Source organism: Oryza sativa, chromosome 3, assembly GCF_034140825.1.
Source record: "Oryza sativa Japonica Group chromosome 3, ASM3414082v1".
In the NCBI taxonomy this organism is placed as follows: domain Eukaryota; kingdom Viridiplantae; phylum Streptophyta; class Magnoliopsida; order Poales; family Poaceae; genus Oryza; species Oryza sativa.
Window position 1 is genome coordinate 3,958,130 of NC_089037.1, and position 109,013 is coordinate 4,067,142.

General features: G+C 46.6%; 13 protein-coding genes and 1 pseudogene across 15 annotated transcripts; 9 read left to right on the plus strand and 5 right to left on the minus strand.

The window, feature by feature from the left end:
* The first annotated feature begins 13,872 nt into the window (after positions 1–13,872).
* On the plus strand, positions 13,873–19,124 carry LOC4331787 (E3 ubiquitin-protein ligase BIG BROTHER). The gene is made up of 8 exons (XM_015777262.3): positions 13,873–14,016; positions 14,971–15,132; positions 15,485–15,719; positions 16,708–16,748; positions 17,183–17,227; positions 18,201–18,328; positions 18,528–18,636; positions 18,723–19,124. The coding sequence occupies exons 2-8, from the start codon at positions 14,992–14,994 to the stop codon at positions 18,774–18,776; spliced, it is 753 nt and encodes a 250-aa protein (XP_015632748.1). The 5' UTR covers positions 13,873–14,016; positions 14,971–14,991; the 3' UTR covers positions 18,777–19,124.
* Positions 19,125–23,090: 3,966 nt separating this feature from the next.
* Positions 23,091–27,383, plus strand: LOC4331788 (polyadenylate-binding protein RBP47B'). The gene is made up of 8 exons (XM_015777260.3): positions 23,091–23,299; positions 24,213–24,696; positions 25,024–25,100; positions 25,173–25,303; positions 25,944–26,040; positions 26,356–26,502; positions 26,842–26,942; positions 27,036–27,383. Exons 1-8 carry the CDS (start codon positions 23,177–23,179, stop codon positions 27,124–27,126), a joined length of 1,251 nt encoding a protein of 416 aa, XP_015632746.1. The 5' UTR covers positions 23,091–23,176; the 3' UTR covers positions 27,127–27,383.
* Positions 27,384–27,825: 442 nt separating this feature from the next.
* Positions 27,826–30,286, plus strand: LOC4331789 (uncharacterized). The gene is made up of 7 exons (XM_015773909.3): positions 27,826–28,153; positions 28,344–28,399; positions 28,480–28,544; positions 28,642–29,088; positions 29,184–29,309; positions 29,410–29,593; positions 29,870–30,286. The coding sequence occupies exons 1-7, from the start codon at positions 27,991–27,993 to the stop codon at positions 30,023–30,025; spliced, it is 1,197 nt and encodes a 398-aa protein (XP_015629395.1). The 5' UTR covers positions 27,826–27,990; the 3' UTR covers positions 30,026–30,286.
* Positions 30,287–31,475: 1,189 nt separating this feature from the next.
* LOC4331790 (probable glucuronoxylan glucuronosyltransferase F8H) lies at positions 31,476–36,438 on the plus strand. 3 transcript variants are annotated; one of them, XM_015772902.3, is made up of 16 exons: positions 31,476–31,803; positions 31,891–31,957; positions 32,041–32,372; positions 32,453–32,546; positions 32,980–33,166; positions 33,276–33,531; positions 33,643–33,855; positions 33,938–34,024; positions 34,171–34,305; positions 34,378–34,491; positions 34,589–34,836; positions 34,906–34,986; positions 35,061–35,292; positions 35,422–35,520; positions 35,595–35,783; positions 36,010–36,438. In XM_015772902.3, the coding sequence occupies exons 3-16, from the start codon at positions 32,055–32,057 to the stop codon at positions 36,103–36,105; spliced, it is 2,349 nt and encodes a 782-aa protein (XP_015628388.1). In that variant the 5' UTR covers positions 31,476–31,803; positions 31,891–31,957; positions 32,041–32,054; the 3' UTR covers positions 36,106–36,438. The 3 variants fall into 3 exon arrangements, with proteins under 3 accessions (XP_015628388.1, XP_015628389.1, XP_015628390.1); XM_015772903.3 differs by lacking the exons at positions 31,476–31,803; positions 31,891–31,957 and having other exon boundaries at positions 32,224–32,372; positions 32,966–33,166; XM_015772904.3 differs by lacking the exons at positions 31,476–31,803; positions 31,891–31,957 and having other exon boundaries at positions 32,229–32,372; positions 32,460–32,546; positions 32,966–33,166.
* A 1,185-nt stretch (positions 36,439–37,623) lies between these two features.
* Positions 37,624–38,872, plus strand: LOC112938276 (dehydration-responsive element-binding protein 2E). Its single transcript, XM_026024059.2, has one exon. The coding sequence runs from the start codon at positions 37,769–37,771 to the stop codon at positions 38,723–38,725; it is 957 nt and encodes a 318-aa protein (XP_025879844.1). The 5' UTR covers positions 37,624–37,768; the 3' UTR covers positions 38,726–38,872.
* Positions 38,873–39,602: 730 nt separating this feature from the next.
* Positions 39,603–42,868, minus strand: LOC4331792 (adenylosuccinate synthetase 1, chloroplastic-like). Its single transcript, NM_001417239.1, has 4 exons — positions 42,555–42,868; positions 40,688–41,380; positions 40,297–40,608; positions 39,603–40,065 (listed from the first exon to the last, which is right to left on the minus strand). The coding sequence occupies exons 1-4, from the start codon at positions 42,843–42,845 to the stop codon at positions 39,895–39,897; spliced, it is 1,467 nt and encodes a 488-aa protein (NP_001404168.1). The 5' UTR covers positions 42,846–42,868; the 3' UTR covers positions 39,603–39,894.
* A 105-nt stretch (positions 42,869–42,973) lies between these two features.
* LOC4331793 (tRNA-specific 2-thiouridylase MnmA) lies at positions 42,974–50,626 on the plus strand. Its single transcript, NM_001417240.1, has 10 exons — positions 42,974–43,413; positions 43,497–43,571; positions 43,690–43,743; positions 43,829–43,907; positions 44,009–44,136; positions 44,260–44,343; positions 44,426–44,509; positions 44,600–44,751; positions 44,892–45,042; positions 49,825–50,626. Exons 1-10 carry the CDS (start codon positions 43,072–43,074, stop codon positions 50,140–50,142), a joined length of 1,467 nt encoding a protein of 488 aa, NP_001404169.1. The 5' UTR covers positions 42,974–43,071; the 3' UTR covers positions 50,143–50,626.
* A 1,330-nt stretch (positions 50,627–51,956) lies between these two features.
* Positions 51,957–52,901, minus strand: LOC112938277 (uncharacterized). Its single transcript, XM_026024060.2, has one exon. The coding sequence runs from the start codon at positions 52,546–52,548 to the stop codon at positions 52,348–52,350; it is 201 nt and encodes a 66-aa protein (XP_025879845.1). The 5' UTR covers positions 52,549–52,901; the 3' UTR covers positions 51,957–52,347.
* A 2,008-nt stretch (positions 52,902–54,909) lies between these two features.
* LOC4331796 (nuclear transcription factor Y subunit A-7) lies at positions 54,910–58,285 on the minus strand. The gene is made up of 6 exons (XM_015776336.3): positions 58,172–58,285; positions 56,668–56,805; positions 56,398–56,510; positions 56,240–56,308; positions 55,623–55,793; positions 54,910–55,446 (listed from the first exon to the last, which is right to left on the minus strand). The coding sequence occupies exons 1-6, from the start codon at positions 58,191–58,193 to the stop codon at positions 55,240–55,242; spliced, it is 720 nt and encodes a 239-aa protein (XP_015631822.1). The 5' UTR covers positions 58,194–58,285; the 3' UTR covers positions 54,910–55,239.
* Positions 58,286–67,326: 9,041 nt separating this feature from the next.
* On the plus strand, positions 67,327–68,891 carry LOC4331797 (uncharacterized). Its single transcript, XM_015776337.3, has one exon. The coding sequence runs from the start codon at positions 67,561–67,563 to the stop codon at positions 68,551–68,553; it is 993 nt and encodes a 330-aa protein (XP_015631823.1). The 5' UTR covers positions 67,327–67,560; the 3' UTR covers positions 68,554–68,891.
* Positions 68,892–76,104: 7,213 nt separating this feature from the next.
* LOC107280271 (probable BOI-related E3 ubiquitin-protein ligase 3) lies at positions 76,105–77,168 on the minus strand (annotated as a pseudogene).
* Positions 77,169–77,201: 33 nt separating this feature from the next.
* Positions 77,202–81,380, plus strand: LOC4331798 (omega-amidase, chloroplastic). The gene is made up of 10 exons (XM_015772349.3): positions 77,202–77,446; positions 77,565–77,681; positions 78,445–78,669; positions 79,194–79,287; positions 79,669–79,743; positions 80,127–80,205; positions 80,467–80,482; positions 80,586–80,666; positions 80,904–80,986; positions 81,094–81,380. The coding sequence occupies exons 1-10, from the start codon at positions 77,243–77,245 to the stop codon at positions 81,173–81,175; spliced, it is 1,056 nt and encodes a 351-aa protein (XP_015627835.1). The 5' UTR covers positions 77,202–77,242; the 3' UTR covers positions 81,176–81,380.
* Positions 81,381–91,118: 9,738 nt separating this feature from the next.
* On the minus strand, positions 91,119–92,377 carry LOC4331799 (protein BIG GRAIN 1-like). Its single transcript, NM_001417241.1, has one exon. The coding sequence runs from the start codon at positions 92,247–92,249 to the stop codon at positions 91,317–91,319; it is 933 nt and encodes a 310-aa protein (NP_001404170.1). The 5' UTR covers positions 92,250–92,377; the 3' UTR covers positions 91,119–91,316.
* Positions 92,378–100,496: 8,119 nt separating this feature from the next.
* On the plus strand, positions 100,497–103,605 carry LOC4331801 (uncharacterized). The gene is made up of 5 exons (XM_015774583.3): positions 100,497–100,693; positions 101,573–101,836; positions 101,929–102,060; positions 102,150–102,266; positions 102,769–103,605. Exons 2-5 carry the CDS (start codon positions 101,573–101,575, stop codon positions 103,120–103,122), a joined length of 867 nt encoding a protein of 288 aa, XP_015630069.1. The 5' UTR covers positions 100,497–100,693; the 3' UTR covers positions 103,123–103,605.
* Positions 103,606–109,013: the final 5,408 nt, after the last annotated feature.

The following is a 109,013-nucleotide window of genomic DNA, read 5'->3' on the forward strand; positions in this document are numbered from 1 at the left end:
GTCACATGCGACGACGTCCCGGTCAAGGAGGTTGCCCTGGGCGACGGACCATCCAAGACCACACGGATCGGTGGTCTTCTGGATGGCAAATAGGAAGACGCGCTCGTCTCCTTCCTGCGGGCAAACGCTGACGTCTTCGCATGGAGACCGGCGGACATGCCCGGGGTTCCCAGGGAGGTGATTGAGCACCGTCTCGCCGTGCGGCCGGGCGCAAGGCCGGTCCGGCAGAAAGTGCGGCGGCAGGCCCCGGAACGTCAAGCTTTCATCCGCGAGGAGGTGGCGAGACTTCTGGAGGCCGGATTCATCCGTGAGGTCATCCATCCGGAGTGGCTGGCGAACCCGGTGGTCGTTCCCAAGGCGAACGGCAAGCTTCGGATGTGCATCGACTACACCGACCTTAACAAGGCATGTCCTAAGGACCCTTACCCCCTGCCTCGCATAGATCAGATTGTCGACTCCACGGCGGGGTGCGACCTTTTGTGTTTTCTAGATGCATACTCTGGTTGCCATCAGATTCGCATGGCTAGGGAGGATGAGGAAAAAACTGCGTTCATTACCCCCGTAGGAACCTATTGTTATACATCAATGCCCTTTGGGTTAAAGAATGCAGGTCCTACTTTTCAACGTACTACTCGAATTTCTTTGGGTAGCCAAATAGGACGTAATGTTGAGGTTTATGTTGATGACTTGGTTGTAAAGACGCGCAACCAAGAGACTTTACTCTCAGGTCTAGCGGAAACTTTTGAAAATCTCCGCTCCGCCCGCATAAAACTGAACCCCGATAAGTGCGTGTTTGGTGTACCTGCGGGCAAGCTTCCTGGGTTTTTGGTCTCTGCCCGAGGCATCGAGGCCAACCCCGAGAAGATACGAGCTATAGAGCGGATGCGCCCCCCAGCAAACTTAGGGAGGTGCAGTGCGTCACCGGTTGCATGGCCGCCCTAAGTCGTTTCATATCGAGGCTGGGAGAGAAGGCGCTACCCTTATTTAAGCTCCTCAAGCGCTCGGGGCCGTTTACTTGGACGGAGGAAGCTGAACGTGCCCTCACACAGTTGAAGGCATATCTCAGCTCTCCTCCGGTTCTAGTCGCCCCGGAGCCAAATGAGCCCCTGCTACTCTACTTAGCAGCGACCCCCCAAGTAGTTAGTGCAGCGTTGGTTGTGGAGCGCGATGAGGACAATCCTCATTCCGCGCACCCCCACCCTGTGCTGACTTGGCCCGGGAGCAAGCAGGGAGGAGAGGCCCCCGAGCCGAACGGTGGCCTAAGGCCCCTGACGACCGGAGTCGGCCCTCTGCCCGCTTGTCAGACGGTGCTGGGTGCCCCCGACCCTCAGGAAGGCCCCGAGGCCACTGCGGGAAGGCCGCACCTAACGCCCTTTGACCCCGAGGCTAACCCTGTGCGGACTCGACCCGGGAGAGAGCAGGGAGAAGAGGCCCCCGAGCCGAACGGTGGCCTAAGGCCCCTGACGACCGGAGTTGGCCCTTTGCCCGCTTGTCCGACGACGCCAGGAGCCCCCGACCCCCAGGACGGCCCCGAGGCCACTGTGGGAAGGCCACCCCTGTCATCCTCCGACCCCGAGGTCATCGGCACAGTAGACGAGTGCGCCCCGAGAGGCCACTTGGACGAAGAACGCCCTGGGGATACGGCCCCTAGCGAAGAAGGTCGGCCCCGCCGAAAGGTGCAGCGGCCTGTTTACTTTGTTAGTGAGGCCCTCCGGGACGCCAAGACCCGATACCCTCAGGCCCAGAAGATGCTTTACGCTATTCTGATGGCCTCGAGGAAACTGCGCCATTATTTCCAGGCGCATCGGGTCACTGTGGTTACGTCTTACCCCCTCGGTCAAATCTTGCATAATCGAGAGGGTACAGGACGGGTGGTAAAATGGGCAATCGAGCTTTCTGAGTTCGATCTGCACTTTGAACCACGCCATGCTATCAAGAGCCAGGCCCTCGCCGATTTTGTGGCAGAGTGGACCCCGGCTCCAGAGACCGTCTCAATCCCCGAGGCCAGCACGGACCCTTCGCAGCTGCCTCACACCGGCCACTGGGTGATGCAGTTTGACGGCTCCCTGTCTCTTCAGGGTGCCGGTGCGGGGGTCACGTTGACCTCTCCGAGCGGAGATGTCCTCAGATACTTGGTCCGTCTCGACTTTCGAGCGACCAATAATATGGCAGAGTACGAGGGGCTCCTTGCCGGACTCAGAGTGGCAGCCGGACTGGGGATCCGCCGCCTCCTGGTGTTAGGCGACTCCCAGCTGGTCGTTAACCAGGTCTGTAAGGAGTACCGGTGCTCTGATCCGCAGATGGACGCCTACGTGCGCCAAGTACGGCGCATGGAGCGCCATTTTGACGGGATAGAGCTTCGGCACGTGCCCAGACGGGATAACGTGATTGCCGACGAACTCTCACGGCTCGCGTCTTCGCGAGCCCAGACCCCACCGGGCGCCTTTGAAGAAAGGCTTACCCAGTCGTCGGCGCGACCCGACCCCTTAGGGGAGATGGATGCGCCTGACCGGCCCCCGAGGCCCGTCGGAGTCCAGGCCTCGGGACCCGAAGGGAGCGCTCCAAGCTCCCTTAGATTGATTGCTTGGATCTCTGAGATCCAAGCATACCTCACAGATAAGACTCTACCTGAGGACCGCGAAGGGAGTGAACGCGTCCAACGCATTTCCAAACGCTACGTGCTGATAGAAGGGACCCTCTATCGGCGCGCGGCTAACGGAATCCTCCTGAAATGCATTCCTCAGGAACAAGGCGTTGAGCTTCTTGCCGATATCCATGAAGGCGAGTGCGGAGCCCATTCCGCCTCGCGCACCTTGGTTGGCAAGGCCTTTCGTCAAGGATTCTATTGGCCGACAGCTCTCAATGATGCAGTCGACCTGGTCCGGCGATGCAGAGCGTGTCAGTTCCACGCCAAGCAAATCCATCAGCCGGCCCAGGCCCTGCAGATCATACCACTTTCGTGGCCATTTGCTGTCTGGGGGCTTGATATCCTGGGACCGTTTAAGCGGGCCCCGGGCGGGTTTGAGTATCTGTATGTCGCGATCGACAAGTTCACTAAGTGGCCCGAGGCTTATCCGGTCGTCAAGATCGATAAGCACTCTGCACTTAAATTCATTAAGGGCATCACGGCCCGTTTTGGAGTGCCTAACCGTATTATTACAGATAATGGCACCCAATTCACTAGTGAACTCTTCGGCGACTACTGCGAAGACATGGGCATCAAGCTCTGCTTCGCCTCACCTGCCCACCCTAGAAGCAATGGTCAAGTGGAGCGCGCCAATGCAGAAATCCTTAAAGGCCTTAAAACCAAGACCTTCAATATCCTCAAGAAGCATGGCGATTCATGGATCGAGGAGTTGCCAGCGGTGCTCTGGGCGAACCGAACCACACCAAGCCGAGCAACCGGGGAAACGCCTTTCTTCCTCGTCTACGGCGCAGAAGCGGTTCTCCCATCCGAGCTCACCCTGAGGTCTCCTCGGGCCACCATGTACTGCGAAGCTGATCAAGATCAGCTTCGTAGAGATGACCTCGACTACTTGGAAGAGCGAAGGCGGCGCGCGGCCCTCCGAGCCGCGCGCTACCAGCAGAGCCTGCGGCGCTACCATCAGCGCCACGTCCGGGCCCGATCACTCTGCGTCGACGACCTCGTCTTACACCGCGTCCAAACGCGTGCTGGATTGAGCAAGCTCTCACCAATGTGGGAGGGTCCGTATCGAGTGATCGGTGTCCCCCGGCCGGGCTCCATACGGCTGGCCACGGGCGACGGCACGGAGCTGCCTAACCCGTGGAACATCGAACACCTTCGTCGCTTCTACCCCTGAGGGGGGGGTCGGGTGTCAGGTTTCGGGCTCGGGCCAACCCCGCACCCCCCTCGGGTGTGCAGGGTTGGCCGGGGGCTACCACACATGCACATTCTCATTTCTCTTATTTCAGCATTTCAATAAAAGCAGTTTCAATTTCCTAAAGGTTGTGTCTGTGCCGTTTTTTTTTCCTTTTGAAGAATCTTGACTTGAAATAAGGTCACTCGTGCTCAACCTTGCCCTCGGGGGCTCGGTTCGGTCAGCTAAAATCGCCAAACGGGGCCCAGAACCGAGCCGTGCCCCGGGGCGTGGTGAACTCCGGGGGGGAATCGGCAAAAACCCACAATCGGGTCACCCATAACCCTCGGTCACCACGTTCCCGGCCTGGCCAGTCTCGACATGTGGATCTCCCCAGGTACTAGCCCCGACCTGAGCCATTTGAGGACTGGGACTTGAGCACGAGCCCTTAAATCAAGCTAAGACGCAAAAGGGCCACGGCACAGATCATCCTCATCTCATACGCATAGCAAAATAAAATTGACACAAAGAATTTTTTTTTCATCATTTTTGATTGCAGATTAAGTTGATCTATACAAAAAAGAGGCATGAAGGCCTTAGAAGAAAGAAAAAGAAAAAACTGGAGATTTGCGGGGGCCTGGGGGCTCAATCCGATGCGCCCGGGTCGCCGGCCTCGTCGTCACCGTCGTCTGCACCGCTGGCGTCGCCCTCCTCGTCGGAGTTGGGGGCGAACGCGAGCCGAGGGGCCGAGCCCTCGAAGCTGTGGACGATGTGGTCGGCGGCATCCCGGACCCGCGCGCGCGCGTCGTCCTCGGTCCCGGGAGGGAACTCATCCAGCGCCATCCATGGAGAGAAGTTGGGGTCCCTGGCCTGGTAACTCGCTAGTACGAGTTCTACCGCTCCTTGGGCGAGGTCCCTCGAGGATGACTTGATGGTCTTCTCGAGCTCCTCGGGGAGTTGTTGGAGAGCCCAGGCCATCTTCGTGAGGTGCGGAGCGAGGCCTTCCAGATTGGTGGAGTGCGTCATTGTCTGGCCTTTCCAGAGTCCCGCTTGCCGACCGGCGCGGTCCAGGCGGGAGGCTGCGTCCCAAAGCATGCCGGGCCCTATCTCGCCCACCAGGCGAAGGGCCTCGGCTTCCCCGGCGGATGAGTCTAGCGCGCGCTGCATGTCGGCGATGGTGAGTTCGGCAGCTGCGAGGCGGGCGGCTAAGTCGCTTTCGCCCGCAGCCGCCCCGCCGCTGCGTGCCCTCGCGTCCAGCTCCTTTTCCCGCTCCTCGAGGTTAGCAGCCCACTCCTCCAGCGCGGCTCTCTCGGCGCGGACGCATTCCAAGTTGCGGCGCACCTGCTCCTCCTGTGCTGCCTCGCGGAGGGACAGGCTGTCTGCCAGCCGTTGTGCCGCAGCCTCGGCCTCCTCGAGAGCTCGCTCCCGCTCAGCGAGCGCGTCCTCGCGGAGGCGGAGCGCGGACTCCTCTTCGGCGCAGGCGGCCTCGTGCGCCGCCAGTGTTGCCTCCCGGATAGCAGCGGCGGCCTCGCGGTCCGCCAAGCTCCTCTCCACGGCGCCGGCGTGTTCTTCCAGCGCCATGGCACGGGCCTCAAGGGCCTCTTCGCGCCGCCAGGACGCCGCTTCGATCTCCGTTGCCCGCCGCTCTCGGGCAGCGGCGGTGTCAAGGACCCCTTGGGCGGCGTCGAGCTTTTTCTTTAGCTCCGCCTCCCAGCTCCCGTGTTGAAGGCGGAGGGTGTCCTGCGCCTCGATCATCGCGGTGGTGGCGATGAGGGCGGCCTCCCGCTCCTCCTCCACCTCTCGGGCGATCTCCGCCAGCGCCGCTTTGCGGGCTTCAAGCTCCGAGACGTGACGGCGGTGAGCCTTACGGCCCACCTCCACCATGACGTCCACCGAGCGCCGCCCCTCCTCGACACGCGCCCATGCGGCCTCGAGCTCCGTTCGTTCCGCTCGCAGGGCCTCCACTTGGGCGCTGAACCCATCTAGCACCGCGGTGTTTGCGGCGGCCAAGGCCTGCAGAAGGGGCTCGGCGCTCAGCGGGGCGACAGAAGACGAGGAGAAGAGCCGCCTTGGAGAGAATGCGACGCGGCTCGGCCCGCCGGAGGACGCGCTGGGCTCGGGGATGTCCCCCGGACCCGTTTGGTCCTGGGCGTCGCCCGGGGAAGTGGGCCCAGGCGATGCGCCCGCGGCCTCGTCGCGAACCGCCCCGGAGGCTGTCGCCTGAGCGTCGCCCGAGGGAGTGGGCCCAAGCGACGCGCCAGCAGCTTTGTCGTGAGCTGCCTCGGAAGACGCCATCACCTCAGCCTGGCGAGCCCGGGCGGCCTCCTCCTGAGCGGCTTCCTCAGCCTGACGAGCCCGGGCGGCCTCCCGGGCGGCCTCTTCAGCTTCCCGAAGGCGATCTGCGGCCTCTCGCCGGTCAGATTCTCGCCTCCGTTCCTCTGCGGCCGCCGGATCTTCGGCCTCGGACTGGCCGGATTTGGGATGGCGGGAGGAACGCGACGGGACATCGCTGAAGCAGAAGAAAAAACCAGAAGACAAACAAGATGGGTAAGAGAAAACTTGCTTTTGGGATAGAAGAAAGACGGTCGCAATGAGAGTAGGACGAACCTGCGAGGGGGTCGGTTAAATGACCACCTTGGAGGGGAAATTAGGTTTCCCCGGGACGGTTCCGTCTCCCCCATCTTGCGGAGCCGCTTCTTCTTGCGCTCCCCCTCGGGCTGCGATGTTGGCGCGGCTCCCTCCGGGCGCCGACTGCTGGCACGCACCGCCCCGCCCCCTCGGGGAGGAGATGGGGGAGGTGTTCCTCCCAGCTTCCTCTTCCCCTGGGCGTCGGCAGGGCGGCTGCTCCCCGAGCCCCCGACGCGGGGCCCAGAAGCACGACCCCCTCCTGGGGTAGATTGTTCCCCCCGGCGGCTCTCGCCCGCGCCGTCGTGGCCCTTAGGAGTTTCCTCCTCTGAGGCCCCGACCCCCATCATAATGGTCATAATGGAGGCGCGGTCGGGATCGCTGCAGAGGGGGAGGATTCCTTGAGGAATGAGAGACGCCTCCACGGAGCTGAGATTCAGCACCCTTTGGACCACGATCTTGAAGTCCTCGGGAGCCCAATCCCATCTGACTCCCTGGTGGGTCCGCATGTAGTCTTCGGACCCGGTGTACTCCCAGGCGCCCCGGGCGCGCGGCTGGAGCGGCGCAATCCGGCGACGGAGGTAGTCGCCGTACACCATGGCCCCTGTGAGCCCCTGGGATCGCAGGCCCGCCAGGCGGTCGAGAACGGCGTCATAGTCATCCCCCAGATCTACCGGCGCCCGCCAGCTGGAGACCTGCGCCGGGGGCTGGCTTGGAAGTCGGAGGCGCGCTTCGTTGGCAAGGGGGGTGTAGAACCAGTCGCTTTTCCAGTCGTCCCACTTCTTGCGGAGGGCGCAGGGGATGTAGCGGTTCAACACCGGCCCCCGCGGCTGGAAGTAGCAGCCACCAACCACCGACGGCGGCGACACCGACTGCACGGTGAAGAACCACCGGAACAGCCGAAGAGATGGGCGCACCCCAATGAACATCTCGCACAGATGCGCGAAGATGGCCAATGTCATCACCGCATTGGGGGTGAGGTGCGCCATCTGGAGATCGTAGAACTCCAGAACATCCATAAAGAAAGAAGAAAATGGCGGAACCAGCCCTGCCATTGCGAAGGGGAGGAAGAAGACGGACCGCCCCGGGTAGTCTGGTGCCGGGCGTCCCTCGCCCAGCATCACTATCTCCCGGCCGGTGGCAGATTCCGGCATGAAGCGGCGCGGCAGCCCGGCATGCCTCTCGCTCACGATGTGAGAAGGCGGTAGTACGCTACCGTCGAGCAGAGCGGAACCCCGTGCCATGGCGCCGGAGGAAGGGATGATTGAGAACGAGCGCGTGTGGCGGAGGTAGGGCGCAGCAGAGAAAGAGTTAGGGCGTAAGTGGCGAAGGCAAGGGGAATAATGGTGCTAAAGGAAGGGAGCAAATCTTCTCCTCGATGTCTTTATACCCTTGCCATCGCTGTGCCCGGCTCCTCGTTTCTCGCGCCCACTATCTCGCTCCCTCGTTTCTCACTATCTCGCTCCCTTGTTTCTCGTGCCCACGCTTCCACTAATCCCATTCGCCCGCTTGCGACGCATGAGGTGGATATGCGGTTGTGGCAGTCGAGGCAGATCGTATCGTGCGCGCGTTAATTACGCTCGCCGATCGAAGCGACGTTGCCATATCTCCAGGCGAAGCAAATCGGCTCGCCCAGATTCGTGCGCTGCTCAAGTGATGTGGCAGTCTTGAAGAGACCGCCCATTATTGACAGCCAAGATTACCATTACCGATGTGCATGGTTTGAGACCGTTGGGTTTCTGCCCAACCATGGAGACCGGTCCCACCTGTCACCAGGCTTTAGGAGTGGCGTCACGCCCGACCGCTTCCCTTGAGAAGGGCGATCGCCCTGGCATAACGCCGGGGGCTACTGTCGGTGATATGGGACCGGGAGTATCGTGACCAGAGGCTTGAGGCAGACACAATCGCCCACGTGGCCTGGCACCCTCGGGGACGTCGGGCCCGAGGGTGAGGTGTCCGCTCTCCTCCTGATTTCCCCGAGGGGGGTCGGGTTACTCGTGCCCCGGCCCCAAGGGCCGAGGCACCCCGACCCCTTGAGGAAGTTTGCGCCACGTATATGGGATAGTTGAACACGGCAGTGCTCACCTAACCGCATTTATTGCAGTCTGGTCAAGCATGTCACGCTGCATGCAGCGCAGTGCAGCGCGTTCCTTTATCCGGTCTGTGACCAGTCACAGACCGGTCAGATCACGGGTTAGGTGGCGACTGGCGGTCTGACGCACGCCTTGCCCCATCCCGTCAAGACGAAAGCCTCTAGGCACTCGTCTCAAGCCGGAGCTAGCGTGTTATCTCTTAGAGATGACACGTTAGCCCTGGTTAGATTTATACCAGGCTTCATCCCAACCATTACAGGCAAGATGCTACATGAAGAAGGGCAAACATGCACGTTGCTAAGCTGACACGTGGTGCACAAGGATGACTGATCTGTGACCGGTCTGACACTGGTCGCGTCATCAACAGACAGCCATAATCCTACGTCGCACCTGTTTCCGGCGGAAGTGGGGGTAGGTATGGGCCGTCCCGTCAGAAGGGCACTCGGACAGCAACCGTACCCATCTCCGTCCATTTATGAAGAGAAGAAAAGTCCAGTTTGGAAAGGGAGAGGTGCATGTGGTATCCCCTTGAGATATAAAAGGAGGACCTTGCCCACTTAGAGGGGGGGCTGGGACTTTTGGACTCGAGGCCTTTTCTAGATCCGATCCCAGAACGATTGGGGGCTGGTTCATACTTTGTAACTTGTTCATACACAGATCCACCAAAACACAGGAGTAGGGTATTACGCTTCCCACCGGCCCGAACCTGTATACATCGCCTGTGTCTCGCGTTTCTTGCCGGCTCGCGATCTTTCCACATACCGAGAGAGCTTGAGATTTCACCCTAAGCCCCCGGCCGAACCGGCAAAGGGGGGCCTGCGCGGTCTCCCGGTGAGGAGCCACGAGCTCCGTCAGCTATAGATCTGAAAAAATTGAAAAAAAAAATGGAATCCCCGCTGTAGGCCATGCGCCGCCCGAGCGTCCTCTCCGCGCGTCAGCCGTCGCCTATCGCGCGCTGCCACTCATGCAACGCCCGTCGCGTCATCCCCGCTCGCGCCGCCCGCCCTCGTTGGAGCGCCGCCGCCGCCGCAGTGTGCTGTCCGCCATCCGCCGCCCGCCGCGCCCCTATCTGTTAGGGCCGAACTGACTCACACCGTCGGAGTGCTGTCATCGGTGCCGCCCATGCGCCGTTGCTGCTCGCATCGCGCGCCACTGCCGTGTGCCGTCCGCCTGTGACCAACAACTGTGCCCGCCCGTGTGAATTTTGGGAGAGAGAGGGATGAGGATTGAGGAGGTGACTTTGGGGTAATTCAATGGTATTTTTGTGTAAATATGTTAAAGAATTAAAGGATAGTGGGTCTTTTCGTTGGAGTGGAGCTATGAAGTAGCAATAACTCAGCTCCACCCCCGTAGTTCATTTTTTAGGAGTAGCTATGCTAACTCCACTTATAAAAGCATAGAATCTATATCATTTGACATAGCTTTAGCTATAGTTACGTTAGAGTTGGAAGCTAGAGCTATGTTAATTGTCAAATTGTCAAATAGGCGCGTGCTACTACTATGGTGGTACGCCCGTGTCCCTCGAGAGGTCCATAGACCGGGTTCACGTGCGATGCTTGAGGGTGCGGCTCACAGTTTGTTCTCTCCTTCCTCTCCCTTCTCCCATGCACGCTTTTCAGCGCGAAAGCAGGAAAAGGAGCGGGGGGCGGAGGGAGACAAAAGCGACGAGGGACAGCGGGGCCACGGGCCCACCCCCGACGCATCCGTTCCCCCCCCTCATGTCCCCACCTGTCATCCTCACCGCCCGCGCCCGCGTGTACCGCTGCTGCCGTAGGGAAAGAGGAATTCCAAGCGTCACGCCGCCCGCGAAGGACCGACCGGTGTGTGGGCCGCGGGCCCCACCCGGCTCGGCCTCCGTTGCCGCCTTGCGTACACCCCAAGCGTCCTTCGCGCACCGGAAAGCCTAACCGCACCACGCACCTGCGGGTGGGGCCCCGGTTCACGTGGCCCCACATGCAGTGAGAGAACGCGGTGCGGGTACGAACGGGGACAGCTCGCTTGGAGGTTGGAACCCGGGTCGTTGCCCCTTTCGCTTTATCCGAATCTAACAGTTGCTTGCGGGGGTTAATTTAGCAGACTTTGGATAAAAATAGCAACTGGTTTGTTCATAATTTGGCAAGGTGGTTGATTAGACCCGTGGTTTTTTCTGGCTTCGGAGGGGCATCCTCCAACCAGTACACGCCACGTGGATGCTTTCGGGCGCTGATGAAACGATCGTGAGAATGGAAGGCCCTCACTTCTTCAATTGGGCCGACAGTGCCATGTCACCGCATCTACGTGTCCTACCATCCACTCCTGTATCCACGTCACGCTTGACAGGATTTTACTACTACTCCAGTACAGAATCCTGCTCAATTGGCAGCTGGCACCATATCTTACGTGCAGATCAGTAACGCTAAGACATCGCAAGAACATTAGATGGCTAGTGCTTGTAAGCAAAGATTTGGGCTCTAGCGATGACACTACCTGCAGCCCCACATTACTACTACTAGGATAAGTAAGTATATAAATTTTGGAATATTTGCTAAACATGTACTCCATCCGTTTTACAATGTAAATCATTCTAGCATTTCTCATATTCATATTGATTATATCTATCTAGATTCATTAACATCAATATGAATGTGGGAAATGCTAAAATGACTTACATTTGAAACGGAGGAAGTACTGCACATTGAGTGTGTGCATTACACTACAAAAATAGTACTCCATACGTCCCAAAATATAAGGGATTTTGGGTGAATATCTATCCATATTTATATTATTAGGATGTGTTATATTTACCTAAAATTTCTTATATTTTAGGACGGATGGAGTATAAAATCCCTTATATTTCACATTTTCACCGTTCCGTAATATCTTACTGGAGAGGAGGAAGGGATTGCAATTGCTGGATGCCTGCAAAATGCGATTAATATATGGGAAAAAATATCCAAAATTATGTGGTGGTAGTATTGTGGACAAGCATGCCTGAAAGACAGCGAAAGCAGTTGGCCTGCTCAACTGCAGGGCCCCGTTTGTCCCACACCCGCAGTCTCTCTCACTGTCACGCACACAACACACCAATCGATCTCTCTTCTTCTCGCGATACATAGCTATCCCCGCACAAAATCACCGAAGTACCCTTTGGAAATCGCATCCCCAGTGTACTTTAGCCCACATAAAGTCTGTACCTGTGCGTTAGTTTTATGGCGTTATTACTGTAATGAATTCCATGATCTGCTAATTATCGACTGGGGCTTTGGGGTACAGTAGTTTCCTTTTATAAAGCTGTCGCATATGCAAGTCTATGTACATATTGGCAACTCCTAGTATTCATTTCAGCTAAGCTATTTGATATAATTTCTGTGGAGCAGTTAAGCTAGTGGTAAAAAGTATGGAGCAACATCTTTCACTAGACCAATTTTTATAATGAATAGTAAGCTTATTCAAAAGAGCATTCAAACACCCAATATTGCTTGGATTCGAGGGAGGTAAAAAGAAGAGAAAGTCAAAAAAAAAAATCACGGACAAGCGTCTTATTTCAAGTAATGTCATCGATAAATATGAGTTTTATAAAATACCATTATCTTTGTCCTAAAAATACCATTGTTATTAGGGTTCCATTAGCAGTCATTTGTTAAGTGCTATAGGATGAATATTGCATTTAACGGGTAGGATGGACGGAATCTTAACAACGATGATATTTCTAGGATAAAGTCACTTGTGCGATGATATTTTGTGAAACTCACACTTGTAAATGATACATTTCTTGGAACTAGAGTTTGTCAATGACTTTTCTTGTATTTTATCTAAAAAGAAATGAAATGAATTTTGCGAATATTAATAAGGCAAATTTTACGACAATATAGTTGTTATGTTCTTACAATGTTCATCAGTAAATTATATAAATTTAAATGTCATATGGAAAAAGTTTACTTAATAATAATAATACCATCCTGATATATAAAGACGTACATATCCCACCAAAATGTACAGTCCTGAACAAATCGAAAGAGAAACAACAAACACAGCCCACCTGTGCTAACAGTCCTCCAAAATTTACTCACATTGACAAAGTTGTTGGCTCAATCGTGCTTAGCATAATAACTACTCCAAAACACAACCATTCGTTTTATTTTGCAAATATAAAAAATAATAAGTCATAATTAAAGTACTTTTGATAATAAAAACAAATCACAAACAAAATAAACAACAATTCCAAAATTTTCTAAATAAGGCAAATAATCAAACATTGCAAACAAAAATTTAAAGCGACAAGTAATATGTGACAGAGGTAGCAGTAAAAAAAGCAAAATCTACCATAATCAACCCGCACCCATTTCATTATGTAAACAAACCCATTGAGTAAATTGCATCATCGGTACACGAACTTGTGAGGTGGGTGCAATCTAGTGCACAAACTTGTAAAATGCTCGTTCTAGTGCACGAACTTGTGTGGTACGTCGGGGTAGTAAAAAGGACACTACATTTTAGATAATGGGTTAAAAACCTGGCCTCTACATTCAACGGGATGTACACAGCCAAAAAAAAGGACACTACATGACTAATCTTATTGACTTAAGAGCTGATTAGGATACTATGTAAACATATTTATGAGAAGGTTGTCATTAGACATACACATATTCAATAAAGAATAGGATTTAGTGATAGTAAAAAAGATTAAAGAAATCGAGCACTGATATAAGGGTTAGAAACATATAAAATTCGTCATTTCAATGATGAAGGATAAAGTAGAGACCACATTTATAAAATGTTGCATGTATCTTATGCATACTCACTGCACGTATGCACGTCACATTCTAATCAACATCAACTTCATAAAATTAACATTGCCAAGTTACTTTGTTTCTAGTTCGCACGAAATAGACAAGTTCGTGTACTGAAACGAGCATTTTACAAGTTTATATACTAAATTACACCCACCTAACAAGTTTGTGTACCACCAATACAATTTACTACAAACCCATTTCATTAGCGTCAAGCAATCCACATGACAGAATCACACGAGAGAGACACTGAAGTGACACGCTGGCAGGTGAGGGGGCGGATCCGTCCAGCGAGCCCAGGAGGAAGCCCGATGCAGAAATCCAACCCCAGATTCTTCCCCCTCCTCCTCCTCCTCTGCCGCTACCACGACGAGATATCGCGGCGAGACGAGAGAGGGGCGAGACGAGACGAGACGAGAAGGCGCCGCGCGACGCAACGCAACGCAAGGCGACACTGCGCCTCGGGGAGTGGGTATAAAGCGGGGAGGGATAGGGACGAGCCGGGCGGACAAGAGGACGACAGCACGCGAGCCACAGAAGATCTCGTCTCCCTCCCTCCCTCCCTCCACCCTCTCCCCCCTCCCCTCCCCTTCTCGCCACCGCCACCGCCACCTTAGCCGCGCGAGGCATTGCCCTCCTCCTGCGCGGCCGCCCCCCACGACCGCGGCGGAGGCTGCTCCGGCTGGGGCGGGATCGACGACGACTGATTCGGTGCGCGCTCGCGGTCCCCTTTTGGATGAGTGGTGTTGTGTGCGTGTGTCAGTGTGTGTGTGTGTGTGGCAGTGTTGAGTGAGCGTGGGTGGAGTCGTCGCGGATGAGGTGATCTGCCGCTGCATTGGCTGTTCGGTCGATTTTTCTTTTTGGGGTGTTGTTTTTTTCCTTTCTCTTCTGCTGCGCCATTTGGGGGCGTGGGAATGGGTGTCTCGAGGTAATTTCAGGTGCCGAGTTTGCGAATGTGGGTGATCCGGTGATGCATTTGCGATTCCGTAGAGTTCCTCTGGGTTTTGCTCTAGTTGCTTGTTGAGAGTCTGAGTGGCGGCCTAAATTTCTAGAGGTTTTTCTATTTGGATTGGAACTGGAAAAGAAAAATTATAATCGTTGCTTCGCAGCGATTCTCCTTGTTTTGGGCGTTTGAAGTAGAGACTTCGATTCTCAACATTGTTTTGGACTGGATCGCGCATTGATTCGTGCAACGGGTTGGTAGTTTTGCGATGTGATGAAATATTCGTCAGTGGCAGTTGGGGCGAAAGGACTTCTTCTGCTAGATCATTTTACGGTAATTTTGATTGTTTGGTTGTTATGATATCAATGCGAATTTCACCTCTGCAAGTTGTGCTGCCAAAGTAACCGTGCAATAATGACTGATCTATGTCATTTCACATTTTTGGTAATGTGAAACGAGAAGATCCGTAGACTTCTAGTACTGTTCAACATCTTATTGTTCAGTACTTTTTGATTCAATCGGAATAATAAAATGCAAATATAATCTTATACAAGAAGACAAATCCATGAATATATCATTCATTTCATCATGAGCTGACAGCACTAGCCTGGGGTGTTTGAGTTGAGTTAACAAAAGAAAAATGCAATGATTTGTGGATTGCCGACATTTGGGGTAAACATTTCTTGTTTCTGATTTTCTTTTTGTGGCTTGATTTCTTTTAGGTTCATGATCCATCAGAAGGAATGAACGGGAGTCGGCAGATGGAGCTGCACTACATAAATACTGGATTTCCATACACCATCACCGAGAGCTTCATGGATTTCTTTGAGGGCCTCACATATGCTCATGCTGATTTTGCTATTGCAGATGCTTTCCATGATCAGGTGCCAATTACAGGGCTGTCATTATTCTTAATAGATCTTATCCAACTACTAGTTTATTCTACCACGATGTACCCTTTGTTTATCTTAAGATGTATATTTGCCATGGAATATTAAGTGACTTGTGTCCTGGGTAATGTCCCTCTTTACATATCTCCAGTTGCATTGCAAATCGTGTTTGTTTGTTTCAAAATTCTTTTGGTGAATTTCATGAAACCTCACTCTCCACATAACTCACAAAAGCACTCAAGCTAGGATATTAATCAGAATGAATATAATGGTTTCAATCATAACCTTAACCTCTGATCCACTATCATTATCCGTTTATTTACTCTTATTTGCTCATAATGTGCAGGCTAATCCATACTGGGCAATGATGCATACAAACTCGTACAAGTATGGATATTCCGGTGCAGGAAATTATTACAGTTATGGGCATGTTTATGATATGAATGATTACATGCATAGGGCAGATGGTGGACGCAGAATCTGGGATAATGCTACACCTGTAAACAACACTGAATCCCCAAATGTAGTCTTGCAGGGTGGAGAAACTCCTCATGCAAATACAAGCTCTACTACTGAGGAATGTAAGTGCAAGTTCACAATCCATTATCACTTCTAGTCATTTTAAGTCATAAAAAAGGAACACTGGTAGGCGTATCATTTTTTTTAATATTCATTACCAACACGAAATCAGCTACAGGACCATCTCTGGTTAGGGTGCTGAGAATCAATTACGACGTATTTCAAATGAGCACCTTCAACTTCTTGTGGTCTACAGTGGAAAATTATTTTGGGGTCTGAAATAATTCTACATGTTTCTCCTTTTAATTTCCAATAAACTCAAGTCTGCTCTTGTCAAGCTGATTCCTCTGATTTCACTGGTTTAATTCATTTGGATATCTTTTAGTTGTAAAGTTGTTCTTCTTTGCAAGTCGAAACACATTCAGTTAATGCGGCTATTCATGAGTTCCAGACTTCCAGTGTTTTATAGTATGGTTCGTTACATCTAAATCAAATCATAAAATATTACTCTTGTTAGCATTTCCTTACTAAGAGGACAACAAACACATACACATACTCATGGTTCTACAATAATGAAGAAAAGGCGACCTTTCTGTTGATGGAAGCAATGGCATCATTTCTACCTTTGCTCACTTACTGTCATATGGCAAGAAATATTTATTTGTGTATGATTGTGTTCAGCATTGTATAACTGAAAATTTTGTTTTAACATGGTAACACCTAAGTAGATGCTCACTAAAAAGGATAAGTGATGAGTTTCTTAATGCTTTTGCCATCGTTTTTTTTTTTTGCTCCTCAAGTGTTATTGACTTGTTTCATTGTACACCCATGAGTTGTTCTAACAGCTTGGTTATGATACCGAAAGATTATTTTGGCAAGCATACACGTGAAATAAGTCCTAAGAACTGTCTATGTTATGTGTTAAAACTGTATGCATTTACCTGGAACTTGAATTGTAACTGAACCTTTATAGAATTTGCACCTTGTCTTTCAAGTCAAGTAACTGAATTGAACTTTATTTTGGCTCACTGATTTTGCTTTCACTTGCAGGTATCCAACAACAAGTACACCAGAATTCGAGCAGTCCACAGGTACATGAGTATTTCAAGCATGTTTATCTTTTCCTAACTTTTATTTTCCATGCAAATGCATTTTTCCACTTATGATTTCAGGCTTTACGTGCAAAATGCCTTTTACATGGTTCCACCTATCTTAACGATTCCAAGTCAAATGATTTTATTTCTTTGACTATATTATATGCCATAAAAATTTAGCTAATAAAATTATTTGTTTTTCACCTATCAATTTGCATCCACATTCTATATGCTATAGAATTGTATTCTTTTGTTGCATGTATAAGATGCAAACTTTTGATCTCATTCATCCAGAGGGTGATGAGATATGATCGCTGTAATTTTTAGCATGTGTTATGTGATGTCACTTACCTGCTGTGTGTTGATATTTGTTCTGGGCTCATGCCTCCAATCAAATCACTGAAAATCATTACTGTTGTTAATATTTGCAGGTCATTTGGCAAGACAACATTGATCCTGACAATATGACATATGAGGTTAATGACTTAAGCTTGCATCATCTTCTGTCATCATGTTCTCATTCAGGCTTTTTCATGTAACATCAACACTTCAAACATGCATCTTCTTACTTTTTCATACGATCTACACGCACAACTTGGGCTAGATTGGTAAAAGACTGCAGAGATTATACCATGCATTTTGTTTGGTCAATGTGTATGATTTTCATTTGGATGCTAAGATACCTATTAAAATGGACGCTGTGAAAAACTGTGATACATACTAATTTCAATTTGCACTATCAGTAATCTATTGTCCTTTCCTAACTGCAAAACATTAATTACTTTTTCTTTGTGTGGCCTCACTTGGGGCACTTGGCACAAAAGGTTAACTGTCTCTGAGGCCACATATTAGCTGTTTCTTGAAGTCACCTGATTATAAAACTCAGTGTCACAGGTGGTAACCATTTGGACTGATTGATCCTATGTTTGGTTTGTGAACAAATGTTCTTCGTGAGAGTTTTTTGTCTTGTCGAATATATGATTCATGACTAAAAATGAACTCCCCTTATCTATGACGATCGTTGCTGATTTCTTCCTTTGTAACTCAAGATAAGAGTGCTATAAGCATTGTCATTTTCACAGCTAGATGTCATGTAAGGCAAATCATAAAATAAATGTAGAAGAGTCAAATCAGCCAGAATGGCAATTCTTCTTGTCTCCTCTAGATCTATGGACTTAGTTGCATATCTTGTTTGATGAAGACATTGTTGTTAATTGAATGATCAATTGCTGGTCTTTTTTAATATTATCTGAGAGTACTTCTTGGTTCCTGCTTGTCACAGATTGCCCTTTCTGAGACTAGTAATGCTTCGATGTTTAAATTGTATTTTCACTGATCATTGTTTAGGAAAAGTATCTCATTCATTTCATCTAGAGGTGGAATCCTGTATGTTCCTTTCTTATCTGATTATCCTTGGTTCTTGGTATACTAAATGCCTTTTCTTGGCAGGAATTGTTGGATTTGGGTGAGGCAGTTGGAACCCAAAGCCGTGGTCTCTCCCAAGAACGCATTTCATTACTTCCAGTCACCAAGTACAAATGTGGTTTCTTTTCAAGGAAGAAAACACGCCGTGAAAGGTTAGATCTTGATAAAATATTTATGTACCTCTTTTTGTCTATTTAATTGTCTTTACCCCTAGAAGCATGTAGAATTACTTCTAAGTTCTGTCTTCATGAATAATGTTATGGTACTGCATCTTTGGCGTGGAGCATGGAACTGGTTCAACGAAGTAATACATGTGAAGTTAACTTGTGGGACTTCCTTTTTCGGTAACAGGTGTGTAATTTGCCAAATGGAGTACAGGAGAGGGAATCTGCAGATGACGCTTCCCTGCAAGCATGTGTACCATGCCAGCTGTGTAACAAGATGGCTTAGCATAAACAAGGTCAGCAGTCTGGGACTGAAACGTGCATATCTTCTCATTTCACCACCTGCTTCTTTCGCTTAATGGAATATAAATTACTTCTGTAGGTTTGCCCTGTTTGCTTTGCTGAGGTTCCTGGTGACGAACCCAAGAGGCAATGAGTCAAGGCCGCCAAAATGTTCTTGCGCCCAGACTCAGCCCACACTGTACCCCAACGGATGCATGATTTCTGCTTGAAGGCAGCTTTCCCCTTTCTCTCTAGATTTGTGTATTAGAATCATATCGCAAATATAGGTTATAACCAGATGTAGTTGGATCTTGGAACCTGTTCTGAGAGGTTTGCCGTAGACTGTAGAGTTCGAATGTGAAGTGTAACCCTGTGCTAGATGAAGCATGCTGGATCACGCGCGCTTGCGAGGTGTTTTTGTCCACTGCAAAGAGCATTGCACTAGCCTGTGTTATTTGAATTCAATTAAGATTTTGTGGACAGAAAAAATTCATTTGTTACATCCCCTGCTTTTAGCCTGTCAATCACAGTATGTCCCCTGTTTTTCCCATGAAATGTTTCTCGATTGTAATCATGAGTTCACATTCCTTTTTATTATTTTTCATGCTAGTTGTGTGCGCTGTTTCCTTTTCAGCGTTGTGTGGGTAGAAATCTTTATTCTCTTCAGCAGTGTGATCTGCTGCAAGAAGCTCCTTTTCTGACTTGTGAGAACCCTTATTCCTTAGAGAAATTGATAAAGTTACAAGTGTTGTGCACAACTTGATGCGAGCAGCAGGCGTGGGTAACTTTTTTGATGGATCAGAACCTCCTCCCGTTTTCTTTTTGCAAGAAAAATTACAACGTTGATCATTTGAACTTTGATGATCAAAACAGTAAACTATAAATCTCTGTTCAGTTACGAAGAATTACTAGTAGAGTGTAATAGTAATTTTTCCAGCCATTTGGAAACGGATGTAGAAATACTATTCTATCTGTACGTACATACGTACCCTGGGGCGTCCTTAAAATGTAATAATATTTTTCATTTACCGGTTACATGTGCAATAGAATATATATACAATTTATTTAGTTGAAATTAGACATGCACTTTTTTTATTCATAAATTGAAAGGGGTAATCTCACCGTAGGATATAGAAGAAGGTAACCAAACTCATCTATCATGCGTCCAACCAAACAAAATCACCCGCATACAATGTCTCTTCGTATGGCCAACCAACCTCTATCTCATGTCGTCTAGGCTTAACAGATACGCTTAACCAAACAAGCGTGTTGTATTCGGCAATGTATCAGGTGCACTCAGGCTGTTCCGTGCATACATGCACTCGTGCAAACACATTCATCCGATCTCAATCTAATGGCTGGAAATCAGGGTGGGGAATTTTATGAAAAACCGCCCGCCTCTTGCCTTATACTTTTTCGAAAACCCCCCTGTCCCCTTGGCTTCCATCCCACAGTCTGAACAAAATTCTGGACAACATGAGTTCTTTGTTTCTTGTCAAAATACTGGCTCTTGCGCATCTGGTAGCAATGATTCATAACACCACCTAGAAGCAGCAATCTTGTTCTTGAACACCAGCTAGCAGAAGTTGCTTGGCACACTAGATGATAAATTCACGGGAAACAGAAGTTGATGCTGCCGCCGCTGCCGCTGTTGGCCGTTGTTGCAATGACGCTAGACCAAACAAGCTTGTCTTGATGACTGACCTGCATTATTTCTCGATGGTAGAGTAGAAGTGAGGGCCGGCAACGGAAAGCACGATGGTGCGCCAAGAGAGCCACGACGTGGGGGTCTCTGCGGGGGCGACGACGACGGGCGCCTGGTGTGGATGATGACGGTGACCGGCGCGAACGACAACGGGGAGCGAGGCAGGGGCGTCGCGCAGGGAGTCACCCTCACTTCCAGCCACGCAGGGAGAGGCATGGGCAAGTCCGCGCAGGGCGACCGCCGACGGCGATGGGGAGTAACGATGATTTTGGGGGCAATTACAGGAGACACTAGATGGAAGAAGAGGAAAGTTTGCTGGTGGGATGGAAGCCAAGGGGCAGGGGGGTTTTCGAAAAGTATACAGCAATGGGCGGGCGGTTTTTCATAAAATTCCCCACCCTGATTTCCAGCCATTAGATTGAGATCGGATGGATGTGTTTGCACGAGTGCATGTGTGCACGGAACAGCCTGAGTGCACCTGATACATTGCCCTTGTTATAGCTAGTTTCAAAAGCTAACAAATACAATAATGAGCTCTATGGTTATCTTTACCTACTTCTCATGTATAACTTTTATTTTTTAGTCTCAAGTAGTATCCTTTGATTGGCAACATATCCTATGCACACAGGCCCTCACGTGTACACACGTGCACACCAATTAAAAAATGTCACCAAAAAATCTAGAAAAAATCATACACATACTTTCAATTGTATTACACCTAGGGTTAAAATCTTAACGTCAAATTCATTATATTTTAGCCGTAACAAAAAAAAACAAAAAATCTGACAGTTTTAAGGTTGCAATTTTGTCAGAATTTTATCTTTTTTGTTATTCTCTATATAGAATGAATTTGAAGATGCGATTTTGCACGTAGATGTAATACTATTGAAAGTACATGTATGAATTTTCCTAGAATTTTTTGTGATAATTTTTAGTTGGTGTACACGGTGTGTACACGCGAGGGCCTGTGTGCATAGGATACGCTCCCCCTTTGATTAGCTACTCACAAAAGATGCAGAAAGTCACACGCATGCACGGAAAATGCAGCCTGGGGAGTAGCGTGCAGCCCATCGGCAAAATAGTCGCCGGCGCCTCTCTCTCCTGCCATTTTCTCTCTTTCAACTAGGCAAAAATCTGCTATATGGTAACTATAGCCTGCTATAATGTAGACTTATTATACCTGCTCTTAGCAGCACGGATCAAAACGCGATTGGAATAAGTGCACTTTGACACCATCAAAAGTTACCCGAATCTAATTCATAACCCTAAACTGCAAAACCGGATATTTTGACCCCCGAACTATTGAAACCGGTGTAATTTGACTCCTTGGGTGGTTTTAGAGGATGGTTTCGCTGACGTGGCTGTGTTGACCTAGTCTATGGATTGATGTGGCGCTTAGGTGGCATCTAAATTAAAAACATATAGGTGGGACCCGTTCATCATTCACACGCATAAAAAATTATGGGGCCCACTGGCATGTGGGCCCCATATGTCATCCTCTCTCTTTCTTCCTCCATTCTCTCTTTCGCTCTTTTTCCCCCTTCGGCCGGCGGCGGGCATGGACCGGAGTGGTGACGGCCGGCGGGACCTGAGGCGGCGGCGGTGGCGGGAGCTAACGCGGGAGCGGCGATCCCCGGAGTGGAGGAGTTGACGATGGCGAGGCAGCGCTCGGCGAGATGGGGTCGACGTTGTGGAGGAAGTCGACCTGCGGGGGTTGTCCTTGGCGTCGTCGATGGCCGACGACGGAGGCGGAGGTCTAAGGCGGCGGCCCACGCGGTGCCATCCATTGAAGCTCCCTCGCCGAGCTCTATCCCGCTGCTATCGCCGTCCACCACCGGTCACCGTCCCGCAATCCCTCACTGCCCCCTGTGAAGAAGAAAATGAGGAGACGGGGAGGCGGAGAGGCCAGCGAGCTGCTCCTCTCCTGCCGGCAGGCGCGTGCCGTTTCCTCACCTCCTCTCCCACCGGCTGTCGCGCGCTGCTCTCTCCTCACACGCCGACCGACGCGCGCCGCTGCCTCGCCTTCTCTCCCGGCGGTCGGCGCGCTCCGCCTCCTCTCCCGCCAGCCGCCGCGCGCCGTTTGCTCTTCCGCTGGCCGCCGTGCACCGTTGTCTCCTTCCTCACTGGCGAACGACGTCTGGCGCGCGCCGGCGGACCGCGTGGTCACCTCACGGCGCCGGAGCTCCTCCGCTACCGCCAGATCTGACTGAGGCTCGAGAGCTAAGCTCGGCAGCAGCACCTCCTTCTCAAGCGACGATCGCTCTCCCGCCGCTGCCGCCACTCCGGCCCCCGCTCGCCGTCGTTGCCGCCGCCGCCGGCGGTCCCCGCTTGCCGAATGGGGAGGGAGAGAGAGATAAGAGAGAAGGGAGGGAGAGGGATAGACTGACTTGTGGGCCCCACAAATTCTTCAGTGCGAATGACTAATGGGTCCCACATATAGGTTTTTAATTCAAATGCCACCTAAGCGCCACGTCAACTCATAAACTAGGTCAACACCGCCACGTTAGCGAAACCGCCCTCCAAAACCACAAAAGGAGTCAAATTGCACCGGTTTCAATAGTTCGGGGGTCGAGATATCCGGTTTTGCGGTTTAGGGTCATGGATTAGATTTTGGTCACTTTTGAGGGAGTCAAAGTACACTTATTCCTAACGCGATTCATGTCCACACGTGGGCCAAAAGAGGACGAAATTACAGCTGGTATTTGGGCCCAGGAGGCCCAAAATCAGATAAGAAGAGACAGGGGCCAGACTCCAATCGACCTCGACCCTGACCGACCTTCTCACCGCCGCGCCTCCGCCTCCGCCTCCGCCTCAAGCCGCCGCCCGCCGCCGCCAGGAGCGGCCTCTCCATGGCGGCAGCGCCGTACCACCAGCCGACCAGCCTGGAGGAGGTCAGGACGCTCTGGATCGGCGACCTCCAGTACTGGGCCGACGAGAACTACCTCTACAACTGCTTCGCCCACACCGGCGAGGTAGGTTTACACGCTGCGCTCCCATGCCGCGCGCCCCCGATGAACTAATTCCATGGTTCTATCTTAGTTCATTCGTTAAGCTAGGGTTCCTATTTAGGCGTTGGATTGACGCTTTGTCCCCCCCCCCCTCTCGGTGGTAAGGGTTGGATGGGTTTAGGGAGCTAGGGTTGTGGAGTGGCCGTCACGTTTTGAGATCGCTAATTAAGAAGGTTACATGTTTCCCTTTACTAGAATTAGCTACGCAGTTGTCAATGTGAATTGGGAAAAATAGGCTGTTTGTGTTACAAGCCTGAAAAGCCTCATTTGCTCAAGTGAAGTACCGAAGTGATTTTTTGCTTGTCATGTTTGTTGAATCATGTCATTGCAACAGTAGTGATTTACTTCATATAAAATCCAGTAAAAGTTACTCGTTTTGCTGGCAATCTGGCAGCAGTACTGTTCTAGAGTTATGCACAAATATAATTATCTTTTTGTTATATACTTATGTCAGAAGCAATGGAGGTTTTATATTTTGTAATAGGCAACAAGAAGTTAGATGCTCTATGGACTTTCATAGCTCAGATTTGCTACCGGATGCATGAGTAACATGGTGCTAAGATTTTAATTAATTGTTGTGATACAGTAAAATTTTCCTCGAAATTTTATACCTTGACATCCTATATGAATTATGAAACTCGCTAATAGTTGGATTTATGATTCATCCTCTTCCTTTGTTTTATTTGGCCTAGAGTAGAAAATATATGCACATTAACTTTTATATCATATATATATGCAAATTTATTGCAATATTAAACCTTATCATGTTGATTTCAAACCACTCTTGAGGATTACCAGCTGCCATTTTGTCCTATTGAATATATAAGAGTACCATTTGCAATCAACAGTACTAAGAATTGTTTATTTGGAACCGCAGTTACAATCTGTAAAAATAATACGTAACAAGCTAACAAGCCTTCCAGAAGGTTATGGATTCATAGAGTTCATTTCTCATGAAGTTGCCGAGAAAGTTCTACAGACTTACAATGGCACACAAATGCCTGGAACTGAGCATACATTCAGATTGAACTGGGCCTCTTTCAGCTCTGGTGAGAGGCGTCCTGATGCAGGACCTGATCATTCGATTTTTGTGGGAGACTTGGCGCCTGATGTCACAGATTACTTGCTACAGGAGACATTCCGTGTGAGCTATCCTTCTGTCAAAGGGGCTAAGGTTGTCACGGATCCAAATACTGGGAGGTCCAAAGGGTATGGATTTGTAAAGTTTGCAGATGAAAATGAAAAGAATCGTGCAATGACAGAAATGAATGGTATGTATTGCTCAACAAGACCTATGCGGATAAGTGCTGCAATACCTAAAAAAACCACTGGATCTCAGCTTCAGTATGGAGCTGCTAAAGGTAATTCTTGTCTTATAATATACTACTATTCTGTTAGTTCTGATGCAACTCACGATCTCACTACTACATGTTATTTTTAGTTGCTCTGTTAATATGTACTCCTGCTTATGAGGCATTTATGACAGATCACGTTCTTGTGAGCTCGTATTATTTCTCCTATTAGCAGTAATAAGATAGAGATTCATCTGTAAGTGGATTTCTGCAGTGATTCATTTATATTGGCAGACAATGCAGCATATATCACAATTCACAAGTGTATAATTCATTTCCATAGACAGGTGCTTTTCTTGAATTTGTTTTAACCACCTGTGTTATTTTGATATGTAGCCATGTATCCAGCAGCAGGTTATGCAGTTCCGCAAGTCCAACCAGTTCTACCAGATAGTGATCCGACAAACACCACTGTAAGAACCCTTATCATTTAGCCTGCTGTTTGCACTGTTGAGTATGCAATTTACCCTGAGACACATTTGCAGATATTTATAGGTAACTTGGATCAGAATGTGACAGAAGATGAACTCAGGCAGATCTGTGTCCAATTTGGGGAGCTTATATATGTAAAAATTCCAGCCAATAAAGCTTGTGGATTTGTACAATATGCATCTCGGTGGGTAATCTTGCTTTAATTTAATAAATGGACATTCTGTGCTGTATGTTCTTTCAAGTTTCAACTTTTACAGAATCAAGCTTTCACAGAATTAGTTAGGAGGCTTAACTTATAATGGCATCATAGGTGGCTGGTTACTTTAAATTAATAAATGAAGCATACAGAGAAGGGTATCATTCGCGGTCTACCTTGTATAATTTTCATAAATACACCCAATAATGAATTATATCGAAGGAAAACCTTTGAAACTCATAGAACTATATCGAAGGAGAACCTTTGAAACTCGTAGATTCATATGCCACTCGGTGAACTGAATACTTAAATAAATTTTATACCTAGGAAAAGATGTATAAAAAATTAGTAACAGACTGAATGATTTATGCCTGTAGCAGGGACTCATTGAATCAGTTTGTTTTTCTAGGTATCTGCATACATTGTAGGCAAAACTTTGATACCTCAGACACTCAGGTGCAAATGTTGCTCTGCATTTATAACTTAATAGAAAGGAACAAAATGTTACCTTTGGTCTGATGTGTTCTTTTTCCACTTAAATATTGGACGATTAGGCAATGCATTTCTTGGCCTCTTTGCGAGCATGGGAATTTGTTTGGATGATGTGAACGATGTGTAACTGTTTCAGGGCATCAGCTGAAGAGGCAGTACAACGTCTTCATGGCACAACGATCGGCCAACAAGTAGTCAGGCTTTCATGGGGCAGGAGTCCTGCGAGCAAGCAGGTAATCTCATTAAGTTTCTATATCACAAACCTAATGCTCAATAAATCTCTTTAACCTCAGACGCCTTGAAATCCACTTAAACCAATATACTAATTGACAATGCAAATTATACTATATAAGCATGCAAAAGAAGAATATATTAATTGTAGAAGAACGCTTGTATCCCCAGTATATTGTTCTTGTTTAGTCTAACTGATTAAGGGCATACTTGTTTGACCTTTCTTCTTTGGTATTTTCTCTTCATGTTCTTTTCTGATTTTGATATCTGTTCTATTTTGCTTTATCTCTTGGCATTTCATCAAATTTTGTATGCAGGATCAATCAGCTGTCTGGAGTCAACAAGCTGATCCTAATCAATGGGCAAGTGCTTATTATGGCTATGGATATGATGCATATGGATATGCCCAGGACCCATCATATGCATACAATTCTTATGCAGGATATACCCAGTACCCCCAGCAGGCAAGGATTTCAATTAATTTCACATTCATTCACACCTGAAGATTTTTTTTTCTAGTAGTACAGAAATTTTGCCTTAAGCTAAAGATGTTGGGTCCAGAAAGTGTATATGTTGAATTATTTGACTTGTTCCTGCCAGTATGCTATCACCATTAGTATGCTATCACATTGATTCATCTTGAGAATAATGGCTGTTTTATCTGCCATCTTCTGATATCGACAAACTTAGGATGTTTCACCTGCTTGACAATGAGACATGATAAGAATCGGCTAACATAATATCTACTGCACTCGATTTCCTTTTGAACTTCTGATTGAATTAGCAATCTTGCAATTTTCCAGGTTGAGGGAGCGACCGATATGGCATCAGCAGCTGGAAGCCATGCCCCAGGAATGGAAAAGGAGGAGGTGTATGATCCAATGAACTTACCTGATGTTGACAAGTACAGTTCCACTTATCTCACTTCCCCCTTTATTTTATATATTACTACATTGATGATGTGTCCTAATCCACGCACTGCTCTGTTTAAATCTAGGTTGAATGCGTCGTACATCGCTGTTCATGGTAGAGCCATGCTTGGGCGATCCCTGTGGTTGAGAACTTCATCATTGCCTCAGTCAGCTTGAGCGCCTATTTATCACTCCTCGTTGCCTTTTTTACTGAAGACTGCAATGCCAGTAGAGCCAGTTGGTAGTTTGCAAAAACGGAGAAACTGTGACAGGCTGACTGACAGCTTAATGTATGTTGATTTGTCATCACATGTATGATTAGGGAACCCCTTTTGCTGAGCCTCTTCTAAGTGAACAGATTACTGCCAATGATGCGGCTACTTTATGATGCCAAGTTACTGGATGAAAATCATCAGAAAAAAAAATTCTGTCTCGATCTCATGTTCAGAATTTTTCCGCAGTTCTTTCCTGGTTCTCCGTTCTTGCTGTATCTTTCCTCCCTTTTTACCATCAATTGACGTTTTTTTTTACCATGGTAAAATCAGATTACCATAGTAGTAATAAAATTGATCCTATCGGACGGATGAAAAGAAACGGTCGCCATCACTGTCCTGAGATCTCATCAGTCATCGGGTGTGAGATCTGCGACGCTAATCATCTCCTCGGATTCTGTCCACTCTCACTCGGAACGTTCTATTAACAGGGCGTCAGGGCCCCTCCTCTCCTTTAATAACCCTCCACGTGTTCCAGTGCGCCACCCATCAAGTGGGTCCCACATGTCAGTGTCTCACCAGAGCTGGCCATCCCCCCAACGGTCGAAAAGATGGACCGCGAGCCAACGGCTGGTCATAACATCGTAACGGCTCGACGCCGCGCAGCGCTCCACAACTCACGAGACGAGGCAGAGGCGCTCGCCGCGGAGGAGCCACCACCACCCACCGCCGCCGCCGCCACCGCAAACTCTCTTTCTTCTCTCGCCTGGACGAGCCGCCGGAGAGCTCGGGGGAGAGCTCTGCTGCTTGGGGAGGGGAGGCGGAGGCGATGGAGTCGATGGAGCCCAAGGACATCGACTGGAGCAGGGTGGTGTCGCGGTACGTGCGCGACGAGACCTACGAGGGCATCGAGGCCCCGCACTGGGCCGACCTCACCGATCCCGAGGCCGGCGTCGCCGCCGTCGACGACGAGGCCTGGTTCTGCCGCCCCGGTACGCTCGCCTCCCGGATTTTCAAGAATCGGTTCGGTTCTTGATCACCGAAGCCGTCTTCCCTTGGGGGATGGATGGATTCCGCTCTCGTTTTCGCTCGATTTGTTCTCTGATCTTGACACAAAAGAAAGAAGCTCTGCTTCTTGATGGCACACGCTCTTGATTTGATTTGCTACTGTTGTCGCTGCAGATTGCCGGCATCCAAAGACGGTCGAGGACTTCCTCAAGATGAGCCCCAGCCCCAAGGTATGTGCTGATTTCTCGCCTGTGTTTCTCCTTCTCTGAACTTCGATTGTTCGGTTTTCTCACTTTCTTCCTCGGATCAGGGCAAGCTACTGCGATCAGTGTCGGCCATGATGATGCCGTTCGGCGAGAGGGACACCAACCTTAGGTGAGCAGAGTTCTCCGGTTAAATTCAGCTGCTCGTCACTCACCTACCTCGATGCGACCATGTTCTGACCCCAATTTGTTTGATCCATTTTGCTCAGAGACGGCAACAACAATCTCAAGAGGCGGGGAGCCGTCGCCGGCAGCGGCATCGCCGCCACCTTCACGCCGCCCAAGCCCAAGGCTGCGGCCAAGAAGAGGTTCCAGGACGACAGCGAGAACCAGGACCCGGCATTGGCCACTCCACCTCCGCCGCCACCGGCGGCGAGTAGGCCACCGTTCGGCGCGGCACGGTGGGCCAAGAACGCCAAGGACGCCATCAAGTCCAGCGCGGAGAAGCGGCCGGGCAATGCAGAGAAGGAGGCCCTGCTCAGCAAGAACGCCGCGCCGAGGCAGCTCAAGAGCACCCTCTCGGCGAGGAACCTCTTCTCCGGGAAGGACATACTTGGCCAGATATCAGACTTCTACAATGAGCTCAAGCGGATGGCCGGCGGCAATGGCAGCCGGCCTGGGTCGGAGGCCATGGAGGAATTAAGCTCAAACCCAATGTAATTAATTCTCTTCTCACTGAACTACTGAAGCGACGCAGGAATCTGGTTCTTGCATCCGTACTTTTATGTTCTTGACATACTGATCTCTGCAGAAATGAGGGCGATGTGGCCGAGAAGAAGGTCGATTGTGGCTGTGGCACTGGTGATCAGGTTCCCTCTGAAGAAGCCATCAAGGAGAAATCAAGGCAAGAAACAGCAGAAAAGAGTCCAAGCACAATGTAATTTCCTTGTCACTAGAATGCAAAACAACATTTCAGATCATCAGATGAATGCTTCCATGGTTGCTGGCGGTGCTGACAATTGGTTGGTTTTGTGCAGGAAGGGGAAGAAGATGGGATTGAAAGTGGAAGCTGCGAAGCCCACCAGGTCCTCTGTGTTGAAGGAGGTGAAGGCCACACCACCGACTCCGCAGCGGTTCCCATCTCCCTCGACGAACCGTGTCAAGAACGTGAAAGCAGGAGGCATGTCGATGGCAAGCTCACCACTCAAGAAGCCACTGAAGGTGACTACAGCATTCTTACTGTGCTAATTTAGTTGTTTTACTCTATTTATGTTGCTAAGTTGTTTCATTGTGGCCTTCCATATAGGTCTTCAGTTCAGGCACTTTTGTGTAATTACTTGACATCTGCATGCGACATTAATCACTGTCTTATCACTGTGGCAACTTGACATCTGCATGCTTCTAGTTTACTAATGCTGTGGTTCCCACTTGTATACTTCTCATTTCAAGTTGATTGTGCAGTGATCTAATTACTGTGAGAAATGCCTTTTTCTATAGGAGAAGGGGACACCTAGTAAGGATCTGGAGAACAGCAAAGATGCTAAGAGGCAACCTTTTGGTGTCAAGGACATGAACAACACCAAGGCTTGTGATGCAGAAGGCTCTAGTAGCATGTTTTGGTTCTTGAAGCCCTGCACCTTCCTAGTGGAGTAGCAGCAAAATAACGGGAAGCTTTAAAGAACTGCATTTTATGTAGTTAGAATACATTATTTCATTCTATTTGAGATACCTGTTTGGTTGATTCATTTGATGGACATTTTTGTCAGGGAAATAAACAGCAAGCTATGTATAGTTACTAGCAAAGTCATTCAAGTTTGAGAGATTCTTTCCATATGTGGGGTTCGAGATATAGCAAAATGTTGTTGTTCTTTATGCTGCCTAACTGTTTGGCCGGAGATCTGCCATTTTCCTGAAGTGATTTCGTCCCATCGCCCGAGATGTTGAAACTCTATCCACCTGTTAAGTTGAGTAGATTTTTCAGTCCAGGTCCACTAATTTGGATCAAACATATTTTCTTCTTCATTAAACTGATGATGATGGTGATATATCTACTTTACGTTTGTCTAGTTTCAGAAGTTTGACTTGCAACTATTTAACCCGTAACTTCTAAATATCAGATAAAAGAACTTTTACAATCTTTTAGAGGTACCAAGAGATAACGAAATTCCGAGAGGTACAGGTACCAAATCTTCAGCTACAGGTACCTCAGTTGGACTGGAAATTTATCATTACTCAATGGACGCAATTTTATCATTATAAAAACTAGAAATTGTGTGTAATTCAATGTCATTGCCCCTTCCGTTCCGTTTAGTGTTATACTCCATCCATTCCAAAATATAACAATTTTTAACTATTTAGATGACTATATTCATAGTTAAAAGTTAATATATATTTAGGACATATGCAGTAACAGTATTTTGGATCAGGTGTTCTATAAACTGTTAAGTACTGTAGGAGTACTTGGTACAGGTGTTATATAAACTGAGCTGTATAAACGTTAGATTAAACCAGTAGCACGAGGAGTTATTTCAATCACAGGGAAGTAGACCATTTCAGGAACGCAACGATTTTTAACTTTCTCTTGTTACAAACCAAACATTTCCCACAAATTAATGCATGCCAACTCCAAAGTCAAATATGTTCTACTCTTAGGGCCGGTTTGGTACAGCTCCAACTCCTAAATTTAGCTTCAGGAGTTGGGTCTGAAGTGGACTTGTGGAGCTGCCTAAACTCAGCTCCACAACTCTAGTTCATTTTGTGAGAAAGCTCCACCCAGCTCCACTCCCAATTTTGGTGGAGCTGAAACTGTTTAGCTGAGCTCCAGTTCCAAGAGGGGTGGAGCTGAAGCTGGAGCTGTGTCAAACAGACTCTTATAATACGCCAACCAAAATGGATTTGCTATTACACTTGTCAATTCTCCCTTGTGGCACGGCTTAAAAAAATACCACCATTTCCTGCCCAATACCACTTTGTCAACAAAAGGAGAAGGAGAAGAAGTTCTTGAACATTAACGGGTATTGGGTTATCAAATTCCCGGAGCCCCGGTCAAACTCCGAACATTCCCCCCATAAACAGTGTTCCAATACAAATTTTTTGGGCTCCTGTCGGATCCGAAATCCGTAGACACCACTTCACCTGGATCCGCTCCGACCGCTGCGCTTCGTGCTCCTCCGCGATTTCGAGATTCTCTCGCGTTTGCTCGATAGCTTCCGCCTCCCCCATTTCCTTCTTCTCCATCGAATTTTTCGGAGACCTCCAGTAGCGCAATTTCTCTTTGCCGCGGCGGCAGCGGCAGGGCACGGGCGGGAGCGGCAGCGGCAGCGGCGGCGAATCGAGGGGCCGGCGAGGACCGGGTGATTGGGGCCGGGGCGCAGCCGGTGCGGCACGGCGGAGCTAGGGCGGAGGGGGGAAGCCCGGCGGGCGGAAAGCAGGTTGGGAATCTGTCTCGATTTTGCTGCGGTTTGTTGCGAACTCATTTTTAGCTTGTCTGATGTGGTGAAGTTGTGCGTGGTTTTTAGGCATAGCTCGTTGTGTCCAGGCTCCGGGAATTTGTTGGCTCCGCCGCCACAGCGCCACTGCTTGGGGGTAAAGCTCTTGGGTCTCTGATCCAACTCGCGTCGATTTGGTTGTATTTTCGGTTGATATATGGCAAGAACTGTGGCTTTCAGATGATGGTTTGACCATGCGCACAATGCGTTCGACGAAATGTCCATGGGCATTCCTGGGCGTGGCTGGCGCCCTGGTGATGCTCGTCGCCGCGGTCCATGTCTTCATGGTGCCAATCCTCCCTTCCTCGCTCGATTTCTTTGGTGCTGGTCACGGCATTGGCAAGCCAAGGAATGTGCTGCCAGGCGTTGGAGTGGTGGACTCACGTCTCAGTGGGCAGTTCCCTTCTGATTCGTATGGTGCAGTGACATACCGTGGTGCGCCGTGGAAAGCTGAGATTGGCAGATGGCTTGCTGGATGCGATGCCGGCTTGTCGGTTGTCAATATTACTGAAGTAAGCACTTATCTTTGTCACTGACCATTGCGCACTGCTTTAGCTTTCCTCGGATTAATTTGGCTGTTCTTCTGGAACAGTTTATAGGTACAAAGCGGTGCGAGCAAGACTGCAATGGGCAAGGTGTGTGCAACTATGAGCTGGGAGAATGCAGATGCTTTCATGGATATGCTGGTCAGTCCTACTTTGTCAGCTCAATTAATGTGTTAATCTTGTTAATAATTGATCAATGAAATTGCAATTTCACAAGGGATTTCGATCACTAGAAAGATTTAATGGTTAGAACATCAACTTGCAGTTTAACAAGGTTGGGTTTTAATCACATACCATTTTGATAAGATTGGCTTCTTGTTAGATCATTCCCTTGCCTATCTACTTATGTTAACTGCCATCGGTTATGGCATATTAGTTTCATTTTTACCAGTTTCTGTTTCTTCTTTTCTTTTCCTGAAAAGAAAAAAGAATCATATGTACTGCATGCTATGCATGGTGGAGGCATCTGTACCATTCTTTGCTCTTTTTTTTTGTTATTTCTTAAGCTTCTCGTTGTAACAATTTAAATTGTATCACTGTGTTGCTAATCTCTACAAAAGGTTATCATATACAGGAAAACGATGTGAGGAGGTTCAGAAGGTGGAATGCAACTTACCAAGTTCTCAAGAATGGCCTGTGGGACGGTGGATAGTTTCCATATGTCCAGCCCATTGTGATACAACAAGGGCAATGTGCTTTTGTGGACCAGGAACAAAATATCCAGATCGCCCTGTTGCTGAAGCTTGTGGCTTTAAAACAATGTAAGGAAGAATATCATTGATGCTTATGTCTTTTCGATAAAACAACATAAGAATATTATTTATACTTCAGTAATCAGTATCATTGAACTTCTCTAGCTCATATTTTTAGCTTGCCTAAAAAACCTGATGACTCGAAGCTCACTGACTGGAAAACACCTGATCCGGATGTATTCACGACAAACAAGAGTAAGCCAGGATGGTGCAACGTGAATCCTGAGGATGCTTATTCTTCCAAGGTGAAGTTTAAAGAAGAATGTGATTGCAAATATGACGGACTCTGGGGGCGATTCTGTGAGACACGTGTTGAATGCAGCTGTATTAACCAGTGCTCAGGGCATGGACATTGCCGTGGTGGTTTCTGTCAGGTATCTCTCAAACAAGTTGATCGGATAAAAGTCATGAAAATGTGTTGACAGACTGATTTGTGTTTGCTACCTTCTTAAGCTATAATCTAATTGAGTATAAATTTCTTTCAGTGTGACGGTGGATATTTTGGAATTGATTGCAGCATGCCATCAAATTATTCAGTTGCATATGGCATGCCCTCATGGCTCCAACCACCAATGAATTTACCAGACTTGAAAAATATAAGCTCCAGCTCCATCAATGTTAAGGTTGTTGCTAAGAAAAAAAGACCACTTATTTATGTATATGATTTGCCAGCAGAATTTGACAGTCATCTTCTTGAAGTAAGTACATATAGTAAGCTTAATTCATTAAATTCTTAAAGCTTTACTGCTGATTGAGATAAAAAGACGTGTTCTATTGTAGGGACGGCATTACAAGTTTCAGTGTGTGAACAGAATATATGATGACAAGAACAGAACCATATGGACCCAGCAACTGTATGGTGCTCAGGTTTGTTAAGCTAATTACTATCAGAGTGGCACTTATGATATATGTTCGTTGTTCCGTGTTGATAGTAAACATAAATCTTGTTCAGTAGGGCACATTCGGATCTAGATCTGACCAATGTATGATGCAATTTTTTCTTTTCCATGTAGATAGCACTCTATGAGAGCATCCTTGCTAGCCCTCATCGCACACTAAATGGTGATGAAGCTGATTATTTCTATGTGCCAGCTCTTGACTCGTGTCTAATAACTAGATCTGATGATGCCCCGCATCTGCAGATGCCGGTAACATCGATCATCCATTTGTTGTCTCGAATTGTTTTTGTTCTCCTTCAATAATTTGATTCTTGATTTTAGAGGGACTTGCGCCTCAGGAGCTACCATACTCTGGAGTACTACAGAATGACTTATGATCACATAGCTCAGCGGTATCCTTACTGGAACCGCACTTCTGGAAGAGATCATATCTGGGTGGGTATTGTGTTTATATGTAATTAATATTATGATGATTCTTGAATCATTATTGCATAGTCACTAATTGATAGTTTTTCAACATACGAATGAGCAGTTCTTCTCATGGGATGAAGGTGCCTGCTATGCTCCTAAAGAGATCTGGAACAGCATGATGCTCGTCCACTGGGGAAACACTAACACAAAACATAAGAATTCAACGACAGCTTATTGGGCAGACAACTGGAATTATATTCCTATTGACAGAAGAGGCAACCATCCCTGTTTTGATCCAAGAAAGGATCTTGTGCTTCCAGCATGGAAGCAACCTAACCCAGCAGCCATCTGGTTAAAACTATGGGCGAGGTGTGTTTGAGTACTTTTGAATATTTTTGAACCAATATCATTTAGAGCATTAAAATATATTTTTCGCAGGACAAGGAACAACCGTACAACACTATTCTATTTCAATGGTAATCTAGGACCAGCCTATAAGGATGGCCGTCATGAAGACACGTATGCATCTCTTCATATGTTTGTACAAAAATATATGGCCAACTTGTATCTAAATCTTCTACTGCATAATGCAGCTATAGCATGGGGATTCGGCAAAAGCTGGCCGCTGAATTTGGTTCCACACCAGATAAGCAGGGGAAGCTTGGAAGGCAGCACACAGCCAATGTTACAGTTACCTATTTGCGAACTGAGAAGTACTATGAGGAACTAGCAAGCTCTATTTTCTGTGGTGTCTTGCCAGGGGATGGCTGGAGTGGGCGTATGGAGGATAGCATGCTTCAAGGATGCATTCCTGTAATAATTCAGGTGCCACAATATCATTTTCTCCATTTCTATTATTGTGGATCAAGGGAGGTTATAATGTGCAATTGTGCATCTCTGAGAATCATTTGACCTACTACTCATAATTATCTTCTATGTTGGCTTAAATTGTAGGATGGAATTTTGCTTCCCTATGAGAATATGCTTAATTACAACAGTTTTGCAGTCCGCATACAAGAAGATGATATCCCAAACCTCATCAGAATACTTCGAGTATGTGTTTGCATTAACTCCCCTTTCGTTCGGTTATAACTTTTGACACATACTTGGTGTTTCCATCTCACCAGGGGATAAACGAAACACAAGTAGAGTTCATGTTGAGAAATGTGCGCCAGATATGGCAGAGGTTCTTCTACCGTGACTCTATATTGCTAGAGGCTCAAAGGCAGAAAAGATTATTCTCTGAGGAGGCACCGTGGTCTGTTGAGGTGTCAAAACTAGACAAGGTTGATGATGTCTTCGCTACTTTCATACAGGTAATTACTGGAAAAGCTTGCCAGATTGATCTGTATTTAGGGACTTAACATAGTTTGCTCTGACCATACTTACATAGTTACATTTGCCATAGCAAAGCTTTAACAGACCCATACTTACTATACCACAAAAGAATAAATGCTTGCTCATGTCTCTCGCCTTTTACCTTCACCTTAGAATTGTGGTTCTGTTGACATTTCCTATTTGCTGAGTACGATGTTTTTGCAGGTATTGCATTACAAATTATACATTGACCCTTGGCGGCAAGGTGTCCTCCAAAGAAAGGAAACCGGGTTGCCTGACATCTGCTCGAAAGCTTCCTGAAATGTCTGGCAGACACTACAAATGTAAAGCTAAGATAGGCATATATGTAGTTCTAGATTCCTAGAAAGTGACCTATTACCTATAAATTCTGTTACATTCAGGAAGATTCAAACGTTACCTTTGGTAGTTCATTTCTTCCAGAGTTTTGTCAGATTGACCCCCAGGCCATTTTCTGTAAGGATAATAGCAATAGTACCTTGCTTTCTTGATTCGGAATTGATGTATAGGGCACATTCTTTATACACACACACACACACACACACACACATACTGAGAATCCAATACGTATACTATAATTTTGTCTTTTGTGAGGAATTGAAGTGGTTTGGATTCTGTGTTGATTGATTCAATAGTTAGTAGTACTGAAAAAAGGTATCATCGATGCAACCATTTATGTATTTAGCAGTGTTAGTTGAGAAGTGAATTCAGCAGTGTTGGGAGTTCCTTACATACTCCCAAGTCCCAACACTGCTAAATACATAAATCACAGAAGTACACTACATGATCACACAGAAGCATATACAGTACAGTACATTTTTCATAGATTTGTGGTGGTATCCTATCCTGAATTGCTCACCGTTGGTCAGAGAGACAAGGAGACCGATAAGCTCAGATTGCAGGAGGCAAGAGGGCTAGAGAGCCGAGAATCATGCGTTCATGGAAACATGGGCACATGCACCCTGTCCGACGTGGACGAGAAGCATGTGAAGTGGACGCGCTCGTGAGAGCCAAAAATGCTGTGAGGTGGATCTTTATACCTCGCATTGATACCATGGTAATATGGTAGTAAACTGTGTACATGGAGCATCAACATGCACGCCATGCTATCCGCCTATCCGTACGTACGTTCTCTCGGTGCATGCACAGATCGGTAGTGCCCAGTATGCTAATACTACAGATACCATCTGTAGTATATTATATATCAAGTATGCAAAGAGCAAAGTAGTTCTCTAGGATTAGTGCCCAATATGCTAATTAATTCTGCAGATACAATCTGATGTAAACTTGTTCAAGTTTACAAGGATTTTTTTAGAGATAACGAAGATTATGACTAGCGAGATATATCTACTACTCAAATTCCAATTTCCAAACGTTGAACCTACAAAATCCATAGGTTATCTTGTTATTAAATTTGCCATCGAAGCCTCTTATAATTACAATAACCTAAACCAGAAAGAATCGTTTGCAACAATGCACTGCAGAGACTGCAGCACATCATCCATCCTAGAGATGCCCCCAACGGTCACATGCGCGCTAAGCTCACAGGTCCTCAGAAAGCGCGACACCACCGTGCCAACACAACGCCACCACCATGCATTCTCCCCTTCCGGCCCGGCCGTGACAACATTTAACACCCAACCCCATCGGATCACACTACTTATCCCGCGCCGCGCTCCCCCTCTCCCGTCTCCTCCTACTCAGTCACACTCCCCTCACTCCCACTTCACTCCACCCCTCGCGCTCCCACTTCAAAAACCTCGCGCCTCCCCCCATCTTTCGACGACGAGTCGTTCAAACTCCAAACTCCAACCCAAAAACACCGCCCGCGCCTAGCTAGCTATATGTGTTTGCGTACGTGCGAAACCAGGTGAGATTACGTGCGTTTCGCTGTGATTTCACGTACGCCGGCTGCGTCTCGCGCGCGCGCGCGATCGATCGCCGTATGGAGAGCTACGGGAGGAAGCGGGCGTGGAAGAAGGGGCCGACGAGGGGGAAGGGCGGGCCGCAGAACGCGGCGTGCGAGTACCGCGGCGTGCGGCAGCGGACGTGGGGGAAGTGGGTAGCCGAGATCCGCGAGCCCAACAAGCGGACGCGCCTCTGGCTCGGCTCCTTCGCCACCGCCGAGGAGGCGGCGCTCGCCTACGACGAGGCCGCGCGGAGGCTCTACGGCCCCGACGCCTTCCTCAACCTGCCCCACCTCCGCGCCGCCTCCGCCGCCGCCGCGCACCAGCGCCTCAGGTGGCTCCCGGCCTCCGCCGCCGCCGCCGCCGCAAGGGGGGGCGCCGCCGCCGTCCCCGCCTACGGCCTCCTCAACCTCAACGCGCAGCACAACGTCCACGTCATACACCAGAGGCTGCAGGAGCTCAAGAACTCGTCGTCGTCGCCGACCAAGCCGCCGCCGCGTACGCCGACGCGCGCCAACCCGCCTCCGCCGCCTCTCCCCACCTCGTCGCCCTGCTCCACCGTCACCAACAGCGTCGGCTCCGCGGCTCTGCCTCCGCCCATGTCGTGCTTCCAGGCGCTGGAGCAAGCGATGGCGGCCACGGCGGCGATGGAGAGCGCGCCGTGCGACGACGACGCCGCCGTCGTGGGCTTCGGCGCCGACAAGCCCCAGCTCGACCTCAAGGAGTTCTTGCAGCAGATAGGCGTGCTCAAGGCCGACGACGACGGCGCGACAGGCAAGAACGGCGCCGTCCACGGGGACGACGGCGAGCTGGCGGACGCGTTTGGCTTCGGCGGCAGCGGCGAGTTCGACTGGGACGCGCTGGCTGCCGACATGAGCGACATCGCAGGAGGCCACGGCGGCGCGCTGGGCGCCAATGGCGGGTTCCAGATGGACGATCTGCATGAGGTCGAACAGTTTGGCGGGTGCATGCCCATCCCTATTTGGGACATTTGAAATCTCATCGGTAGTCATGCACAAGCTTTGAGCAAATTTCTAGCCTATCTGCATGCAGATGGGTCATTTCAGTGATGCAAAAGCTTTAATTCTTCCAAGTTCATGTAGTCTGATCATCTGATGGGTAACGAGTTTTTTGTTTAAGAATGATGGGTAATGAATCTGCATGCGTTTCATGAATCTGCAACAAAGTCTTGATCTGTTAAGTGCAAAAAACTATTCTAGAAGTAGGGGAGATCAGAGCTTGTTTTTGCATACCATTTAAAACCTTGTTTGGATTAAGAAAAAACAAAACGCAGAAATATAGATATAGAACAATAAACATAGAAATGCACGTGTAAAATAGAAGAATTTTTAAAAAAAACATGTATAGGTGTTTGGAACGCATGAATTTTATGAAATAAGACTCTTGTTGCTTAACTAACAAGGTAATAAATTCCCTTTTTATGGTTAAAAATCACCTCATTGTTGCTCACTTCACAGGGAAAGTTTCCCTTAGCTTTGGCCTTATTTTTCCCTTGATTTCGACTGAAGGAGTAAAGAATAGAGAAACTCAGGAAAAGTTTCCGAAAGAATTTTTATGCCATTCATATATTCCGAACACCACGGTAGGAAAGAAAAAAAAACTATAGTTTTCAATTCTTTGATTTGAAAATCCTCCATCCAAAACAGGCCCTAAAAGGTCGTTAAAAATTTGACAAAAAATCCACCTCCTAGAAGTATCATATTGCGTGGGGTCGCTTATCTCGAACACAGTCTATGTGGGCTGTGGTTACCATATCACAATCATGAAACGCAAGGCCCTAAAATAACTCTTCTCAAGACGGAATCAACACACAGTTCGTAGAAAAGATGTGATGCAATATTTGTCAGGCTTCCAAGCAAGAAATTTTTCGTGATTATTAGCGCAGAATATAGGGGGTCTATAGCACCAAACAAGTAAAGTCAAAAGATAAATACTATAAAGCAACCCAAAATTATTGCATCATTGTTGACGTCTTGGAAGATTCTTAGAATTATTGCAGGCAATTGCATCACATTACCAGTCAGTAGCTTTTCCCATGTATTACAGGTACCAACGAAATAGCGGTAAATACTGATGAGCGTCGCTCAAGGCCAAGTTAGGGCTGAAATATTTTGGTTCAATTGATGACCAAATGGAGTTGCTTTTACTTGTATATTAGAGCATCCCTCCCAGGTCCAACACCAATGTAGTGGACTGGAACACCAACAAGCTCTTCTATCCTCTCGACATAGCGTTGGGCAGCTAGGGGAAGTTCACTGTAACTCCGGACAGACGAAATGTCACTTTGCCACCCAGGCAACACCTCATATTTGACCTGAAATATAAGATTCAGCGAATGAGAGATGAAAGATATAAACCTTACATAAGCCCTAGTACAGAACAGCAAATACCATAGGTTTAACAGAAGACCTGATGCCAAGACATTCATGGAAATAATCATATTGCATCTTACAACAAGATAAAAAAAATTCAGCAAGAAACAGTTACATTACACAAATACCTTACTATTCAACAAACAGAAAACAATGGCATCCCAAATGCTTACCTGTACTTGCTCCAGAGTATCAAGATCCCCTGGGAAGGATTGTAGCTTCTGCCCATCAGGTTGGTTATAAGAAACCCCCAGCTTAACTTCTGGTAATCCAGACAGAACATCAAGTTTGGTCAGATTAAGAGATGAAAACCCATTTATCTCGCAGCAGTACTTTAGTGCAACAATGTCAAGCCAGCCACAACGCCTTGGGCGGCCTGTTGTCGTCCCAAATTCCATTCCTGATTTCCTAAGGAGATCACCTTCCTCTCCAAACAGTTCAGTTGGAAAAGGCCCAGAACCAACCCTTGTTGTATAAGCTTTTACCTGCATGTGAAATATTGGAGTGACTCAGCGCTATATGATAGAAAGAAGAGAGGTCTTAGTTACAATAGTTCTAACTTACCACTCCAATCAGGTCACCAATACACCTTGGGGCAATCCCAAGGCCAGTGCATATCCCACCAGCTGAAGGGCTAGAAGAAGTCACAAATGGGTAAGTTCCAAAATCAATATCCAACATTGTTGCTTGACCACCTTCAACCAGAATTTTCTTCTTCTGTTGGATAGATTCATTCAACAGATGAACAGTATCAGCAATGAACGGCTCCAAGCGCTCTGCAAATCTTTTGTACCTCTCAACCTCTTCCCTGAGCATGCTTTTGCTGTACTCAAAGCCTTCAAACCTTGAAGTGGCATCTTTAAACAAGACATCAAGCTTATCCCCAAAAGTGTCCATGTGCCTTAGATCACAGACTCGCAGTCCGTTTCGAGTGACCTTGCTGGAATAACATGGTCCAATGCCTCTCTTAGTCGTCCCTATAAAGGAATTAGCAAGCTCTGCTTCCCTAAGTCCATCTACAGCCTGATGCAGATCAAAGAGTAAATGTGCCCGGTCAGAGACCAATATTCTTCCATTGCAATTGACTCCATTGGATTCAAGACCATCAATTTCATTAAAAAATCCTGGAACATGGATCACCGCTCCATTGCCAACAACACACAGCGTTCCTTCATGGAGAATACCAGATGGAACAAGATGAAGAGCAAATTTCTTTCCTTCAGAATTGTAAATGGTGTGTCCAGCATTTGCTCCGCCCTGATGATAAACAAAATAGAAATTAAGATTAAGGCTTCCATGCTTAAGACCAACAGACAACTGGTACCGTCGAGCATACTATATGGTCTCCCAGGGAAACCATAAGGAAACCATAAGACAATAACAATAACTTTTGGTTATCAATAAACTGACAGTAATTAGATCACTATTGGGCCTGTTCAGCTGCAAGGGCTGCTGCAGCCTGCAGGAACAGTTAAGCAAGCAAAAATAATAAAAAAAAACAGTGGGCTGGCTGCAGCTGGCTGCTGCACCTGCCTGCCGAACAGGCCCGCTACTTTGAGATCTTTGGCTGTGCATCTATTGTGCTGACTGCTGAGACTGAAGATATAATATCATCTTCAGTTACCTAAAAGATGACCACTAGTCCATATGCTGAAAAAGAATAAGTAAATCCAGCAATTAAATTAAACTACCCAAGAGGTTGATCTCTTGACTGAGTTAAGCAACTCAAATACTTTACCCAACAGAAACTACAACGCTGCACGCTTGCAGTCTTGCACATAGTATCACCACACATGTACTTCTTATGCAATGAAATAATTGCATGCTTTTCTGCTAGATTCAGAAGCTACAGCAAGGAAGGATGTTAACATTTGCTCCAGCGTGTACATGCATGATTATGACAAGCTGTTTGACATCCATATGAAGGGAATTATCATCGATAGTCAATCCTGCTGGTGATCCAAAAGGAGTCGTGTTTTAACAGTTCAATTTTTGCTGTCATAATCAAACGTCCAGGCCTCTTTTGCCACCACTACCACAAAGCCCCAGCCAACTTACAAGAAATGTAAAAATTCATCGTCTACAAGACTACAACCCACAAACAAAGGGGGAGATAAGAGGTTGCAAATTTATTCTTCTGCACACACACTTCAGAGATAAACCCAGGCTATCTGCGGTGATTTCTAAACCATAGTAACCACAACTAAACAAGCTGAATTTCTAGGAACGGATGATTCTACCACAGATGAGCCTACCATCCGGATCAAACATCAATCAACCAAAACAGCCTCGATTCCAAGGATTCCTTCCGATTAACATGCAAGATCAATTTCTATCACCCAGTAGTAGTGCAAGCAAACAAGCCATCAAGCATGGATTAGAGCAATAGTAAGCATTCCACGGAAAGGGAATCGTATTCGTCTCTCGTCACCTGGCAACGCGCGACGATGTCGAAGCGAGGGGCGAGCACGTCGACGAGCTTCCCCTTCCCCTCGTCGCCCCACTGCGACCCCAGCACCCCGGAGACCTGGCTCAGCGCCGACACCCTGTCCGCCGCGCGGTCCGCCCCCACAGCCGCCGCGGACACCGCGGCGGCAGCAGGAGCCCGTGTCCTTGGCAGGCGCACCGATGGCGCCGCAGGCGCAGCCGCGGAGAAGGATTTCCCCGGCCCCGCTGCGGCGGCGGCGGCGGCGGCGGCGTGGTTGACAGTGGAGAGCGACATGGCTCGAGGGTTTTAGGTGCTCAGAGACAGTGGGGGCGCTGTTTGCTTAAGTACACAGATTGCACGTGTTGGAAAGGAACAAAATGCGCCAACGACTGTACGAATACGTATTTTGTGGGGGCGCCAACGAAATTGAGAAGAGAACACAAACCCAATCCAGAGGAGGGAGGAGCGCCGCCGCCGCCGCCGCCGCTCAGGCGAGAGGTTGCCGGAGCCGCCGCCACCGATGCTGCGCGTGGTCTCCACCCTCCCCGCGCTCCGCCCGCTCCTCGCCGGGAGCACGCTCCTCCTGAACGCTAGACCTCTGCTCCGCTCCCGCCTGACTCGGCGGCCGTTTCGCGCCGTCTCGTCCTCCACGGCGTCCCCGTCGAGCTCCAGCTCCGGCGCCAGGGACTTCGGGGGTGTGGATTTCGGCGATGAGCGCCTTCTGCGGTGCGCGGCGGCGGGGAGAGCGCCGCTGCGGGTGGCGGTGCTGGTGAGCGGCGGGGTGGACAGCAGCGTCGCGCTCCGCCTCCTCCACGCCGCCGGCCACCGCTGCACCGCTTTCTACCTCAAAATCTGGTTCCAGGTACATACGCGTTGCTCATTATGTTCTCTGCTACCACCGCTGATCTGAATGATCGATTGCATAGCTGAGTGCTCTATCTGTAGGAAGATTTCAGGAACTTTTGGTCTGAATGCCCGTGGGACGACGATTTGAAGTACGCGCAAGCTGTGTGTGACAAGGTATCATCGGTCAAATATTAGCTGAAGCATGGAGTTTCGTTAATTGCTGATGGGCATCATATATTTATAAACTAGTTTTTTCGACATGAACTCAGTGTTCCAATGGTTGGTTCTGTAGATTGATGTACCGTTGGAGGTAGTCCATCTATCTGATGAGTATTGGAACCATGTGGTAAGACTCGTTGGAGTATTTTGTCACCTTGTACAATGTAGTGGTCGCGTTAATCATTCTAAGAAAAACTGTGAATGTTTGCTAGGTATCTCACATAATTAACGAGTATCGCAGTGGCCGTACTCCGAACCCTGATGTTCTTTGCAACACAAGAATAAAGTTTGGTACAAACACTGTACTGTGATAGGTTTCCGCTATGCAAATCTGGCTGTAAATTGAAGTATGTTTTTTAACTTTCGTCTTGTTGGTTATTCTTTTGTTGCAGGAGCTTTCTTAGAAGCTATTGAAAATTTGGGATTTGATTACATAGCATCTGGACATTATGCACATGTAGTTCATCCATCACCTGACGATGTTGAAGGGCCATCAGTCCTCCAACTTTCAAAAGACAAGGTATTTGTACTTCACACCAAATAGCTGGGTTTGGCTTATAACAACAAAGAAACAAAACCAGATAGTTCGCTTAACAACATTTTTCATAAGAAATCGCCTTATTGACTCTCCTTGTTTTTTCAGGTGAAGGATCAAACTTATTTCCTTTCACATCTATCTCAGACCCAGCTTAGAAGGCTTCTTTTTCCACTGGGATGTATAACAAAGGTTGGATGATTTATCAATAAAGGATATTTAATTCTGGTTAGATGCTGCAAGTGGCATTCCTAATTGTACTAATAATTTTCAGGATGAAGTGCGCAGGCTGGCTGCTCAGATGGACTTGCCTAACCAAGATAGAAAGGATTCCCAGGGGATATGTTTTCTTGGCAAGGTAATTGCTTTGCCATTGTTAATATAAATTGTAGTCAATTCTATTTCCTTGAGTTATCTCATTATAACTATGAAAACTCTCACTTTCTAGGTCAAATTTAGTGAGTTTGTTGAAAGACAGATAGGAGAGATGGAAGGAGTACTGTTGGAAGCTGAAACTGGAGACTACCTAGGGACACACCGTGGATTTTGGTTTTATACAATTGGTCAGCGACAAGGATTGCGCCTTCCTGGCGGACCCTGGTAAGGACTATCACTTTGGAGATACTAAACTAAGTTAAATATTGATTTACCACAATATCCAATGGATACTATCGTTTTGCCATGTAGCACACATCTATTCATCTAATGCCCATCAAATTGCATCTATTTATCTTTTTCAGGTATGTGGTTGAGAAAGGTGTTCAAAACAATGTGGTTTTTGTCTCAAGGAATTACTACTCGCTGGATAAGAGAAGGCGGACATTTCGTGTTGGATCGCTGAACTGGTTTAGCAATTCTGGACCAACAAACAATGAGCAACTTAAATGCAAGGTACCAGATCTATGCACTAGCCTCTGTGGTACTGTAGCATATGGTTGATACCCTTTAGCCTTTTCTTTCCAGTTATTTTTTGAACTTATCGGCTCTCAACAGTCAACACCAGCAGTTATTATGGTGCTTTTGAAAGATGGGAATCCGATGTGCTAATCTGAGGCCGATCATCCTTTTAAGCTATCAATCATATTGCATGCCTTTTTCTTGGATTTAGCATTCAGACGTCAGATAGAGGGGGTGTGTACTTGTGGGAAAAGAATTCTATGGCACCAAGTGCTACAAAACATCTATAGCACCTCTTATCAGATGAAAACTTGTGTTGGATACAAATCTCAAAGCATCATCTTCCTCTCTCCCTTCTTTGTCCTTCTCCTTAAGCTAACTCAGTATCATTAATGCTGCACCTGGCATGCATGGTCGGCCATGGTCTGTCCATGTTAGAGCAGATCAATAGACAACTGTAGATCATGCACCTCATGTCAACACCCCCAATTTAAGTAGCAGCACGGTGAGACCAAGAGTGACAACGCCTGTCATCAACTAGGGTTACTGTATGGTAATGGCGAATCAAGGTTGCCAGAGAGATTAGTGACAAAGGTCGTGGGAGCGACGGTGGGCCACAGGCGGTCTCGTCAACGTACCCTATAGGTTGCATTTTGTTGGTGAATGTCTTGAAGTATCAGGAAGATTTGCCTGTTGATTTTGTTCCAGGGTGATGCTACGAAGATAGTTGATCTAGATGATCCAGGGGCCTTAGATCTTGATTTTAGAGTTGATACATCTGTGAGAAGAGATAGAATGGAAGATACTGATGCTGCTCGTAGATCTGTTTTCGATACGTGTTTCTACAGGGGTGCCACGGATGTTTTTATAGCACCTTGTGCCATAGAATTTTTTTCCCATACTGGTGTGTCCCAGGACTTCTTTTTACAAGCAGTTCCTATGTTACTCTCTTTTTTTTTTATCAAATATGACCAAATTGTCTCCTAGTTGCATTGGTTAGGATAGCATGCCCATGCTGGCAACTTTATCTTGAACTATTTGGTGCTGGGGTAGATGAGTGGCTTACAAATCCTGTTGATTTCTCCTTTTAGCTAAGCCATCCTGAAACAGATTAACTCTACAGTAATCCTTATTCTTGAACTTTGGGAAAATGGGAAACCTCTGCAGCTTCAAACCAATGCCAAAGATTCAACAAGCTTATGACTCCCTCTGTTTCATATTACTTGTCGTTCTAGCATTCAAAATGTGTATCAAAAAACTTGTCGTTCTCATGTTCCAAAGCACTTTTAGAGGTGATCTTCCCTCTCTACCTGTTTGATGAATTTTTGTGCCAAAATTCATAGAAAAATAATAAACCATTGGGCATTAATTTGCAACCCAATTTTACAAAATATACGAGAAGCGTGTCTCTATGACGTGTGGGACCAAAAAATTCAAATATCATACGATATCCAAATATAATCAACATTGGACTCGTTTTGTTGTATGTTTTGATTGGAAAATAATGGTTCCGACAGAATTCATATTTGATATATGATTAGAGAGATATAAACATTTGAAGGAGAAGATCAACTAGTGTTAACCGTATATCCTTGATTGGTTTGCTGATCCTCACCGGTTGGTAATTATCCTTATGAGGTGTGGCGTCCACCGTCAATTAGCCAAGTTAATCCTCGTGATTATCTCCAGCACACACACGTTCTTTTTATCTGGAGCACAAAATTCTTTTTATCATGCGCAGGTCGTTGGATTAACAGACGCGCTGGCTTATCCAGAGAATTAACGCGTGATTTCGCTGGCTTGCGCTGGAATCTCGGAAGGGATTAGGCGAGGACGCCGGCTGTCACCTCTACCCTTATATAAGGCGTTGTCCCTCACGACGCACGGAGAGGGTGGGAGAAAAAACCCCCGGCGCAGAGGCGGCTGGCAGAGGAGACGTAGCAGGGCAAGCCTGCTGCGTGCTCTGATCTGATCAATCACCCATACATCCAGAAGCCTATATCAATAGATACACAATCACACGCCGTCGCCGGCGCCGGGCGCTTCACAGCACGCAAGCCTGAACCGGCGATGAACCTTATACCACACATACACGCACCCACAAATATTTGATTAGGAGCTTGATTTCGATTAGGCAAAAGGAGATTAAATTCCATCGGCGGCAATTCGCGAGGAGATTAATCATTGCCGGCGACGATTGTGCCGGTGTTCGTCATCAAGCTAATCTGCATGTGCTGCACACCTGATAAAACATCAGGGGAGCAAAAAGATCAGATGCACGCCGTAGTGCTGCGCGGTTGCGCGGCCCGGCTGACAGAAAAGTAAAGTGGAGTACCGATGAACATGTCGTGGATGTGTTGTGAACTTGTAGCCATGGATATAAGTATTCCCAGCGGCGCATGCACACGCACACGTCATCTTTGTCAAGCGATTAATGTGGGCTGCAAATAAATACAAGGCGAGCCTAACCCTCGTGGGGGGTTGGACCGTCGAAATTATCAATATCAAGTATTGGATGTGATATTTATTTGTATAAACTTGGGATGAGTTTGAGTCTTATTGGCATCAGACCAACCATGATCTGTACATATTTATATTCATGCCGGATGAGTCACGTATTGCCTCGTGCATATCATGTACGGGAGCATTTCATTCCCTCTCCAAATTCTACCGAATGGACAGGAGCAATTCTCACAATTCCTGAAGACAAGCATTATTCACTAAATAAAACAATGCTAGCCAGGAGGGCGAGGACATGCAGATTTAAAACACACGTCGATATCATGGCCGAGTGTCGACGAGATGAAATGGCCGATTTATCAATATTTGTGCTACGTCTGAGACCGATGAGGCCAGACAAAGCTATTCATTCATTTCATTTGTCTATGACCGACGAGGCTAGACGATACCATGGCCGAGTGCCGACAAGGCCATGTCACTATACTATTAACACGTCTAAAACGAACGGGAGCCGGATACACCATTGCTGGGCACCGACGAGGCAAAAGCAACCACAAAATCTATGTTTGATGAAGGCCGGGGTACATGACTGGGCACCGACGAGGCAAAAGTCACCCGCTTCACCAAATTCCCTCCGCACACCGACGTGATGGTAGTGTATTGTGATTGGGTTTTGGCGAAACAAAGCCATCCGTTCCACATTCACTATATTCATCGTTAAATCTGCACGAACCTCAACCTTCGGCGAGCAATTAATTTTGAAGACGACGATCACAAAGCGCAGCTTAATCGGAGGTGTTCCATAGGCTCGCTCCTGTGGATGTAATTAACCGGTAGCCTCATTGCTAGGCGCCGAGAATCAGCGGACTGCACGCAATCTCCAGTCAGCATACCTTTTCGCAAAATCTATTTCGAGAGGCTTCTCGATTTAGACTTAACGAGCGACGCGGACAATTACGTGAGAAGTACTAGTAGCGTTACAGACATGCATGCGAGTAGTTTTTGCTATTAGGTTGTGCATATCTTTTTTCTTCTTATGAAATTTTCTATTAAATTACTTATCTGATCTATAATCCGATTACACCGTTGTGTTCGTAACGATTAAATCTTTACAACAAGATCTCACATGATTATATTTTGATGAAAAATCACAAATTACTTTTATGATATGTCTAAATTACTTTTAGATTTCACTAAGTTACTTCTTAGACATATAAAAGTAAATTCAGTAAAGCCTAAAAGTAATTTACATATATTATAGAAGTAACTTAGAACAAAATGAATGTAATTTTGGCATGTCATTTAAAGTAAATCCGTTGTAGAGATAAAAATATGACTCTATCTAGAAATTAAATTAATCAGCACAAATTATGGAATTAACTAAAAACAATAATAAAAGTAATCACCTCAGAGCATTATGAATGTATAGGAAGTATTTTAATCAAATCTAAAAAAGTAACTTATATATATGATAATTTGTTCAATGAAAAAAGGTATTAATTAAAGTTACTTTCTTTTTGTTATAAGTTACTTCTATAATATATGTAAATTACTTTTAAGCTTTACTGAATTTACTTTTATATGTCTAAGAAGTAACTTAGTGAAATCTAAAAGTAATTTAGACATATCATAAAAGTAATTTGTGATTTTTCATCAAAATAAAATCATGTGAGATCTTGATGTAAAGATTTAATTGTTACGAACATAACGGTGTAATCGGATCGTAGATTGAATGAGTAGTTTAAGAGAAAATTGTATTTGAAGTATAGGTGGATGGTGTCTCTTATAGATGGAGTGGTAGCTGGTTTAGACAAACTAGCTACCACTAGTTGTGTAGTCACGTCCATACCTTTTCATTAAGCATTTCTCACGAAGGCAAAAGGCGAACTTTTGCGGGAGCCCTCATGTATTTGTAAACATTCATGATAATGAATCATGATTAATAAAATACAAGGTTTCCCTATTTTCTGTGTGTTCGTTGTTTTGTTTTCATCAAACACTACCTTTCATCAATGTAGTCATACACTAATGCAGTAACAACTCTTATTGGCTCATGCTTTGGAAAAATAATTGAGATGTATTTAATGAGGGTAACCATGTAATCTTCCACATCTTGGTTTGTGTGAGATTTGTTAGAACGACAAGTAATTTGGAACATAGGGGTATCTAATATGTGTGTATTTATTTTCCTTGACATTTTTTAATCAGTTGTGGCTTTGCACTGTGCATTCATTAAGACCAGTCATATGCACCTACTCCTATATCAAATTACCAATTACTTTATGCACATGCTAATATGGATCATTGCATTATCAGGTACGTCATAGTCCTGAATTTCATGATTGCACCGTGACACAAGAGCAAACATCAGAACATGGAGTTATTTTGGTGGTGCGTCTGTCTGAAGATGATCAAGGTTTAGCAGCTGGTCAGTTTGCGGCCTTCTACCGTGACAATTTATGCCTTGGGTCAGGCATAATTCTGGATTCTTGGGACGAAATGAATTTTCCAGTCTGTGCAAGGGCTTTAGAAATTGCTAGAATGGAGGATAAGTCCAGACTGGGGAAGCCAGTAAAGATAATGAACTTAGAACATATCGTGAAATCAGAAAAGGAGGCTATTGAAGTGGCATGATAGGCACAGTCCCTGCAGCCTTCTCTTGAGTCTTGACTACTCCGTACATTCGTGGTTCTGCAAAGTTGCACGTTAACCCTGCAAAAGCAAGAATCGTGTTGTCCCCAGGAACTCCAGCTGGTTCTTCAAAGGAGGTATGGTTGGCGAGCTTGCATTTCTGAAGAGGGTTCTCTGGATAAAAGAGGCGGATGAACATCATTATCCATGCAAGAATTGACCTGGCATAAATTTTCAGCGGTAAGCTGCCGATCTGGCAGGAAATCACACGAAGGGTCTCGGAATTCCACTCATGAGCCAAAGCGTCTAGAACTCTAGATCCGATCGTCAGTTAAGCATTACAGTATCCTCTTATAGCAGTGTATCAGGAGATGCTCCTTTCATGCTACTACTAGTACCGGTTTTATTTACGTTGTACAAATGTTAAGGTTATTGTAGGCGAACATCGAATGGTAGAATTTCTACCATTCTGATCATATGTTTTATCACTTTCTCGTCTCGGTTCGGTTGGTTGGTTCTGTGCCAAATCGAGATGTTTTTTCACGAAGTTTGTTTGACGATTGATATTGTTCACGAGCCATCGGTGCGACTTGCGACACGATATCTGTCGCTACCGAAAATGAAAAGTACAGGTCGCCTGTTCAGGTTGGCCTCAATCATGCTCCCTCATGTCTTAATAATTATTAAGCTCACTTAAGAACCTTCTTAGGGATTTCGTCTTCGGATGTACTTTTCGCGCGAAGATGGTACAATGTTCTGGAGAGTTCCGAGCGATTGGCCATGCAGCATCTGATTCACTGATTGGCATCACAACCATTTTGGATTTCGCCGTTTCTGCTTCTGCCACAATAGTGCATGCAGAGCCTCATCACCTGAATTCCAGTAAGAGTCAACGGTGTCTATAGTAGCGAGGGTTATTCGCTTAGACTTTAAGTCAGCTTATTGGCTTATATGATTTATAAGCCGGTGAATTAATTGTCCTAAGTTTAGTGGTAGAGTCATACATCTACCTCACATAAACCTAAAAAAGCTTATCTAACCTAGCTTTAGGCTTAATAGTGTTAGAGTGACTTATGGCTTAAAAAAGCTAAAAAAAAAAGCTGCTTTTTTGTTTAGGTTTAGACTTTTTGACATATAAATTAGCTTATAAGCCTAAACAAAGAGGGTCATAGATTCTCAACACGCCGGGCATCTGGCAGCTGTTGAGATTTGAGATCGAATAGCAAAATGATTAGTTGACGAGTCCATTCTAGAAGCTTACATGTTTCACTTTCATCCTATATTTTTAGGTGCATAGAAACAAACTAGTTGATGCCACTAGTACAGAGTTTTTTACATGTAAAATACCAAGCAAATCGGAAGTTCTCGCCTCTTGCTTATCTGGACGCAGTAAAAAATATCTACAGTCTATTCATCCAAAGGCCAAATCAAATCTCTGTGACGCCATTTTGGCTTATCATTGAACGGGCACATTGGCACGCCCGGAGTAGGCAGGGAAAGACGAGAAAACAATGGGGCCTCTCAGTCTCCCTGACACTGCCGCTGAAACGTGCGCAGCGGCCAGCGATGCCAAATGGCTACAGAAAATTGCTGTTGAAATCGCCGGCTCAGCGCGCGTGTCGGCGAAAAGTCTCCGTCGTTTGCATTAGAGAATACCTAATGCCGTGACTGATCCGTCAGGAGGGCTGTTTGGTTCTTGCTTTTTTCTTTCATCTGCCAATTGCTTCCTAGGAGTTGTTATTTGGGGGGAAATTTTCAGGAGTTCTTGACATTTCCTCTTCAGATTGCACATACAGAAATGGAGCGGTTGGATCAAATTATCAGACCAAAGAGTCAAATGCTTCTATTCATTTCAGTTCTCAACTACAGCTTCTGATCAAGAACGCAAACTTTCCCAATTATACACAGCACATCCCCATACACGCACACAAACACGCTAATTTTCTCACAAAATCTCGATCCCCTCTGAACAGATTACTAAGCTTGATTATTCCCTTCTCTACATGCTACATCCAATCCCCAACCCAAAAAAAAAGGGAAAAGAAACTAGGCAAAAACTACAAGTGAAGGGGGCAAATTGAGGAGAAAACAAGATGCAAGAGAGATTCACAATCGCACAAGCTGATGACGTGCGGGCCGCGGGCGATTGTAGCCGACATACATGTATCCGATCAATAGGAAGAAGAGAGGTGTCACCGGGCCGGGCGTCTAGCGGAGGGCGCGGGCGAGGCCGGAGAGGATGCGGGAGAGGCCGAGGCGGAAGCGGAAGATGGCGCCCTGGGAGTACGGCGCGCAGTCGCGGAAGACGGCCTCGATCGCCTCGACGAAGAGGCTGAGGCTCCGCACCGGCGGCACGTACAGCGTCAGCGGCGCCGCCGAGAAGGCCAGCGCCATCAGCAGCTGCAGCATCGCCACACCTCCAAGACCAAAATCACCACCAGCTTAGCTCCCTCCCCACGACCAGATCCAGGGAGGCAGCCGGCCGGAGACACGGTGTGTCTAGCCAGATGGAGGAGTGGACGCCGCGGCCGCGCACGGTGCTTTGCTAATTGCTAGTAGTAGCCGTGGTGATGGTGGTGGACTTGATGGCGTGGTGGTGGGGTTTTTTTTTTCCTTTTTTTGGTCTCGCGCGACGCGCGGTGCGGTGGTGCGTGTGGTGGACTGGTTGGTTTTGGCCTGTGCGTCGGGGGCGGAAACGCGATACGGTGGCGAGGGCGAGGTGAGCGGCCGTGCGGCGCGTCGCGTATCGTTTTCGGCGAGCCGGGTGGTGTTTGATGGGCTCCGGGCTTTATAACTTCGGGGTGTGTCCAAGTGGAGATAAGACCGGGGACAGGATAGGAGGCGGCAGCGTTTTCTGGAGGGAGCGACTGCGAGTTCGTACGTGATTCGTGATAGATACTAGTAGCTCAGTGGTTGACGATAGAGCATGTACAATAGCAAATAGCAGCTATAAGTTAGCTATAAACATATTATAAAAAGATAAAAGAAGAGAGAAGAGTAGCGGGCTACATATATGTGGTTAGCTGTAGTACGGACTCTAAGACGTAATATATATATGACAGGTAGGACCGGGTATTAATAGTATAGTAAGCAACTATTGTATGAATTGACTATTAAATTAGTTATAGATGAATTGAATCTAATAGTGGGTTGTACTATTAAACTTGCTCTTACACAATCGGGCTCGGCACGGCGGCGGGGAATTACTAATCCGGTGTGCCAGGAGCCCGGGACATGGAGTACTAATGTATGTCGTCGGTGTAGACCGCGTCCCGATCCCCAAGGGAAAACGAGTGCAAAGTTACGCAACCAAGTCGCTTAATTACAGTCTAAGAACGCGAAGAAAACGATTAGGCGCATCACCACTTCACCAGCGACCGGTATTTCGTCAGTTGCACTTCCATCTCTAGTTTCTATGGGCGATGTGTTTGATGCGACTCACCGTTTGTTTTCTTACCTTACATGAAGAACAATTTCGGATTTTTCTGGTGCGCGAGAGCCTCGTGCCTTCGTGAGAGCGGAAGAGGGGAATCAATCATGTGGTTCATGTACCGGCCGGAGCTTATACCTCCCTTTTCGTTCCTACGAAGACACGTAACGACGCGTGATTGGTTTCCGTCTCTCTGCAAAAAGCTTTCCGATTTGGCGCAATCTAAGCATACGCGGAAAAGGCATGCACGGTGTACCAGAAAAAGGCTTTCCGATTTGGCGCAATCTGTCGCTGCATGCTGGTACCTGAAAGTTGGGCTTCTTGTTTTTCTGTAGCAGGAGTGTAGTTATATTTATGGCGCCATATTTTTCATCAAAAAATAGTCGGCAAGTATTTACATTATAAGTCCCTAAATTTCATATGTAATTTTAGTGTATTTACAATGTAAGTCTTAGAATTACATATGTAAATTTGAAAATTACATACTAATTACATATGTAAGTGGGGTGTAAATGAGGTGTAACTACTGTGTAAGTGGCTAAAAAAAAATCGACTGTAGCATATAGCGCCATATCTCTAGCAACTCTGCTGTAGCAGTAAGATCTCGATAGACGACGATACGATGGTTGGTTGACGCGCACACGCACATCACCACCAAACAGTATTTTCCTCCTGGCCTATTCGACCTATACGTCGCACAAAATCGCTGAGCCTTGATCCAAAGCTTCTGGACGTCTCGCGTCGCGCGCTGCCAGTTCCACGTTATCCCGGTTTGGGCTGCCCGCGGAAACGAGACGCAAACCGGTGGGTGCTGGTCTTTTGCCGTGCCGTGCGGCGCGGAGCGTACCGTAAGGATGGCGCGGTCACGCGAGGCGCTCGACGACTCACCGCTCACGGGCCTCACGGGTGAGCTGCTTCTGCCCATCAGCCACAGCCAGGGAAGCCCGCCAGGCCGCCATGTGTGCACCGCGGTGGCAGCCGTGGAGGCCGTTTGGTGGTGTCGAGCCGCCTCGCGATGGCCCGCGGAGCACGGGTACTCACTCAGGTAGGCCAGCCGTTTGGTCGCGTAGTGATGGGCCGCATTGCGGCAGCCGGCGGCCATGCTGCTGGACGTTTGACCAACGAAACGAAGCGGGCTACCGGCCTATATAGTGGAGGAAGAACGGGCAATATGGGCCGTATAGGGAGGTCCAGGGGTGAAACAAAAAAGAACTTTCTATGATTTGCTGCATTTTTCTCTAACATCTGAGACTTTTTTTTTTGTTAACAAGCTAACAACAAGCCGAGCCAAGGTGAAACCAACCTTTGTTCAAAATTAAATAAGTTTATCGCGAAAGAACTAGATCAATCGAAGCAACCCCCTCCCGCTGACGTCGAGTGCTTGCTTACTGAATGACCACCAAATTCAGAAGCCAGGAAACATAACGGGGTGCTAGTTTTGTCCTTGTCACAAGTCTAGCATGATCAGATTACTGGTACCAGCTGCAGCTGCACCGTCTCCAAACTAAGGAGGCAGAGGAACAACAGACACAGATGTCAAGCACCCTAGTTACAGTTGCACAAAACCCACCCATACCCATCAGTTTACACACAGGTTCAGTCAGATTTTTTTTTGCTGGGCACCACACATAAGCCAAGGATGATTTGCCATGACAGAAACGGCGAGGATCTCAAGCGCCCTCTTTCGCACGACGATGATGGAGATCACTGGACGACAAGCTGTGCTCGTGCTTTGAGAACACAACGCCGTTTGCAGAGACGAGCCTTGGGGTGCCACCATCTGAAGCTTCAGGCTGCTGCTTTGTGTTGAGGAATCTCCCCCCTGTTCCCCGAGCTCTCTTCATCGCGTGTTGATGCCGGGATTCATGGAGGTACGGCTGAACACAAATATAAACGTTATGCCGCTTTTAGTGAAACCGTGAGCTAGAATTCATGAAGGGAAAGTGAAAGGAAGAGAGGAAATTTTCCGCACATTCTGAGCAAAAAGGGCCAATGGCTAGTCTCTCAAGAATTTCTCCTAATAAAACTTCAGTCAGAAAGAGCGACGAAATACCTTGCGGTTTTTCACCAGCTTGTTTTCAGCCTCTAACTTTGCACGGAGCTGTCTCCTTCGGAGAATCGCATGGTATTGCTTTGCATTTACATAAATAGGCTCTTCGGTGGCTGGTTCTATTGGTAGCGGGACTCGGGAGGATGACATCACGCCCACAATCTGGGGATGCATCTGTTTGAATTATTGATATTAGATGAGGATGACTTTGTGATATTGAATAGAAACATATTGGGCCGAGCATATGCAAGAAAATTAAACTATTCTCATCAGGAGGATGATAATGAGAAAAGATAAAGAATAACACACTGCCTTTGTACAGTAAAAAAATGATTGGAATTTTGCTTAGTTTAGTCAAAACAGTCAGAGATTATCCCACAAAAACGAAATCCCATTCTTAACAACCCATGAATATACCTAAAGCACATAAGCGCGCACACAAGAACATTAGGCTGGAAGTTTGGAACCAAAAAGGTAAATGAGAATGAGATAAAACGAAATCCCATTCTTAATTTGATTGGAATTTCGCCGAGTTTGGATGAATTCCATTTATAACTGCCAGATCAAGAAAGTAAATGGAATTAATAAAGGAAACCTTGGATAGCACAAAGGTCACTTACAATAGCATGTGTGCCATAAGTCGCTACAGCACCACCATAGAACGAATCAGCATATGGATATGATATGCCCTGAAAAGGTAAAGCATCTTTCTTGACTCACAGACTTGCCAATGAAGAAATTCAAGTTACCAAGATTTATGCCACGTAAAGACACTTACAAAGGGTTGGCTACGGTCAGGTTCCGAATGTGCATACACAGTTTCTGATTTGCCCAGAGATAAAGCTGACATCATCTTACCTTCATCACTCTTCGTGTAACCATCAAGATTACCTAGCATTAGTACAAGAAGAAAAGAAATGTCACATAACTTCAGTAGTGTAGATGCAAACAAACTTTGCATCCATCAATATTCCTTTTACCCTGGAGGTGCTGTATTGCAATATTATTTACTGATACAAAAAATGCATATGGTGTGTCTAGTCCAAACCAGATTGATCATTCTGCTCATTGAGGCTTCCTTCGCTCATTCCAGACACTTCACGAGGAGATCCACTAGTTGATTGGGTAGCTGATGACTCGTAGTCAGGCATTTTATGACCAAACTGAATCATTACTGTGCCATTTTCTGCAAGAATAATGAAGTAGATGTTTTAAATTTAGTTGCATGAAAGCTAGAGATGCAAGAAAATAGACATCTAGTTAGGAGAGCGGTATTTGCAATATTAGGCCCTATTTAGAATGCAAGAATTTTACAAGCAGTTCAGATCATACAAAAATTGGAAATTCTCGTGTTCCAAATGGTGCCTTAGAATTGAACAATATGTTTTCTCTTTTCCTAATGCCTCTTCTCATGGGCTTTCTCATCTCTTGCTTTTCAGTTCTACTGTCTGAGTTTTTTAAGGAGAAGATCAGTCAATCGCAAGGACAAATGAAATATTAATGAATAATATTATTTTCCATATTCTGTTACTGAAAATAACTTGTATATCTATCAATTGTGTAGACAGATTCACTTAAAACTGATCAATCTAGACATGTTGAATGTTGCCCTGATCCATGTATTTGCCAGAACATGACTAAAAATGTTCACAGAGCTGTTATAAATAAACTTGTTAACTCCTTTCAAAAATTCGATCGTTCATGTCAGATGTAAAAGCTACTAGCCTACTACTATCAAACTATGTGATGAGACAAATCCCTTCAATAACTCACTTCAGCACTAGCCAGTTCCAAATCGCTGTGACACAAAGCCAGCGGTTCTCCCCACTCCCAATAATCATATTACTCAATACTCATGTGGAAAAGTAAATTTATTTGTAAAGAAAGCAATATTAATTCAGAAGCTCACAACTAACCCCTAAAATAAATTCACAGCTGACATGCCATCTGGATCCTACTACCTCTCCACCAAGCGAATTTGTGTGCAAACAAGTAATTAATACAGAAAAGGTTTAAACTAATTAAGTTCTACTCGGATCCAATATTCCAATCATCCAATACCGTTCCAATCATCCAATTCCCCTCACTTGCCCCCTTGTCACGGACCTAAACAAACCGAACTAACAAAAGTGATGAATTCATAGGAACTAAGCAGCCCACCCAACCATGGTCAATTAGAAACAGATAGTTGAACTATCAAACTGAACAACAGAACAAGTTACAAGCATCGTCTTATGGTCTTAGGTTGCTACCACGGAGAGTCAGAGACAACGCAGTTGCAACCACCCTCACCTCCACCCAAGAATGCATCTACAAATCACGGCGCCTCATCAACTAAAAACCAAGCCAACAACGAAGAAACCGGCCAGATCCACCAAGAAATCAAAACCACCACAAACCCAGCCGGGTCCAAGATACGGTCAGCAATGGCAAGAATCGGCTTGCGTTGGAACAGAGTCCACAAAGTGGAGGAGAAAGAAACAAGCCACGGATTACAAGTCTACGGAGAAGCGAGTCAGAGAAGCGGATGAGGAGGAGGAGAGAGGGGATACCTGTGAGATGAGGAGGGAGCATGTCCCCTCTCCGGCAAACCTCCTCCCTTGCTGCCTCCTCACTTCTCACCTTGCTTCTCTCCTCTGCAAGTGCAAAGCCCCTCTCCTTCTCTCTCTCCTCTGCCTGGTATTCTGTTGGCTTTATCTAACACTCTCCCTCTCTCCGTCTACTGCTCACCAACTAGACTAAAGTACTAAAATAAAGCAGATAATTAGTACTCCCATCGTCCAAAGTATAAGTATTTTTAGCCTGACACAGTCTACGATATACTATTTTAACCAATAATATCTATAAAAATAAGATGTTTTAAATAAAAAGAGTTACATAATATGATTGTTTGTTTAATGATAAATCTAGTAACATCAATTTTACATGATTGATCTTTTTTTTCTATTATTGGTCAAATATAAAAATATTTGATCTGTCACTATGCTAAAATTGATTATATTTTGGAACGGAGGGAGTAACTCGAGGTCACCGGTGACAGGAAAAGTAGAAAAAAAAACATAAATATTGAACAGGGTGCAAATTTGCTAGTACTAGTATTAGTAGGACTGCAATTTACTGAATTTACAAAACGAGCTGCCAATACAAATTGTACTTCTTTAGCTATAAACGAACTGCAATTTGTTCTGCTTGATGTACTAATTGCATTGTTATTTAACTTGATTGGTTGTGTACTCCAGAGTCAGTGAGGCAATTAACGACTTTAACGTGGCACTTCTGGAGTTACCGTTAAGATTAAGAAATGTTGTGAAGCTGAATGAAGGATGATTATAATCAGCTCAGATAAGAAAGTAAATGAAGAAGTACTACTAGCTAATTCTATATTTTAGAGAGAGGACATTGCACCCTCCATCAAATATAGCAGTCATCGTGCGCCCATTTATTCCAAAATCACTATGCCGTATTCTCTAATTAAAAATGGAAGGTGAACTAGGAGTACGAACTGCAGTGACGCCAATTTGACAAAAAACAAATGAAGTCGATTCGAAGACTTTAAGGCTTTTAAAATACATCCCCAAGAACCCAAATGGCACAAGTTGAGCAGACTTGGATGCTCGCCTTTGCCATATTTTAACAGAGATCTTTTTCTCGCAAAACCCATCCTATCACGCACTCAAGATGAACTGGTCATCCTTGTCGTGATCCCGCGCTTTAATTTATGCTCGTGTTGCTTTCAGTTCACAGCCATCGCGGCGTGTCGCTTGCCGCGCGCGGGCCGCCACTTGTGACGGACCCCGGTGACTCATCTCATCGCCTTGCTGCAGAAAAATAAAAAAAAAACTTTTTTTTTCGCTTGTTTTCATTCCATGGTGGATGATCCATGCATCTCTCTTTACTTCCCCATTTATTCATTTTAGTATATATATTATTTTTTTGTCTCTAGCGAAGGCGTTAGTTCTTCACATGACACGTTGATAAGTGTTTCTGAGCTTGTTTTCTGTAGTAATCTTTAATGATTTTGCGTCCTGGAGATAACAAAGCACACATCGCCGAACAAAACTTTGAACAAGATGCCCCTAAAACATCTTTTGCAATAGACTGCATAAAAATAAACACTCGGAGAGCAACAGGTTTCTAGAACCTTCTTGTGCACAATTTAAGGGATCATCATTTGTTCCGGAAGTAAAAAAGGGTTGTTCAGATTATAACTAAAATAAATCTTACTAAATTCTGGCAATACCCAAATTTTAGTAAATTAGCAATGTTATTAAGTTTTGGTGGGATTTCTTATGTATTTAATAAAGTTTGGTAAAACAAACTAAATACATGCACATCTTAAACAATTTCTTTTTAAGAAAATGATATGGTTTAAAATGATATCAATCTGAACAATCCACTTGCAATGTACTGTGGCGTACACACGCTTACACAGTTTCTCACATCCTAGATACCCTGCTACTTGTAAGAAAGACCTACATAAGGAGTCAAGAGCACAAGCGATTGCGATAAGCACATCACTAATTATATACTGATTTAAGTCGTAATCGCGCATTACAATAAGTTAACTACGATCTCAAACCATGGTACACGTGATGCCACGACGATAGAGGGAAAAAAGCAAACTGGTTTGAACTTTCAAAAGCTAGTGCTCAGTTAGAATATTCTAGAAGGCAGACACCTTTGCCAGCTTCTTCAAGTGCTTTTGGGATTCTTATCCATTGTAACAACAAAGCCAAGGAGCATTACATTGTACTAGAGGATTAGGTATTTTATTGGTACATCTAAAAAAAGAAAAAAATTATTGGTACGACAAAATATCATGTCGCCACCTTCAAACTGGACGGTGGACACCACTGCTGCCAAAGATTAATCTTATCCAAGTTCTCAACTGACAATCCCACCAATATACTACACTAAAATTTGTCCTGATGTCAAGTGAATAAATTAGCTGAAAAATGCTATGAAGAAAGCTAAATGCATAATGTAAGATGATGCAAATAGGATGAGAATATCTGGGGGAGGCAAGGGCCAAGGAGGAATCAGATTAAGCAGGAATCAAAGTCAAAGAAATGCAACTCCTTGCTTAGATTGAAAGCAGATCAAATAATCTTTAATACATTACACATGTGCTGGCCAACCGACATTAAAAAAACTCCAGTTGACAATAGGATGTATGTGATACCATAATGATACACTTGCATGACAAAAGCCACAAATGCTGAGATGCTTAAAATGCTGGGGAAACGTGGGAACAGTCATCTTCTTATTGCAAGAAGAGCCTAGAACATTAGCCTGATTGTGGAACCAAAACATTATATAGCTTTCTGTTTAATGTATCTATACCAATCAAGACTAGTAGTATAGTCATCAGTTATGTGGTGCCTGCCAATTTTCAGGAGATGAAGAACAAAGGTGATAGATAGTAATACTACTAGTAGCATGGTAATCATGGGCTATGCCGGCATTCTTTTTCATGAGATGAAGAACAAGGTGGTTGATAGAAGACCAAATGCTCAAAACCAGCACCAATAACGGTGCTAGGTGACAGAACCTGGGGACTATATGGAAGTTCTTTTCATTCTTTTGCTTCTCGTCCTTGTTGGCGCAACGGTGTTCACTCCTTAGTGTTCAGAGAAAAAAAGTTCTGAGATGAAGTTATATATCTAAGAGTACTCTTAGTTGGGAACATAGGGCCACTTTGTCCAACCTGCTCGATATTTTTGTAGTACATGTTTGGCATAAAGTATTCGCCCAGTATTGCAAGTTTGTAAAGCTTTGTAGAGTACCTGAGATTAGTTCCAATGAGTTGAATTCCCTCACGTTATGTAGATCCCTGCGTCTTCGTCTTCAGAACAGATTCAATTGCATTTGCTTTGTCTCTGCTTTGTAGTTTTCAGAAACACACATCCCTTCAACACGGTCTTATCAGACTCGATTTTCAATTGTTTTTTTTCTGAATATTCATGAACTATCTTCTGGATAGGTTTAGTCATTTCAACTCCTCCCACACCTATGATTGGCAATGAAACTGAAACTTCCCTTGCAAATCATCCCTCCCTTTTACCACCTTGACTATATGGCAAGTATTTTATGGATGTTCCAAAACTTATTCATCAAACGGTGATCTATTGAGACTTCAGCGGTTAATTTCCTCAGTCAACAAATAGGGCTATTTAAGTATATACACTCAGATCAACATAGACTTTTACCTAGTTACCTAGAGATAGAGCGTAGCTTCAAGTTGTTCTATTTAATTCTAATGTCAACCTCGTGTGCAAAATAGATTTACTGAATCAAGTGAAACAAAGAGCAAATAGAGCCAGGAAGGCAGCAAGAGGAGACATGGAAGCAACACCGGAACAGTATAGTATTCCTGTGCCTTTAGTCCAAGTCCCACTCATGTTGATTGTGCAGAATGTCATCTAATTAAGATGGTACTGACATTCCTGGTATGATCACTTGATCAGTGATGTTCTTAATGGACGATTGAACAATTGGAAAGACATGTTTGAAAGAAGAGACATATCACGGCAGGTAACCGTCGAATGTAGAGGGGTGAAATACGTCATATATCTAGTGAAATTCAGACAGGTCATTCTCACAAAGAAAAGGTAAAAGTTCAGAAAAGTCAGTGAGCGCGTGCACAATTTTATTCGATAATTGACTTCAGTGAGATTTTGTTCTTTTTAACGATTGTTCTAGGTCTATGACAAAATCAAGGGTCTGTTCACTTTGATGTCATTTTCAACCTTACCAAATTTTAGTAAAGTTACCAAAAAAGTGTTGCTGCCAAATTTTGGTAACTATATAAGAAATTCTGTTAAAATTTTGGCAAGATGCCAAAATTTGGTAAGGTTTTTTTTGCACCAAAGTGAACAGGCCCCAAATATGTACTCCAACCTATAACTTCGGCCTAAGTTCCATTGACATTGGAGGAATGTTGGAGAAGCAAGCACCATTTTGTCATGGGAGAACTAAAGCTATGATGTCAAGAGGCTAGGCAAATACCAATCGGGAATCAGGAATGGATACTGAACTTCAAAGCACGAACGCAGCAAGCAAGATCTAAGGATTGACTGCGGAGCATGACGCGTCATGGAAACATGTTTTTTTTTTTAACTGGAAAACAACATGTTGGGCTAAATTAAGTCGACTTCTTCATATAGAAGGACATCACTAAGATAGTAAGATCCAGATTCAATTCTCCAGTCTATATATAAGTTATAAGTTGTGTACATGCAAATATATTAATAAGGCAACATATCCTATGCACACAGGCCCTCACGTGTACACGTGCACACCAACTAAAAAATATCACCAAAAAATCTAGAAAAAATCATACACATACTTTCAATTGTATTACACCTAGGGTTAAAATCTTAACGTCAAATTCATTATATTTTAGCCGTACCAAAAAAACAAAAAATCTGATAGTTTTAAGGTTGCAATTTTGTCAGAATTTTATCTTTTTTGTTATTCTCTATATAGAATAAATTTGAATATGCGACTTTGCACGTAGATGTAATACTATTGAAAGTATATGTATGAATTTTCCTAGAATTTTTTGTGATAATTTTTAGTTGGTGTACATGGTGTGTACACGCGAGGGCCTGTGTGCATAGGATACGCTCCCCGAGAATCTGCATATTCCTTGCAAAAAAACGAACAAGGACAAGTCCAGATGAACGCAAATGAAATAAAATAGTTTCATAACACTACATATAACTTTTCCTGGTAACTCCTCTTCAAGTTGAAGCACTCGTAACAAAGGGACTTCACTGATAATTACCGTATGGACAGTTTGATAATCAGAGCAGGGTTACCTCCGGTCGCGATGGGCGCTCAACTGCTGCACGCGGCGGCGCGGCCGCAGCTCACCCCTCCTCGCCTGCGCCGCCCTGAGAACTGAGGTAGCCATGGCATTTGGGCCTGGTCAGTGCTGGATCCTGATCAAAATTCCAGCACGGGCCGCGCAACGCGAAGTCAACGAAACAGCCGTTCTGGCGTTCTTTCCTGGGCCTTGACCTCTCCTTCTGTTTCGGCCCAACTCTAGTATACAGGTCACCGCAAAGGCCCATCAGCCCAGTTCACGAAGCAAAATAAGCCCAGTTCAACGCCGAATCGGTGGTCGCGACTCGTACGAGAAGCAAACGTCGTTCGTATCCTCGTCGTCGACGTCGTCTACTTGTCCTACGTGTTCGGTGTTCCTCTCCATGTACTACTACTCGCTCCTTTGTGTCTGTCCGTACATGCTACGCGTCACGTCTACGATTTCGCGGCTCCACGGTTTGAGGAAGGTCAAAAACCCAATCACATTTACTCGTACTCGTGTAGTCGCGTGCATGGGGCCGAGGTAGGAAACGAGCAGCCTTTCGATTGGAACAGGGTGGTGTCAGTTAAGTCCGGCCCTTTGGTCAGGGAAAGAGCTGGATTAGCTAGCAGCTTCTCGCAACTAGCATCTCTTCATGACTTCATCCACATTTTTTTGTGCTCGTGCTTTTTTCATGAAATCGAACAGTAGAACGTATTGTGCGATCATTAATTAGTAACCACTACTGTCCATTCGATCTCCCGGTTAGATCTTCCCGTCCGTGGACGACGACGGCCGGTGTTCGTGTGCTAGCTGACGCAAACGGGGTCTCTCTCTCTCTCTAACCCTTGACTACGTACACAGACTGAATTTTCGAGCTGAATTTTCGAGCTGTGGTACCGTTTTCTTCAGATTCTGGCTGTTGCCTATTTGCCCCTGTTTCACTGCTGACCACTCACTTCTTCCAAAGCTCCAACTGGTGGCACCACACCTATAGGTAGCCAATTTTAGGAATCTTCGGCAACGGTTCAACGGCTTTACTACCTCCCATTGTCTTCGTTTTGGTCCATAGCATTGGACCGCTCGCCAAATCAAATAATCTATGTGCTTTGGCGATTTGTTTTTCTGCATACATTTTTCCAGCATTGTACCACCTCATGCTGCAATATTAAAAAAAGCAACACATGCAGATAAGCAATCTCCACTATGTATCAGTACAAACAGAGTACCGGGCAATGGCTGATTTGTGCCTTGGCTTGACCATCAGGTGCAAATTACTCAGACCGATTGAGACTTGAGGCCGACTTGGGCATCAACGTCACTCAATTCACGATCCAATGAATTATTCCGAGTCTGTCCTCAAAAATATACTTGGGCTCATACAATAGTACTCCTAGATTTGAGTTGATCCAGTGACGTAATCAACAATGATAGAATAGTAAACTCATCACCTACTATATCCAGCAAGCTATAGCCCACAATTTGATAGAGCCGTGATAAACTGCCGTAGTAATCTTCAGGAGGATCACCAATTCGCCATGTGAGGCCTAGTTTACGGTCAGGAGACTCAGGATAGAACAGAGAGGGGCGAGCATGTGTCTCCATCTGGGCAACAGAAGTACTAGCCGACTATGGCTCCGTTTCACTCTAAAATTTTTCACCCCATCATATCGAATATTTAGACACCTATATAAAGTATTAAATATAGGCTAAAAAAAGTAATTATACATATTGCTACTAATTTACGAGATGAATCCTTTAAAACTAATTGCTTCATAATTTGACAAGTGTTAATGACGGATTAATTAGGTTTAATAAATTTGTCTTCTGGTTTACTGATGGATTATGTAATTAGTTTTTTAATTAGTGTCTGAATACCTTATACGACACCTTATATAATACCTAATATGACACGCCAAAATTTTACACCCCAAAATATAAACACCACCTATACATTGGAAACTGTACACGAACGCGAGCGTAGAGCGAGCCTAGCCTCGCGGCGCACCGGCCGCCTCAAGTTTCGTCTCGGCCTCCGGCCGGCCGTGCAGCGCGCGTGCAGGCGTCCCCTCGAGAATCCAACGGCCACGTTTGTCGCATCCCGCCCACTAGATTCGGCCCACCATAGCCCACCGATCCTCCCAACTCTACGGGCGCCCAACAACCCGCATCGTCGCCGGCCACACGTACGCCGCCGCGCACCCACGCGACTAAACAAAGCCGGCAGCAAAGGGGCAGGCCCACCTGTCGGTGAACGTGATTCGGGGTGCGTGTAGTATCATGATGCATCAGGCATGGGGGGACCTGTGTGCAAAAACCACGCGGGATTGGTAGTTGCATGCTTTTGGATGATCCTCGTTCCTTTCGAATTGACATGGAGTGCAACCACCACGTCCACTGTCCACACGTCTTACTTTTACTTACCTAGAAATTTCACTTCAAAATAAAAGTTATATGTATGCATTGTACTCCCTCCGTTTTAAAATATTTGACACCGTTGAATTTTTAGTACGTGTTTGACCATTTATCTTATTAAAAAAATTAAGTAATTATTTATTCTTTTCATATCATTTGATTCATTGTTAAATATACTTTCATGTACATATATAGTTTTACAAATTTCATAATTTTTTTTAATAAGACGAACGGTCAAACATGTGCTAAAAAGTCAACGGTGTCAAACATTTTGAAACGGAGGGAGTATAATATTAGCAAGTGTTCTTGGTAAGTACAATGGGAGATTGAAGCATTGACCATTGTTGATCTGGGCGTTTGTTTTTTTTTTTTTGAGTTATGGGTCAGTGTTTTCGTAGAAAAATATTTACAAAGTGCCATATATGTAATGAAGTGATTATCTTAATAAAATAAAAATGTTTATTAGCTAGTTAGCTAGACTTAGAGAAAAAGCATAATGTGCACAATATAAATTAATTGTGCATTATAGCTATTGGTGCCTGTGGATAAATATAGCAATCACACTTTATGCGTGACACTCTTGATACTTTGGTTTGCCACTCTTAATATTATGATAACATGTATCCTTTCACGAGTGACACAACAATATGTATGGACCGATCATTCTAACATAACTTGTAAGATTTTCACGCTCGAATTGTTTGGTTGGGTTAGCTCAAATGCCTTACTAAATAAATTTTGTCCATATCATGTTATCACGGGACACGTCCTTTACATAAATAGATAAGGAAGACCCACAGATATATCAGAAACAACTCACGAAAGCTTATCATGTTGTTCTGTACCTGACAATCTTCTTAATTATTTCTTTCACACAAAGAATAATATACGTGCTTACAAAACATTTCACTCTTTCACCACAAGTATCATCATCATCATGGATGCTTATAAAGATCAATTATACTTATATCTCATCAATCCAATATTGTAACATCCGAGAGTGTACACGTAAGAACCATCAAAGTTTCAAGTAAAAAACTGACGAATGGATTGACTCTCTGACTCTCTGTGTAAACCCAGGTAGAAATCATGATCTGGCCACGTCATGCACAGCACACAGAAAACCCATGGGCCCACACGTCGGCGACTCAGCTCGCCATTTATTGCGATTATTATCGTGGGCGCGCGCGAGGTGTCTCTGTGTGCGCAACACTCCGACTCGCGCCCATTATAAAAAGTGCGCCTCTGAAACGGTGGCCTGCTTTCCCGCGATCCAGCCAATGGGCGAGCACCCACCGTCTCACCGGCGATCCCCGGTCACCGTGCCCAACAGTAACCGATAAGACGAGCTCCCCGACAAGCACCGCCACCGTCACGTGGCAGTGGCCGTCCGGACATCTCGCTCCAGGGCGCGGGATAAGGCACAGCTCGGCCACGCCACCAGCATTTCGTATAAATATTCGCTTACCCCCTCGGGATCCCGAGAAATCGCTCGCTCTTCGCAGCTTCTCACTTTCCCCGTTTCAGGAATCCCTAGCGTTGATCTTCCTTTTTCCTTTTTGTTTTCTTGCGATCGCCGGAGTTGGTGCCGTCGGTGACCGGGGTTTTTTGGTTGTTCGCCGGAGATGGTTCATCTGGTCGTGGCTTGAGTTGTTTGGATCTGGATTTGGTAGGTGAGTAGTAGTACTAAGGTGTTTGGAAGGCGAGGGTGGAAGGATGAGCTTTGGTGTTGTGGATATGGATGAGGAGGGCGGGGCGGCGGCGGCGGCCGATGAGATCCGGCGGCTGCCGGCGGAGGTGAACTGGGAGATGCTGGACAAGTCGCGGTTCTTCGTCCTCGGCGCGGCGCTCTTCTCGGGCGTCTCCGCGGCGCTGTACCCGGCCGTCGTGGTCAAGACGCACCTGCAGGTGGCGCCGCCGCCACAGGCGGCCACCGCGACCGCCGCCGCCATCCTCCGGCGGGACGGTCTCCGGGGGTTCTACCGCGGGTTCGGCGCGTCGCTGGCCGGCACGGTGCCGGCGCGCGCTCTGTACATGGCGGCGCTCGAGGCAACCAAGAGCTCGGTCGGATCCGCCGCCGTCCGGCTCGGCGTCTCGGAGCCCGCGGCAACGGCCGCCGCCTCCGCCGCGGGGGGCGTCTCCGCCGCCATCGCCGCGCAGGTCGTGTGGACACCCGTCGACGTCATCAGCCAGCGGCTCATGGTCCAGACCTCCTCCACCTGCCGCTACCGCGGCGGCGTGGACGCCTTCAAGAAGATCCTCCTCGCCGACGGCGTCCGTGGCCTGTACCGCGGCTTCGGCCTCTCCATCGTGACCTACGCTCCATCCAACGCCGTGTGGTGGGCGTCCTACGCCATGGCACAGCGCTTCATCTGGCGCGTCGTCGGCGCCGAGCGCTCGGAGAGCTACCCGTCGCTGATGGCCGTGCAGGGCGCGAGCGCCGCCCTGGCCGGGGGCGCGTCGGCGCTCGTGACCATGCCGCTGGACACCGTCAAGACGCGCATCCAGGTAATGGAAACCGACGGCGCGGCGGCGGCGCGGCCGACGCTCAAGAGCACGGTGCGCGGCCTGCTCAAGGAAGGCGGGTGGGCGGCGTGCTACCGAGGGCTCGGGCCGAGGTGGGGATCCATGTCGCTCTCGGCGGCCACCATGGTCACCACCTACGAGTTCTTGAAGCGGCTCTCGGCCAAGGAAGGGTCTCTCGATTAGAGGTGTCCTTGATCTAGTGATCATCAAGTGACCCAACCAAATTAGCCTCGAATCGATCGAACCTCGAAGGGTGGTTAATTAGGATTCGTGTATATAGGCCTAAGATCTTTGATTTAATTTCTTTTTTTTCTTTCTCATTTGGTTTCTCGATCTGCCGCTATAGAGGAAGGGCAAGGAGAAGCGCTAGAAGGGGTTTTAGGATGCAAAATTTTGCTGGTTTTGCTGTCATGTTAGTGATGATGATGATGATGAAAAATCTCGGTGGTTTTTGCTGTGCCGATGAGCCGGCAGCGATGATGAAGAAAAATTTGGTTAACTGAAGAATTTCCAGTCAAAAACTTCTTGCTTGTGATGTTCTGGGTTATCATTGTCTTGCTAGATCTTCATCCTGTGCGCCTAACTTGCCAGTGTTAAAAGTCTCTGCTTAGCTGCATCACTGCCATGGCTTTTCTTCTTGGAACGGGAGGCTGTGGGTGCTCATCTGTGGTCGCATCTTGTTACTAGTTTCTTCGATTTGTTCTCTACTGGAATTGGGAGCTGGAGCTCGAGACAACGAGTGGACAGCACTACCAATTGATCAAGAACATGTTCCTGATTCCCACAGCTTGGAGACGAGGAAGAAGGAACCGTCTCATCCAGTTACAGTTAACCTCTGCTCCGAGATGGTCTCTGAACAAGCATTGAGATTGGAGCTTGGCAACAGTTGCACGCTTGGAAAAATTGGTCATGACGGCGATGGAAATATAGAATTTAACACCTGTAAAAATCATATGGGTGGTGCTGATGTCCGCTAAGATACATGTTAGTATAACTTATAAGCAGGTAAACTAAAAAAATTGTGCTCCCGTAACCCTTGTCCTGAAACACCAAATTCTTTGACTCGTCAAGCTGAAGAATTATCACGAAACTACTCCAACACCAGAACATAAACGGAAGGAAACGACCCAAGGGAGCAAGCAGGTGCACATCAATGTGTCGTTGGCGCATTATTAATTTCTTTAAGCTCTAATAATTCGCATGTCAGATCAGAGCATGAAGACGATAGGCGAGTCGCTTTATATCGCCGTGGGCCGTGGCCCTGGCCCCGTGCTGCTGTCCGCGTCGTGACGTGCAACCATCCGTTCCGGATCGGGTTTGGTGGTGGTGGTGGTGAGAGGGACCCGGCGAGCAGCGAGTGGCACCCGCTCCGCTCCACGACGACGCTGTGGCTCGGTTGTTTTGGCGTCGCCTCTGACCAGATCCGGCTCCGACACCTGCCGCTGCCTGCCTCGCCATGCGCTCGGTCACTTGTACCGTTCTGAAGTGGGTGAATAGGTGGCAGGGTGATTGATTGATTCGCATTGACTCTGCCCCCCTCGCCGTAGGATCGGATACTCTGTCCTTCCGATTCTATCTGCTGCTTACAATCAGATGAATGCACGTAGTACTCCGTAGTAGTGGAGTAAGTGTACAGTATTACTGCTCCTGGAGGAGTATAAAGTTGGTTTGGCATTTGTTTCATCGTGTCTCAACTCCCAAGTGTCCAGAGACAGCGGAATGTGAGAAATATCTCACGCTCTTTGGCCATTCACGGCACATATGCGTGTCGTCTAACTTAGATCAAAACGCAGCGAATAGTTTTCGTCCATTAAAGAGAAACGAATACATATATCTTTTCAAATAGCTAATTTTTGGATAGTTCAGATACAAATACGAATGCATATATTTTCTCCCAGATACGAATACGATATCGAGGTTCCTGATGGATAATAATACGGATATCCATTAAACAGTTCTATTCGGATATTCGCTGAACCCATGAGATATATCTCATTTCTTTATAACTCTACGATCTTCAATATACCCTTAAAGGTTGTAATCGTAGCACATCTCTTAACACTAATCCATACTATTAGTATTATGTAAACTTTAAACATTTTTATAAGTTATACTATATTTTATATAAAATGAGTTAATTATATATGATGACGATTGTTTCTTTCTAGTAGAAGTTGAGATGGTTTTCGTGTTCCGAGAAAAAAAATATTTTCGTATTCGTGTCCGATCATATTCGATCATTATTTGTATTCGAGATAATTCGTATTTGTTTCTGTATCCAAGCTATTTGTATTAGTTTTCACATCCGGTAAAAAATATGATAACAAATATAATATGAGCATTATGTGTCCATATCTACTTTGTTTTCATCCCTAAACTTAAGTTACCACATTGGAGACGTTCCTTCACATAATCTTTGGCCATCCCTTGCGAAGGAACTTGTCTCACGGCAAGGACATTTGTGCCCTGAGTGACGTGGTGCTCGTAGTCCCTTTGCCCTCCCCACAACCCGACCACTTTCGGCACGGAGCCCTGAGTGGCGGTGAAAAGGATTGCAAAGGGAGAACGAGCGTTGTGGAAGGAAAAGAAGGGCCTATCGATGACGATGCCCTTAACCATGGATACACTCTAGGGCACTCCTATTACTTGTTGCGCCATCGAGTTGATCCACCATTGTCAAGCTCAATTCCCGCTGTCGGACGGAGGGGCAGATGGAGGTGAGGAGATGACGAGGAGAGGCCGACTCCAGCAAAAAGGGTGATGGGAGAAGCTTCACCGGTGGAAAACATGGTTTCAAGAGGGGAGTGCATACATTGCTGTGGAGATGGAGAGAGAAGAGGTAGGCAAGTGGAACTGTTGCGGTTAAGATGGAGAAGCGTATTGGCTGGGGTGTACAGAGAGGGGGGCAAGGGGAGGGAGAGGCTGACAGGTGGGTATGTGAGGTAGATCGTGGTACATGTGTTGGTTTTTCTTAAAAAAATGATATAAGGGCTGCCACGACAATAAATAAAGACTGAAATGCAAACGGCAGTATAGAATGGCTTGCATTGCCCCCATCCTTTTTCTCTATACATCATTAGTCATTAAAAAATGAATTTTAAAACTTAAATTGGATGTTGATTTCAAAGTTTATTTTTCATATTAGCATTTAAGTTGCTAACAACACATATAAAAAATTTACTCATAATTTATTTTTTTTTCTAATACGCCGACCAAATGGGAGCCGTAGAGATAATATCTCTAGAGTGCCTCATCTCACACGGCACACAACCTTTTGGTACGGAGGAGTAGTCTCATTGCGCGTGCCCTAATTAACTCCCTTGTTGAATTCTCTTACCTTTTTTTTAGAACAGAATTATCTTTCCATGGTTAATTAGTATACAGTTCATACAGTTGATTATTTTTCTGACGGTAAGAGCTCCCAATCCTTTTTAGATAATGAAATGAAACATCCCGGCCTTTACTCCGAAGAGATACAACCAATTATTAAAAAAGTAACACACTTATAAAATCTTAATCCAAGATAAAACAATCAAACCAACCAAAATTAAAAGAAAGACCTAACATGACAAGGAAAACATTATTCCAGCCTATTAGAGAATCTCCATCCATGGTTGGCAAAAAGTTGCATAAATGTTAACTCAAGAGTACGACATGCAACATTCAGTAAAACTCCATCTTCCTCACACTTTTGTAGTTGAGCCCACAGCCGAAGCCAATATGTTGCCCTGAAAATTACCTGCATATAGGAAATAGATGGTGATTTATCAAAAAACCCTATCATTTCTACACAACCACAGAGCCCAATATAAAGCAGAGGCACAAACATGGTATGGTGTTGGCGTGTTGCATTAGGAAAGAAACATGCAAAATGAGTAACAGGAGCCATGGCATCTGGCTTCCACAATCCACACAGTTGTCCATGCAGCGGCGTCGAGGAAGTATCTGATGGTTTTGACAAGAGTGGTCTAAAAAGGTGAAAAGCGAAGCAAAGAGGATGTAGAAAGGGGGCGAAAATGTGACCGAGAGCGAGTCAGCCATCACCATTGGTGGCCAGCTTGGACAAGATGTTGAGCCTTTGGGGAGCCATTACTTCGGTGCCATCATCTTGGAGCCAAGGGCAAGACCATAACGAGAAGCAAACCGAAAATAACATGTACGCATTGGCACCTATCGCTGTCCCGCCCCGCCATTACATTACATGCTCCGTGCTGATCGTGTCAACAGTCTAAACGATATCATATCGCCTTTAAATTCCACGATGCACTTTTGAACTTTTTGATCTGGACTTAATGCCTTAGCCATCACTAACTGACTAATAACTCCGTATATTTGGTTTGATGGATCTTACCGTCCAATCCAACAACCCGAGCTAAACCTCTCGTTTGGTTTGGGTCGCAAGACCAAGGTCGCCACCGACCTGTCCTTCGTGGCCATCCTCACAAGGTCACAAGTCATACGCGCGGACCCGTGATCAAGTCGTTTTTGTACGAAGGACGTATAGTACTCCTCAACCAAACACGTAATAACCGCATGGTTTAAGTGCCGGAGATTTGCTGACTGTTTTCTACTGCCTTATCCACACGGAAGTTGACTTGAGGTGGTTTTGGCTGCCTTGCAGGGCATAATTTGCGTGAAACTTTTTCTCTGCTTCCGAATCGTCGACGTGTGAAATGAGCTGAAATTTCCCGTGTGACCCTGACTTGAGTTAATTCGCTAAATACATTTTCAGAAACTTGATGCATCAACATGATGTCGAAAGGCAGGCCGCGTGCCAGCTCTCCGTAACATATGAACAGCGTAACACATGAACAGCAGCACTGACTGGAACAATTCAAGATTTTAGGGTTATAATTAGGAATAAGGCTGTGTTCTTTTGGTTGCTTTCTCGTCGTCCTCTTTTTTTTCATTCGCATGCTTGACAAACTGTTAAACGATACGTCTTTTATAAAAACGCCAACAAAGATGAGGGAAACCAGAAAGAAGAGACTTAAGTGGAGGTTCACTTGGAGAGGGGCTGCCGCCGGTGGCGGCAGCGTGGTGGTCGTCCACGAGCCCAATGTGGCTGGTAGAACTAGAAGAGAAAGGGGAACGAACTGACGCCGCAACAAAGGAGAGGTGAGAAAGAAAGAGAAAAGACAGGAAAAGGAGTGGACACTGTCATGTGGGCTCTCCAGATGCTGACTCAGTCCATTGAACTAGTCAACGAGCCATGTCAACGAAAACCGCTTTCAAAACCACTGAGAGAGTCAAATTGCACCAGTTTTAATAGTTAGGGAAAGGGGGGGGGCAAGATATGTGGTATTGTGGTTGAGGGATACGAATTAGATTAAACGTATATTCCGAGGGAGTGAAAGTGGACTTTCCTTATAAGAAAAATAATACCAGTATACATTGGCCCAAATTTCTTTTCGTACTGATCAGCCCACAAATACCAAGCAGACCATAAATTTGTACCAAATTTGTTTGGAAAAAGTACACCGAAGGTCCCTCAACTTGTCATCGAGTTACAAAATCGTCCCCTAACCGCAAAACCAAATATATGACACCCCTCAACTTATAAAACCGCTCACTTTAGATCCTTAGGTAGTTTTGACCCCGGTTTTGTCCGACGTAGCGGCTGAGACAGCGTGGGACCCATGTGGGCCCCACATGTCAGCGTGGACACATTAGCTCCTCTTTCTTTTCCCCTCTTCTCTCCCTTCCGCATCACTCTCTCTCCATCCTCCGACTCAGCCGGCGGCCGGCGAAGGGCGACGCGGCGGCGGTGCTGGCGGCGACGGGCGACGCGGCGTCGGTGGGGGGAGGAGCTGCGGGCGGGCGGCAGGGAGGGGCGGCGCGCCCGACGCTGACACACCCGTGGTGGTGGTCGTCGGGAAGGGGCCCCCTTCGTCGTCGTCACACGCCGCCGGCTTCGTCGGTGGCAGCGGCGTCGCCATGGACATGGAGGAGGTCCGCGCGTGCATGGACCTCGGCCTCGAGCTCCCCTCCGACTACACTGTCGAGATACAATGCTACGGCCTCTTCGCCACCAGCAACCCCACCCACACCAACTCCGGCAGCAGTAGCAACGACGAGGAGGGCGCGAGGCGGGAGGGGAGGGCATCGGCGATTGGCGACGGGTGACGCGGCGGCGGTGACGGCGGCGGCAGGGCGAGAAGGCGACATCAGCGGCGGGGTGGCGGCGGCGAGGGGTGTGTGGTTGGACAGGGCGTGGGAGATGAAGAGGAGCTGGCACGAGCGGAACGGCGGTACGCCCGTTGACACGCCCGTGGTGGTGGTCGTCGGGATCCCTCTCCGCTCGGCCGCGCGGGACGCTCCTCCCCCCACCTCCCGCGCGTTGATCCTCACCGCCCGCGCGCTGCCCCTCCCCGCCGCCCGCCCATGCGCTGCTCCTCTGCCTTGTGGGCCTCGTGGGCGGCGGCCGGCTGGGTAGCCACTCGCTCGGCTCAGTCGCGCGCGCCGTTCCTCCCCCTTCCGCCTGCGCTCCATCCCTTCCCGCCACCCGCCCGTAGCTCCTCCCTCCACCGCTGCCGCGTCGCCCGTCGCCGCCACATCGCCCGTCGCCGGCCGCCGGCTGAGTCAGAAGAGGGAGAGAGAGTGATGAGGAAGGGAGAGAAGAGGGGAATAGAGAAAGGGGGCTGATGTGTTCATGCTGACATGTGGGGTCCACATGTGTCTCAGTCGTCACGAAGGATAAAACCGGGGTCAAAACCACTGAAGGAACTATTGTGACCGGTTTTGATTAATTAAGGGACATCGGATATCTGATTTTGTGGTTGGAGGACGATTTTGTATCTTGATGACAAGTGAGGGACCTTCGGTGTACTTTTTCCAATTTGTTTTAGTACTAGCCCAGTATTGCGGCGGATTTGTGGCTGACCGGGCCGACAAGGATGGAACATCCAAGCGGCAAGCACTGGGCCTCGCAGGCTCGCACTAGGCAAGTATTGCAGCCCATTCACGCTGGCAACTAGTGTTAGGAAAAAGTACACCGAAGGTCCCTCAACTTGTCACCGGGATAAAAAACGTCCTCAAACCGCAAAACCAGATATGCAGGGTCCCTTAACTATACAAAACCAGTCACCCGAGATCCTTGAGTGGTTTTAACCCCAGTTTTAGCCTACGTGGCGCGTGGGACCCACGTGGGCTCCACATGTCAGCGTGCCTCGTCCATTCCCCTTTCCCCTCTTCTTCTCTCCCTTCCTCCCCTCTCTCTCTCGCACTCTTCTCAGGCCGGCCGACGGGTAGGGAGCAGACGACCGGGCAGCGAGGGGGGTTGAGCGGCGAACGGCGGAGGCAGCGTGTGAGCGCGCGGCAGCTGGCTAAGCGGAGGCGCGGAGCTGCGGTGGCTGGCGGATGGAGAGCGGCGCCGGGACATCGTCGACAGGAGGGATCGGCGGGGAGAAGGGGTGCCGGGACGGGCGGTGGCCGATGGGGAGGACAACCGACGAGCACTGGCCGACGGGGAGACGGGGCGGCGTGCGTGCCGACCCGGGCTGCCAAATATTTGAAGCAATGGTACCTGCGGCAGATGAGATCGGCAATCAACCATTAATTCATCGCACCGAACACTGTTGTTTCCACCGACAAAACTCGCATGGCCCGGAGATCACTGATGACAGAACCGTGGCTTCCCTAGCATGAATTTCCATGTAACTTGGGACAGGATGATTGTTGTTAGCTTGCTTGACACCGGAGTTGGCTAATGGATGCCCGGTTTCGGTCTGGCAATAGTTGTTGCGCTATCGAAATCTCCTACTCCATGCAGTGGCTGGTGTGGCACATGTGAGTGACTTCAGGAGAGGAGGACATGGACGGAGGCGATCTTGGTGGCGGCGCAGATGGGGCAAGCGTCAACGGCGGCCTCGCAGGCGCCGCACAGGCACAGGCGGCGGCACGGGAGCAGCGGCACAGACGCCTCCGTGACACGGCAGGCCTTGCACGACGTCGCCCCGGACACCGCGTCAGCGGCAGTGGCGGCGGCGGCGCCGCCTGGGGTCTCGAAGCAGCACGATTGCGCGTCCTCGGCGTCGCCCTCCCTCGCGATGGCGGCGACGGCACAGGGAGACTGGAGGAGCTAGTCAAGCGTGGCGCGGAGGCCGACGGCGACGGCCTCGTGGCTCTTGGCAACGCCCATCCACGCCTACCCCTCCGCGCTCATCTGGCGGAGCTTCTCCTCTAGCTCCGCGTTGCGGCAGCGTGCGCGATCCAGCTTGGCCTCCGCCGCACGCACCCTCCCCATCGTGGCGCGCGCCACGGCCGCCACCAGCGCCCGGACGTGCCGTCGCTGCGCTTCCTCCAGCCCCGCGCGCATCCGCTCAGCTTGCTCGGCATCCACCAAACACCGATGCCGATCAAACACCACTCACCAAACACAAACAATGGATGCCAGCGGCATGAGCGGGTGCGTGGCCTCGTCGTAGGTGAAGAAGAGCGAGGCGTTGGCTGTCCGGATGGGAGGCCTGTTCCCGCGTCGCCGCCACCACCACGTCGTCTGTCGCTAGCCTAGAGAGAGGAAAAGTGAGAGAGAGAGGACAAAGGGAAAGAGAGAGATGGTGATGACGTGGCACGCTGACATGTGGGGTCCCACGTGCCACATAGGCCAAAACCGGGGTCAAAACCACCGAAGGACCTCGGGTGAACGGTTTTATATAGTTAAGGGACCCCGCATATCTGGTTTTGCGGTTAAAAGACGTTTTTTATCCCGATGACAAGTTGAGGGACCTTCGGTGTACTTTTTCCACTAGTGTTACGCTGACGTTGGGCCCCACTGGAAAGCCCAAGACCCCTCCCATCTCCAACCACCTCTCCGGTCGCCGTCAATCCTCGCCACACCCCACGCCGCCTTCCTCTCCTCGGCTACTCCCAAATGAGAGCCACAGCCGCAGCCGCCTTCTCACTCCTCACCTGCTCCTGTCTCCGGAGCACCAGCCCGACCAGGCTCCCCTCCTCCTCGCTCCGCCTCCCGCTCCGCCGCGGCCCGCTCGCCGCGATGGCCACGGCCGCCTCCTTCCGCCCGGAGGCCGCGCGGTCGCCTCCCGCCGTCCAGCCCCCGGCGCCGCCGCTCTCCAAGGTCGTACTCCGCTTTCCCTGGTTTTCGAGTGGAGTCCGGGTGATTCTGAGTTGGGTTCGTTCGTTTTGATGATCTGAGTTTTGTGGGGTTCGATCTTCTGTGGACTGTGGGCGCGCAGTTCAAGGTGGCGCTGTGCCAGCTGTCGGTCACGGCGGACAAGGCTCGCAACATCGCGCGGGCGCGCGAGGCCATCGAGGCTGCCGCGGCGGGCGGCGCCAAGCTCGTGCTTCTCCCGGTGAGCGCTCGGTTGATCATAACGACCTCTCGTTTTGTCTGCTCGTCCGATTTAAATGGGAGGCGGAGAGGTGAGGATTGAGTGTGATGGAGTCATAGCTCGGCAAGGGTTCGCGGATAGGATCATAGGACCACACGATCTTAGCGTGGTTACGTACATTGAACTGTGAATAGCACTAGCACTGTTATGCACAGTGACAGAAGACACCTCTCACTTCACATCTTAGAACCATGAATGTGCCTCTTGGATTGTGTTTCCGCATGATTTGGTGACCAGATGGAATAGTTTGTACTGTTGCTTGATCGGGTTATCTCCTAGCTGTGACAATTTGGTCTTGCTCTTATGGGTGGACTCTGTATATTTCCAAGAAAAGTGCACCATAAGCTGAATGCAGAGAATTCAGCTCCTCGAAGCTGAATCAGGAGCAGATTAAAATTAGAACCAAAAACAATGTCAGAACGAGTGCAACACTAACATGCAGTAAACTGTAGCGTGCATACATATATATATGGGACATTTAACTTCTTGCCACTATAGTACAGCACTTTTGGTTTCTCTTTTTTCTGAAGATCTTTTGACTTGGACATAATATACTTTTACACTACCTATACTACATGACTTAACATGTATCCACTTGTTCAAATCTATGATCTGAGTTGATAATGACTTGGCAAGGTCATGTTGAGGAATGCTATTTGTACAATTGTACTTATGCTTCTTGATTACTTTTCGTCTGTAGCAGTTCTTGTGTTTATTCTTTTAGGAGATATGGAATGGTCCATATTCAAATGACAGCTTTCCAGAATATGCCGAAGACATCGAAGCCGGTGGTGATGCAGCTCCTTCATTTTCAATGATGTCAGAGGTTGCTCGCAGCTTGCAAATTACTCTTGTTGGTGGATCCATATCAGAACGTTCTGGTAACAAGTTGTACAATACATGCTGTGTCTTTGGTTCAGATGGCGAGCTTAAGGGCAAGCACAGAAAGGTACAGATAGAAATCCATGTTCATATATTGTATTAATATATTTATATAGAGCACTCGACATAGTTTATCCAGGACATATAATTCTATCTTACTATTGTTGTGTCATGATTCTTGCGAGCTACATCATCATTTCCATATAGTTAGGTGCATTTAGAAGATGTCATTTACTTATTTGAATGTTAAAATCAAAACCATTATCATTTCATATAGTAAGACCAGATTTAAATATGAATTCAGATAGAGAAGATAGTGTTATCCGAATGGCAAAAAACAAAACCAATTTGGATCCAATAATGAGACCAACTTGCATCCCTAATCATCAGTAGCTCAATCATGCAAACTTCAGGTGTTACCACCGTGATCTTCTGACCACTATAACATGGTCAGTTTAAAATATTTGCAGATTGATCACTTCATCTCACTGTCACATTCTGATTTACTTCATTTTGCTTTATTTGCGGTGTCCCGTTTTTTCTCATTCTCCATAATGTGCATGCTATAATACTGAAATCACATTAGTGCAGATCCATCTTTTTGACATTGACATTCCTGGAAAGATTACATTCAAGGAATCGAAGACTCTTACTGCTGGGCAGGATCTTACTGTTGTAGACACAGGTTTGTCTTATTAGTCTGGAGTACTGAAGAATGCTAGGATTAAGATGGTTCCTGAACCATAGGGTGCCTCTGTGCATCTCCAAATTTTGGTTTGGACAGTCTTAGTCAATTTGAAGCTGTACCTTTAAATGTATTCTTCTAGTGTAGCTTGGTTTTAAGAATCTCTTTTGGATGTGTTGTTTAAGATTTTGCTTCTGATTGTTCACCCCTTTGCTGTAGTGAAGCATATTTTGTTACACATACTTCTCACAGCCATCTAGTGCTATTATCTAAGCTTTATTTGCATGTTTCTTCTAATTAGCCAGTTATCTCTGTTTTGTGTTTTCTCAGTACAACACTACCATTTCGTTTATGCTCTTATTCATTGTTGATTGTTTTCAGATGTAGGCCGGATTGGTATAGGTATTTGTTATGACATTCGTTTCCAGGAATTGGCAATGTTGTATGCTGCGAGAGGTAAAAAATCGTCATTCCTTTTCTGTACAGTTTCCATATGAATCATTTATCTGTTGTAGTATTATTCTGTTTAGCGGTGTCATCATCTTCTATTTTTTTAAATAACTGGTTTCATACCTGCGAGATGTATAACATTTCACTGTATTAGATCATGGCAACTAGTCAAGTACTGAACTATCGTGTACATGTAATGAATACAAATCCAGGTTTCTAAAACTGCTAGTACAATATAATTGATTCTGTTATGCTTTCTTACATTTTCTTGTTCCTAGTTACTATTGGCATGTGTGAATGCATAAAAGAAAGAGCTTGCTGTTGTTTGTTGTTCATGTGAAAAAGGATGGAAGTGTAAAAATATACTGAAGCTCTTCTGTTCATTGCAGGTGCTCATTTGTTATGCTATCCCGGTGCATTTAACATGACTACAGGGCCATTGCACTGGGAGTTGCTGCAAAGGGCAAGGTATTGCCTTTTATAAATCATTTGCACCTAAAAATATTACGATTATTCAACGAATAAATATAAGCTTAAGGGACAAAATAAGAAACAATGAATTGGACTGGTAATGAATTTCTAATGCAGTCGACAACTTAAGCTCTTCACCATATTTTCTCTATAACAATAATGGCGATAAGCATGAGTAGTAATCTTTCCTTCTTGTTTCACTGTACTTCATTCCTATTTTTTGCATCTGTACTGATGATAGTATCTTCTCCTTGCCAGGGCTGCAGACAATCAGGTATTCCGCACACTAGTCTGTTGGATTTTATGTTTTACAGAAACTCATTATTCATGTTGCCAATTTAGTGGTTTCAAATAGTAACCGGACATTTTGTTATCAGCTGTTTGTGGCAACCTGTGCACCAGCTCGAGACACCAGTGCAGGTTATATTGCTTGGGGACATTCCACTCTTGTTGGACCTGTAAGTTGATTTGAGACTTTAGGATGCAATACCTTCTGGAACTTGTAGCTCTGTCTGGGACCTCCATCATGCTCCAGACTTAAAATTCAGCTCTAACACAAGGAATATTATCTTACTGCTGTAGAAATCCTTGTAACGCAACCTTTTGCCGGTTGATTTTATATGCTTAATCTGAAAAAGGTGCACATTGGCAAATATATGGTCATCTCATATGGAACTTTTGAATTTTATTGCTAGTTTGGGGAAGTGATTGCTACCGCTGAGCATGAGGAGACCACTATAATGGCAGAAATTGATTATTCATTGATTGATCAGAGGAGGTAAACAGAGCGAATATTTGTTTTAACCGGGTTACAGTGAATATTTTGCCTGTCCATATCACTGCATTTTCTTCTTGCTCTAACATCCTGACCAAAATTACCTGCAGGCAATTTCTTCCTCTGCAATATCAACGCCGGGGCGATCTCTATCAGTTGGTAGATGTCCAGAGATCCGGCTCTGATGAGTAGCCAGCCTGGATGCATTGCGCCACTAGGCGTGATCCGTGAAAATATTATTCGTCCGCGAGATGCATGTGCCCACCCTTATCCGCAGCAGTTCACCCAGGAACATTGACTTCGTGTGTGAAGAGGTGACCTGTAACACGTACCTTGCCAAATTGATTTACTATAAACATTATCATGGTAATAATAAAAGGTCGAAATTAAATGCTCTTTTCTCTGCTGTCAAAATTATCTAATGTTCTGCTGCCATGGTTCATGTGGACAGACATGGCAGCTATACTCGCTAGAGTATGGCCTGTCTAGGTTCCAACTTTTTTCTTTAAACTTCTAACTTTTCCGTCATATCGAACTTTTCTATACACACAAACTTTTAACTTTTTCGTCATATTGTTTTAATTTTTTAAAACTTTCAATTTTAGCGTGGAACTAAATACAGTCTATGTAGAATATTTCTTCTTATCTGTTTTCAGCTTACACCCGACATAGAGGGCGAGAAACAATTAAGGCTGTGTTTGAGAGTGAGCGGATTGAGAAGATTAGAAAGATACGCAAAACGAGGTGAGCCATTAGCGCATGATTAATTGAATATTAATTATTTTAAATTTTAAAAATGAACTAATATGAATTTTTAAAGCAACTTTCATATAGAATTTTTTTGCAAAAAATACACCGCTTAATAGTTTGGTAAGCGTGTGCGCGGAAAACGAGGGACAATCTCCCCAATCTCCTTTGAAAGAACACAGTCTAAGCAGCCAAAAAAAAAAACCGTAGTGTGGCATTATAACAGCTCCATAAATGAGTATCCTGTGTAGTGCAACCTGCGAACTGTGAGAACCATAAATGGCGGGGCAGGGGCCCTGGCCTGGCCACGACGCTGCAGCCTCCACTGGTGCTGCACAGCAGCAGGAGCAGGGTTTCTGGAGGCAGCACTGGTCGTGCAGGTGCTAGCTACACGCAGAGCTCACGAGCCAAGAGCCAGCCTTTCTTCTGCCCTGAGCTGTGAGCTCATTTACACCTATAGTGAGCGCGGGTTCGGGGGTTCGAATCAGTTCTCTTCAATGCGGCCGTGGAGAACGCTTTTAAGCCCGGACGATCAATAACGTTTTTCAATAACCGACCATTCTTTTAGATGTCTGCAATGGTCAATGGCCTACTCCCTCCGTCTAAAAAAACGAATCTAGAACATGATGAGATATATTATAGTACAATGAATCTAGGGTTGTGTTTAGTTCACGCCAAAATTAGAAGTTTGGTTGAAATTGAAACGATGTGACGGAAAAGTTGAAAGTTTATGCGTATAGAAAAGTTTTGATGTGATGATAAAGTTGAAAGTTTGAAGAAAAACTTTGAAGCTGAACACGGCCTAGACAGAGATATGTCCATATTCGTAGTATTAGATGTGTCACGTTCAGTACTATTTTGATTTTTTATGGCACGACCATCTTAAGTACTTATGAATCAGAATAAGTATTGTACTTAAGTAGCACTTCACACAAGGTTGTTAAAATTGTAATTATGAATTGGAATAAGAAGTTATAAGTAGAATCGCAATCATAGAATCATATAACGTAAAATCGTGTATATTTTATACCTATATAGAATCGTAGAATCGGACACGTAAAGTTGACAGTCAAAATTTTGACAACCTTGACTACATAACATGGCAATGGCGAGGGCCCAAATGGATAGACAACTCCATGAATGATTCTATCCGATATGGTGAGTGACCTCACCGTGTCTTATTGTCTTACCTCTCCATGTTAGAGTTGTTGCTCAAGCTTGGGCATTCAAGTGGCCACATAGCAATACCACTCTGGGCACGACACCATAGTTTTACGCGGTGTGCTGGGCGAGGCCATCGTCCTGTGTGCTCTCCTTCTTCCTCATCTAAGCGGTAGCCGTGATATCCGAAAAAAAGGTGATAGTAGTGGTCGAATAGGGAAGAAGGACCTGCGATGCTGGGCTGAGTAGGAGCTCGAGCAAATACAACGAGCTTGTCCCTAAGACGACCCTAACTCGCATTGCCACAAACCTCGTCAACCCGAGCTATCGTTGCTTGATCTACTTCGGGCTTCAGAGGCGATAACAAAAGTTGACAAACTGAGCACATATCCTCCTCAGCATTATCCTGCTCGACCACCTCACTGCTCCGTTCGTGCACACCGCTATGACTCGGGACTTCTACCTCCTCCTTTACTGCAACGGGAGCACCCTCAGTGCCTGTTCACTTTGATGTTATTTTCAACCTTACCATTTATTAGCAAAGTTGGCAAAAAAATATTTATATTTAGTTTGTTGCTAAATTTGGTCAATACATAAGAAATTCTGCCAAAATTGATATCTTGTCAAAATTTTGGCATTGCTAAAACTTGGTAAGTTTTTTTTAAGCTACAATCTGAACAGACCCTTAATTATCACCTTCCTTTGCTAAGCTGTTAGTTCGACACCCTCATTGTCTGTCTCGAGACAGATGAGTTGTTGGTACTGGGTGGTGAGGAGAAGATGGAGGAGAGGAGTTGTGACTTGTGAGCACTAGGTGGTAGTAAAGCTGTGTTGATATACTTCTTGGGGAGATGGAAAAGATGAGTGAATTTATATTTTTTTGTCTATTTATAAGGTCTTTGTTGAAGCTACCACTCGAAGTAATTTGAATTTGTGGGAGACGAATTTTTGAACATGTGGCATCAGTCTATTTGACACCTCAAGGACACTCTTAGAGCACCCACAATGGTAAAGTTAGGTGCTATCTATAAAATATGTACATCTCAATAATAAACTAAATTAATAGTAAACAATCTCAATAGTATGTCTACATGGGTATCTATAGCTCTCTAATACATTGTCTCGTTTTTCTCTATAGACTATCTCCAGGTTAGTAGATAGCTTTGCTCTCTCTCTTCATTTAATCTCTTCCAAGTAGAAAAATATGCTGACATGGATCCTTTATATAGAGCCTATAAATAACCATTGTGGGTGCCCCTATGAGAATGCCCTATTACCCTTTGAATCACTCATGTTTTAACACGTCTGGGTCGGCCAGCTTGGCTCCTTGTTTGGCCTTCTCCATCAATGAATGCTCAAACATTCATTCCTCCCTCGTGAATCAATGTTATAACACGATCCCCGCAGATCTCACGCAGCATCCGTTGGGTTGCCCTACTCCTACTTCTGCCAGCCGGGCTCTCTGCCACTTTGTCCTGCCCTGCTCCCGGCGATGAGGCAACGTATCTCTCGCCGAATGTAGCAGCAATAGCAGTGTACTGTAGGTCACATTACGTACTCCCTATTTTCTCCGTTAAAAAAAACCAACCTAAAAGAAGATGTGGTGATATAATCCCTTCTAGTGCAGCGAATCTGAACAGATCTAGATTGTTTTTTATAAAACGAAAGGAGTAGTGTGCAGAACAGCACATGCTCTCCATCGTAGGATCGGCACGTCGTACGGTTCGGCAAGAGCAAAATCGTGTGATCCACCACAGGGCCCCCTCTCCGCGTGCAGCGTTGCTGCTGCTCATCTAGCGTGGGAGCACTCCTACTCCGCTGCTGCTCTGACGTCGCCCAAGATTGTCAGAAACTTCGGCTGGCCAGTGGCCACCACCACCACCCGCACCGCAGGAAGGGATACGTGCACATTGTCAGCAGCGGCTGGATTTTTCCCGGTGCACGCGCGCGGTTAAAAGCGAGAGGGGCCCAACGGCGGGGCACACAGCGCGTCAAGCCGTTTTCCTCTGGCGCTCTCGCCGGCTCGCACCTTCCAAGAAGAATAAAGCGGGAGGGGCGATGGGGGAATCGAACCGGATCCGATCCGATCGGCCCGATCCCACCACGAGCCAGCTGAGCCGCGAGCCGCGAGACGAGTCGCGCGTGCGTGCGTGCAGCGGGGGGCGCCGCTTTTGATCAAAGCGAAAGTTGCCGAGAGGAGAGAGGAGAGGAGAGGGAGAGCTTCGGCCTCACGCTGTCACGCCTGGCTTGGCTTCTCCCTGGGATCGGTGCCACTTTGATCGTCCGTGGGCGTGGGGGACCTGGCCGCCCTGTGGCTTGATGTTCTTTTGCCACTGCACCTTTTGACCTCCTCTGCTTCTCAAGATTTGGTGGTTTGTTGTATACTTGTATCCCAGCATTGCGAGCTGTGTTCACAAATCACAATGGAATTGACGTTCTCTCACCAATTGCTCCCATGACTATTTCAAATCGCGTTTCCGTTCTCTCTTTTCAACGTTGCTGCTACTACCTCTGTTACAGAATAATATAATATAGCAACTTATAACTAGATTAGATATATCCTAATATTACGAATCTGAACATGATACATCTTATCCGGTGCTATGTTGTTTATATTCTCAAACGGAGGAAATACTTGTCTGGTATTGGTACAAATTGTAGCACAGTGGCACATGCTGGTATTATTTGGTGCTGATACTCCATATTAATTGAAAATTGTCCAGATCCTGCTACCAATATTTGACAAGAATGTGGCAGGCGCGCAATTGTCAAACGGTCCATGTGCATACAGCATTCGTGACGTCAAAACTTGCACCCATGTAAGCTGTGTGTATGCACATGCACCCGGGATTCTCGTGTAATTTAATTTTTACACGGGTGCATAGATTTGCTTGGAAATTAGTTTTGAAACTGTTGATGCGACAGTCGGATTATGATCTTGTTGTTTGTATTTGTTTGATTTTTTAGAAGGGAAATTAGTTTTGAAATTGTTGATGCGACAGTTGGATTATGATTTTGTTGGTTGTATTTGATTTTTGAGAAAGCAAAGCATGTTGGGGTGAGTGAGTTGGTGTCAAATGCATGCCCACGTAAAGGCTACTCCATAATGTTTATAATTTTTATACGGGTGCATATAGTACTCCAATAGCAATTAATCTCATATTTAGGCTTCTTAGGTCTGTAGGCTTGTAGCTCTATATGCTGTTTAGATGCTACCTACCTCACAAGCACGTACAACCACACTAGCAATTACTCCAATACCATTTTATAATTATACTCCAATACCATTTTATAATTGAGGATTAAGGATAGGGCAAACAGTAGCCAAGTATGTCAGCCTTCCACTTTTGAACAAACCACCCTTTCGCATCAATAACATGGCTGCTGAAAAGTTAACATAGGACTGATTAATTATGCTTAATCAGTGGTTGAGAAACTAACTGCAAGGGTCAACTGCTAATGGGCAAGTAAAACCTCTCTTTTAGTTAATTAATTAATGGATCACGCAATAACTTTTAAGGGTTCTATATCTTGTCCTAAACACCTATATGTTCTCCACCAAGTGGCTGAAATTTGTTACCACTAAAACCATGGTACACCAGACTTGCCTGAAGACACAAAAGGAAAGACATGCCTTCAGAATTTCATCAGCTAACATAGAGCAGCGCTACAGTGCTACACGTTCTAAAATTTTCTTACAGAATTCATACTAACAAAGTTCTCAACCATTGATTTGAATTAGCTCGAAGATGTAGAAAATCAAGATTCAATCGTAATTTGGCACATTAGCGTCTGTAAAACGTTTGTAACAAATATTTTGTGCGTATAGCTTTTTCTGCTAACAAATAAACTTAATGTCCCATTTTAAATGATGGTACTCTTGTTCTACAAAATAATGCACCCCTGAATCAAAGCCTAAACTTCTTTTGAGATATAGCCTATGATTAGTAGCACCCTATTATCTCAGGTAAGGCTAATATTTCTGCCTTCCTTTTCTTTCATGTGCAAGGGGACCCAAGTTGCTTTTGTCAACAGCCTTGAAGATCTTTGTCCCTCTATATTAATAGCTTGACAATCCTGCGTACTCCATTTTGAGAGAGACTAGCTAGAGAGTAGAGCCTACAATATGGCTACAGTACAGAATTGCAAGCCAATGTGCGCTGGAATTTCCTCATCTTTTGTTGGTGCTTATCAGCCTAGCTATTGGCTATTGTTTGGTTCAGTGGTCCACAGGCCAATCTAGGCCACTGGTTGGTTTAGTTAAGTCCTAAGAGCAAGTTTAATAGTATAGCCCACTACTAACTCCAAATCATCTATAGTCAATGTAATAGCCAATTCATACAATAGTTGCTTACTATACTATTAATATCTGGTCCCACCTATCATACACATATTACGTCTTGGAGTCCGTGCTGCAACTGGCTATAGATCTGTAGCCCGTTGCTCTTTTCTCTCTTTCTTTATCTGTCTAAAATATGTTTATAGCCTGCTATTGTACCTGCTCTAAGAGCAAGATCAATAGTGCCGCCCGCTAAGGGCTGCAAAAATGACCACATCAGCCTCTTACAGATATTGCTAAGAGCTAATGTATACAATAAGCATGTTCACATCGACTATTATCTATTTGTTTAATCTTTAGCTAGCTTCCCCATCCAATTTTTTAATCTTGTTGCTGTTGTTTCATCCTGCATCGAGTCAGCTCACGTGGGCCCACAATCGCTTGTCCCAATTAAAGCTAGCCTGGTGCTGCTGCACTTGCGTTGGGTTGTGTGTGTAGCCAGCGACAATTTAGTCGCCCACTCGTCCTCTCTCTCTTGTCCAACTCATGGACAAATCTGATATGGCAGTTTTATCGCCAGCTAAACTAGCTTATTGTACCTGCTCTAATGCAGCAGTTATGATCTATGCATATGCATTGCCAAAGGCCAAATCCCCAACTGCTCTGTCTAGGGATCACAACATCAACTGCTTTGTGTCGTCGTGTGCCCATGCTTGATTTTATGTCGTTTGTGTGCCCTCAATTATCAGATGATTTAGACACGTCCATCTCATGTCCAGTGGCATCATCTGAAGGACCAATTAAGTTGGCAAGATGAACAATTAGGATGCCATTTTGCTCTCTGGGTTTGTAACGATCTACTACTAGCAAACAACCAAGACGACTCTTCTTATCTGATCATTAGATAGCTTCTTGATGCTGCTGTTGCGTGGTGGCCCTTTCTTCAAGTGATGGTTCATTGCATATGTGTCTTCTACTACTAACGATTTTTAAGTGCGTCCTCATCTTATTGATGAAGTACATTTCTTCAGAGAGAGGGAGGGGTCCGGACTTGATTAAGATTTGTGGTCCAAAAATGTGTTTCGTTTTGATTTATCCATCTGAAATGATTTTGTCCGAGACGCATCTGGTGCAATTTTGTCATTCTTTGCCTCGCGCAAGTTGGTTCTCCTGACAAGTGACAATTTTACTTTTTGAAAATTAAAGGAGCAAAGTTTCTGAAGATTACAGGTATACCCCCTCCACATGCAGCAATCTACACGTCAGATTCTCTCTTCTGCCTCGATGAGAGAAAAGAAACGGAGCATGAAAAGCATAAACAGAGTAATATATGAGCAATGGTAGTACTGATGTACTGGTATTTTTCATTTCCTAGTGTCAAGCCATGCTCCAAAAGTATTGGAATCGATTGATGGAACGATATGATCGAGACTTAAAAAACAAAACTGATTCTAATGAGATGGCTTACGATTGACACCGTCGCAAGAGGCTTTAACTCTCCTCTTTTGGACTGATGACGGCTCGCTAATAAAGCTCTGGGAAAAAAGTTAAAGAAATTTGCAGAGAAAAATATTGCAGGAATGAAGCACGCATTTTGCTTTCCACTGTCCAGATTAGTTCATAGAAAAGCCCAGGATAAAAAGTAAGATTTCGTGCATAATTTAAAAGGATACACATGATCCATGGCTGCGACATCACACCACGCTTCTTGGTGAGGGACCCAAAAGAAGGCAAGAGATTTTGATTGCATTTTAAGTTATTGCATGAATCACATCAATCTACTCGAGCAATAACCATATCTTTTAAACTCATTTATGCAGTACTTTTTTCTGCATTTGCTACATAATTAAGATCACGCAGCAGTGGCCAGTAATGGTGAAAAAAAAATCAATGTACGTGCCAGTTAACAGTACAAAAATGAATGATGGTACGAACGGTACAAACATAGGAAGGACAGTGATGCTACCTGATTGAGAAGCAACGCTACCAAAAAACATATATAAGGTGGCATGCATCTATCGAAGGAACACGGATAGTATAGTGAAGACATGAACAAATAAATGGTTCCGGGCAAAACATTGAACTACACAAAAGAACCTGCAGAAATGAGCAGTCAGAAAAGAAAGGTGCATATGATCTTCCCCTGTAGCCGAAATAATTGACTCTCATGTTGATTATGATCAACCGGCCGATGAATTTGGGGGTTTTCTAGCTGCCAAAATGTTCTTCATGAATAATTTAAGTGCCAGAATGATCTAAACCTGATCTCTGTATCAGGCAAGTGCCACCTCACTGAACAAGTTCAGTACTCGCTTCCATGCCAAGTCATGGACTTGCCAAATTAGCACATTTCTGGGGGAAATGTCGTACGGTTTAACGGGATAGAGGCCTTGTTTCCTGGATTAATTCGCATGTGAAACTTACTGCCCAAAAAGATTATCACAAGCTAGATAGTATAGATGAGCTGATTGATCTGACTCACCAAATGGAACAAATAATCAATCCCTAATCCCTTGTTAGATACTAATCAATCCCAAACCCCTTGTTCACCACACAGCTGATGCTGACAGTTTTTCTTTTTAGGTGCCATTCACAAGCTGCGGCCTGCGGCAACCGGCAATAGAAATATGTGAAGTGAACCCTGAAAATGATCGCGGTAATGATTAGTGGTTCGCATGTTCCAGCAGCAGACAGAGCGTGTGCATCCCGTCAAATCTCTCACCCTCTAGCCCATCCCTCTCCTACCGTCCAATCTGCCTTTGATCTGTTAATTTGCCTATGGATCATATTCATGTTGCCATTATTGTTACCGTGATATCTGCCGGTACTAGTAGAAATGCTAGTACTACTCTGCATAGTAGATTGTACTAGCACACATGCTTGAGTAGAAGTATGTGGTTTAAAACTTTATGTTTGAAACGATGACATACCAGATGATGTACAAATGTGTAATTATTCTGAAACTTTTTGTATCCTTATGTAACAAGGCGAAGAGGTTAAATTGTCATCTTACTAATAGGTTGCACGATGAGTTTCTTTGTAAACACACTTTGTGTTAGCACTTGACAGTGCGCTTGCCATCGATGAGATGGCAACGTCGTCAAGTCTTCAAATATCCAACTGATCCTTTCAATATCCATATCAATTGATTCCACGGTCGGATCGCTTTTTAATACTTCACGAAAAAAGCGGTTTCGATAACTATGACTCTTCTGACTCTCTGGGTACACTGGCTCTCGCAGAGAAGAAAAACTACTCCTGTTGAACAGCTGCGATCGTACTCCCTCCGTTATAGGATTTTGAGTTTTTCATGCAACATTTGACCACTCGTCTTATTCAAATTTTTTTAAAATTATTATTTATTTTATTTGTGATTTACTTTATTATCTACAGTATTTTAAGCATAACTTTTTGTTTTTTATATTTAGTTTTTTATATTTATAAAGAAAATTGAATAAGACGAGTGGTCAAATGTTATAAGTAAAAACTTATAATCCCTTATATTATAATACGGAGGGAGTACTAGTAAAAGTGAACACACACATGTTCCCATTAGGTTTAGAAAGCTTTAGATCCATCATGTTAATCCATTAGTCGAGGATAAGCACAGTAGTATCTTGACAATTTTTGCCAGTTTAACTGAGCATTTGCTTCATCACCCATAAAAAAAAGGCACAGTATAAAGACCTAACGATGTTACTGAATTACCACGGTTAAAAACAACCTACTACTCCACATCTAAGAACACAAATCACCTCCAAAGAGACAGGAAATCTCTTTAGGGTGTGTTTGAGAAGGAGGGGATTAAAAAGATTGGAAAGATACATAAAACGAGATGAGCCATTAGCACATAATTAATTAAGTATTAATTATTTTAAATTTCAAAAATGGATTAATATGATTATTTAAAGCAACTTTACTATAGAAATTTTTTTTAAAAAACACACCGTTTAGTAGTTCAAGAAACGTGCGAACGGAAAACAAAATTATCTCTCTCTTTCTCCTGCGCTCGAACGCAGCCTTAGAAAACACCAGAGATCAAAAAAGAAAGGGAAGAACACTTATCCCAAACTAATTGCATTTTACAGTAACTACACCGCCATTTTACAGTTACCCCTCTCGCCCGGTTGATTCCAACTAAGATATTCAGACAACTCTGGCGCTCCGTCCATGGCCATACCCATGGCCAATGGCGCGGTTCAGCGCCACTCTGGTCGTCTCGTACACCGGCAGCTCGTCCCGGTACGCGGCCCCGGCGGGAGCAATGGCGGCGAAGTTCTCGAGCTCGAACAGGTCGGAGCTCGCGTCGCTGCTCTCGTCGTCGTCCTCGTCGCTCTCCATCTCCATCCGCTGGAGCAGCATCTGCTGCACCGCCTCCACGGGCACCCTGCGGCGGTCGACCACCGTCGACGACGCCAGGGACTCCGTGTCGCTGTCCAAGAACCGCACGGTCCGCTTCGCCTGCCCGCGCGTCGACGGCGTCTTGCTCAGGCAGGAGCGGGAGTAGGACGACGCCGTCGAGCACGCGGACTCCGCCCCGGCCGTCGCCGAGGGCGGCGTGGCCGGCGCGCGCTTGCCGGCGAAGATGGAGTTGAGGAAGCCCGCGAGGCGCGCGCCGGGGGAAGCCGGCTTGCGGAGGTCCCTGAGCTTGGCGCGTATGGAGGCCCCGGGCTTCTTGGCCTTCTTCTCCGGCGCGGGCCCCGGCGCACCACCGGGGACAGTCGTGCGGATGGGGCGGAGGCGTCGGTGGTGCGACGACTCCGCCTCGGACGACGAGAACCCGCCGTAGCTAGAACACTCCGACGAGCTCGACGTCGTGGCGTGCGGACCCGGCGCGCGCGCCCGGTAGCTCCCCGCGAGCGACGGCTTGTAGTAGTTCCCATAGTGCAGGGCCGCCTCGTGCTGCTTCTTGGCCGCCGCAGCCACCGCCTCCACCCCGGTGGCGCCGCCGCCGTGACCCGGCTGCTCGTCCATCGACTTGTATATCGCGTCGAGCAGCGTGGATGAGAAAGACGGCTGGTCGGCGACGTACCGCCTCGCCGAACCAGCCGTCACCTTGGGCGCCGCCCACCTCTCCATAGGAAACAAACGCCAAGAAGAGAGAGCAGCAACCAATGCCTCTGTGAAATGGCAGCTGCTGCTGCTGAGCCGGTGGCTTGGTACGCGGTGAGTTGGTGGTACGTGTTGGGGAAAGGTGGAGGAGAGAAGGGTGAGAGGGGAAGGGATCGGGCGGAAGATATAGCGGTGGAAGGGGAAGCTTGGGTGGTGGAAACGGGGGTGTGGCGCCCGGCTAATTCGGTTTGGGCGTGCGGGTGACGGTGATGGGGGTCATGGGGCCATCCCGTCTCTCTCCCTGTCTCTCCTTATTTCTCGTCCCCTCACCGCCGGTGAACTTATCATTTCTTCACAATTGACACTGCCACGACCTCTGCTAATCAGTCCATATACCTGAGTGAATTTCAGCTTCTTTTTTTTTTCAGACCGAGGTGAATGGGAATGTGTCGTCCTATACCATACATTACGATGGTTCAGACGTTCCTCTATTCCGCCCATCAAAGATCGAAGGGTACGCAAACGCAACTATACTACCGCGCGCTGCTGCTGCTCCCCCTGTAGAGTACGACGTCGCAAGATTTAACTCTGGCGATCGAGACGCATGTAGTACTGTCGCCTCTGCCTCTGTCCCTCACCCACCCAAAACGTGAGCACGCATGCATTGCAGCAGCGGCAATAACTTCTGGGAGTAGTAGTACTAGTGCTAATTATAGCGCAGTAATCTAGTGCGAGTATTCCGTTTCGTTTCGTACCATTTTGGGCTTCATTCTGCATACACACACCGTATTGCGTCGTTTTGCAGCAGTGACGGTGACGGGAGTTCACCGCTCTGATCCACAGACACCGACCTGCTGCTATGGGCCTGCCTATGGCACAGAAAACGGATGGACGTGGCGAACGGTGCAGTGAGCCGATCTCGAGCCACTTCGTGCTCCATCGACCAAATAAAAAACGGGAAAAGAAAACACTAATCTCCATTGCTAGTTGCTACTACTGGTAATGAAGAGAAACAAACATAAACAGTGGGAGAATGTAGCCGCCTGCAGGGGCCGCAGCCAAGCCGGTGCGGCGTTTCGCTGCGAAAAGCTGCTTGCTTGCTAATACTAGTTGCTGCTAGTACTGCACTGCATATATATGTATCTATCTGCTTAATCTAATCGCCTCCAAATGCACTGCACCGTACGTACTCGCTCACAACTAATTAAAAGGGAGTGCATGCAAGCTGCAAAGCATGAGATTCCCATACTTCCTATAATCAATTTTAATCTTTACCACGGATTATACATATCTTTGTGCTTGGTAGGACACGCATTGCTGGCCCCCGTAGTATAACGCACACTGAGCTGAGCTGTGTTATACTGTTATCCTATCTCGCCAGCTTGTCACTATTACTTCCTCTCCCATTTAACCAGTTCATAGCGTGTGGCCGCCTAGGCGGGCGCCTAGCTAGATCAACGAAAGGGATTTTGATTGCACGTCACCGGGAGAATGTTTTCTGGCATGTTCTCGCTGTTCATCTACATGTGTGTTGTTTTCAAATTTAGTGATCGATTGCCAGTTTTTGTTGGTGTGTTTCGTGTGGGGTTACGTACTGTTAATTTGGACGCACGACTCACTTGTCGCGTGATTAGCGGGCACAGCCGCATCGGCGATAGCAACCCGGCCCTGAAACAAAATTAACACGTTCACGCGGGGGTTGAGTGCGATGGCAGCGTGCGTGTGTGCTACGGTGGATCGAAGCACGCACGCACGCACGACAACGCCGCCGCCGTAACGATATTGTAAGACCGAGACACTACTCTAGTTTGTCAAAAAAAAAAGTGCGGAATTTTTTCCAAGCGTCGACTTGGGCCATCTGACTATATCTCACAGTGCGGGCACGCTTATACCTGTGCCAATATGACAATATGAGCATGGCCACCGGTCGCCGGGGACAGCGACGAGAATAGACCAGACGGCGAGGCTGCCTCCGCGGCACAGCCGCCGTCCTTTTCAGGCACAGGGCGCCCGGGCTCCTAGCGCGGCGGCAGCACAGCATGTACAGCAATGACAAGCACACCGAGCTGTGGTTTGCCCCGGACGTGTCGCGCGACAAGCTAGACCCGTTCCATCATCCGTCGCCATGGCAGGATGTTGGTTGGGCTGACAAAATCCGGGCGATTGATAGGGATACTGCTCATCCCCTGCTTCTCGCCTTCCCTAGCGGAGGTGATGGCCAACGGTGGCGAGGCCACCACCACCGGCCGGGTTCGGTTGGGCTATCTACCCATCACCTTTGTTGATGAGTTGATGTGTTCCGGCTTGGCACTTTGGCAATGTAAGTGGTCTACCTCGCCACACGTAGGAGTATGGTGCTCTGAGATGTACCGCTGGTTCAGGTTCAGTGTAGTGGGAAATGCTGGGGATGTTGGTGTGCGCTGGCCACTGGGGGTGATTGGACGTGATGGTCCGACTCGAGGGAGGGGGCGCTATGATGTTCTCGTAGGATTTTGGTCTCATGGGTTGTTAATTTGTTAGTATGTTGGATGTGATGCATGGTGCTTAACGGGCGCGCGTGTGTCGACTCTTTATTGGCGATCGTCTGGGCCAAAGCTCACAAAATGGATGCTCTGCTATGGAGTACTACTCCTATAGCTCTACTCCTGGCTCGCTGTTCTTTTGCTCGATTTGCAGTGTCGCACCAGCGCACGGCTTTTCATACTGCGACTTCTCTCATTTTGTTCTTTCATGAACGAAAAAAATTAAAAAAAAGAGAGAGAAAAACTCACGTTTTGTTCGTATGCTGTTTCTGTTTGGTTCTTGATGGCTAGTATTACTCCTACCACCAAACCAATGCGATGGCAGCAGCTTGGACAGATCCTAGAGCAGACAGACAGAACACACAGTACAAAAACCACTCCCGTGGATTCTTAAAGGTCGAGAGGCATGAACAGTGGAAAACCCTGTGATGAGTAACCAACCTATCTACGAGCAACCTTAATAAAGTGGGACATGCTGATTAAGCGAGATGTTAGTGGCATGCAGGAGTACAAGCCTACAGGGTTGTGGGGGTCCGTCCGTCTCTCGGCCAAAGCTAAAGCGGCTGCTGCGACGTCACGTTCTGCCGCCTCGCGCGGCAACCGCATGTTGCCGCAAGGCCCCAAGGGATCTCTCTCTCTCTCGTTCGCTCCATGCCTCCATCCACTGATCCACTCATCCACCCATCGATCCATCGACCGATCGCGCGCCCTGCCGAGGCAGCCTTTGCCTCCACCCGCGGTCGGCCGCGGCGCGGACACGTTACAAGCGCAGCAGCGCGCACACGACCGGGCAGCGGTGCAGGCGGCATATCCGTGTGCCTCTGCCTCCTCCTCCTACCGCTGCCAACCTGGCGTCGCACGTACGGGTGCGTGCAGGATCGCGCGGGTCGTACCACGTACCACGTTGTCTCCGCTTTTTCCCTATCCGATATCTCGTCTGCACGAGACTCCCACGTACGGGTGCTTGCTTGTTAGCCTCGCTGGCTCTTAACAGATTAATTAACCAAGGCGTTGGGGATCGGAGGACGCACGCACGCAGGCATGTGGTTGTAGGAGTAATCTGCTACTCGCTCTGGGAGAATATGAGCACGTCCCTGTCGCCAGATTGATCCATCCACAGCTGATTAATCATATGACCTCGAGGCTTAATTCGCTTTTGTTTTTAGGGCTCTCTTTCGAGACCTTATAGGGTGGTCCGCCCTATCGGTGCAGTGGCTCCCTTTGGGTCAGTTGTTCGGGCACGTACTAAATATTTTCGGTTGCTTTTGTCCAAAGTTGTTCGAACTTACGTGGTGGTTGGAACTTTGGAAATCTTTGATCTGTGAAGATTGTCAGTAGGATTCTAATTTCTATCCTGGAGTTGTTGCTCGGTTTCAGTTGTTTGAAACCTTACCCAGATTAATCTCTTCAAATAGCACTAGCTAGCTACGACAAGCAAGAACGCGTGCGTTGCGCATTGCAGTTTTCACTTTTCAGTGCCGATTCGCCTGAAGCCTGAAGGATCGATTTGTCATGTCTGCAGATACGATCAGATATTCCAATGCATCGGCACGTCGAGCAGATGGCCAGGTAGTAGTGCAGGTACTAGTGTGGCCGATAGCAACAAGCTAGTTCAATTCGATCGTGCAGTGGGGCGGCTAGAGAAGATTGCTCGATACATCCATCGATCTCGTCGCGATCGCTTTGCTCCCTAGTGGACACTAAGTTTGGCTATTTTCTTGTCGCCGATCAGCTCAGGATGGACGACATGCAGACATGCAGTACGTACTCCACTCTCTTTTTCTCTTGATTCGATGGATCATCGCAAGGATATATTCGATATATAGTTAGGATGCAACATATATATTTAGTATCTGGAATTATATTGCGGCTGTGATGATTTTTGTCAAGAAAATGCCGTAGTTTAAGATACTAGTAAGATCTTCCATTAGTTACCAAGCTGCTATCAGCAAACTTGCAAAAACTATAGTGGTATGCAATAATGCAATGTCCGGTTTTAAGAAAAAAAAAAGGTGCCATGGAGTCATTGACTACCTTGCAGGCTAGTAGTCTTGTGGAGTAGTACTGTAGATGCTGGACCATCCTTGGAATGATTCTCCTTCGTGCGTTTTGTCTACTGCTCACGAACAAGCTATGGTGAAAAAAAGCAGGGGCCAACTAATAATCAAACAAATCCCTTGCTTGCGTGCTAATCTGAACCCTGTTATTTTAGTAGAGACTAAGAGACACAAGTGCAAAAAAGGGGCCATGATTAAATCTATATGACCATCATATGGTCCCTGAAACCATGTACCGAAACACGATCAAACAGACAGGACAGTTTCAGTTAGCTGTAAAACATGGGCATGAGCTTTAAGGTTAACAGGCAACGTGAAGGGAGAATTGCAAAGCAACTGAAAGCCACCTGGCTCTGAGATGAATGCATGGCCTGCATCCTGGTTCCTGCTTGCATGTGACTAGCGTGTAAATCTTTGATGCAAAAGGGAAGTTTTCCCGTGAAGTACATCATACGCATCGATGAAAAAAGAGAAGGATTATGTGCACTATGGCATGGCATTGTGCGGTTTCTGTCATCATTCCGCAGTCATTTTCATCGACGACTAAATATGGTAGAGCACATCGGCGATGTCGAAAAACCACTAGATTTGACACCCCTGCAATGCAGAGCGATCCGTTTACTGCACGAAATTTCGAAGAAGCGGGCTGTCCTCGCACGCACTCAACGGAACCAACACAGATTGCACTAGCTGCACAGGTTTCTTCAGAAGTTCAGAGTTCAGCCACTCGTGCGTGCATTGCTGCTGCATGTGTTGGTCCCATGTGACTTGCCAATTGCCATAGGATAGAGCCAGCCAAGACTTGAGATTAGATGATTAATTCCTCCCGTTCCATAAACTAGGAGGAGCATGTACACGGTTTCGAGATCAGAGAAAGCGAAAAGATGAGCAAAGCTAAAGAAAGAACGAAGTCCTAGAGAGAGAGAGAGGCAAGCAAGCAGGATACAGACAGCGGCAGAGACATGGGAGCAGAACAGAGCAGACAGCTGGTACAGCCGATCGAGCCGAGGCCTGTGTAGCCGTGTGTGGTTGGATCGGATTGGATAGCCAAGACGACGAGCGGTTGCGAGGCCGCGGCGGTGGTGATCCCGAGAGAAGAACACGATCCATCATGAGAAAACACGAGACATGAGAGAGCGCGCAAAGCGAGCATCCCGCGCGCGCGGTTGCACGCCGCCCGCGGACGGACACGGCCTCTCACCCTTTCGCTTCTTTCGATCGATCTCTCTTTTGCTTTTCGGTGGGCAGCCACGCACGCATCATCTGCGTTCTGACGCTAAGCCATGCTCACACCTCACCTGCTACTGTAGTACACGTAGTAGTAGGAGTGACTGAATGACAGAATGAGAGATGCTCCTTCAGGTGTCTGTCCGTCTTTGGCTGCTTGCCTTTGCCTGCCTGACCATCTACAGTGCCTGATCTCTTGATGAACCAAGCACAACCGGCTCCACAGATGGACATTATTCTGAAGATCCAGACATCACCATGCTAGTGTGTTTATTAGCTTCGAGAACTGATCAAAGGTGACCAAAAGCAAAACAAAAACAATAATAATGTTTAGCTTGAAACTGTGTAATAGTACTATGTATAGCTACTTATACTTGACTGAACATTTTAGTGTGAATCTTGCATTCAAAGTCAGACATGCTCATCCTTACAGATCTCTGTCGATGATCGCGGCATGTTCATCGGTTGCCAATGTTGGCCCCTTGGGCTGATCGTACGAATCCCAAGAAACGGAAAGAAGCTTAGGAAGCAACAGATCCAAGAAAACCAGAGCAGGGCAGCATCATTCGCATCAAAATACGTGCGATGCGTGGTAGGATTTCATGTAGTATATGCACTATTTCCGCTTTCTCTTTTCTTCACTCCTTTTACTGCAGTTGGACGGCGCGCGGCCGGATTTGTTCAGAACAGACCATATATAGTTTCAGCTCTCTGAAGCATACTACTACTCGGTTGATTGATTCGTTTCAAAATCAAAGACGATTACAACTAGGCAATTTGTTGCTGACTGTCTTACTTGTTGCACACTGCACATCCGCTGCATATCGAGCAAACTAAAAGGCATTACATCATGTGCCATCGTAATAATTTCAGATGTTTAGCTGTAACAAAGCAGTCCATCATGCGTTTTGTTGCAGCGTTGGCCCGCGAGTTTCGTCTGACACTGTCGCCCACGCTCGCATCAACAACCACTCCCACGTGCGGCACTTCCTTTTCCTATTATCCTCGGCTCCTCATTATCTTCTTGCCTTTCGGTTAAACCTTACACAAACTTAGATATATATGAACAACCTCTGGTCTACTTTTATTGTATGGGTTAGGTACTCTCCGTCTTAAAAAAACTCAATCTAGAAGAGATCATCACAACGAATCTAAACATCCTTTTATCCATATCTATCTATCTATCTATTATATTATATTATTAAAGTAATAGAAAAAGGAGCCTCCACGTTCGCTCTTATGGCCTATAAATTCTCACATTAATCAGAAAAAAAGAAAAGGCAGAGTCCATATAGAAATACAATTTAGAAATAGCTGAAATTCGGAATTAAAAAATAAGGAATATTATAATAGAAGACTAGAGTCCATATAGAAATACAATTAGGAAATAACTAAAATTCGGAATTAAAAAATAAGGAATATTAGAAGAGGAGATTAGAGTCCATATAGAAGTAGAGTATAGAGTCCATATAGGATTTTTAAAACTAACTAAAATTTGGAATAAACACAATAAAATTAAAAATTAAAAGTAGAGTTTAGAGTTCGTATAGAAATACATTTTACAAATAACGAAAATTCGAAATTAAGAAAAACATGGGAAGAATAGTTTAAAGTCAATATAGGAATACAATTTAGAAGTAACTGAAATTCGAAATTAAAAATTAAAGAATATTGAAAGATAAATTTAGAGTCCACATAGAAATACAATTTGAAAAAATAAAAATTTAGAAATAAAAATAAATAAAATTGGAAGAAGAGCATAGATTCTATATAGAAATACAATTTACAGAAAATTCGGAATTAAAAACAATATTAAAAGACGAGTCTAGAGTCCATATAGGAATATATATAATTTACAAATAACTAAAATTTGATATTAAAAATAATTAATAACTAAACGTATATAAAATACAATATGAATATTACACATTAGTAGTTTTGTAAAGTTATTGCAAAATTTAAAATTATGTTGTCATTTTAATATATTTGAATAATATAATGATAAAACATATATGCTATTATATGAGAGAGAATATAATGATGCTAGGCGTGTAATCTGCGCGGGCCACCATGCTAGTTTGTTGTAATAGGAGGGGTCATATTAGTAGGGTTTTTTTTGGACGGAGGGATTAGCGGCCAGCGTAGGAATTTTTATGTACGTTTATAGAGGATTCAATAGCTAGATTCTACAAAATGGGATGCGCTCGACATGATAGCGCAAAATTTGACAGCATTGTCCATTTCCATCAAGGCCCATTCTAAACTGGAGTAGGAATTTTCCGTCCAGTAATAGACGAGGCCCATACAAACAGCCATCAAGGCCCAAAGGCCCAGAAATATCACCGACATAGCATTGAGTTCCAAAGCCCACTCCGATTTGGGTTGCCTCTCCAAAGGCCAAACCGACTTGGATTGCCTCCCGAGTCACGCAGCCTATATAGCTTGGACCCGGGCGTGAGATGAGACCAAAAAATTTTGGCGAGGGCGAATCGTACGTCGGTTTCGCCCCCCACCGCTCGCCGATCAAATCCTAGGCTTGCGTGAGAATCGCCGCCGGCGAGGCCTCCGCGGCCGAGAGGGGAGGCCCCACCCTTCCGCTCCGCCGCCGGCATCTTGCCGAAGGAAGCGTCCGTGCAGCCGGGTCTGCTCCGCCGTCGCGGATACAGTAGGGGCTCTCTCCTCTCATTGACTGATTTGACCTGAATTGGTTAATTTCTTTCAATGGAATTGGGTCGCCTAGAACTGAGCTGCGATTGGTACGGTGAAATTTTTGGCGGGTTTTGATTTGATCAAATATGGTCGAATCTTATTCGAACGAGGGGATCGCTCAGATTTGTTTGGGCATGGGCGATTTTGCTCTTTTACCTCGTTGGTTATGGAGGTGGGTTAGGGGGATGCACATACCTAGTTAAAAAATTTAACTCGTTTATCAAGGTAAATGTTGATGATCAAATGCCAACCTTTGAATTGCCGCTTCTGAATTCCTGAATCTGAAACCCTTTTGTGGGATATCTGATGAATCCCTCCCTGAATCTCCCAAAATTTTGTGTATCTACTGAATCTGAAATCCTTTTGGGTTTGATGTTTGATGCTTTGTACAGGATGATTCACCATCCGTCATCGGTTGTTGATCTTTTAATTGACTCTGTAAAACACAAATTTGACTACAATGTGCCTTGGAACTCAGAATGTGGCTTCATTAAGGACACATACTTTGCACCAAATGTATTTTATAATGGTTATCAGGAAACCGTCGGGATAATGATTCTTTGCACCAACTGGAACTTATTTTTGCCAGTCAAATGGACTTGATGTATTGGGTTTGGATACACATTGAAACAAATGTTATATTGTGATATGTCTACCTGCTGCTTCAACATGCTTGTGTGCGTGTTACTTTTCGCTAGTGTCTGCAGATGTACAATATTCAGTGCTTGTAATCTTGGTTTTATTCAGATAATGCGGGCATTTCTGTTTTCTATTTCATGCTTATATATGTATGGTTGCAATGTTCTAAACTAAATCGTGCTAAATTTCTTTATAGATGGCTCTTCATGAGCGGCTGAACAAATTTAGACAGCAGCAGGAGAGGTGCCAGACAACTCTATCCAGTATTGCTGCAAACCAAGCTTCAACTCCAAGATCAAATATCACTCGATGGGTTCAACCAACAAATGGTCCATCCACTCCAGCAAAACCACCACAGCGTAAATTCTCAGATGATACAGAGAGGTTGCAGCGCATCAATTCAGTTAGGAAGTCTCCTGCTGCAGCACAGATCAAAATAGTAATTGAATTGCTTGAAAAGGTAATTTAGCAAAAAGTTGATCGTGAGAGTTGAACTTTTGGCCTTATGACATTTTACCTGAACTGATTTCCCTGTTTTTCTTAAACCTGCAGACAAGACAGGCTTTAACTGCAGATCAAATAAATGAAGCAACTTATGTTCATATTCATGGCAACAAGGAGGTCTTTGACAGGTTGAAGAATAATCCGAAAGTACACTTTGTCGGCAACCTTTTCTCTTACAAGGTAAGTGCATCATTTTGCTAGCCATGTCAATGAGTCCAACACATTTCATGAATCAACCTCATGTTAACCTACTGTTGGCATCTTTGCAGTCCAAGTATGGTGTGAACGGAAAAGATAAACTATTATCGTTGATTAGAAAGTTTCCTGACGGTCTTGCTGTCGCGGAGATCAAGGATGCTTATCTAGCTGTATTGGAAGATCTTAAGGTGAGTAATGTGTTGTTATTTAATCTTTGAAACCTGATATAAAGCTCTGTCTACTAGTATTTTACTCCCTTGTAAGTCATTCTAGCATTTCTCACATTCATATTATGTCTAGATTCATTAACATTAATATGAATGTGAGAAATGCTAGAATGACTTACATTGTGAAACGGAGGAAGTAGTTCAACTATTTTTGCATGCTGTGATGATGTCTGAACTCAGAGTAGTAGTAGTTGAAAATCCAGCAGACCTAGTGTAGCAAAGACTCGAGATTTTCAAACAAGTTATAAATTGAAACTATCCTTCCTTATGTGCGCATTCAAGTGCTGTTACCCTGTTCTATATTAATCCCTGTACTCATTCCCCTGACATTGATTTTAATGATTTATTATATGGATAGAAGATTATTTTCATACTGTTTGCATGTGATCAACTGATCATCTGTAGTGAATTCAACAAATGTGCGCTCCCTATGATATTAACTTGTTTTTTTGTTCTTTTTCAGGCTCTCAAAGCCTCAGGCGTCGTCTGCTTGGTGGCGTCCACCACAAAATCCGACGAAGGCGTCGTGTACCCCGAAATTGATCCAATGTCGAAAATCAAGTTCGACGATGACTTGAAGGAGCTGGCCCGTTCGATATTGCTGCCACGGGACATGCTGGACATTGAGAAGGAGCTCCAGAAGAATGGCCAACCAACAAGGACTAACGCAGCCAAGAGGCGAGCAGATGCCCAGATCCTTTTATATCCACCAAAGCCCAACAAGTCCAAGAAAAAGCCGCGTGGGCTCACGAGCAGGACGAAGCTCACTAACGCACATCTGCCTGGACTTTTTTTGGGTTTTAGATTTTTTTTTTAATATTTACAGAAATAATCTATCGACCAAAAAAAATTGCAGAAATAGCCCCTGCCGCCCACCTCTGGGGCGGCAAGCAGACGTGGCAAACGGGGGAGGAACGGGCGGTGACGGAGGGAGGGTTTTTTTGCAGGAAAACCCTTGCCGCCCTCTGGTGGGGCGGCAAGGGGCCCGAATGTAAAAAAGCCAGTCGGGGCCGGCTATTTTGCAGGCGGCCCCTTGCCGCCCTCTGGCCGGGCGGCAGGCCTCGTGTCACGCCCCCGAAGTAGCCCCGACCGGAACTAGCCCGTGACGCTCCAAATTAACCTGTTAATCGATACCAGTCCCAGGAAACAGTGTTGGTATCACAGGGAGACAGAGTATCACAGCAACAGAGGTCTCTTTATTATAGAGTAGAAGTACAGTCATGTTGGGCTGCGGACAGATCCCGAGCTCACAACTGCAATACAAAAGGAAAGCGGAAACCAGGACTTGGACCAATCATCACAGGCGCGACTTGGGAACTAGGCCGAAACCCTAAAACTCATCGTAGCCGACTTGCTCCTGGAAGAACTCCTCGTCAGCAGGATCCACTTCATCTTCTTCAGCAACTGGGGGGGAATTATTTATATAGAGCAAGGGTGAGTACGGGAGTACTCAGCAAGCCAGGGGAAATAAGTGTTTAATGCAGGCTTCAAGGAAAGGCTGTTGTTTTCGTAATTGATTTTGTTTGAACTCTTTTCTAAAAGGTCTAAGTGAGTGCTTCTCAAACGACACGGTTGAGACAGTGCGTCTCGTCCGGTCGGAGTATGTGCAATGTATCAATCTTTAGGAATTGCAACACGGTTGGCACCCGGCCAACAACTTTTCAAACGGCCACCCGGGCCAACAACTTTTCAAACGGCCACCCGGGCCTAGCTGATCCCATCAGCTGCAGATTTTTCAAACATCGAACCCCTTTTCACAACAGCAATTTCACAAGCAGTAGTCAAACAAAACTACGCTAGGAATCACCTCACATCCGCCCATGACCGTGGGCACGGCTGTTCGAACAGTTTGTTAACCTCTGCAGAGGGGGTACACTTTACCCACACGACATTACTAACCTGGGTCACCCAGCCCGTGGGGATCAACCACGTCGGGAGACCTCCAAGCTTTCATGACAAGGCATTTCGAAAGCCGACACAGGTTTACCATATGCCGACGAGAGGGGTCCCAGACCAACAACAGGTTAGGTCCCAGACCATACTGTGCCAGGAAGCCCAGGGGTCCTCCCCGACACCACCCCGGCGAATCCACATGTCTCTCGGCATCAAGGCTCCCCTGATAAGCTAGTTACTCAGCCAGGGGTGTCCCATTCCACCCATGTGGTCGTACTTGTCTTATGTTTGGATGAAATTCCAAGGAATCGGTCCTTAAGTGCGAGAGCGGGAAACCGTACACCCGGTACGTTCCCCGGTCCGCGGTTTTGGAAATTCATTTAGTTCGCAAGCACCGACCCAGGTGTCGGGTTTTCCAAGTCTTTTGTAAAACTCCAGTTTTACCCAAGTTGTTACTCAGATTTTAAGTTTGAAGGCGACCGTCGATACTTGCACAGAGTGCACGAGTATCGAGGCGCAACTGGGTGGCTACAAGGGGACATGGTATAGCAATTAACAAAGGAAGGATCAAATGCGACAAATTAGGTAGGTCCGCCAATCTGCCTTGCAGACGGGACAAAACAGATTAAGTGTGATCCTATCAATGCATAATATTTCGCAAGCAATATAATTAAATTTCAAATATAGGCTCAAGATGTTCAAAGGTGGCTTGCCTTGCTCGAGATCTGGAGCTTGATCCTCGAAATCCTCGCACTGCGGGTCTTCGGGCTCCGAAACTACATGCGAAACGGGACAACTCAACAAACGGCGAAAATAAAGCCCTATTAATGACCTCTAAGCGTGCCACTAGATAGATCTCGAGATTTGGGAAATTTTGGAAGTTGAACGGGGTCAAACGGATTTACGGTTGGGAAGATTTTGAATTTCTAAGATTATTGGATTTTTGGTCTAAAGGAAAAGGATTTAATTAAATCCTTTTTGGAAAAGAAAAAGAAAAGGAAGGAGGGAGGGAATATAGACTTTTCTCGGACAGCTAGGGCGCGGCCCAAGAGAAATGGAGCGGAGCGGCCGATCTTAACGGGCCGGCCGGCCCAAGAAGGCGGCCCAAGACGGTCGCGCGCGCGGGAGGGAGGAGAGAGAGCCGGTGGACCGGGCTCACCGCGCGCGGTCCCGGGTGGGACCCGCTTGTCAGCGGCTCGGCTCACCGTGCGGAGGGAGCATGCAACGCACGCGCGCGGGCGGGGACGGGACGCGGTGCATGCGCGCGGTCCGCGGTGGACGCAGGTGCGGCGGGCCCACGCGCAGCCTCACGGCTCGCGGTGGATCGCGCGCACGCGGAGGGACCGACCGGGGTCGGCCCGACCCGGTCTAGGCTGAGCTGGCGCCGACGTGGCGCCTACGTGGCGGCCACGCGGGCCGGCGGGAGGTAGACGACGACCCGGCCGCGAATGGACGGCGGGCGACAGCGGCGAGCGGCGGAGCGAGCCACGGCGATACCGGCGAAAGCGCGCACACCGGGTGGCTGCACAGGACGAGGGGAGACGAGCCAACGGCTCGGATTCGCCGGAGGTTGCTCGACGGCGGCGGATTGCGGCGGCGGCAACAGGCGGCGGGAGAAGAGGAAAACGGCGACGAAGCTACGAGGGGTCGATTCCCGGCGGTGAGAGCATCTACGCGGCTTCGGGCGGAACTACGCCGAGCGAGGCCGGCGACGGGCGGGTGCTACGGAGCTCGGGCGGCGACGGCGGCGAGCACACGGCGAGCGACGGCAACGGTCGGGGCGGCGCCGGCTAACTACGGGGAGTCTACTCAAGCTACTACCGAAAGCTAGGGGGAGGAGATGGAGCGAGGAGGAAGAACGGAGAGAGGCATCACCGAGAAGAGGAGGGGCGCTGTGACGAGAGGCCGACGGCGCGGGAGTAATCTCTCCGGCCTCGGGCCGGGGAAGAGGAAGGAGACGAGCGCCCGGAGTCCCCTTCCGCGTCCACGAACGCACCGGCTCTCCCGGCGCTTGGCGATGGACGGCGGAGGCGAGACAGAGCACGGGAGCGGCGGCAATGGCGAGGGGGTGAATAGGAGAGGAGGGGAAAGGGGAGGCTGGGGTTTATAGGGGGGGCGGCAATGTCGGTTTGGGAACCGACTTGCGCGGTCAAGGGCGCGAGCTGGCGCTCCAGCTAGCGGCCAAAACGGCGACAGGAGGATGACGCCGGCGAGAAGGGAAAAAGGGGGGGAAAGAGGAAAAGGAGGGAGAGAAAGGGGGCTCGCCCCTTTGCCGATTCGGGAAAAGGAGGAGGGGGCGGGGCGACGCGGCAGAGGGAAGGGAGAGCTCGGCCTCCGCCTCTTGGCGGCTTGCGCGCGGAGTGGCGGGGCCGGGGGATGACGACGGCGATGACGGTGAGGTGGTTTGGAGCAGCGCGACGACACGGGCGACAGGCGCGCGAAGACGCTGACGACGGTGGCGACCGGGCGGTCGGCCACCATGGCACGCGCGCGCGGGAAGCAACGGGCGGCGTCCGCGCGGGCGCGCACACGCTGGCTCGCGGGGACGAGTGGCTGCGCGGCTGCAGGCGCGGCAGAGCGAGGGGAAAGGGAGGGGGCGCTCGGCGCGGCGGCTCACGCGCACGCGCGCGCGGCGGGCGGGCGAGGCTGAGCGGGGGAGCGGGGAGAGAGGCGCTCGGGGCGGCTCTCGCACGCGCGAGCAGAGAGCGGGGGAGGGAAAAGGAGCGCGCCGGGGAGAGGGGGGGCGAGGGAGAGAGATGGGCCGAGCGGAAATCGGCCCATCGAACCCGGGGGAGGCAAACTAGACTTTTGCGGAGGAATTTGATTTGGAGGGATTTGGATTCGGAAATGAACTCGACGATAGATCGGGGATTGAGATCTTGAGATGGCACGGACACTAGACAACAATCGAAGAAACAAATTTCGCAATTAGGGTTTTTAAGAGATAATTTTCCCGCTAGGCGCCACGACGGAACGGGCGCTACACCTCGCTGCCTATAAAAGGCCTGCTGTCCAGCCCCCAGCCCTCATTCTTCTCTCCTCAATTCCAGTGAAAAAAAAAAGAAGAGGGGGAAGGAGAAGAGAAGAAGGGGCGAAGCCCTGCCGGATTCAGACGCCGATTTCAGGTAATATTCATAGATCCTATATGTGACTATTGAGTTAAATAGTGTGTATTCTTTAAAAATTTGTTTGAATAAATGCATTATATTTTTAAGGTTTTAGTTGTACTAATCTAGAAGTGCGTATTGTAGATATCGGTAACTACGTAGATCTGCTAGTTTGGAATTAATACATTACCGTTGCTAGTTGTATCATGTTCAAATTGTACTACTATTTCTTCATGTTACATAATTCTCCTTATTTAAGTCCATATAATGTTTCTACGACCCAGACTGCGATAGGCCTATATAAATTATCCGAGTACTAATACGTCGAATAAGGTACAAAATAATACCTCACTTAACATATGAAATTGCGCAACAACCAACTTCAATACATTTTTATAACAATATTAACAAGTTTTACCAATAAATACTTCTTTATTTATTATTAACATAACATAGAAAAATCTTTTGGCCGTACTTTTTTCATCTGGGTCCCTTGCCGCCCCAATAGAGGGCGGCAAGGGACCCAGATGAAAAAGTACGGCCGTAAGCTCTTTATGGGCGGCCAAAATTGCGATTAGGCCCTTGCCGCCCTCTGTACGGGCGGCAAGGGCCTAATCGCAATTTTGGCCGACGGCGGCAGACGGCGCGGTCAACCCACCGTCTGCCACGTCAGCTTGCCGCCCACCATTAGGGCGGCAGGGGCTATTTCTGCAATTTTTTTAGTCGATAGATTATTTCTGTAAATATTAAAAAAAATCTAAAAACGAAAAAAATTCCATCTGCCTGAGCTGTTCATGGACCTGAAAACTTGAAGCTTGCAGATTCTAATCGAGCATGCAAAATTCCTACTCCAATACGAACTTCCTTTTTTGGTAGCGAATCCTGAATGGGAAATGACCATTCAAGATAGTTAGCCGCTTCTTAGAATCCCATGTAGTAACATTGAGAAGTAAAATTGCTTCTGGCGAATTAATCTCCATCCAAAACTCAACCGGAAAAAAGTGTCAGCTAAACCAAACAGACGTGTGATTCTTATTCGTTTTGGCGTTTTGCCACTGTTGCCACGGTATCACATCATAACTTAAGAACTACATCATCTGTTTTATGGTATCATGAACTAAAAAGAATCACCCATGGCAAACCAAAAACTGAAAGAATTTTACGGTACATTTATCGGATACAAATAAAGGTCCTGTTTGGTTACTCAGGGCTATTAAATAGCCCTTCGAAATTTTACTATTTAGAAGTATTAAGCCTGTGTTTAGATCCAAAGTTTGAATCCAAACTTCAGTCATTTTCCATCACATCAACCTGTCATACATATACAACTTTTCAATCACATCATCTCCAATTTCAACCAAAATCTAAACTTTGCGCTGAACTAAACACAGCCTAAACGTAGATTACTGACAAAACACGTTCCATAACCCCTGGGTTATTTTACGAGACGAATCTAAAGAGGTATAATAATCCATGATTTTGCTACATTGATGCTACAGTAATCATCCGCTAATCATAGATTATTATACATCTTTAGATGCTACAGTAAAATTCTTTCGATGCGTTGGAAAAGGTTAGAGATAACTCTGCTGGTGTACTTACTGATCCAATCGGAGGACCAGGAGAGAATCTTGTCCTGGAGATTTCTTGTCTGCAACGGACACGATTGAAAGTTGACGCTGCAGCAATGCGTGGGACTTTTGATCTG

Excerpts from the sequence above, each read along its gene's own strand:
- LOC4331787 (XM_015777262.3), top strand. The coding sequence starts at position 14,992 with ATGAACGGGAGTCGGCAGATGGAGCTGCACTACATAAATACTGGATTT. Across the intron at positions 15,720-16,707 it reads AAGCTCTACTACTGAGGAAT|GTATCCAACAACAAGTACAC; the intron begins GTAAGTGCAAGT and ends TTTCACTTGCAG. Across the intron at positions 17,228-18,200 it reads CTGACAATATGACATATGAG|GAATTGTTGGATTTGGGTGA; the intron begins GTTAATGACTTA and ends TTTTCTTGGCAG.
- LOC4331788 (XM_015777260.3), top strand. The coding sequence starts at position 23,177 with ATGGCGGCAGCGCCGTACCACCAGCCGACCAGCCTGGAGGAGGTCAGG. Across the intron at positions 23,300-24,212 it reads GCTTCGCCCACACCGGCGAG|TTACAATCTGTAAAAATAAT; the intron begins GTAGGTTTACAC and ends TTGGAACCGCAG. Across the intron at positions 26,041-26,355 it reads GGAGTCCTGCGAGCAAGCAG|GATCAATCAGCTGTCTGGAG; the intron begins GTAATCTCATTA and ends TTTTGTATGCAG.
- LOC4331789 (XM_015773909.3), top strand. The coding sequence starts at position 27,991 with ATGGAGTCGATGGAGCCCAAGGACATCGACTGGAGCAGGGTGGTGTCG. Across the intron at positions 29,089-29,183 it reads GAATTAAGCTCAAACCCAAT|AAATGAGGGCGATGTGGCCG; the intron begins GTAATTAATTCT and ends TGATCTCTGCAG. Across the intron at positions 29,310-29,409 it reads GAAAAGAGTCCAAGCACAAT|GAAGGGGAAGAAGATGGGAT; the intron begins GTAATTTCCTTG and ends GGTTTTGTGCAG.
- LOC4331790 (XM_015772902.3), top strand. The coding sequence starts at position 32,055 with ATGCGCACAATGCGTTCGACGAAATGTCCATGGGCATTCCTGGGCGTG. Across the intron at positions 33,856-33,937 it reads TTGACAGTCATCTTCTTGAA|GGACGGCATTACAAGTTTCA; the intron begins GTAAGTACATAT and ends GTTCTATTGTAG. Across the intron at positions 34,492-34,588 it reads CTGGAAGAGATCATATCTGG|TTCTTCTCATGGGATGAAGG; the intron begins GTGGGTATTGTG and ends ACGAATGAGCAG.
- LOC112938276 (XM_026024059.2), top strand. The coding sequence starts at position 37,769 with ATGGAGAGCTACGGGAGGAAGCGGGCGTGGAAGAAGGGGCCGACGAGG.
- LOC4331792 (NM_001417239.1), bottom strand. The coding sequence starts at position 42,845 with ATGTCGCTCTCCACTGTCAACCACGCCGCCGCCGCCGCCGCCGCCGCA. Across the intron at positions 41,381-42,554 it reads ACATCGTCGCGCGTTGCCAG|GGCGGAGCAAATGCTGGACA; the intron begins GTGACGAGAGAC and ends GTTTATCATCAG. Across the intron at positions 40,609-40,687 it reads TTGGTGACCTGATTGGAGTG|GTAAAAGCTTATACAACAAG; the intron begins GTAAGTTAGAAC and ends TTTCACATGCAG.
- LOC4331793 (NM_001417240.1), top strand. The coding sequence starts at position 43,072 with ATGCTGCGCGTGGTCTCCACCCTCCCCGCGCTCCGCCCGCTCCTCGCC. Across the intron at positions 44,344-44,425 it reads CACTGGGATGTATAACAAAG|GATGAAGTGCGCAGGCTGGC; the intron begins GTTGGATGATTT and ends AATAATTTTCAG. Across the intron at positions 44,752-44,891 it reads CGCCTTCCTGGCGGACCCTG|GTATGTGGTTGAGAAAGGTG; the intron begins GTAAGGACTATC and ends TATCTTTTTCAG.
- LOC112938277 (XM_026024060.2), bottom strand. The coding sequence starts at position 52,548 with ATGCTGCAGCTGCTGATGGCGCTGGCCTTCTCGGCGGCGCCGCTGACG.
- LOC4331796 (XM_015776336.3), bottom strand. The coding sequence starts at position 58,193 with ATGCTCCCTCCTCATCTCACAG. Across the intron at positions 56,806-58,171 it reads GCTCCCTCCTCATCTCACAG|AAAATGGCACAGTAATGATT; the intron begins GTATCCCCTCTC and ends TTATTCTTGCAG. Across the intron at positions 55,794-56,239 it reads CTTATGGCACACATGCTATT|ATGCATCCCCAGATTGTGGG; the intron begins GTAAGTGACCTT and ends TAATTCAAACAG.
- LOC4331797 (XM_015776337.3), top strand. The coding sequence starts at position 67,561 with ATGAGCTTTGGTGTTGTGGATATGGATGAGGAGGGCGGGGCGGCGGCG.
- LOC4331798 (XM_015772349.3), top strand. The coding sequence starts at position 77,243 with ATGAGAGCCACAGCCGCAGCCGCCTTCTCACTCCTCACCTGCTCCTGT. Across the intron at positions 77,447-77,564 it reads CGGCGCCGCCGCTCTCCAAG|TTCAAGGTGGCGCTGTGCCA; the intron begins GTCGTACTCCGC and ends GTGGGCGCGCAG. Across the intron at positions 80,987-81,093 it reads TCATTGATTGATCAGAGGAG|GCAATTTCTTCCTCTGCAAT; the intron begins GTAAACAGAGCG and ends AATTACCTGCAG.
- LOC4331799 (NM_001417241.1), bottom strand. The coding sequence starts at position 92,249 with ATGGAGAGGTGGGCGGCGCCCAAGGTGACGGCTGGTTCGGCGAGGCGG.
- LOC4331801 (XM_015774583.3), top strand. The coding sequence starts at position 101,573 with ATGGCTCTTCATGAGCGGCTGAACAAATTTAGACAGCAGCAGGAGAGG. Across the intron at positions 101,837-101,928 it reads TAATTGAATTGCTTGAAAAG|ACAAGACAGGCTTTAACTGC; the intron begins GTAATTTAGCAA and ends TTAAACCTGCAG. Across the intron at positions 102,267-102,768 it reads CTGTATTGGAAGATCTTAAG|GCTCTCAAAGCCTCAGGCGT; the intron begins GTGAGTAATGTG and ends GTTCTTTTTCAG.